General features: G+C 27.7%; 5 protein-coding genes across 11 annotated transcripts; 3 read left to right on the top strand and 2 right to left on the bottom strand.

The window, feature by feature from the left end:
- The first annotated feature begins 12066 nt into the window (after positions 1-12066).
- LOC129978751 (high mobility group protein B1-like) lies at positions 12067-15644 on the top strand. 3 transcript variants are annotated; one of them, XM_056090660.1, is made up of 5 exons: positions 12067-12219; positions 13567-13727; positions 14077-14234; positions 14350-14524; positions 14632-15644. In XM_056090660.1, exons 2-5 carry the CDS (start codon positions 13581-13583, stop codon positions 14794-14796), a joined length of 645 nt encoding a protein of 214 aa, XP_055946635.1. In that variant the 5' UTR covers positions 12067-12219; positions 13567-13580; the 3' UTR covers positions 14797-15644. The 3 variants fall into 3 exon arrangements, with proteins under 3 accessions (XP_055946635.1, XP_055946636.1, XP_055946637.1); XM_056090661.1 differs by lacking the exon at positions 12067-12219 and adding an exon at positions 12503-12521; XM_056090662.1 differs by lacking the exon at positions 12067-12219 and adding an exon at positions 12930-12948.
- Positions 15645-32515: 16871 nt separating this feature from the next.
- Positions 32516-61580, top strand: LOC129979504 (cleavage stimulation factor subunit 2-like). 2 transcript variants are annotated; one of them, XM_056090715.1, is made up of 13 exons: positions 32517-32750; positions 34703-34781; positions 35253-35422; positions 43415-43449; positions 44067-44174; positions 44263-44382; positions 45061-45144; positions 45751-45793; positions 49992-50180; positions 54428-54490; positions 58160-58521; positions 59641-59778; positions 61381-61580. In XM_056090715.1, the coding sequence occupies exons 1-13, from the start codon at positions 32693-32695 to the stop codon at positions 61501-61503; spliced, it is 1572 nt and encodes a 523-aa protein (XP_055946690.1). In that variant the 5' UTR covers positions 32517-32692; the 3' UTR covers positions 61504-61580. The 2 variants fall into 2 exon arrangements, with proteins under 2 accessions (XP_055946691.1, XP_055946690.1); XM_056090716.1 differs by lacking the exon at positions 54428-54490 and having other exon boundaries at positions 32516-32750.
- A 179-nt stretch (positions 61581-61759) lies between these two features.
- Positions 61760-67610, bottom strand: LOC129976499 (sulfotransferase ssu-1-like). The gene is made up of 2 exons (XM_056090109.1): positions 67575-67610; positions 61760-62931 (listed from the first exon to the last, which is right to left on the bottom strand). Exon 2 carries the CDS (start codon positions 62910-62912, stop codon positions 61959-61961), a length of 954 nt encoding a protein of 317 aa, XP_055946084.1. The 5' UTR covers positions 62913-62931; positions 67575-67610; the 3' UTR covers positions 61760-61958.
- A 4846-nt stretch (positions 67611-72456) lies between these two features.
- Positions 72457-76898, top strand: LOC129972967 (uncharacterized). Its single transcript, XM_056087299.1, has 2 exons — positions 72457-74849; positions 74903-76898. Exons 1-2 carry the CDS (start codon positions 72457-72459, stop codon positions 76896-76898), a joined length of 4389 nt encoding a protein of 1462 aa, XP_055943274.1.
- Positions 76899-81240: 4342 nt separating this feature from the next.
- On the bottom strand, positions 81241-104876 carry LOC129967192 (sulfotransferase ssu-1-like). Of its 4 annotated transcripts, none has more exons than XM_056081872.1 (2): positions 104694-104876; positions 81241-82490 (listed from the first exon to the last, which is right to left on the bottom strand). In XM_056081872.1, exon 2 carries the CDS (start codon positions 82473-82475, stop codon positions 81525-81527), a length of 951 nt encoding a protein of 316 aa, XP_055937847.1. In that variant the 5' UTR covers positions 82476-82490; positions 104694-104876; the 3' UTR covers positions 81241-81524. The 4 variants fall into 4 exon arrangements, with proteins under 4 accessions (XP_055937847.1, XP_055937846.1, XP_055937845.1 ...); XM_056081871.1 differs by lacking the exon at positions 104694-104876 and adding an exon at positions 103559-103709; XM_056081870.1 differs by lacking the exon at positions 104694-104876 and adding an exon at positions 93217-93311.
- Between the last annotated feature and the right edge of the window lie 3211 nt (positions 104877-108087).

Below are 108087 nucleotides of genomic sequence, written 5' to 3'. Positions count from 1 at the left end.
AACCGCGCTTAAATATTTAATGAACGGGCAATGAAAGCGGTATGAATTTTAGAGCCACGTTGTAATCTGTTGTTGAAAAGTAGACAAAAAAATATATATAATTATTTTTTTTAAAAATTGCTAAAATGGAAATGGTGCAAAATTTATTTGTGTGAATAATATTTTCAGAGGCAATCACGAAAAAAAACCAAAATTCGGCTTAATTTTTTTAGTAATTAAGATTTCAAACCAAATTCGCAATTAGGTGTTCATTCCCATCCTCCAAGGTATATAGGTGCCAAATTTGGTTGCTGTAGGTTAGAGCTTTAAAAATACACACATTCGCCTTTATTATTCGTAAAGCCGGACTTTTTAAATTGTAAAGCAACGCATTTTTTTTTTTAAATTGTAAGATGGTATAACATGAATTTTAATTCAAATAATTTCGATTGCATGGCTTTTATAATTAAATGAAAACTTAAATAACTTCCAAAATATCGTTGAAAAAAATCTGGAGTGCTCGGGGTTCTATTCATTTGTCTATTTAGTAATCTGGCTCTAAAATTGTAATTCATATTGTTGGAGTAATGTTTTCTGTTACATCTATTTATTGATTGGTATTGGCTGTGTTTAGTGAACTTCGATAAAATTTTTATTAGTAACTCTGAATTCTTATGCGTAGTATTTTACTTTATTTCGTAATCTCCGTTATTAAATTAATGTTTGTTGAACGAAAAACTGGCATTCCTTTAATAATATTCTTTTCGCCCATGAAGATTATTAGATTGTTTTGATTTCTAATTTTAAACACTCATATTCGGGGTTTTTTTTTTTTTTTTCCCTTATTACTGACTTTTTGAAAATAATGGATTCTTTTTAGCAACTATATAAAGCTTTACATCTCATGCATTTGTTCGATGCCTTGGTTTGATAGTCACGATAATTTTTTTTATCGCGTTTATCTATAGATGGCAGCACGAAAAACAGTTTGCAAATTTGTAAATATTCTCACGTACTCGTTGTTATATAATGTAAAGGCATAGGGAAAAGGCTTTAGATAGAATTGCAGATAAAAGTTTGAACGGATGTTCTTAAACGCTCCTATATCTAGTATTTACAGTAGGAGAAGCATTCAGAAGATCATAGTTCTAATATTTAAAAATTAGAATTATGTTTGTATATGCTCCGTGCTTAGCGTTACTAATTTGAATAATGGTTTAAACTCAAATATTCCAACATTCATGAAAGTTAATGCGCTGTGACAGTATATAATAAGAGTGGGCTAAATATGAGCGGAAAAATGACAACGAATGTTATATCGTCGCATGTAGACAATAAGATAGAGATGTAATAGTCATTATAACATTTTATTAAAAATTTATTTACCATTAATTATTAATTCACTTGGAGTCTGAAATATTTGCTTTAAATATTATGCTTTTGTTTTTAAGACAAACGCATAAGGGTAAGGGTAAATGACGTTCGTATTTTTGCTTTCTCATGCGCAAGGAAAAAATGATCATAAAAAAAAAAATATTTCTAGATTTTGAGAAATATCTAAGTTTCAAGCCTCTCCAATTTCGAAAATTACAGTTTTTGAATTATGTTTATCGGTCCAAACTATAAACCTAAAACGCTTTGAGCTAGATGTTTGAAATTTGGTATGTAAATTTGTAATTATCGCAAATTTTGAATGAAATTCGCTGCCATTTGTGGACAAAACTACTATAAAACTTAAAAGCTAGGTAAGTATAAAACTTGATACATATTTTTAGCATCTAAATTATAGATCTGTTTCAAGTTTTAGACATTTTTCAACGGCTTGACCATCTGTCAATTTGCATGTACGTAAACGTCATAGCTCAAAAACGCTACGACTTAGAGAAATGAAATTTATTATATGACGTTACTAAAATTGTCGTTCTATATCAAATTTTGGTTTCATTCGATCGGAAAAAAAAGTTGTCCATAATGCATGCTCGATTTTCTTTATCTTACTGCAAAGCGCTTGGGTGCCGTACTCTGAAAATAAAAATCGGAGCATCCGCGCTTTTACGCCCCTTCCCAAGATCCACTGTAATTGTACCAGAGGGAGGAGTAGTCATATCACTGACTCTCCGATCCACCCGAAGACACATGGATAATAAATACTAAATGACCGGATCGCCTCTACAGCAACACTGGCGAGAACTGTGGTTCAGTCCCAAGGACTAGCGTCTCAATCGCAACGTTTATTCCTATGGGATGGACGAATCCATCGCAAACCGTACTTTTCACAGGTAGGACCGTTTGAGTGCGAGGGGTACCAGGGATAAACGTTGTCATTTATATGTTGAGTTGTATACATCACAACACTTTTACCTGTGGTTTTAGAAGGAATGGTATTTTATTCCAAACGATGTGCAACATATTTTTCAGTAATCTTTCTACTTATTTAATGGATATTTAATACAAATTCCTTTTCATCGTTTATAAGTGTTCTTTTGTATATTATTTCACTACAGCTAATGCTGGAGAAAAATGACATAGTGTTAATCGTTCAGTACAAACGAAACATTTTAGACTATTTTCTTCAGGTAGCTTTTATTTGTTTTCCACGTGTTTTTTTTTTTTTTTTTTTTTTTTTTTAATATTATTATTTCTATTGCTGTTTGTAGATGGTTCTGAATTTCCTGATATTAATGAATCTTCAAATTATTTAAAAGTACTTTTTGCTTAACGAATGTTTCCATTGATACATCTTCAAAGCAGATGATTACGGCCATCACCGGCCACGGTACAACCCTTCCCTAAGGAAGTACGTCCTGTGATCGATGGGAGGAACCAGACCTCCACCTCTTCGTGAACTCTCCGGGGTGGCGAGATCTCATTCTCGTTTCGAGATGGTCCCCTGGGGGGGATTAGGGGGAAGGATATACCATCTTTACCGGAGAGGATGCGCGAAAGTTTTGGAAAGATTATTCCTGCTGGTGTTCTGTTTTTGTGTGTGCATACATTTGTACAATTTTATTATATTTAATTTAATATATAAAATAAAGCACACTAGTAGCTTAGCTTAATTCCCCATCTCCCCGTTATCACACAAACTGTTTAAAAAGTGTTGAGTGCATTTACTTACAAATAATGGCATCCTTTTCGTAATAATAATCTGATCTGATCTCATGTTAAAATTAAGTATCGTTACAAATCCAAGGGAGAGTATTCTTCCCTCAATTTTATCGTATGCAAACATAATATGTCATATTTACTCAATGTGGTTAAGAAAACCGTTTGGGTATATTAAGAATTTGAGCATCACAAATTGGATACAAATTAAAAATTTTGATGATAAGTCATATCAAATTTTATTTGTTTAAGGCATTGTAATGTTGTGTTACCGCATTTGTACATACGCAAATGTACAAACGTCCGATATTTTCTGAGATTTGGACAAAAATGTAGTTAAATCTGCAACCCTTGTGTTAAAAAGATATGCCTATCTCGAATGGGCTGTTATCCTGTTTATAATGTCTTGAATATGACGTCACGGATTAACTAACAAAAGTTGTAGTAGAGTTTAAAATCTTATTCACATTGGTAAGTATTTAAGAAAACAAAAAAAGAAAGAAATGCAATGTCAGATACAAAATAAAAATAATGCTGAAAGAATATGATAACCAAATTAAATGAGAATATTAAGAAACCGCAGATTTCAACACATTAACTTTTACTACAACTCAGCTTAAAAAATGTGAAGTTTGCAATCAAAAACTAATTTTTATTATTTTGTCTTTGTTTTACCCTCCGTCATGCAATTATCTTTCTCACTAAACTTTGCGTCCTTGCAATTTGTCTAAACATAATATTTTTGAACACTCAAATTAAAACTAATCATTAAAATCTGGTTGAAACAAATGAGTGTACTAGTAGGGGAAAAAAAATGCTTTGTCAAATACAAATTTTTTAAAAATTACTGAAGGAAAATAATGGAAATAACTTTGTAAAAAGCCTTCTTTGAGTGGGATTTCTTTAGTGTGAGCGATAGAGACAGTGATCACTTCCAATTTAGTTCCAAATTTTTTTCACATTTTGATACGGGACACAGCACAAAAGTAAAACCTAAAATATGAAAAAACACAAACACTCTTTTTCAGAACAATCCCCTCAGGTTCCAGTCCTCCTCTTCTCACCCCCATTATCCCCCCCCCCCCCACTCTTCGTTAGGAAAGCGGGGTTGGCCAAAATTGGCGTATCGTTACAAACTTACAACTGCCCCGTGAAGCAAGAATAAAATGAATTTCGATATGGAAGGGCTATCTAATCACATTCTTATGGACTGGAAATTTACCAATCTCTTATATCAAGCCCTTTACCGTACTTCATCAACCCCACGCTGTCAGTGCGTGCAAGGTCATATGCACAGAGACAAAAAGGCTCTTATTTTTCATATTATTTTTATGTTAATAAAACTTCATTTCAAGTTTTAACCATAAGTAATTTCCACCAAATATGACTATTGCATAAAAGAGTTCATTAGATATTTGTGCAGTGGCGCCGATTTGGCTGTGCACGAGTCTGTACTTAATAGAATGGTAAGAATAAGCACGAGTCTATACTTAAGAATGGTAAGTCTTAATAGAATGGTATAAATATTGCAGGGTTCAGTTCTAGATAAAATGCAAGCTTACAAATTAAAAATTGCAGTCCTCAGTTCATTGAGTTTTGCTACAATCCAACATTAAAAAAATGTAAATATTAAGTTTATAATTCCACAACTAATTAATATCCATTGTTTTATTCGCACACAAAGTTGACGCCAAAACTGTAAGATTTTATAAGCTGATTTCATACTAAATTTCACCCAGTTAGCTGTTTGCATTTTTAAGTTATCCTATTCATACAGACGGATGAATAAACCAACTTCTTGCTGACTGACTTCCTTCACAATTGATAGAAATCTACACTTTTTGATATTTAGGTTGCATACTGCATTCCATTCTATAAATCATTGCTTTTAAATATATATATATATTTGGAGGTCTGCAACATGAAGATTAATCAAAAACTCCGAGTTGAAATTTTTGAAGATTGCAGCACTTTCTTTAATTAAAATAAAATAAAAATGTATAACCAAAATAAAAAATGAATGCAAGAAAATCAATTTTTTATACACAACTAAATACTGCATTGATTATACACAACTAAATACTGCATTGATTATACACAACTAAATACTGCATTGATTATACACAACTAATTACTGCATTGATTATAAATTTTTATTTCAAACCACCATTGTTATTTAATGCGTAGCATCTTTTGTCACATCTATATAAATAGCTACTAGCAACAGTTTCATAAATTCTACTAAAACACTCTAATCAAATTTCGAAAGCTGATTAGATAAAAGTTAATAATAAACCTCAATCTCTCTGTCAAATCAGCCTGCCACAGCCGATATTGAAATTATCCGAAATTCCTTTAACTTCGATAACTTCTTTGAGAATTTCTATGTATGAAAGGCATTAATTGCAAAAGAAAAAAGACAAAGGAAATTTTGAAATTATTTCATGTCAGTGCTATTTTTCTGTTCTGTTCATTTAAAAATGTTGTGATAAATTAACATTCTGTCGCTGTTCTAGAGTAAAATCGTAAGTATGGCAACATATTATCACAAGGATTTTGGATTATTGTTTGTGATATGTGAATGGAATTTTTTTAAAAATCTAAAATACGGCTTCGAAAAATCGATCAAATTAAAACAATTGTGTAAAAACTGGAAATTTGAAAGCAGATAGCAAATCTGGAATTTGTTACTCATATGAAATAGTCATTGTAAATGCTTTATATCTTATACAATTTACAACTTCTTCCTCTATTAAACTACAATGGAGTTGGGCTAATTCTAAATTGACGCGCAACAGTAAAAATTCAAATTAAGATGTCAATTAAGATGTTTTTTCAAATTAAAAAAAGAATTGTCTTTAAAATGATAACTAGAAAATGGCAACTTTAAAATTAAGTATGTTATTTTTAACGTTTAATTGTTTGAGTACATAATACGTAAGTTAATAATTTTAATCAATCAGATTATAATAATTTTAATAAAATATGAGAAATAATTGAGTAATTACATTGCATAATAATAAAGTGCGCGAATGAAATAAAGGCTTTAAAAATTATTCACTCGCGATCACTATGACGACAAATAAAGTTATTATTATTAATCATTTATTTTACAAATTTTACTTTTGATTTCGAAATGCTGATGATATTTTAATATAATAGAAAAGTCATTACACCAGTGAAAAATTTGTATCATCTACAAGTTCGAATTAAAAGTGATTCGATTTCAAGCTCCAATTTCAAAGATTTCCATGTCGCTTTATAACGAACGCTTATGCAACGAATCAATAATTTAATGCTCAATTTTACTTAGTGAAAGATAAATGAAAAAAAAAAAAAGTTGCAATGCTGAAAAAGGAATAGATTAATTATGATTTATTTTATTATATTTTTGTTTATTAAATAGCCATTATACGTTAAAATTATAATTATAAAAGCATTTCAACATAAAAATTTTCCAATTACTTTTAAGTAAGGTGCCAGTCAATATACTTAAATTTTAACGAAGTCTATAAATCTCATTGTTTTTCTTTTAGATTTTCAAATCATCTTACCCTCACTTTTTAGAAAAAGAATTCTTCGTCGAAATAGAAAATAAAGCGACTGATCCTCCCAAATCGGAATTTTGCACTTTCGTATTTTTAATTAATTTATTATTGAAAATATTCTGAATTTGGAAAATTCAGAATATTTCTTATTAATTATATTAAGAACGTAATTAAAAAGAAAGATCAATTAGAAGCTGAAAGTTATTTCTTTCCACATGTCTTCGATTTACTTATAGAGAATTCTTCTACCTTCTCGTTTTCTTAAATGTTTGCATTTAAATAATTTCCTTCTTTCAAATATATAAATGAATGGTATTCATAATTTCTTTATTAGTGACATTAAAAGGAATAAAATCAAACTAGAAATTAAGTTAATATTATTTTAATCTTGCTTAAGGCAACACAAATTATATATTAAAGATGGAAATTAATTGATTCAATGAGCTAATTATTTGGTCAATTTCCAATTACATAGCATTTAATTAATTAGTTATTTATTATCACAGTTTTTAATACAAAATTTATACTGAAATCAATTCTTTTACTAAAGTAGCCAATAATCTGAAATCGTCTAAAAAAATTATTTATTTATTTACAGAGAGAAAAAATTGTTTCTACATGCCATACTGGGAGAGCTCACTAATGCTTTGGCAGGGTGATAAATATAATAAATAAGCTTTTGCGGATGTAATGTAAAATAATTTTCATCTTTTAAAATTCTTAAATTAAAAAAAAAGAAATTTACTTAATTTTTTTAAACTGAAAGAAAAGCCAAATTATTTTTTTTTATTCATTTGTAATCTTTAGTACAATTTTAGATTAATTTAAAACATCTTCAGATGCTCTGATATTTTTACTAGAAATACTAATATCAAATTCGTCTGACATTTATAGAGTCAAAAGTAATTTCTTCTTTTGCTAATTTTAATGCAATTTTCATAAAGTTTTTAGAACTTCTAAATTAAAAAAAAAAAAAGAAAGAAAGAAAGAAATTGAAGTAATTTTTGGAATTGAAAGAAAAGGCGATTTTTTATTTATTTATTTGTAATTTTTAGTACAATTTTAGATTTCTTTAAAACATCTACTGAAATTGTAATATTTTTACTAAAAATAAAAATATCAAATTTGTCTAATATTTATAGAGTCAACAATAATTCCTTTCTTTCATAATTTAATGCAATTTCCATCAAGTCTTTGAAATTAAAAAAAAAAAAGGAAAGAAAGAAATTGGATTTTTTAAACTGCAAAAAAGGTCTAAAGATTTTTTTTTCCCTTGTGCGTTGAATTAAAAGGTAGATTCTTTACGATCATCGCTATTTTGATTCTGATTCTTACATTGGCAATCAAATAAATAAATAAATATTGAGAAATTTATTGCATTGAACAGAAAACACAACAAACGAATGTTAACCATTCGTTGACACACACGTGAGGCGTTATGTTGACGGAATCGAACTTTATCACTTCTCAGAAATAGTATATTTTTGTTGTCATACTGTAGATAACAGCACTGAGTTTCAAATAATAATAAAGCAAGCTAGCCCGGCATGAAGCTCCATTTCTTAAATAAATTGTTAACGCTTCTTAAAAAGCAACAGAAGATCCCCCCCCCACACACACACACCATCCTATAAAGCGCAGTTTTATGCGAAAGTGAAAAGAAGGTAATAGTAGATTGATAACTGACGAAGGAAGTTGTACTGTTGGTCCGGTTTCTCCCGGAAAGGGAGTTCAAAGACGTGAAAGACCTTTGACCTCGTGCGCTGTGAAATGTCCACCTGTCCGTGACCTTCAAAGTGAAGCTTCTTATCTAAGTCTAATGGGGATTCGGCCATGACAGGTGGTATCCTGTCTTCTAGAATTCACAGAGGTGAAAACTGCAAAATCAAAATAATGGTGACAACTTGAAAGAAAGAATGATTAAAATGGAAGAAAATAAATTTGAGCAACGACTATCTCATTTCAATAACATCTGCATACAACATCAAGAACATATCTCAGCCTCAGTCAGTGTACATTAAGAGGCCTCTTTTTTAATAAGTAGTTCATTTAATTTAAAATTTCCATCCATTTTTAGCTTAATCAACAAGTTAATGATTTTTTTTTACCTTAGTAATTTTGTAAAAATATATGTTTTTATTTATTTTCTTAAACACGTGTATCAAAGAAAAATTATTAAAGTTATAAAATTCTTGAAAATTCAATAATAATTATTAGTTAGTGATTTCTTTATTTAAAAAAGAAATTATTATGATAGATTGTAAATAAATAATAAACTTCAAATAAATTATAATTAAGTAATTAATTTTACTTTCTTTTACAATGATTTCTGACTTCAATATAAATACATGTTGCAGTCCTAATATTTCATAGTTAAAAGAATTTATATTTTTTTACGCTTTATTTATTTCGCGACTAGAATAATAACGTTGTTTAATCGAAATGCCTGATAGCATCCCCACAAACCAAAGCTTTTAAGTAATTGCTTTATATGAAATTTTGTAAATTTAAATAATTTTTAAAAAGCTAAAACAAAATTTTATTTTGTGTAATTAAAGCTTTTCGATATTGATATAACTGGATAATAAATTTTTTTCAGAGGATAAATTATCTTTAAAGTTTTGAAGACTTATTCGCGATGAGCTTTATAATGCCAAATATTTGTGTATTCTTACAATTGAAACGTATTATTTCAATTTATTTTGAAGTAAAAATTTAAAATCGAATACAAATCAACATGTTTTATATAACAATTAATAATATCGTGGATATAAAAAAATTAGTTGTATTGGAATTTCTTATGCATGGATATTCACCATTTTTCAAATGATTCATTCAATATGGCATATATGGTACATTTAAATTTATTATAAGAGTTGAAAGGATAGAAACAACAAATCTTATTCAATAAATTAAAGATGGAGCCCTAAATAAAACTCACACAGAGAGTTCTTTTATCTAGGTTTTTAAAATTTATAAATTATTGCGAAGTTTTTTTTTATTTAAAACATTTAATTAAAATTTACTATATATGAATACCTCATTGCAAATACAAGTTTCATTGATTTATTACAGTCCTAATAGTGGTTTTATTCCCTATAAACCAATATATGTAAAAAAAAAAAAAAAAACTTTAGCATTTCTAGAGAAGGAAAATAGCAATTTTCTCCGAGTTAACCATTGAAACTTTTACATATCTAAACTCAATATAAACTTCTGTCAATAATTTTGAGCTCAACATCAAGTAGAAATTTACTCAAGAGTATGATGTATTTGCCGAAAATAATTAAAATGCAATTACACTATGGAAATAATACAATATCTTTCAAGCATTTATTATATTTGAAATAGTGTGTATCTTTCATACCCATATTAAGAATGCATTAGAAACAAATATTAATTTATTTGATAAAACAAATTACTGAATCCTATAAGAATAGATTCATTTGTTTAAAACTTTTCATAAAAGTGTAAAACGATTTTTTTTTTTTAAAGCCGTCTGTTTTTTATTTTTTTCTTTTTTTTACTAAATGTACGTAAAGGAGAAAGTAACTGTATCAGGCAAACAAAAATTCAAGAATTTGATAAATCTCCAAATTCCAGATCAATCCAAATCCGAAGAAATAATTTTTCGTATTATGTTTTTAGTCTCGTACTCAAAGATTCAATGAACTAGAAGTGTGAATGTGGTGCGGTCTTTACATCAAAATTAAATATCTATCAAATTTGGAGAAAAAAAATAAATTTGTGGAAGCTTCTCTGTCCGAGTGCATATGAATACAGTGTTTCAAAAATACAACAAGTTAGATAGTTGAAATTTGTTTTTATTATTAGCATTATAAATAAACAGAAAGTTCTAAATGAAATCATATATGAATTAAATTCCTGTCAATCGATCTATTCATGTTAAGTGGGCTCGAATCAAAAAGCGCAACAAAATGGATGGAGAGTTTTATTATTTCGATTTCAAATCAAAATTGAAAATCTGTGGATAATCCGATTTAAATCAGTCAAAGGTTCATTATTTGTTCTTTTATCTCCCTGTGTACATGAGAACGCAATAACTTGAAAATCGCCAAGACAGATGAAGGAAATACTATTTTCCTTGTATATGAGAACACAATAATTCCAAAATCAACAATTTAGATCAAAGAAATTCGGATATGATTTTGATACTGAAATTGCAGATACACAATAATTTTTTAGCCTAATCAGTCCTCTGAAAGAGATCCAAAATGCATACTCGTTTCTCTTTATTATATACGAGTCTTAATACAAAAAAAAGTGCCGCTTTATTTAAATGCGTCAAAAAGAGCGTTCTAGCTAGTTTCGATTTCCTTTTGAAAATATGCTGCTTCCTCCATCTGTGAAAGTTTTTTTTTTCCCCTTTCTTTCTCTCTCTCTCTCTTTTTTTTTTTTTTTTTTTCACGATGCATTTGATAACCTAGATATTTTTCACCGATTAATTCATTTTCTTTTGAAAATCTAATTTTTTTTTTGTTATAAAAAATAATTAGCAATTTTAAATAAATAATTTTGCAACATATAAAAGACAACATTTGAAATTCGAGATCGGAATATATTTGGAGCTTAGAACTATAAGAAAACTATTTCTTTTATGAATAATGCATAGGTAAAACTTAATTAATTTTTTTTAAATTTCGAGTTGACAAATTTAAATTACATCTCAATTTTAAAATTCTAAAAAAATTTGGTTTATAATTTTTTATTAAGTTTAAAATAAATAGTATAATGATCGAATGCATAATAAATAAAGCATCGTATTCGAAATATAAAATAGCAGTGATCTGTAAAACCTTTTTTAATTAACTTCTAAAGTATTTTATCGATAAATCTATTGAACCTACATCCCAGTAAATTGTTTTTTAAAAAATGTTCGACATTGTTAGCATTGTTCAGTTTCTTTACTCAAAAATTATTCTATAAATTAATTATATCAGAACTGTTAAACTCACAATAGGAAGGGAAAAAATCAAATTTTTAAAAAGAATTATTTTAATTTTATTTGTGAGTTATTAATTTAAGATACATTTTTTTTGTTATTCTTTATTAATATCCATATTTCAAATGTTCTCACCCATCTACTATTTTATGGCTAAATTGTTCTTCAAGAAAGAAAAAATAAAATGTTTCTTCTCTTTGAAAATAACTAAATCTAAAAAGAACTATATTAAAAAAAGAAAGTATAAAATACATTATTTTTGTTTATATTAAACAATTTTCTATGATATGCAGTTTCCACATAATAAATCTAAATTGTACTAAACATTATTCCCATTGCGACTAGAGAATCAGGACACTTCACTTATCATTCTTTTTTTCCCGCTCTCAACGTTCTTTTTTTACTTTTTTGCAATAGGTGGAAAAAGCTAAGCTACCATGTCAGTTATAACAACAATCCTATATGATTGGCTAACTTTTTGCGCTCTTTATGAAATCATCCAATGATAACTGTGGCCCCAACTGTGACTCGAAGCGCTCGGTATTAACGGCGGCGAAATTGCACGTTGAAGCAAGCTACGAGTGTATTGCTCTGTGTTTGCGTTTGGAGTTGTGAATTACGATTGTAAGTATATTTTTCGCTCATTTTAATGTTCATAAGAATTTCTGAAAAAATTCTAATAAGTATTTGCTTTCTTCTGGTATGATTTTTACTACTTCCTTTCTGTATTATTTGTAAAAATGAAATTTTTACCATTGAGCGCTGAAGGATAGCTACGCTTCTCCATAGCCACAAAGGAGGCTACGGACGCCATAGTGTTTCTATTGGGAAAAGTATATCTGAAGGTGAATTTTAACATTCTTTTTCGGATTGCTGGTGTTTTACAGTTTTTAAACAGTGAAAGAAAACAACAAACTGAAATCTTCGTAAGCATTTTTAATTTGTTTTATGCTTCGAATTATTGTTTTTCTTAGACAAAACATAGTTTTAAAAAGGCACTACGAAATGGCTCTCGGTGCACTGTAGTTATATGCCATCGTAGTAAAAGCTGTGTTGGGTATTCGCTAACGTTATACCTCAATAGCAATGTTAACTCTATGGATAGGATCGCTCATTGAGTTGTAATGGTAGACTTGCATAAGTTGAAGATACTATTTAAAATTAATTTGGTATCTTACTCGTCGTCATTGTTATTAGACAGGAAGCCATTTTCTGCACTCGAAGGCTAAATTCAACGGGGTTTTCAGTAATGAAAACATGGTCTCTCAAGTTTCTAAAGCGTTTCTTTAATAGAAATGCTAAGGATCTGTATATAAGTATTGATGAAGTTGCTAATTTTCTTATGTGTTAAAAGTGAATTTTATTCATTATTATTATTATTATTACTTTGTTTATTAGTTAATATAATACCATTTTTTTTATTTTTAAATTATTTTTGCATTCTATTTCTTCAATTATATGCATGCCATCAATTATTTTAAATAAGAAAATATTTTTTATTTAGAACTTCAAGTGTGATTGATATTTTAGGATTTTTGAAATGTAGAATACATTTTTAAATTGTTTGTATCAAAAGTTAAAAAGAATTTAATTATTTTAAAATATTTAATATGCATGACATGTAATTCTAATTTTCAATAATTTGAATTCTCTTAGTTATGAAAGCTTACAAAAAATTCATTTCAAGTTTTGGGGAATTTTTTCCTTGTAATCTGTTGCATTATTTTAACTTATTAAAAAAATTTCACCTTTTTAATTCAAAATAAATTTATTTTACATAATTAATTCTGGTTTATAACATTCATTTTCTATTTAATTTTAATTCTGAATAAATTTTTTTTTGTAGAATATTTAGAAATGGTTATCAATTTTTCTAAATTAAAATGTATATTCTATAAATGTTAGAATTTTTTTTTTTTTTTTTTTTTTTGAAAGTTTAACTAGATTTTCATCAGTTCCTTTTTATTTTAGGTTAAATTGTCATAATGGGTAAAGGTGATAATAAACCACGCGGACGTATGTCTGCTTATGCATTCTTTGTGCAAACTTGTCGTGCAGAACACAAGAAGAAGCACCCTGAAGAATCTGTGGTCTTTGCTGAATTTTCGAAGAGATGTGCTGATCGATGGAAGGTAAATTATTTTATGTCCCTTTGTATTTAGGTATTGTTATAGCAGTAGTCTGTTCGTTTGCATGAATATGAATTGAACTTGCTGATTAAAAGAAATTTTTTCATAAATATTGACGTATCTTGTTATTAAAAAAAACTATTGGTAACTTTTTTAGATGATTGTAATTTTTTTTATTTTGCTTATCATTTTAAAATTAATTTAAATAATGTAAATTGCATAATTTATGTTTTGAGTTAATAAATATTCCATTTCACAAATAATACAGTGCAAATTTTTTATTGCGTGTTATCTCTTTTAAAATACTCTTCTGAAGATGTAAATTTATATTCTTTCTTAATTGATATTTCAGACTATGTCTGAGAAGGAAAAGCAAAGATTTCACCAGATGGCTGAGAAGGATAAAGCTAGATATGAATCTGAAATGGCCAACTACAAACCTGTGAAAGGAGAAAAGGCTTCTAAGAAGAGGAAAAGGACTAAGGACCCCAATGCACCCAAGAGATCTTTGTAAGTAGTGTAATATTATAGCATACATCTTGATTTTAAAATCATTTGGCTTGCAAATATTAGAACAGGTTCTTAATTCTGCTAATGTTTTTTTTTTTTTTTTTCTTTCTTGAAGGTCTGCATTTTTCTGGTTCTCAAATGATGAGCGCCCCAAAGTGAAAGAATCCATGCCTGATGCTACAGTTGGTGATGTTGCTAAAGAGCTTGGTCGTCGTTGGAATAGTGTTTCAGCTGATACGAAAGCTAAATATGATGCCCTTGCTGCTAAAGACAAAGCTCGATATCTAAAGGTACTTACATATTTAATTCATTGCTTTTTAATTTTATATATAACATTAAGTTTTATCAAAAATGTTGGAATAAATTTATTATCTTGTTTACTTTTGTAACATTTTAGGAAGTGAAGGCTTACAAGGGTAAGAAAACGAAGGGTGCTCCTGCCAAGGGTAACAAAAAGAAGGATAGTGATGAATCTGGTGAAGAGGAGGAGGAGGAAGAAGAACAAGAGGAAGCAGAAGGTGAAGAAGAGGAAGAGGAGGAGGAAGATGATGATGACGAGTGATTAACACACATTACCTCATAACGTCATTTGTAGAGCAGGACTCTTGTTTCCTGTCTTAGTAACTTGTTAATAGCATTTCATTGTAGGGATATATGGAATAGGTGTGTTATATGTGCATCAAATGTCTTATTTCAGAAAGGTAAAGAATTTGTCATTCATCATTTTACATCATTCAATTGGATATTTTTGAACACATTTTTATATTTGCCTAATTAAATTTTAAACAACTTTGCCTTTCTGATCTGAGGCTGCATTCATCTCATTACTGCATTTTCATTTCACACTGATGTACTTATATATTAACTCCATGCTCTGTAATGATTATAAATTTCAGCATTACTTATGTGATCCATCCACTCAGCAGTATGCAACAGTGGTACATCTGTAAATAATTTTCACTTTTAAGAAATCTAAATTAAATTTTTTGCCTTAGTTGTTAATGCGACTAGTTTATACAATTCCCCATTCTTTAGGCCATAATGTTATATTTTCACATGGTAGAAAATGCTACCTCTAAATGCTGTTTTTATTTTATTCTGGACTATAATTTGTTAGAAATGTAATTAAACTTTCTCCTACATGTATATATCATGTGAAAATGTAATAATAATCAATTGGCCAATTCTGCACTCGACAGCAGTAAAATTTTGAAATGTGTGAAATCTGTTCCACTTCTCCATGTTTCATTTCATAGTGTAACATTATATTTACAAAAATGTTTAATTTGTTTGGACAATACGATATATACCTTGATTTCAATAACTGTAAATTTTAAAATTGTTTAGTTTGCAGAGAACATTTTAATGTGTTATAAGACTTTGTAACAATTAAAACCCATCACGTTGTCATCTTGTGTTATTTGTTTTATTTACATTTCACAATAAAGCTGCATTGTGCTTTGATTTAATTTAAAGGGTTTCCAGTTTACTTAATATACTAAGATTTATGGAATCACAAGTGATTTTATCTTTTTATTAAATTTGATTATTTCTATCGAACATATTTAATTTTTTAAAATCTAAGCAAACATCAGTACCAAGAAGCATTTTTTACAATGTTTTCCATAAATTTGTACTATTATCTTGCAATACTAAAAAGAAATCCATAATATTTAATTTTATTAATTATAAAGTTTAGGAGAATTAGTAGCACCAAGTAATATTTAAAGAAACAAAAAAAATTTCAAGTGATTTTATATTTATTTTAAAAATAATTAATTGGAAATATAAAGTTGTGCAAAAATATTTATTTAAGAGTCATAAAAAAAGTATCTATGGCAATTATTTACTGACACTGTATCTTTTTAGAGACCAGCAGGTATTTTCTTTAGTTATATACTTTACTTTTTTTTTTAACTGAATCTAATTATATTGTCTTAGCCAATCTTGGTGGTTGGGTCTCTTTAATTAAGAAACAGTTTGGTTACTTTTATGAAATTTTCAACTTGTTTAAAATAACTATATTTGATATTACTTTTTAAATTACTGAACTGATTAGTTATTTTTGAAAATTATAACTTGGGTCTGATAACTATTGTAAATCACTTAGATTTTTAAATGATAAAGTGAAACATTTGTTAGTAAAACGGATTGTGCAATTTAGATTTATTACAAACTTTACTATTTACAACAGACGATGGTTGGTTTGCCAGGAATATTGGTTATATTTAATTTCAGATATAGTTATAATTCTGCCAGATTGACATTTTATTATTAACTATGAATTTTAATTTTCTATATTCTGTTTATTATACTCATAAACTTTTCTAATGGAAACAGTTACATAACATTGTAGCTTTATTAAAAACATAAATGTCTAGTTCATCTGTTTTCTAAATATCATGTTGCAACTTTTATTTTATTTTTTTATACAACTTGTAAACTAAACAGATATTAAACAAAAACTGTTTGCTTTCAACAAAGCAAAAATCAAATAGTGATAAAACAATGAAAGCAGTTTGAATTTCAGGGCAACAATATATGTTGGATATAAAGCAAAAAAATATCGTTAAAATTCACAGAAAATATGTGCAACTTTTAACTCGATGTCATTAAAAAGACAATTTCTCAAATTTTAAAACAAATTGATTTTGTGTAATAATATTTTCAGTAATTGTGGAGAAAATGCCAGAATTTAACTTGGTGTTTTAATTAATTAAAATCTTAAAAAATAACTATATGCACATTTTTACCCTTCAAAGTATATATATATATATGTGGCAAATTTGGTAATTGTAGGCTGTCAACATGTACATTCATATTTATTATCATGAAGATTAAATTTGATTTATCCAAGTAGAAAATGAATTATTTATTGACACTTCTGAAATAATACATTTAAAATTTTTATATTGTAAAAACAAGTTTTAATTTCATTAAAGTTAGCACAAAACATTTTAAATTAAAAATAATGATAATTCAAACTTTTGTACTTGGAAGTGCATTTAAAATTTAATTGTGAAAATGGATTTGCAAAACAAAAATTCAAACACATCAATGTATTGAGTTTTAATATATTTTTTTGCTAAGATTGAGAGCAATTAATTTGAAATGAGATTAAAATGAATTCTAGGTAAAATCTGTATGGATTTAAATATAGAAATGATAATTGTATCAATAATTTAATTAATCAATGAAATTATCTTTAAAAAGTAATATAAATTGGAATATGTCCCTCAATAGTTATATTAACAGTGGAAAGAAAATGCCAGTTTAAGATAGTAATTAAAAATGAATATTAAATTAGACTAATGTTTTAATTTTTTTTAAAATTTAGATTAAAGTATTTTAAGTATATTTAAGCTCTTGACTATCTATAAACAAGGCAAAAGAATACTTGTGTTTGATTAGAGTATTACTTAACATTTCAGTGAACATGCTTGTATTTGATTGGGCCAAGTAGCATATATAACTGAGTTCTCATACAACAGAATTTAGATTGAAAAATTCAACTCTACCCATGCATTTTAAAAATTGAAAATCACAAATTGCTTTGTATAGTAAAACTGAAAATAATGTACATTTATTGTGACTCTTTTTATAAATTAAACATTTAAAGTGACTATATATAATTAAAATTTAATCTATCTGGACTTCTTTTATGGCATTCAAATGTATAAACAAAATAAAGTCACCTTTAATTGCACATGAAGCAATTTAATCCAATGCATAGAATTAATTTTAATACATGATTTTGATGGGAATGGCAGTAATTATTATTTCATTATATTTGTTTTTCAAACTCCAACTATGCTATGTGATAAGAAGCAGCATTTTGAATTAAGTCAGTGATTCTTGCACTTTTAAGCTGTAGTGCATACATCTAATGTCTGAAACAAGTAGAAATTTTATGCACCTAATTGTGAAATCCTGCCAGCATGCATTTGATGATTATTAGAGTAATGTTTCTTTTAGCATCCAAACTTTCTTTTACTGTTTATCATGTTCACTTTAGAAGCAGATGAGTTGTGCTTAAATGTAGATATACAGTATAGTTAATATTCTAGTTAAATATTCTTTTGTAAAATATTAACAAAATTCAGAGATGTGATTAAACAAAAAAACTATGGTTTATTTACTTTAAAAGCTCATTTTTTTAACACATCAAAGTAATTAAATAGCTTTTGTTTAAAATAAAATAGACAATGCTGTTTGGCAACTGTTTATTGATTCTTTTGGAGGGGAAAGGTAAAGAATAATCCCAAAAAGTTTTCCTATTACTTTTGAATGATTGATCATTTGATAAGCCTGTGAATTATACCTCTATTTGAAGTGCTTTCTATAATTCTGTGGTAAGTAAATTATTTTTAATTATTTATTTTTACTCCTTTTGATATATTAATTCTGTTTTTAAGATAATTATTAATCTCAGTAAATGAATGATTAGATTGATCAAAAATGTAAGTCAGCACAATTATATACAAATTGTAAAAAATTCAAATTTGGTTGTTTTTCTCTGCTTGCAAAGAAAAAAAAATAATGTCAAATAATTAATTTAAAAAAAAAATTCTTTTTAGATTAATATTTTTTGAAAAATTAAATTCATTGAAAAACAATTGCACAGCTTTTATATAATTTTTATTGAATTCAAAAAGGTTTAGATACCTACACAGTACTTCTGATTCTTTGAAAAAGACATTTTTTTTAGACATTCATATTTTAGTTTCTTAGATGGCCTATTTTTCTGCAAAGCTGTGCATAACAATCTCTGTGTAATGTTTACATTGATAAATTAAATATATGCTTTTGACTTCTAATATTTGCTTTTATTTTTTCTGCAATTTTAATATATAATATAATACAAAAGTCATATATTAACAAAATATCTTATGCTATTCTTTCTCCTTGAACGATAACAATAATGATATGATTTTAAATATATGCACATACTAAAGTCATTACTTCATTGTTGTCAACCAATGATATTGAAAATTTTAGTGCAGACATCTGAGAGACTTTATTATGTAATTTAAACATTCCTTTGTAAATTTTATAATGATTTTAAAGTTAATTAACCAGTTAAATCATTATTATTTGTTTATTTTCACTTAGCTTTTTGCTGTTGTCAAATATATGAATTTATTTTATTTTGAACAAGAATAAATTTAAGTTTGGAACTTCATTATATGATCAAAATATTATCTTTTTATTCAATAAATTGTAAATCAAACTTTACTTAATTAAAGAAAAGCTTAAAATATAGATATATAATCTACTGTGTCTGTTGAACTTTCAAATTGAATTCTTTTTAGATCTATATTCTCTGATTGAAATCAGATTAGCAGATTAATTAATTTCTATCAAATAGTAATCCTTATATCTCTAGCTTTACCTTTTATTAATCATCTTTAGCATTACAAATGTGCATTTTTTAAAAGAATCTATTTTGTAGAAATTATGACAGACATTCTAATCTATGTTTTTTAAGTGACTGCTTTCAACATGTGTTATTTTATTATTTATTAATATTCTAATTTTTGCTCCAGTTTCATAAAAATGTTGGAGCCTATATTTTCTTATTAGAAAAAGGATATCGATAAAAATCAGGACAGAGATTTGAATTATGTAAATTATGATGTTAAGCTGAGCAATGATGACTTTAAAAAAGATATAAGTGCTTGCTACTTAATAAAGAACAAAAGTGTTGTCAACAAAATCATTTTATGTGATTTTTTAAGTGTTTCGTTTATATATTTAGTCAATAATAAATGTTTGTTAAATAATTTTGAGTAATGTTGTAATTAATTAAAATTTTTTGGAAATATTTATTCTCTAATAATGTATGGACATTCATTTTTTTGTAATATATCTGTGAGAAGTACTATAGATAGCTAGGTAATCATTGTTGGTGGGTATGCTCATAGGTGAAGTAAAGTTATCCTGCTTTGAAGAAACATTTGAATGAAACAGGGCTATTATTATTTCTGCAGTGAATAGTGTTGTTAAAACATGAATATATATATATATATATATATATATATATGCATATTTTACTTCATTGCAAGCTGATGAGTCTAATTTGTCCTTTGAATTGAGCGTTAGAAATCGAGAATATATTTTATGAATATAATTTTGAGTTATCTTAAAAATATCATTTCACTGATTTCATATGATCATTACTATGAAGACTGCTAAATATGGTGACAAAAAAAAAAAAAAAAAAAAAAACTTTAAAATGATGATTATAAGGAAATAATACTAAGATTTTAAATATGTTTCTCAGGAAGTAGTGGTAATGAATGGTTTTTCAGATATTATCAGAATGATGGATTCGGAAAGGCAAAACTTTTTTACTTATATAAAACGTGTTTTTGAAATAATTGTAACGGTTTCCAATACATAAGTTGATTTACATTAAATTCTTTCCAAAAATCATTGGTATTTACTTTTTGTTTTTAATGAATTAATTTTTCTTTTGAATATTTATTTTTCTTTTATAAATTGAACCATCTGATACCTCTTAATACTGCACTTATTTCTACTAATAATAAATCTGTGTTCTGGCATACTATAGCCCACATAGTTTGACCATCAACCATCAAATTTCACAGCAATAAACTTTGGTGTTTAGAAATTCATAACTCGGATGATTTTTTTAAAGATTTTGATTGATTAACAATTAAGCAACAGTTTAACATTTTTCTGAAATTAATTTCCGAAAATATTGTTGCTCATAAAAATATTTTTCTATTATTTTAAAATTCAAGAAAACTTTCTTTTTAATTTTAGCAATTTTGCTGCTGTGCAATTATTATTATTTTTTTCCTGCAATCTGAGAAATTTTTAAAAATAATTTTTACATAATTTTCAACAATATTTTTTAATTCAAATTATTTTCATTATTTCATCAGATATTTAATCCTTTATTGCAGAAAGTCAGGGAAATAAAACTATTAATCATCTGCACAGCTTACATAGAGAATCAGAAGGTTAAATTATATTATTGCAAAAAGCAACAAGCAATTTCAGAAAAATTATTCAGATGCTTTAGATTTTTATGGCATTATTGTGTTAACTCAATTAAAAATGTTCCTGCCACTCAAAAAAAAAAAAAAAAAAAAAAAAGATAAGTGTAAGATTATTACAATAACAATACAATTTTAATAATTTGATGCTTAACAGTACTTGATTGAGGATTATTATTGATGTTTAAAATATGAAGATTCATCTCATTATTAATATTTTGTTGTTGTTGAGTAAATTTCAGTAAAAGACATGCTTTTAAATGAAATTTTTACTTACAATTAAGGTGTATTTCAGAATCAAGAAATGTTTAAAAAATTTTAAAATGCACCCATTTTTAAATACTGTTACTTTTTTTTTGTGATGAAATTGTATGTATAAAGATAAAAACTTAAAAAAGACAAAGAGAGAGAGACAAAAACTTAAGGAAATGTATGGCAAAATGTGCAGAAGAGCTTAAAAGTTTTATAATTGCATGAATTATATACCTATGAAAAGTTGACATTTAGAAATTTTTTAATAAAAAAGCCATTCAGATTAAATTACAAAGTATTCAACTAGAATTTTTAACAACCATTTCTCGGCGAACTTGACAGCTACATTTTAATATTTAATAGCTTTAATGAATGCTATATCTCCACTAATAATAAAGGAAAATTAATGCACACTTGTGGTTCTACATGACTCACTGTTAAATTTGAATCTACCAAATTTGGCACAGATTTATTTGAAAGTGAGAATCTGCATCTCATTAAAAATTGTAATTAATTAAAAAATAAGTCAGAATATGTTGTTTTCTTATAAAAACTTCCAAAAAAATATTGTTGAAAGGAAATAATTTTTAAATTGCTTTAAAATTTAAACAATTATCTTTTTAATTTTACCATGTCTGTGCAATTTTTTTATTGAATTTTGATAGCCTTTAAAAAATTAGCACCATTCTTCAATAATATATTTCATTGTTGCTATGAAATTCAAATTATTCTTATTGTTTCATCAAAACTTTAATTTAAAAAAAAAATTTCTTTCACTGTTAAAAGTAAAAGAAGAAAGGTTGTGGTTAATACCTGTGTAGTTTATATCTCTATTTAAAATTAATCAACATTGACGACCAGCTGTTTGCACAGGATTTTGATTATATATAATTTCAGTTAAATTGTTTAAATATAACTTAAATGATTTCACGCATGATTACGTAAAAACTGTCAAACATTTAATCGTTTTACACATGTTTTGCTTATTGTATGCATGAACCTTTCTAATGGAACTAATTCCATGACATCATAGTGGTTACATAAAAATGTGAATGTCTGGTTTATCTGTTCTAAATTTCACTGTAGATTAACTTCAATTTTTTATTCGTTTTGTAAACTATAAATATATGCAACAGAATCCTTTTTCCTTAGCCTTTAACAACCGAAAAAATCAGGCGATTAAGGCAAGAAAATACTCTTAAAAAAACTCATGCACAGTAGCATTAAAAGTAGTTAAAGACTTTTGCGAATTATATTAAATTGGTTTTGACAAAAACGACAATTTAGCAGGCATTGTTATTTTTAATATTAAAAAAAGAATTTTAAAAAAACTAATAATATGTTTAATTTTTATTATTTTTCATTAATTCAGCTATTTTCAATAATGTGGATTATTTGCAACAATAATTAGTTGGAACTGAGAATCTGACTCTTGGCAAAATTTTAATCATCAGTTTTTAAAAGAAAAAAGATAGAGAGAGAAAGGAAAGAAAGAAAGGGGAAAAAAACTGAAAATTACAAAAATATTAATCTTTGCATTTAAAAGAAAATCAAAACTGGAAATATTTTATCTTTAACATACTATAACGATATTAATTCTTATTGTGCATATATGCAATATATATGAAATTATCTTCAAAAAATTTCAAGACTATCTTGGATAGAAAAGAAAAACCTAAGGGAAAAGAAAATTTCCTCTGAATTCTACCAAAAGTAGAATTCTGAAGAAAATGTATTTAAGGTTTGTAAAAGCATTAAACAAAAACTAATAATACTCGTAGAGCTCTATTTTCTTTTTTGTTTTTTCCTCAACTTAAAATATGAAAAAAACTATTTAAAGTCAATATAATTGATTATTTTTTGTTTATTTAGATTATTATGTTTTTGCATAATATCGATAACATTTGTTATTACAGCAACAGATTACTTGGTCTGATCAAAGCTTAATAATTTCGTAAACATTTTGAGCATTATTCACTTTTATGTAGTAATACTAATACAAATTACAATCAAATATAATCACATTTATGCATAAAACCTTCTAATTTCTAATCAGTTTTAAATCAGTACAATTAGTTATTTTCCTTTTTTTATTTTATTTTTTGCATAACTTTATACATTACTAATTTTATTTTCAATATCTATTATAATATATTTTTATGCTATAAAGATATCTTCAATTTTATCCGCAATATCTACTTGTATTACACCACTTGTATTTTAAATCTCATATTAATATCTGCAGAGGACTGGCTTCCAGAATTATCGTTTTCACTAATTTGCCTTCTATTCCACAGAAATATTCTAGTAAATCGAGAATATTTCTGTGTTTTTATTTTCTAAACAGAAGAATGAATAAGAAGAAAAAAAATTATGTTAATTTCTTAGGAAAAAAACTGTAATCTTGATCTTGAAAAAAAGTTCTTATCCTGAAAATTTTTGGGTATTAATTATGTAGTAATGAAGTTTCAAACAGAATATTAACAAAATGCATTTGAGTAATGAAAGATGATAATTATTTCCCCTAATGAATTGATTTATAGTCAAAAATAACTTTATTTCATTTTAAAAATGGAAAGCTGCTTCAAAATGACAACAAAACTAACCACACATTCTCAATTTGAGATTATCAACAACCAGAAAAGAAATTAAAAACTTTAAAACCTGTATAAATAAGAAATTTGAAGTCAAGTTTCACAACTGCATGAGACTTTAAAAAAATGCAATAAATCCTTAAAAAATATATTTTTATTATTTTTAGGGTTCTGTGCAGCCTGAAATATTTGATGGAACAATGAAAACGGTTTGAATTTCACGGCAACAATGTAATCTATTATTGGAAATAAAGCAAAAAAATGTAAAAATCCAGGAAAATTTTGCATTATTATTAAATTGGTGCCATTAAAAAGAATTTTTTAAACTTTGAAACAGTGTAAAATCCATTTTTATACAATAATATTTACGGAAGTTATTACAGAAAAACGTCAAAATGTCGCTTAGTTTGTTATTTAATTAAATTTCCTCCAAAAAAATCGCACCGAGATGTTTATTTATACCCTCTATGATTTATATAATACCGAATTTGGTAGCTGTAGGTCAAATGGTCAGATCTGTAGAACGTCAACACACACACACATTCATCATTTTTATAAGAGAAATAAAGAAAAACGTGTGTGTGTGCATCTCTACAAGTCAAACTGTTTTGACCAAAAACTATTAAACTGATAGATATAGAAAGATGGGAAAGAGCACCTCGGAACGAAGGTTTGAAATTTTGATTAATGAAAGATTAAACAAGATTTTGGAGTTTTGTCATGATAACTTCCGTAAATATTATAACAAGATAAATTTTATGCCCCTTAAAAATTTTTTTTAAAAAATCTTTTCAATTAATTGCTGTGAATTTTTTTATTTGCATTTAATTAACTTTTACAGTTGATTTTAAACATATTTTACTATAATATTTTCATTGATCCTCGGAAGACATGTGCTTTCCCTTTGATTTCGAATTAATGAAAATATATTCGAATATTATTTTATTATTATCTTAATAGGAAATTCAAGAGACCGAGAAAAAAATTAGAATTATCAATTTATTCGGTTTCAAAGTAACTTTCAAATTAACCAAGTTCCACTTCATTGGGGTGTTTTTATTCGGGTGTTATTTATTTAATACAATGCATCTAAAGTCAATTTAACACGAATTTAATTCATAATTTTGTACATTCAGAAATTTTTAATCTTAAAGTTTCGAAATTTTTTACTAAAGATTTTGGTGAGTATTGGCTACGAGCTTCATAGATGAGCATTATGGGCTGTGAGTTATATATGATTGTCTTGTAAGATTTTATAAAACTTTTGCAATGGAAATGGCCCGTCTTCGTTGTGGGGAGGCTGCGTTGCTGTTGACAGGTGCTTGTTCGTCAACAGGTGGTTGGGGGAAATTGGGTACAAAGCGATGGATATATATGCTTGAGGTGGGGAAATCGAGAATAATATTAAAAAGAGTAGTATATACTGCTCTTTATTTACATTCTGACATTGTTTACATAAAAATCTATCCTCCACCTGGTTTATTAGTACATCTGGTGGTTATTGAATTTTTTATAGCATCTGTTCTTTCTACATAATTTAGGATGATATTTTTAAATCCCCATTTTAATACAGGACTTCTTAAAGTTTAGATAACCACTCAAACAGGATGGCGTAGAATTCTAACAGAATCGTGTTCACATCAACTTTTTTTTTTTTTTTTTTTTGCAAGGCAAGTTAGTCAAATAAGTATTTTTAATTAAATAATTGTCTTAAAGCTCGTTGATAAATATTTTAATGTTAATATAAATTAATGTTATCAATTAATGTTTTATTTTTTTATTTAGGTTCCAAACTTTACCGCATAAAAATGAAGTCACAAAAAAAAAAAAAATCCACTCTTGTCATTTAATTGTTATAAGCAATGTCTTTTCTTGCGCAATCGCAAGCAAATTTTAATTACTTATTTTAATATCCGAGTTTTTTATTTTATTACATTAAATAAATAGAGAACTGATGAAGCAAAATTCAAAATAAATCTGCAATGCAATCATTCTACATAATAATGTTATCAATGCTTCTAATATCAAACAAAAACTTTTTTCTTCATGGATTCTGATATTTCACTTTCTATATAAATTGTTATTTCAAAAAAAGGAAAAAGAAAAATTGCACAGGATGTATATACAAATTGGTTAGATTCAACTGTTTTATATTTCAAAAAATAATTTCCTACACACAAGAGATAATATATATATATATATATATATATATATATATATATTCCTACGCATTTTCACTTTCTTTCTAATTTCTTAACTTTTCACTATCCGTTCTTAAATTTATTTTATTCGGAAATTTCATTACTTGAATTAAAGCAATTTAAACTTTCTTAAAATATGTGTTTACTGTATTTAAGAAAATTTTTGTGCTATGAAAAACAGGACGTTAAAAAGAAATTATAAACATTTTTTGGAAATGAAATTGAACTTTAAAAATTTAAGACAACAGAAGATAAAATTTCAAAAAATTAAAGGATATTTTTGTGTGTGTATCTTTGTTCTATTTAATAGCCCGTTTGACCTATAACTATTTTTGGACGGTGACAATATTCACCTAGGAATGGTTTGAACTTTTAATCACCATATTAATTCATTAAAAATTAAGTGGGATCTTTGCGTTTTTCCAAGATAATTTCCGAAAGTAATATTGTACAACAATAGCATCAAAAACCTTTACACCGTTTCAACATGTAAGAAGTTATTAATAATAATAATAATTTTCTGATTTACTAAAGTGCAAAGAGTAAATATTTAATAGTAAAAAGATTCGTACTCTAGATTTTGATGAGTGTCCATGTTTTGGACTTCTCTGAGTCAAAAGACACATTTCTGGTATTATGTCTGTTTGTCTGCCTGCCTTTGAGCCCAATAATTTAAAAACCTGGCGGATGAAATTTGATAGATGTTCTTAATATCAGATTTAGATTATATTAAATTTTGAACGAAATTCATGCTCTGAAAATCTGTCGGAGAACGTATAAACACGCTAACTTTAAAACGCAAAAGAACTAAGTGAATAAAATTTGGTGCACAGATTTAGCATCTAAAATGTAAGTATCAAATTTTGAACCACATCTGTCAAATGGTTGACCATATGTCAGTCTGTATGCAAGTAAACGCGATAGCTAAAGAAATCGTACGATTTAGATAAATGAAATTTGATATGTGACTAAATTTGTATTTGTGTGTCAAATTTCGGCTTCATTCAATAATTGTTTTATGTTAGTTCAAAGGAGATGAATTGTGTGATGATTAATTATTTGAGGTGGTTACTATTCATTGCGCTTTGATGGAAATTAAGAGATAATTCAATAATTGTTTTTATTTAATTTAAAAAAAAGTCGAACATTTAAACTCGGTTTCCTTTACTAGGCTAAGAAGTAATGCTTATGTGCAGAATTCTGAAAATAAAAATTTGAGCATTCATGGCATTCTCAGCTTTATCTAAGGTCAACAATTTTACATGGAAAGATTACACATTTATTTGAGAATATACGAGAAAGTTTCGAGGAGACAACTCCATTGGCTTATTGACACCAATTCAATAGTGCAAATTTTTCTTAAATTAAGGGGTTTTTTTTTATTAGACTTTTTTTTTGTACTAAATTTGAACAGTTTGTTCATCAGATATTTAAACATACAGAATCTTTCTTCTAAAAGTTAAGGAAGAAATTTTCTGTTTAATATCAGAATATTTCAAATGACGAGTAAAAAAGTAAAGTACCACTAAAGTTAGAGGATAGGTGAACCAGCAGTCACACTTTGAATAATGATTGATGGGTAATAATATCAATGGACTGGTTCTATTGATATCATACCCGCAGGTTCATATTGTTAATGATCAAAACTATTAAATTAAAGCAGCTTTAATGTCTAGAACAACTTAATACTTAAAAATAGTTTGGTGAAAAAAAAAAAAAAAAAACATGAGCATGAAATTATGTCTAAAAGATCTCATTAAAATTTAACACAACCAGTATCCCCGGCGAACTGCTAATTGTCAAATGCGACAAATGTTAGAAATATTTTTTAAAAAATTAATGAATATCATCAATTTTCTTGACAACTCAAAGGTTGACCAAAGACTCACTCAAAGAGCATTGGGACAGTTATTAATCTCTTCTTTCATTGGTAACATTTTAATGATAGCATACACATAAGAAATCGTTGCAACTTGGATGTGTATCAGCACTGCAATTAAAACAATAAAAATTTTGAACAATGATATTTATTCAAAGGTAATTTGAAAAACTTATTAATTTTTTTAATGTTCGAAAATAAAGCTGATATCACTGAAAAACTAATTTTTTGAATTTTAAAAATATTTTTAAAAAATGGTCTTTTTGGTAATATATTTCAAAGTTATTGTAAAATGAAATCTTAAAATTCCGATTAATTTTTAGTTAAATTTTAAAAAAGTTTATTAGTGCGCGTTTCTTATCCATGTGGTAATTAAATTTTATTGCAATTAGTTCAATAACAGGCACTTCTAAATATCGACAGGTCGACGTAACAATATCAATAGCATTAATTTGATCAGCAATAGGCTGCTAACATTAATAAGATTAATTTTTTCATGTCAATCGATTAATAAACTACATCATATCACAAAAAACATAAAAGTATAATTATAATAATATAATTAAAACGAACCAAAGTATTATTTTAAATCATACTTGTAAAATATTGATAGAGCATTCTGATTGATTAGCAATACATCAAAATAGCAATACTGTCATGCAGGTAACGGAGAATAGTGTCCAGTTGCTGAGATTGAAGGGTCTGTCAAAATTTTATTTTGCAATATCTTTTGAAATGGGAAGATACGAAAAGGGCAGCCATTTATAATATGTCTGGGATTCATATGAATTAAAGTTTATCAAAATCGGTTTAGCGGTTGTGGCTGGAAAAAACTATAGTAGTTTTTTTTTTTTTTTTTTTTTTTCGTACAGAGAATACACAATGAATTGTTGTTATTTCAATTTCTCTTGAAAATGATGGGCGGTGGAAGGCTGACGAATTTTGATAACATATCTAGATGTTATAAAATTAGAAACAACACAAAAATTGATGAAATCAAGCCAATGGTTGGGGATGGGCAACTTGTTTATTCGTTTTATTTTCCTTTTTATTTTAAATATATAGATGGAAGAAATATGCGAACTGACAAGCGACAGAAATTGCAGAAACAATACGTTACTATTATTACATTTGCCTGAGCTTTACAGATAACACTGCAATTTTAAGAAGTTAAAAATTATTTAAATAAATTTTTAAAAAGACACCGACTACGAATTTTTTAAAAACATAACTGAGATGCTTGCAAATGTGACTTTTGTTTTTATGTGTATTTCTGCAGGATCAGCCTTGGAGGTGCGAAACACAGTTGGAAATAAGTTAGCTTTTACATATATATATGGATTTCAGAGTTAAGAAAAGGACGGGATAAAGGGGAAAACGGGGATATATATCACTGACTCTCCAACCCAGCTCGAAGAAACACGGATAAAAAAACTGAATTAGTGGACCACTGCTACAGCAACAGTGGCGTTAACTCTGGTTGAGTTATAAGGGTTATCACCGTGATACAGCCCTTTTCTAAGGAAGTACTTCCCTTCATCGATGGAAAGAGCCGCACCCCCACCTTTTCGTGTACCCTTCTGGGTAGCGAGAACCAACCACCATGCCGGAAACTTCTTATTCTCAATTACGCCTTCCCTCCCCCGGGGGGGGGAGAAGATGGGAATATTCTTTCTTCAACTTTTTTGTATAGTAAAATAATATGAATGCCTCAATATTCTAAAACAATTCGAGCACCCTGTGGAAGAAAGAAGCATAAACAGCTGGACTCCACACATGAGAATTACGAAGTGATTTTAATTTCCTTCTTTCAGTTATATTCACACTACTATATCACTATTGATACGAGAAAAAAATATTTCTAGAATTAATTGAAACGAGTAATTAAAATTGCTAGAATGAATAATAGTGATACTAGTAAAAAAAAAAAAAAATTGCTAGAATATTAGAATGAATCTATATTATAAAGTAAAAGAAAAAGTGATTTGTCTATCTTAAAAACTCCCTCCAAAATTGTTAATGTACCCATGTGTGAATGTGTTAACAACATGACATTTTTATATGGTATTCCAAGATTCATTTCTAATTCAACAGTGATATCTTCAACTTACCTAATTAATTATTTCTTTCTTATATACAAGAAAGATAAAGATAAATCAAAAACTCTTTAAGCTAGAGGATTGAAATTTGGTATACGGTTTTTACACCAAATTTGCAGATATCTTTCAAATTTTGAGTAAAATCTGTTCAGAGGAAGTCCGACTATTCGAATATAAGTTAATACAATAATTACAAAACGAAGAGAGCTAGATAGATAAAATTATGTACACAAATTTAATATCTATAGTTTAGACACCTATTAAACGTTGAACCAAATCCGACAAGATGCTGACTGTCGGTCTGTACGTTCAGAAATATGTAAATGCGATTACTCAAAACAGCAATGCCTTAAATATTTCAAGTCTAGTATGGAATTTTGTAACTACAAGTATATATATGTAGTGGTAACATTATAAGCCAGATAACAACTTCCGGAGAAGAGAGTACTCTTTTGTCTAGTGGTTATGTTACTCGGCTATGAACCCTAACGTTGCGAGTTCGTACCTCAACCCGCACATTGGTGACCCTGGTTCTGAATAAACGCATCCTTCATTCAGCTGTCGTGGCTCCATCTACCGGCAGCAACCACTCACACACGCTCGCCGTCACCCGCCATAACACTTGGCGCGATAACAACGTTCGTCGCTCGCCATAACGCTTGGCGCGATAATCACGTTCGTCGCTCGCCATAACTGGCGCAATAAACTCTACCGACTCACTGGTGGGGGACTATTGTAGTGGTAACATTATAAGCCAGATAACAACTTCCGGAGAAGAGAGTACTCTTTTGTCTAGTGGTTTTGTTACTCGGCTATGAACCCTAACGTTGCGAGTTCGTACCGCAACCCGCACATATATATATGCATGTGTGTGTGTGTGTGCGCCAATTTTAGAATTAAAAAAATGTCATTTATTCAAAATCTTTAAATTAGTAATGAATGTTCTGGGTTTTATAACTTTTTAAGGGGATTGAATGTCAAAATTGTACGACGTAAAAGTATTTATGTTTTGCTTTTTTTTTAAAATCTACATATAGAAAAGATAATTGCAAGTGAAGTCGCAGATACTGCTGCTATTTGCTTATACATTTTAAAATATTAAACTTTGGAAAAGAAAGGGGAGAAAAAAGATGGGGATGTAAGAGAATGTATAGAAAAAGAGTTGAAGGGAAAAAAAAAAAAAAAAAAATGTGAGCATAATGGAGTGAATGTTAGAGCACTAACGTAGCAGTGAAAAGTGTTAATAAATACCACGGGCGACAATAATACAGACAAAACATTGGTGCGTTTATATTACTTATTAAAATTAAATGTGATAAACAATTCATGCCCGAAATCATTTACAATAAGAAGGCAGAATTAAAAAATTATTTAATTAACATTTTTAATAACACCAGTTTAATATTCATGCGAATTTTTCCTGAATTTTGAATTTATTTTTAAAAATATTTTCTTTCTCTAATTTCCAACAATAGATTACACTGTTGCCCTGAAATTCAAATAGTTTTCATTGCTTCATCAAATGTTTAATTGTGGGATTTTCTTCCATTGTTGATTATTAAAATAAGAAAGATTCCGTTTAATATCTGTGTAGTTAACAAGGCAAATAAAAAATAATGAAGTTCCAGTATCTCAAAATTTAGAATATAGATAAACCGGATAATAATAATCCTAATTTTTGGATATTGCTATGATGTTATGGGGCTATCTCCATTAAAAAGGTCTATGTTCACAGTAAGCAGAGCTTAAATAAGGCAATTAAAATAATAAGGTTTTAATGTCAGACTTTTTAAAGAAATCATAAATATGAAATCATATTTAGATAGATATATCTGAGATGACAGTTTAACATGGAGGCTCTGAATGTGGGGTGTTGTCTCTGGCGTCTTTTTAATGATCTAACTATGAATCGAAATTATTAAACCGCCTTCAACTTTTCCTTCTCCTTGTAACTTTAAAATGAGATGAGTTAAATAAATTTAACCAGAAATTAGATGAAATCAGCAATTTAAGAGCAAATATTAAAATTAAACTTAAAATCTGAAATACATAAATCACATATCGACACAGATACTAATTTACCTATCTCATTTATATGATATTCTGCATTATGATCTGATAGCAATAAAGCAGTATTTAATTTTTTTGCAGCTCCATTTCCTTTTTATCCACTTTTAGTAAAACTTGAATTAAAGTATCATTGGCAAAACCATATTTGTCAAGCAGCAGAAGTCGAATTTTACTTCAACTTAAAAGCGAACTAAAATTAATTCAAACAACCATCACAAACATCAATATCAATAAATAAGAAAGTACTTTGATTTCAAAGAAACTCATCGGTGCATTGCAGGTATCCTCTTAGCACAAAATAAAATTTTCTGTTCCTAAAATATTAGTAAAATACAAGAATGTCTGCTATGCAAGGTGCTTTGTCGGCTGCTGAGCGGTCGATGCGTTCAGTTTTCGGTGAGTACAAATACATTTCGAGCTTGCTTCAATATGTATCATAAAATAATTGGTAAATGAAGCTTTAGTTTATTTTTGATTTAAAAGAACATTTCAGTTTAAAATTTATTGATTAATTTATGTGCAGAACAATTTTTGTCAGATTGTCATTTTTATACATAAAATTCTAAAAACATCCAGAATTTTTCTTGATGTTTTCAAAACTACGCGTTGCTTATTTAATTGTATCATCATGTTAATAAATTATTAGTTTCAATTAAAAGTAGATGCAGTAAGGAAATCTTAATACAGTTTTTTTTACATGTATTTGCTTAAAAGTATGTTTATACAAAGAAAATATACATAAAAAAACATGACAGGATATTTTAAGAATCTGTCTCTTTAAGAGAATCATGTTATATTAGAATTTTAAATAAATCAGTAATTTTTAAGAGTTTGTCGGTGAAAATTGTAATGTATTATAATTCTTTTCAAAAGGCATTTTATTTTAGTTTGTAGATTCACTTTTTTTTTAATTATTGAAAATCATCTAAATTTTTACTATCCCAAACATTTATTGCTAACATTTTAAAATAAATTTGTTATAATGTGTAATATTACACACTAAAAATTGTATAAATTATGTGTTCTAAATATAAATAAATTTGCTGTGATGTATTTGTTAGCAACATATTTATTTTTATGTTATTTTAGTTTGTTGATTCACTTTTCTCTGATTATTTAAAGTCATCTAAATTTTTATAATTTGAAACATTTGTTGCTAATAAATTAAAATAAATTTGTTATAATGTATAAAAATATACATTAAAGATTGTATAAATTGTTTGTTTTAAATATAAATAAAATCGTTGTAATGCAAAATTTGAATGTATTAATGATTTATTACTTCAATTTGTAGCAAATTTCAATAAATTTGTATACAAGTCTTAATTTTTAAAGAATACCATAAGGGCATTATGATTTTTACTTGTAAATTAATATATTAAATGACTTTTATGAGTTTTTCTTATCCTTCTACATGTTTTTATATATAAATAATGGTGGTTTTTACAATGTTGTTATTTAGTTGCTTCTCAAAATTTATAAATATACTATTGCTTTTGGCAATTAGCATACTATACCTTTTTAAATAATGTTATCTTTTATACTAAATTATCTTAAATTTAGTATATTAGAGAGTTTTTAAATATAGTTTTACAGAATATAGACTATCTTAAATTTTTATATTTCTTTTTAACTTAAAAAATAAGATAAAACTCAAAGTATGATAGCATTGAAAAATGTGATAGATGTAAAAAGATAAAAAGTAAAACAAAGTGTGCGTAAAATAATGAGTTACAGAAAATGCATTAAGTTGTAAAAATAAAACTGCTGGCTTTATTTTCTATTTTTTAAACCAAAGCTATAGAAATGATGATTAAAAATGGATTAATTTAATATTTAAGATCTGTTATAATGAGAGAAAAGTATTTTTTCACTTATTATAACAAATCTTTTAATTAGATTGACAGGTCATTAGAATTTTTGAAAGCACTGTTTTTTGAATTATTACATGTAAAGCAGTTATTGTAAAAGTATTGTACACTTTTTTTAATTTCTAAATTTAATAATTTTTAATTACCATCTGTGGTCTATTTTCAAATTAAAATTTTTTTTAGGAATCTAGTAAATTAATTATGTTGCTTAGATATAATAATTGTTGACAAGTATAAGGCATAAAACATAACAAGATTCTGTCATAAATAATATTTTCAAATAATAAAAAAGATAAAAAATTGATTTTAAATTATAAATTAGAAAAGTGTTTTAATAAAAATATTTGTAGTTGAACTTATATTTTTATAAATGCTTTATTTAGCACTTTATATTAGCACTTTATATTTAGCAAATTTACCTTATTTGTGAAATTAGCTAGTTATAAACTAAATTTTAAAATTTCATGTTTACCACAGTTGGAAATATACCTTATGAAGCTACTGAAGAACAGTTGAAGGACATCTTTGCTGAAGTTGGACCTGTCGTTAGTTTTCGGTAAAATTTGATTTAGAAAATATTCTTGAAATTTTGTTTCATTACAATTGTAATTTTTCTGAATAAATAGATGATTTTGATTTAAATTTTTTCCTTTCTTTTTTTACCTTGTTTTCTAAATTGTTTTGAGATTTTGTTATATCTTCTTCATCAAATATTTAAATTTTTCTTTACATGCAGATTTAAAAAGCAGATTAAAATAGAAAGTTAAGTGCTTAAAAGTGATTAAGTAGTCCATTACATAAAGAACTGTTGAAAAAGTTGAAAATTTTTATCTTATAAATTATTTTAGATTATATAATGCTAATTTTTACGCTGAACCTAATGAAATATAATTTAATTGTGTAAAAATTCCAAGTGCTCCCTGCAAAGTTTTTCCTTTGATACTTATTCTCAAAAGTTTTTTATATTGTACTAAAATATTTTAAATTTATTGTTACATTGGCACTTTTTCCCTCTCTTCCATTTTAGTTTGGTATATGATCGTGAAACTGGAAAGCCAAAGGGATATGGGTTTTGTGAGTACAAAGATCAAGAAATGGCTTTGAGTGCTATGCGTAATTTAAACAGTTATGAATTGAATGGAAGAGCACTTAGAGTAGATAATGCAGCCAGTGAAAAAAGCAAGGAAGAATTAAAAAGTAATTTTTTATTGCATTGTTTTTAATTAATGAGATGCATTGTTTGATACATTTTTTCCTAGCATTTTTTTGCATAAAATGATTAAATTTTTTTATGTATACTTTGATATATTTCTAATACAGTTCTTATTGTGTTTTTAAATCAGGATTCATGCTGCTATTAAAAGAAGCCTATTTTTTATGGTTCTTATATAACGGCCTTAAAAAACTTTTATCTCAGTGTTTATTTTTTCTGATTAGAGAGAGGAAATATTTCATCATGCTAGATGTCCCAATTACTTGATTTATTTTCTTTGACAATAAACCCAGAGGTCTGTGGAGAAGGTTTTTATCTCACTTTAGGGAAATATTGATAATATGAAGAAAATATAACCTTTTCATTCTTAATCCTTCTTTTACATCATTTCATTTGTTTATAAAGGAGAAAAAATCTTTTCTCTTTAGGTATAATTTTATGTATTTGTGAAAAACCACATGAGTTAGTTTTGAACAGCACACATATTATTTTTTCACACTCTTACATGTTTGTAGAGTATTTGTTGTATATATTTCAACGTCATTTAATGAATTATTTAAGTATTTTTTTTGCAAATAATTTTTTGTACAAATGTTTTAGAACTTTCTAATAATAATGCAAAATGTGTATACAGTAATTTTCAAAAGTGAATGTACTGAATAGTTCAAAAGTTTTCAAAACTAAAAGTAAACATTCAAAGTGTTCTAAGGTTACTTGCAGGTTATTTGTTATTCTTAGCAAAAAATAACAAAATAAGTTAATGTCAATAAAATTCCTTTGATACCTTCTAGTATAGGAAGTATTCAAAGAAAAATAATTGTAATCATCAAAAATTTGAGCTCAAGATTTTGGCCCTATCTCAATGATTCAAACTTCTGAAAAACACATTTTTGAAATCATGTCTATCAGTAAATAAAATTAAAAAGTATTTTGATATAAAGATAAAATTGTATATATTGCTTTTTTCCCCACCAAATTTGCAGGGTTTTATCAATTTTTAAATAAAATCCATTCGCAAAAAGTCTGTCTGTCCAAGTACAAATGCATATGTTAACTGTAAATTGCAAAGAGTTACATTGGTAACATTTGTGCACTGTTTTTGCATCTAAAGAATAGATCTGTATTAAATTTTAAATCAAATTCATCATTTGTATATTCACATGCATATAAAAATGCAATAACTCATAAATGATACAACTCTAATAAATGAAATTGTGTAAGTTATCTCATTATGAAAATTCTAGTTCTGTGGTAAATTTTAGTTTTAATTTGCTGACCAAAAAGGTTTTAAAATGCAGACTTGTTTTTCTTTACTATACTGTGAAACACAGAATACTTATGTGTGGGTCTTTGAAAATAACTTTTTGCTTATAATTTGAGTGCTTAACTTTTATGTTGGAAACACTGTCCAAAGTCCCTAATTTTTATGTAGGAAGACGATAACATAACTTACAATAGGAAATATGCAAAAATTTGCTAGTTTCACATTGTTGCAAAGCATATTAAGTCCTTTTTTCAAATCTATCAGAGTGATGATCCTGTTTTTACTTTTTTTTGTATCTGAAATGCATAAGTTAGTAAAATAATGATTATGTTTTTTTAAAGCTTTGAATTAAAATTTATCAGTTGAAATTATTTGTTTGGTAAATTGCTGATTCCATATATATAAAGCTTACATATCAAACCATAGTTTGATATATGCATTATATATCATATCTTCTCTGATCAGAACCCTACTGCTTATTTCTAAAATATTACTAATGAACACATGCATCTCATAGGAAAAATGGTCTAAATGAAGTAAAAAATTATGTCTTATGTAGTTTGAATCAAGGAATGTTTTGATAAATTACAAAATTTTAAATTTTAATACAGACACTCGATTCTATGAGTCATTTATACTAATAAAAAAGATGAATGTGCGTTGGCACTTTGAAGACCAGATTGTTTGACTTACAGTTACCAAATTTGGTACATATGGCCAAATGTGCACTTTGAAGCAATTTTTTTTGTTTTAATTAGAATTTTAATTAACAATTAATATGAATTTTAGCATTTTCCAGTGATAATTTGTGAAACTATCATTATAAAAAATTAAATTTTACGTTGTTTTAAAATTTGAAAAAAAATATATATATATATATATATTTTTCATGATACCAATTTAATGGTCATGAAAAATTTTGCAGTTTTTAAAAAATTATTTTTGTCTTAATTTCCAACAACAGATTAATTTGTTGCTCTAAAGATCAAACAATTTTCACTGTTTCATCAATTATCTGATCATGTTTTTTTTTTTTTTTTTTTTTTTACATTTAAAAACTAAAGAATAACATTTTTATTTAATATCTGAGTAGTCTTACTACTTGTATAAAATACTGAAATTACAATATTGCAAAATTTAGAAAATAGAACTAGATATTTACATTTTTAATATGTTGCAAGACTGATATATTTAATACGTTATAGCCTTGATGTTATAGGATTGATCTCCATTAGAAATGGTCATGTAGACAAACACAGCATGTGTAAGACAATTAAAATAAGACAAGTTTAATGCCAGACAATTTGATGGAATCATGAACTTAAAGTTATAAAAAAACAATTTATCTGAAATCAAATATTCAAGGCTAACTAGTTGGTCGTCTGAAGTGATTAGATATGATGAAGTAGTCTTGAGGCACTAATTTTTTAAATATAAAAAAAAGCCCCTATTTTTTGTGACAAAAACTGATTGAATTGTGAAAATCTGAATATCATTATTTTATAAAAATGCCTGACTTTAGAATTTTTGATTGATTATTTAAAAGACGTTATGGCAAGAGTGTCTGGAATTTCCCAAAGTGATTGATTTAAAATAATGAAGTTCTTGATTATCTTAAAATAATGATATTCAAAGTTTCATAAATCGGTCAGATTTGATCACAAAAAATTTAGCCATTTTTTTTTTTTTTTAATCTAAATGTTGGAGTGTCAAGAATATTTTACTGAATATTTTTCACAGAATCAAAGGACTACATAAAGTTTAGACAATAATTTTTTCAGCAGTATATTAGTTGACTGAAACAAAATTAAGTATTATTTGCATCATTTAGAACATTTTCTCAACTAAAAATATATGCTAATCTTGAAAGGGTTTAGAAATTAGCCAAATTAATTTTCAGAGAACTGGAGGCTGCTTTTAAACAGAGAGTGAAAAAAATGTAACAAATTGAGATTAAATAAAAGATTGGCAGCTTTTAATAGGGTGCGTAGCGCCATGAAAAATGCTTAAATTTTAAAATCATTTTTAAGCACCTTAAAAGTGCTTAATTTTTAAAAAAAGGTCCTTAAAAAGTACTTAATTTTCTGGAGAAGTGCAAAGAAAACCTTTTGTTTCTTCATACTTTGTACTTTTACGAAAGCATAATCGTAAAAGCTTGTTTATCATATTTATCAACAAGGCACGTAGCGTCATATAAAGTGCTTAAATTTGAAAAAAATCATCTCTAAGCACCTTAAAAGTGTTTAATTTTTTGAGTCCTTAAGTCCTTAAAAAGTGCTAATTTTTTTTGTGAAGAGGAAGAAAGCAGTTCGTTTTGTTTTGTTCCCCCTCAAGTTGAATATGATGATTCGAAATCATGATCGTAAAGACTTGTTTACCGGATGTATCAAAAAAGAAAACTAACAAAAGGGAACATTTCGCAGAAGTATTCCAGTATATTCCTAACACATATTAAGATAACCCTTAATGATTCTTTTTTTTCCTTCACTTCTTTTTTTCTCCCTTCTTTCCGTTTCCTTTTTTTTTTTCCCTCCCTTTTTCTTCAACAATGTGCATGCATCGCCATTTAATAAAATACTGGAATAGTTATCTGGAAGGCGCAGTATGAAATGCAAAATCTACCGTACTTAATTGCGAATCGAAAACCATATCAATTTTTAATATTTTTAGATGTTGAAGAATTTATTTAAGTTATGTCTGGTAAGTATATATTTAAATTTTTATGTATTGTTAAAGAAGAATATGCGATATGAGCCAATCAATGGAAAATATGAAAATAGTTGGATGAATTTAATGCGCCAAAACGGTATATCGAACATCGGTAAAGCTGCTTTAAAAACATTAACATATTCGATCATCATTCTCATTAATATGTCGCTTTTGAACAATCGCGTGAACGACCTACTACAGGTATACAACTGTACTATATTGAATTGTAATTAATTGCTGTATGTAATTACGTTAGTCAGTCACATAAAATCTAGTATGAGGAAATGTTAATTTGAAGCGTTAAATTTTCAATGATCGTGATTTTTCGCGGTATTTTTGGAATGCATCCACCCATTTGAACATTTTTATTTGTGGTTCTAATTTTGCCAAATTTGTTTTGATTAAAAAAAAAAAAACTGCTGGATCTAATATTTAAATATTTTTAAAAAAAAGCCCTCCCCCCTCCAGGATTTAGGTTTCATTATTTTATAATGATTTTTTCTTTTCTTTTTATAACTCTTATAGAAATTTTTTCCTCAATGAAATCTCTCTCTATATATAAATTCTTGTCCTGAGCAATGCCCAGCGTAAAGCCATTGATGTTAGGAGCATGAAATTTGGGAAATTATTTTTTGGGCATTAGAGGCACCCTAAATACTTGTTTCTCAACTTTTTAATTCGAAGTTAATTAAAAAATAGAATTTCAATGTGCTTTTATCATAATATTATAGCATATTATGGCATAAAATTATTTTAACACCGTTTTAAAGGTTAAAAAAGAATAGCTTTTGAATAATAAAAAATTTTTTGGTTGATTGTAATTTTTATTAAAATAATTTCTGAGAAATTAGTTTTAGATACAGTTTATTTACAAAGATTTTTATTATAATGAAATTCAAAATGATACTACTTCTTCGAATCGTTGAATAACATTATTCTGCAGCTGTTAAATTTGTAGTAAAAGAAGAAAAGGGGGAAAAAAAAGAAAAGAAAAATGCTTTTGTCGCTACTATTTAAACTGTAAAAAATTTAAAGTAGGTTCATTGAATAAAATTCTTCATTTGATAAGTTTTGTTAAATTTTGAAGCAATGCAATATATTGTCTCCAGCTGGCTTCAAGAAAGACTTTGCTTTAATTGGCATTTTTACTTTCTTGTATACAAAATTTAGAGAAAATATTGCTATCGTCAAAAAATTTGAACGCTAGATTTTAATGAATCTCCACATTTTATATCTCCTTAAATTCAGAAACACATTTTCAGAAAATGTCTGTCTGTGACAAAGATAACACAAAAACACTTTGAGCTAGATGGATGAAATTTGGTATACAGTCTTGACACCGAACTTAAGATTTCGATCAAATTTTCAACAACATCCGTTTAGAGGAAATCTGTTTGTCTGTCCAACTGTTCGAATATATGTTAGCATGATAACTACAAAATAAAGAGAGCCATATAGTTAAAATTTGGTACACAAATTTAGTATCTATTGTATAACATCTGTCAAGTTTTAAGCCAAATTCAACATCGGGCTCACCGCATTTCGGTCTGTACTTTCAGAAATATGTAAACACGACAACTCAAAAATAAAAAATATATAGTTACTTAAATATACCAAACATGTTATTTAATTTTGTGACTGGAAGTGTAGTTTTGAGTCACATTTTTGTTTTGATCAATTGAGGATTCATTTAAAAGCCAAATTCACTTTTCGGATACTTTCAACCGCATGTTAGAGATTAATCTCCAAATGCTTGCCAACGATCACCCAATAGAATCATCCAAAATATTTAATTCACGCCTAGTATTAATATTCCGTAACGTACACCAATGCTACACAAGGCATTTCCTGGCGATATACGAGAAAGTTTTGGAGAGACGCTCTGGCTGTTTTATTTTTGTTTTGCTTCCAACTATAGAGCTGTTTTTTTATTATTATTTTGACTCCATGAATTTGTTTCCGTTATTTATGAAAACTAGGACTTATCAAAGCATTTTCATTTCTTCGTAAAATATATCTAACATTTCTTCTGTAATTTTTTGTAAGTAAAAATTTTTGCTTATAGGTTAAAAAGCAGGTTTTCATTAAATGTTAGGAACGTTAAACGCTTAAAAAAGACTTTTACTATAGTTTAGAAATAAGAGGCGATAAGACAATTTCTTTTTAGTCTGATCATTTATGAACGCTGCTATTATTTTCGATTAAAAAATTATTTTGAAAACTTATTTAGAATATGGCATTGTTATATCATCAATTTCATGGCAGTTTGGCCAGTTTTATGATGATAGCCATAGGAAAGCTATAGTTTTTAGCTTTATAAGATTGAAATAAAATTACTTATTAGAATGAGTACTACTTTACTTAATACTCCTTCCATCCCAGCCATGTTGGATCTTAATTTTTCTTCCGTATATAAAAATCAAATACAAAATTTGTAATCATACTGAGCTTCTACATCACTATTGACATTTTCAGAATTGTTGTATCTATCTGATATTTTGTTTTAATTTTAAGAAACGTTGAAAAAGCTCACATATTTTTATTGTTAATCTTATAAAATTAACTTAATTTTTTGTTATTAATAGGTTTTTTTTTTATTTTCTTGGTCATTTCTATGCTTTTATCGAATTCAAAAAGGCATAATTTTACAATAGATGTTGTGCAAATGCAGAAATAAATATTAAAATTTTTAAAAACAAGCATTTAAAATTATTTTTTAAGAATTTTTTTTTGAAATACAAATTATGCATTATTATAAAACAGAAAAAAATAGTATGCTTATAAAATATGCAGTTTATGAACACATAATACAAAGGTGCTTAATTTTTTGGCAAAGGTGCTTAAAAGTACTTAATTTTTGCAGCAGTTTGTCACTATGCACCCTGTTTAAGATAAAGCTGTTCAATACAAAGAAAAAAAAATCAAAATCAGCATGCATAGACATTTTCATTTTCTTAGTACTTATGAATTGCATGCTTCAAAATATTTTCCAAAATGCAGTAAAATATTTTTTAATTGTGTAGTGGAATTTCGATTAGAATTCCACTGCATTATCTAGAATTTCATATTTAAATTTGCTTTAATGAACTGTAAGAATGTTACATCTTCCTATACTCTGTATCTATCACCAAGAAAATTCATTATTTGAATTAATTGCAAACATGAAATGCAGATGTTTTGAAATTTTAATGCCTTATTTACTACAGCTAATTATGAAATTTTTGCTTCAGCTCATGTCATGGTTTATTCTTATTGCTGAAGAAGATATTAAGAGATCAAGTTGCATAAATTATTTAACTAAAAATTTAGCAATTATTGATCCCAACAAACCAATGGGTCACTCAAAGCTGCTAGTATTTAATAAAATTAGCATGATTTTTATATGCTGGATTTGCTTACTAATGTTCTTGACTATTTTAGCCCTTCAAAGAATTGAAATGTTAATGAAGTAACTATAAAATGTTTGTAGTAACTGTACTACTAATAACTGCATGTAATAAAAATACCATGAACTAATTTTAATGTAAATACTACTAATTGTAATGTAATAAAATAATTTTAGATATGCAATAGAAAGGATTTTTAATAAATTTTTTCAAACAGAACTTGCATAAAAAACATTTTGAATTACTTAATTTCAATATTGGTGAAAAATATTTAGTAGTAACTTGTGGAATTTTATGTTTACATTGTGTTTCATTGGATACTTTGTTAATATTCAATTTAATTCATTTCATTGAACACATTGTAACTATAATCATTAATATTGGTCCTTTTTTTAAAGGTGCTTATAAAGTGTTTTTTAAAGATAAAATTTACTTATCCACCCTGTAAATTAAAAATTAATTAATTGGAATTAAAATTTTTATATAATTTTATTGCCTTATTATTATCAATTAATTTTGTTTCTTTTCTTTTTCCACCTGCCAATAAAATATTAATTTTCATTAGTTACTTAGTTTAAATAATTTTTTGCAAGCAAAATAATCTCTTACTTCTTCAGATTTACAAGCATCACTTGGTGGGCCCCCTGTGGAGGTAAGGAGCTTTTATTTTAATTTATTTAGTAATCATTTTTATTAATCCTGTTTCCTTAATTTGTTTTTTAAAAGTAAATAGCTTCATTTATTTATTTTTGTTACTCGCCCTCTCCTCTTTAACTTTTGAAATAGGCTAGTTTTGTTCATATTAATTATTATTTTTTAAACAAAATATTTATTTTCTAGAAAAGCTCTATTTCTATTTTTAGTTATTATACTCTGTTGCTCTTTCCTTTAAGATAACCAAAATATCTTTTTAGGATTTACTGTAATTCCTATTTCAACACATTATATGGCATATTTTTAAATCTTTTGTGCATCCCAGATCTTCAATTTTTATGCTATACATGGCCTTAGTTAAAACTAGTACTAAATTAATATTTATATCCCCTTTTCTCTTGAAAGAAGTATATCAATAAATATAATTATGAAAGATTTGGAATACTTACCAGTCTATCGTTTGTATTAAAATATATACTTTTCAAGCATTCCTGTGTATGCATAGTAGGCTTTTGCTAATACATTTCATATTTCCTTTTATTTTAAGCTTAGCAGTTTTTTTTTTTTTTTGCATTATGCATGTTTGTATCATTTATCGTACCTTAAATGTTTTAGAGTCCATATGGACCTGAAGTTGCACCAGAAAAAGCTCCAGATACTATTGCCAAAGTTATGTGTAGTGTACCACCAGAACAGTTATATGAACTTATGATACAGATGAAGGTTTGATACAAAATTTTTTCTTTTACCTAATTAAATTTCTAATAAATTTTGGTCTTGATTAATTCTAAACAAATGTTTTATTATTTAGACTTGTGTTGAAAATAATCCCAACGAGGCAAGAAATTTGTTGATTCAAAATCCGCAACTTGCATATGCTCTTCTCCAAGCTCAAGTTATAATGAAAGTTATTGATGCAGAAACTGCTAAAGTAATTATATTGCTTTAAAATGCATTTGTTTGAAATTTAAAATATTTGTTGCATTTTATTAAAAAAATTTTTTTTCCTGAAACAGATTTTCTCCGTCACTCTTAATATGAGATGCTAATTTTATATGATATTAATGTTTATTCTTTTCGTTTTACATTTTATAATTCAATATATGACAAATTTTTTAGGGATTTTTTAAAAAACATATTTAGTTGTTAAAAATTTGTAATAACTGTCATTAAATCTTATTTCTTGCATTTTATGCAATCTATGTATTTTATAGATTTTATTATAATATATAGTTTATTATGTATTTTTATGCATTTTTCTGAATTTTTTTTTATTGTAAAACTGAAATTATATGTATGCAAGCAAAACTATATGGTTGAAAGTATATATATATATATAAAACTTGTTATTTTAGCTACCTATTTAATCCTCATTTTTTTTTTTTTTTTTTTGGTCAAAAAAGTTTGAAAAGAAAATACTTTTTTCTAAATAAAATCTGATTTAACTTTTCTTTTAAAAATGTTATATGAAATTATAGCTTTCAATTTTATTGAAATAACTAATAATACCCAGCATTTATTTTTTAACAAAATGCAAAGAAACTGTTTTCCCTACCCAAGCTATTAATTTTGCATAAAATGTTTCTTAGAATCTTTTCATATTGTTTAGAATATGCTTCATGCCCCTGGCTTTCAATCAGCCCCTTCTGGAGCCCTTTTACCTACACCTGAAAAAAAAGCTATGCCACCCCTTGTAAGTATAATAAAAATTTTCAATATTTGCTTAGATTTAAAGAAAAAGAAAAGTATTTCCAACATTAATTAAAAAAAATATTTTTTTATAACTTTTATTGCTATTTTGTTTCAGTAATATTGCCCAAAAATAAGAATTGGAACAAAATTCATTGACAAAATAATAATTATAATAATAAATAAGTAAAGTGGCATGTTATTTTATTAGTAGATGTGAAACAACAGTACAATATAAAAATAAATGTCCAATTAATATAAAATGAAATAAATGTAAAATAAAATATAATAAAGAAATAAATATAATAAAGAAATAGGTTAATTTTTCTTTTTCCATGTTATTTAATAGAAAACAAGCAGTTTGAATTAGCTAATTGGTTTATTTTTGAATTTTAATAATTGATGTGACCTAAAATAAATATTTATAATCACTGTTTTTATAATTTTGTTTTTATTATATGGTTAATGTTATCATATTAAACAGTAACTAATATATTATCCGGCATTAATTCAATTGGAATGCTGATATAATTTTAAAAACATTATATCTTTGTAATGTAAATTTTAAATTGATTTGAAAATGCATAAAACAATTTTTCTTTCACTTCAGATTCCACCAGGTGGTATGGATAATCCAACATCTTATCCATCTGGTATGTTAAAATTTTTATAATTTTTTTCCTTAGCATGGTTTTTTGATAGTTAAATGTTTTTTTGGTTGAAAGTAAAAGAATTCCTTATTAAATAACAATTTAAAATACAATTTTGATAAGTGATAATTTAAGATCCTTAAGTGACAAATAAGATATTTTCTATAATTTTTAAGAGAAATCCGAGTAAAATTTTTGTTGCAAAAATGCTATGTTTACATTAAATAAAATGTTGATATTAAATAGGTTTATTAAGTTTTGTGTAATAAATGCTTTTTATTATTAATAAAGAAGTTAAAATTAGCTAAAGAAAGTTTATATCTAGATAACATATTATCTGTTGTTTTTTTAGTATGCGTAGTAATAATTTTTCCTTGCAAAATTAGGACTCCAATTTTAGAAAATATATGAATTCATAATTTATTTTGAAATGTGTTGTAATATATAAAATGAAACTACTTAGCTGTGTTTTTGACACCATGTTTCAAATGCAAACTATTTCTGAAAGTTGTTGAAAATGTCTTAACATATTTGGCAAATTTTAATGATTTTTTCAATCATTATTCATGGATTAATTGCTTTTATATTTTATATATTACAAAAATTTCTATGTTGTAATCAAATCAGCAGCTAGAAACACATAAATAAAATCAAAGACAGTTACTTAATTTGGTATTTTCATCCAAGAAATGTATACGATCTACTATTTGAAAGTTTACTCAAATTTCCTTTTGTCATCTTAATTGGAAGGAAAAAAAGGAAAACCTGGAATTGAAGTTGAATGAAGAATGAAACACATTTTGCATTATTTTCACAAGCAAGCATTTTTAATTTCTTATTTATAAAATATACAAAGAATATTGCAATCGTGAAAAAAATTCAAACTTGAGATTTTGATGAATCTTCTTGTTTCAGATCTCACTGAGTCTGAAAAACACATTTTTAGAATTATATATATTTGTCTGTGAGCATGATAATGGGAAAATATTTTGAACTTAACAGATGAAATTGAGTTTGGGATCTGAACATCTATTTGTAAATTTATCAAATGTTGAATGAAATCTGTACTCTCAAAATGTCTGTCTCCAAAAAAAAAAAAAAAAAAAAAAAAAAGTGAACACAATATTTACAAAATGCCATGAGAAGAATGGACAAAATTTGATGCACAGGTTTAGCTTCAAAGATTTAAATCTGTTTGAAATTTGGAACCAAATTCAGAGGAGTTGACCTGTACAGTTGCATCCATGGAAATGTAACATTTCAAAACTCAATGACTTAGATAAATGAAATTTGATTCATAGCTTTAATCTTTAAAATAATAAATGAAATTTGATTCATAGCTTTAATCTTTAAAATAATATTCTTATTAAATTTTGAATGAAGTCGATTAAAAAATTGGCTATCTACTGGTCTGTATTTATATTTTTGCATGTCAATGTATTGACTCAAAAATGCAATTAGATAAATGAAATTTAATATATTATCATTACTAAAAATTATGATTTTATGTCAAATTTTAGTTTTATTCTGTTGAAAGAAAGTATCTATTTACTTTTTCTTATTATGTTGCGAAGCACGGACTGCTTATGTGTAGGATTCAGAATGATAGAAGAAATGTTAGGAAAGTTCAGTGAATACAGAGCTCAGGAACCACAGTCAAAGAATTTATAAAATATTATTATCGAAAGTTAGTTATAATTTATTATTAACTAAAAGAAATTTAAGAGCCATTAGTTCAACTAAAGACATAAGCCAGCCAGCTAAAGAATGAATGAACACAACAGACAACTAAAAAAAACTGAAAGTATGAATACATACTTAAAGCAAAATCAATATATGCTTTAAATGCATGTTTGTACATGGCATCAAGGCCATTCAAAAGCTTAGTGTATAAATCCGACATGCATGGATTGCACACAAAGACAAGAAACAATTTGCATGTATATAAGAATTTTAATTTTCAATTAGTACCTTTAATTTTAAAGTAATTCGTTACCTAAAAGTTAGTACCTTTAATTTTATGTAATTCACTATTGTTGAACTTCTGAATGCAAATAAAAAAAGCTGCAGGCAAAAAAGCTTAAGCTTAGGTCTAAAGGAGTAAGCAGGTAAAATTTTGTAAAGATTGCACTCATTCTGTAAGAATTTCATCAGTTGGGACGCTGCACCACTTGAGCTCTAAAAGATTCAATTAAGTGGTTATTAGAGTGAAATGTGAAAATGATTAAAATCTTAAGAATATGAATGAAAGCATTAAACATTAACATACCTTTGTAGCAGATTTATCATGAAATCTAGTGTGCATCACTAGAAGGCATGTTCATATTTGCAACCTGAGGGCAATTCTTAAAGCATTTATAGTGCTTTATAAAGAGAGAAACAGCTTGCTTGGATGTGCTTGATTCAGGTTGCTAGTTATTAGTTAAAAGGAAATTTAAAAATGTAGCTGTTGCATTACTCATATCTTCTCTTTTGGATACTAGATGGTGATGCTTGATTAGTCCATCCCATATGCCATCCCATGATGCATTGTGAGGTAATTAGGGTGAGATGTGATGCCGTACTGTTAAGCTGTGTACATGTCTTGTTTTGTCTTTGTGTTTGTTTAATGTGTGAATGTGATTATTAAAAGAAAAGTTCCTAAAAACATTCGTCCTGTTGCTTCCTGCACATTTCATAATAATCTACATTCCACCACAAAAGTAAATTCTTAACTTATTATTTTCTATTTGTAATTGAGTTAATGATTTCAGAAGCAAGTAAAGTTAAGTAATCTGTGTAATGAATCATTACAACTCAATGGGTTAATAGGAATTATGTGAGAATGTTTTGGGGAGACCACTTTTGCTGACTAAAATTTGCACTCTCTCGTAAAAAAAATAATTTCCTACTGGATATAAAATGTGCAGGTTTCTTTTACTGCTGTTGTTATTATGCCAATTCATTTGAGTTTGATTATTTTGGAATACAAATATTTAGTATTAAATTTAGTTATTTAGTATTTTGCAACTACTGCTCACTTTCCCATGTAAGTCATGTATGTAACTAATTTGAACTCAATCAAGGAAAATATTAAATAAGAATTTACTACCCTACATATCTAATGCTTTCTATTTTCTTCTCTTTATACTGAGTTTGGAATTGATAGTAGATAGTCCTCCTCTTTCGAAAAATGAATACACATTTAAATCTTTATTATACAAACAGTTTCATGGAAAATATAATGAACAGAAATATGGTATCTTGTTTGTTTATAATTCAACATATAATCATAATTGAATAATTTTTCATTTTTTAAATGTGCAGTTTTATTCTTTAAAATGATACTTTTTCATATATAATGGCTCAATCATTTGTCAAAATTACAATTACTCAGCTACTAAAAAAATTTGCTTGGCAATGGAATAGCTAGTGAAGTTATTAATAGGAGAATTGATTAATTGGATTTTTATTCTTTGAAAATGATAGTAACCTGAAATTATAACATGAATGTCTGATGCCACTCATTCAGGCATGTATGAGCATGAAGAATGGCATGCTCATCTTTATATTATTATCACAACTTTCTAGATGAAATTCTGGTGAATAGACAATTACTATAAAGAAGTATTATCATATTTCCGGTATATTTTTTCGATCTTATTCCAAAGGATTTATTTTTGGAGAAATGCATGAAATAATTTTTATAACAAGGCCAATTACAACTAATGAGTTAAGAACATCCTTAGGAAAGAAAATTGGCCAAATGCTAACTAACATAATTTAGTAATATTTACAGTTCTATTGTTAGTATATTCAGCAGCAGTCATCAATAATCTGAACTGTTCTGATAACAGACAAATTTCTAATTTGTAATAATTGATCTGAAAGAATGAATGTATGATTCTTAATGTATATTTGTGTATATAATTCTTTTTCAAAATGTACATTCATTTTTATGGAAGCTGTTTTGTAATATCTAACTAGTTACTGCTGGTAGTTGGAAATATTCAATAGTTAATGATTGTAAAATTATAATTGATTTATAATTGAAAGAAAAACTTAATTTTAATAAAAATATGATCTTGAATATCTTGTGAAATAGATACGAAAAATTAAGATAAAATGTAAAAAGTAATGAGAAATGAATATTAAAAATTTTAATGTGAAAAGTATTGATAAATGAATGTTGCTATGAATATGCTACTCTTTTGTATTCCAGCAATGCCTCCAAATCAACTTAATTCATTACCACAAAATCCTGCCATGCAAAATCCAAGACCAACTCAGCCTGTTATGCCATTAACTAGACCAGCTCTCCTTGGTGAAAGGCCACCTCTTCTTCCTGAGAGACCCTCACTTGCACCTGGACATCCAAATCCAGTTCTTCAAAATCCATTTCCAGACCGAGGTAAACAAAACCTTTTCTCATAATTTATTCTTCTAAAAAAAGATATTTTTGACATCTTTATAATTTTTCTTTAAAATTTAAATAGAAAATTATATTAAATTTATTACATTTTCATGCATGTAATTTTTTTCAGTATGCAAAGTTATTAGCTGCTATTTTTGTATCCTACAGATTTAAAAATTATTGATAGTTGGTTTTTAACATATACAACTTAACAATGAAAGAATTGATTCATTACATACTTTTGGAATATGAAGATATTCATAAAATTAAAATATTTTAGAAATATTTTTGATACACGATTTAATAATGTTGCATGAAAATTGAAACATTTTGTAATATATTAAAATGCAGTGATGGTAGGATTATGCATTTAACTTTTAATGTATAAAAATGAGATATTTTTAAGAAGAGGAGAGTTTAATTCATTATAGATATTGCTTATAAATATTAGTTTTATACTAATAACAGATAAAAATTTGATATTTTTATTAAAATAAATTAAATAAAGAGTAATGGAGTAAAAATAATCAAAATAGAAAGCTTTTCACTATTATGATTATGGAATAGTCCTGTTTGTAATATCTTTTTTGCTTATTTGTTTAAAACTTATTTATATCTTTAGAACGTAACTATAATTCGTCAACGGATTCTGATACGACCACATTTCAACGATTCCATCTCATTAAGGGGTGAGACGCGGAACGATGAGTGCATTTCCGGTATTCTCTTTGACCTTGGATTTCCCCTATTAGATACTAGTAAATGTAAACATTTCCTCCTTTCGTCTTCCCTTTCACCCCTATTTTGACGAATTAAACCTATCCTAACGCATGTGCAAAAACACGGAAGGTTTTATAATCCGTTGCTGAACTATAGAAGATATGCCTATTTAGATGCATTGTTATCTTGTATTCACAAAAATTTTGTAAAAAAATTTTATTCTCATTTCACTTTTTTCTCAAAATTTTAAATTCAAGTACAATTGGGAAAAAAATATATTTGGCATTCATTTTTAACTTTATTTTTTAATTTAATAATATATGGCAGTATGAATCAAGCAAGTGTGAAGTAATTTCCAACTATGCTACTCTATGCAAAAATCTGTCTTTTGAAAGAATATTTCTAATTTTATTTCTGGTACAAAATAAATTGTTGCAAAAATATTTCAATTTTATTTTGTGGCTATGTCTCTTAAAATTATTTATCATGTATATTTTAATAACTTTTTAAAGAGGAAACATGCATATAATTAGTGAATAAAATTAGGTGCTCCATCAGCTGAAACACTGCACTGATCCTGCTACATATGGCAGAACATTATGAAGGAAAGGGAACATCTGTCTTTGCTTTTTGTGTTTCTCTTTTTTTGGGGGGAGGGGGAGGAATTTATTTCAAGGAACATTGTAGAAGAGTGTTAGAATTTTTGGAAAAGGCTGGTTCTTACTCTGGATATCTGAAGTTTTATGGGGTTTTTTAATCAGTAGGTTTGATCATCTTTACTTAGAGCTACATGATGTTTTTTGCTACCAATTTGAATTTTGCATAATTTATTTTGTAATTGTGTAATTATTTTTGAATTATATATGTATATATTATAGTTAGTTTTTTATGGTAAATATACTTATCATTAATTAATTACTGTAAATTAAATATGTTAGGAATGGCATTAGGATAGTTAATCTGAGTATGCATCCTTTTAATGCACCTTGATTAATGCTAAGTCTGCTTTAGCGTTAACCAAGTAAGTTATGAAAAGGCACTAAAATAGTGTCTTTTCATACTTATACTCATTTTTGTGCTTCACTGCAAAGCTTGTTTAGTCAACACTTTTTAGAGTTCTAGTGATGCGGTATTCCAGCTGATGAAATACCCAAAGAATCGAAACTGTAATTGTAATCTTCAGGGAATTTTATCTGCACAATCCTTTAGATTTAAACAGACTACCTAAAACTTTTATTTCAGTTTAAGTTTTAAAGAGTAATGTGTTATGCAGAGTTAAAAAATAAAATAATAGAAAAAATGGTATTATACTTTGGATATAAATATATAATAGCAATATATTGTGAAAATATATACAAGTTTTGTTTCTTTACCACGAGATCTTACCTATCCATATTGTTCTCATGAATACTCAAATCAAAACCAATTATTGAAATCGGCTTGAAGCAAATCTTAATTCACGAATAGAAAGCAATCGGATATTAAGCAGACTCTGAACTTCATAAAATAATGAATTCTACTAAACCCGTAGAAATAAATCATTATGTTTAAAATGAACATGAGAATATGCAAAATTATACAAAAAGTATGATTAAATAAACAATAAAATAAATAAAATTATACAAAAAGTGTTTGAATTATTAAAAAATAATGTAGTCATTACATAAAAGAAAATTCATTGATCTCTAGAATGATGAAATTCCATTCTGAACATGCTGGGATCCACATTTCCACAGCAATGCAATACCACAAACAAAATAAAAATATTGATGCAAGCAAATTAACAATAACTACAAGTTAATCATTAAATTGGATTCAAACAAATGGTGATCTACTAATAGAAAAAAATGCATTGCCAAATGCAAAAAGCAAATTGAAAAATGCCAAATAGAAAAAAGAAATAATTTGATGGCCCAGTTATCCATATATGTGTTCAAAAATACTGTGGAATATCCATAAACACTTCCAGATAAAATACATGCTTATATAATAAAAACTTATTATTATTCATGCTTGCATAAAACAGAAATACGCTAGATGTAAAAAAAAAAAAAAAAAAGTGACAGGCATCACTGATAAACTCTGTAAAGAGATAAGTATTCTTTTCTAAGGAAAGAAAGAAAAAACTGATATTTTTGCAAATAAAAAATATGTGACAGACAAATTATTATTTGCATATTGATGCATTGACTTTTCATTTGTATTAAAATATATTTCAGTCTCTGTGCAGCAGTTGTGTTATTTCTTCAGATTCTTTTGTCTGCTACTGCTTTATATTTATTAAATAATCTTTCCTAGGTAGAATTTTAATTTACCTTCAACTTTTGCTTATTCTTTATTGCTTACATTCTAATTGGGCATCTAATCTATGTTTACATATTGTTGTTCAGTTATTGTGGTGGTTCTTTGTCTTGTTAAGCCTTAATGACATCTGTATGGCCTTGCTTTCCATTATTAAATAGTTTCTTAAGAACCTAAAATATCTTAGCTAGTGTAATAATAAACTATCAGAAATGTGTGAACGTCATATACCTAATGCTTGACTAAAACTTTTGCTGCGATCAGTGTTTAGATTTTACAAAGTTCAGATCTATGTACACCAAAATGACTTGTAAAAAATTATTAATTAAAAAAAATTATAAAAATTTATGAGCTAAATGTCTAACTTACAATTTCAAATAAAAAAATTACATTGTGAACATGAAAATGACTGGTAAAAAATTGTTAATTGAAAAAATTACACAAATGTATTAGCTGAATGTCTTAATTTACAATTTTTCTCCAATTTCATATTAAAAGATTATAATTTGGAATTCAATGCTTTTATTGGGAAGAGAGTTTAATTATATTTACGCTAATTTTGATTATGTAAAGTTTGTTGGAAAGAATATCAGATTATGTGTAGATTGACCAATTTAGTTAAAGAATCTGGTGAAATTATTAAAGACCTGTAACCATTCTAACAAAATTTTTAAATGTGATTTTATTTGAATGCTTGCATGCATATAAAGTCATAATATTACATAATAATATGTTATGCATATTACAGCTTTGAAAATACCATTTAAAGTCAATAAAACTTGTCTAAGCTCTAAGCATATGATTATAGCATGAAATAATCTTATTTTTTTTTACTACAATCAAATGTGTTATATTTTCTCTTAATTTTTGCTTGTGGTGCTTTTGTGTTCCTTTCTTTTGTTGGTTTTGATACTTTTTAAAATAATCTTATCATCTGGAATATATGTTGATTTAAGTATCATTTGTTTGATTGATAAAGGTTAATGCTTCTGGAGGTTAAGTTGTTATAAAAGATTTGTTTTCTAAATAGTTTCTTTAAAAATAATGCATCTTTTTTTTACATCGAATGTAAAGGCTGTTTATAGATTCATTTTATTGTCAAATTTTGAAATGGACATCTTTATAAAGTTCTTCGTCATTGGCTTCTTTTATAAAATCTTTAGGGAGAGGACTTATTTTTCTTTGTATTGTTCTTACATAGTTTTATTTTGTTTCATCTGCAGCTCGTTTACCTCAGCCTAGAATGCCAACTGGCCCCCAGCAAAATAGGTGGAGTGCTTCTTCTGGTAATTGGTTCGTTTTTCAATGTAACTGATATATTCTTTGAATACATTTCCTAATCATACATCCTTTGTTCTGCAAAGGAGAATATTTTCTTGGTCTAGATTCTCTGTTTTTAGGTAATTTTAGGAAATATTGTGCACATTGATTGGTTTCTAACCAGTAATGGGTTTTGAAGTATGTATTGTTTTTTTGGTCTATAATTTACTGCAAATCTGACTTATTCTTCTGTAGATATTTACTTGTATCTGTAGGATTTATTTGTGCTGTGAATTCTCAAAAAATAAATGAATTTTGAAAGTTTTGTTTTAGTATTAAACAAAGACACACGTTTTGTTATCCCTTCATATATCCTTATGTAAAATTATTGATGATTAATCTTTTTTTGTAAATTTTAAATACTTTCAAATAAAGTTTTTAAATAGTTGTTATGAAAATATAAGAAGCACAGAATAATATTTAAAAATTAATTTTAAGTTATGCATAGTTATTTAAAAAGTAGTGCATGATTCATACATACATCAATATATCTAAATAACATTTTGTTTTGATTTCTAATTTCAATTAAAATTTTTAACTATTTTTATGCTAAATTGAAGCACACTGTTGTGCATTTTTCATAAATTATTCTACATTTTTCATAAACATACTTTTATATCATAAATTCTTAAGATTTTAAGTTTTAAAACAACTTACATTACTGATACTACATATGGAGGCAATAAAGATGACTTAAATTTTTCTAACCATTATTTTTCTTCTATAATTTTTACTATCTTTTAAGGCAATTCTTGTTTTTTATTTGAAGATATAATATTAAAAGAATATTTTGGTTAAATTTATTCCATATAAAAATCAGCTAATTCTTTAATTTAATTGCTGTAGATGAGCTTTGTAATTTTTGGCCTCTGTATGAAAGAAATGATAAAATAACCTCATGTATAATTTTGGATTCCTTTTATTTTATTTGTCAATTATAATATCCAACTTTCCGTAAGCTGTATAGGCTGTGGAATGATTTCTTTTATCATTGTATCTGTCTGCCCAGGGTTACAGTATCTATACTAAGCTGAAATATTGAATGTATAAATATGATTCTGTCCTTTATTAAGTTAAAAAAATAAACTTGTTTTTTATAAATGGTAAAAATTAGATGCATTAAATTATTTTCTCTCAAAAACTACATTTGACCATTTTTTTGGACAACAAATGAATTCCATGAAGAATTAAGTGGTTCTTTCGATGAAATCTAGTTATCTAGCCAATTTTTGATATCTACATGAGAATTGAATCTCTTCAGAAAGGGCACTCTGTCTTGAACAAAACACATAGTAAAGGAGCAACATTTGGTGAATACAGCATCCTAACAAAGTGGTCCTAAAATTCCTTTTACTGTTTTGGCAATATGTTAGCTAGTATTGCCATGTTGGAAAACAACTTTCTCATATTTTTCACCATCTGCTGGATGTTTTAGCTTCAATTCTTTGTTCAAATTGAAGTTCTTCGTTTATAGCATTCACTATTGACAGTTTCAACAAGTAAGGCTTTCAATGCTGTACAGTAATTTTGCATCTTAGTTAGTCTTAGTAGTTGGGATGCTCTTTGTTATGTGCATTGAAATAATCATTTTTAAATAATCCGAAACCGTTCTTTGCTAGTCATATTTTATGGAGCATGTTCACCATAAAATGCTCAACAGCAAACTATGTATTTTTGCTTCATTTTTCTTTGCAATGAAATTATGTAACATTACTTCTGCAAACCCTGTGTGTTTGGCACAAATTTGATATATTTTCTAAGAAGAATACTGTTTAATTAACCACAGGTCATGCACTAATTTTTTAATATTATCAAATTTTTCAAATTCAACCTTTGTGTTTTATTTACTGACAATCGGTACTACTAATGCAATCTACTAAAAGTGCCATAGTTATATTTATGTGTTCATTAAATATAATTTTGTTTACTTACAGATTTAAATTTGTAATCAATTTGTTATCTCTTCAGGAAACATTACTTATAAATGATAATAATTGCTCCAGATATTCCCTTTTTAATTTCCTTCCTTAACTCTGCTTGAGTTTTATTTTATGGATGTCTATTTCTTTGTTTCTACATTAAATGAGGAAATCTTCTACATGATTTTTATAATTGTAATCATTATTACAGTTTTAAATTTGTGTAATTAATGAGAACAATACCTTCTACTAATTGAATGGCAATAAAAGCCTAATGCTTGAATTCTTTGTAATTAGTGCTTGAAAGTAGTTATAACTGGATTATATACTCTCAACTCATGACACTATGGAATATTTTTTGGAACTCTTTCATGTTGCAAAAATGTTTGGTAAATTGAAAAATTTTACTTCATTATGTCATAGAAGATTATAGCTATTAATAAAGTTGTTGGTAGTATTTTATTAAATTTTTTACTGTTCTGCATTTCAATTTTATATTTAAAATATTTGAAATGGTATTATTTCATTATGGATATTTCAGATTTGAAAAGTAGATGTTTAAGAATAATTAAGCATACAATAAATATGTCATTAAAGAATTTATATCAATTGATTTTAACAAACAAATAACAGGAGAAAGATAATAAACATATGAAACTTTTTTGTATTATTATTATTAATTAAGAAAATTGATAATTAATTTGCAATTTTATTTCAGAATCAGTATTAATTTTTTTTCAATATTCCATTGTTTTACCATGGTAACTTTTGTTACCTCAAGGATTGGTTGTGATATATCAATATATATTTCAAAATGTAATTTATGCTACGTTTTCTAAGATATAGAATCAATGTTTTATAAAATGATATACAGTTTGTTAAATTTACTGGTAACAGTTAAATAAATTTTGCCATTTAAATAGTAAAACTTAAGAAACTAAAATCGCATGTTTCAATAATTTCAGATGTCATGGTATTCATATGCAATTTGAAATTTACAGTTTATTATTTATAAATGAATCAAAACTTTTGTGAAATTTTTTATTTAAGCTTTTTAGGTATGTTTATTGTAATTTTTTTAGAAATTCCTTATTAGTATTTTAAATGTGAAAAAAATAATAAGCAAAAACAACATATAAAACTAAATATATGTCAAAAGACTTCTCTTGAATTTTTTTATTATTCATTTTTTAAAAATTTCATAATGTATAATTTTTCAAGTTTGAAATTTATTTTTCTTACTCTGAATTCAATTAATATTCAGTACATTATGATATAAGACTTGCTGTTACTGAATTGCAACAAATATGTTTAAAAAATTTATACCTGCACTCAGTTGACTGTCATGTGTTGGAACTTTCATTAGTCATTGAAACAGTAATGCTATGTTTATCATACCTAATTTAAATGTATTTACACTGTATTTTAAAATGTACCTACTTTCAATTATTTTTATATTTTCTAAAAATCTGCATTAAAATTTCTTTCTAGTAATAATTTTGAAGTATGAAATTGAAAGAAATTATAATTTTAATTTGTTAGAGTTAATATTTTTTAAAGGGAATATTTTATTGTTTCGATTGAATTATTAAATAATTTTTTTAGTCACATATATAAATAGAACATGTTTCATTTTGATAAGAATTTAATTAATATACATACTAATATATTTTAATTTTCTTAATCAATCTCAAAGTTTTTATAATTTTATGTTAGATTCTCGAACTTTGGGTGATCATGATTTGCGTCAAATGCCAATGTCTGATAGAGATATGAGACCTCCACCTTTACTAGTTGGAGATAAAGATATGAGGCAGCCTGTAGGTGATCAGGATCTGAGGACGCTCAATCCACCAGGCCCAGATAATCGAGCTTTTGATCCTAGATTTCGAAATATGCCTGGACCAGATGTGCCACCTATGACAGGTCCTCCTGTTCGACCTGGTCAACCTGGTGATATGCCAAGTTTTGATAGGCCTCGTGCTGGGCCATCATATGATCCAAGAGGTGTACCACCTGCATCTGTTGCACGTGTTGAACCTGTATCACAATCAACTGGTAATCGTGTCCCACCACAGGTAATTAATGAAACATGAATGTTGATTGCAATAATACTGTGTTTAATAACTGCAATAATATAATCATATTTATTAATAGTTTAAATACTTTAAAATTTGTAGATTTTTACTGGAAATCATACCTAATTCTTGCTTAAGATCTAGAAAAAAGTTCCAAGAAATAATTTTATGTGGATAAAATATAAATAGTAAAGACTTTCAGTTTTGAATTTTTAAAATATGTAAAACATTACGTGTATGTTTTGCAATATTTTTTGAAATAATCAAAAAATTATAATTTTCTTCTAATATTTTAATTTTAATAATAGATCACATTATATCATTATTGATGCAAACTTCACATTCATTATAATAGTAAAAAAGTCAGCCTATTTAGTAAAAACCATTTAAGAGGGATCTATGCATATACTTAATTAATGTAGTACACAGAGAAATTGTGCTACTTAATTAAATGACCTTAATTCTTCTCCATGACCCCATAATCCTTCTTTAAAATCTAAAAACTTTTAAATTTCTAATAAGGCATAAGATACATTGCATTCTTTCAGTCTTGATTAAATAAATTTTAATTGCATATATGAAAAATAGGTGCAAGAATGTATGATATATTTTTAGATGAAGTCCCCTATTGTTCTTTGCATTCTTTCATTGCTGTCAATCAAACCATCCTCTTTTCACTATTTTATGTCTCCCGTAAAAATGTACCAATATTGATTGTTATTAAACAGATTCATTATTGCAAGACCTTTCTAATGTGCTGGTATCTTTATTGTAAAGTATTTAACACTATAAACACTATCCTCTACCATGCTCTAAAATTCTTACCTCTTTTCAGTTATTTCCATTTTCATCTCTATGCAAAATGGCTATAATCAAGCATTAATTCTGGTGTAAAATTTTATTGTAATTTATAAAAAGGATGCTGTATTATTATTTAAGGATGCTGAAAGATGAATTATAATTAAAAATTTCCAGCGAGGCAATGAATAGGCTTTGAAATTGCCATTAGGTTGATATATTGAAATAATTTGTAGGTGCTCTGGCAATTTATAAATATCTTATTCATTATGAAAAATTTAATTAAAAAATGCTATTACTTTATATTTTTTTGGCTCGCAGAATCCAAGAGTTGCTGCTGTGGGTGGTAACTCTCCAGCTGTTGGAGCAGCTTCTCCAAGTGCAGGTGCATCTCCATGTCCACCAAATAATTCATTAGCAGCTGCAGCAGCAGCTATAGCACCTCATGATCAAGAAAAGGTAAGCACTTTTATATTTGTAGATAGTTTTGTACTTTGTAGATAAATAAAAATTTAAAAATATATATAAACGCTATAATCTATAATATGTATTGATAATCATTTTCATTTTCCATTTGTTAATATATAAAACTTATTTACATATTTTTAGAAATGATATAATATCATACAAACAGTTTCCTGTCATTAAATACTGTCTTAGTTTTGATTTTACATCTGTGAAAGTTTAGTTTTGGCTTAAAATAAAATTCAGAAAAGTTTTATTATCATTTGAGATGTATTGTAGAATGTTAAAATTTTGCAGTAAATAAAAGAAAAAAAGAAAAAGAAACTACTACTTTTTATTATTTATCATACACTAGACAGGATATTTTACAGTACTTTAAATTGTTTTTTCAGGCTACAGTACTTTTAAAAATAAAGCTGAAGTTCACTGTTAACTCTTTCTCTCTTCATTTCTATAAGTATTTAAAATATAAGCATATTTTTATTATTTGAACTTGGAATATATTATATAAAAAATTTTCATCAATAATTTTAATAAAGATGATTGAGTATTATGATTACATAAAGGTATAAAAGGTATCATAGAGGATTAAATTAACAGAATGCACATTCTATACCAATTACATCACTTTCCCTTGAGTGTTAATCGGACTATAAGTTCTGAAAATTTCCCTACTAGATTGTAGATCTCTGTCTGTTTATGTGATGCCTAGCATTGCTTCTATAAAAATTGTTTTTTAGGTTGTATGTATTTCAATAACAAATTCTGTGATAATGAACAATTACTCTCTTATCTACTTTTATTCAGATAAGATTTATTTTTATTTCTCTAATAATAAGACTCTACTTCTTTTTATAATAAGATCCTGTTATCCTAACATAAGTATGGTTACAACTCTTAAGTAACTCTTTGTTTCTAAATATAAGTAGCACATAATTCGGAAAACAGTTTTTGTTGGTAGAGTTGTTTGATATAAAGTAGATGAATTCTGTTGCTACTGGAAAGTAGTAAAAAAAATTAAAGTTAATGTTTAAAAGTGCTGAATGTTTACCATTAATTTTCAAAACTTTTTTGAGTGCAGTCAGTAATTAAAATTAAATTTTACTTTAAATATGGATTTTGTATTCTATAAAACAAGAGGCTCATGCATCTTAAATTATTTAATGCATGGGATTTATATGTATAATCTTATTTTGTTGAAAACAGTCTTTTTGCTAATTTGAATATTTTAAAGATATTAAAAATGGAAGTCATTAGATAATTATAAGCAAAAATAATTATATATTATTTTAAAGGTAAGGGCAGTGTACTGAAACATATCTTTAAATTATTAATAATGTTAGCATATAATTTTAATAGTAATAGAAATAAATTCCTTCTGAGTATAAAATAATATTTAATACACAACATATTTATTTTTGCATTTTTCTAAAAATCAAGTATAATTAATAATGTTATAAATTTTTTTCTGAAATATTAAAAGTAAAAACATACTTAAATTGGTAATTAGATAATAATATTTTTTTATTATAATAAAAGAATTTATATCATTTTTAAAAGTATTGAGTATTCATTAAATTTTTTTCTTATTCCCAGGCTGCATTAATTATGCAAGTTCTTCAGTTGTCCGATCAGCAGATTGCTATGTTGCCACCAGAACAGAGACAGAGTATAATGATCTTGAAGGAACAAATAGCTCGTAGTCAAAATTTGCCATAATATTTTATACCATTGAATCATTTATTAATTATTATCTTTATGTAAAGTTTCTGTGAATAAAATTTTTTAAGAATTTTTTTTTATCTTCTTTTGTTCTACGTTGTTCACAGAGAATTGAATATCCACAGTATTTATAAAATTAAATGAATGAATTTTACTGTGTTACTTCTGATTATTTGCTCTAATTTCTGTCGAAATGATAATATTAGAGATATATATGAATGATAAAAATAAAGAAAATGTCTGAGTACAAATATTAATCTTCATTTATTTTGTAGAAATCGAATTTTAAAATAGGTAGCTGCCTTTTTATAATGATGCCATAATTTGATTTGAGCATTGTAAGTGATCTAGTGAATACATCCAGAAATCCAATTAGAAAACATCTGATAATTATTTGATGGGAGAGAATTCAAGCAGTTCGAAAAGCGGCAAATAAGAAAAGTAGCAAATGCTCATTTCGTATTTTCCCACAACTTCATTACATCTGAACCTTGGGTTTTCTCCTTTATTCTTTTATTCAATCTTTCTTCTTGCTCTGGTGAAAGTTCTGTTTTTCCTTCTCCAATCTCTCCACTTCTTAGGAAGCTTCCAATCGATCCTTGTCCTTCTTTAATAGCAATTGCATTGTACTTACACCATGCTCGAAATCCTCGCGGAGCTTTCTGATTTTCAGCATACTCTTCACAGCGGTTGAGCATTTCTGTAAACAGATTATTTGTCGTTTTCTTCATGTATTCAAAGCTGCTTTTGTGGACTATCTCATCCAACAATTCGTCGTTCTCTTCTACTGCAGATGAATATTCTTCTCCAAGAAATTTGGCCAGCTTCCTGATTGTTTCCTTTGGATTTTTCTTCATCTCCTCGTATGTGACGAAGAAAACATTGGGATCGTTTCTGTGTTCGTACCATGACAATAAGTTGTCAAAGTAATCATTGAAATCCGTTTGACCTTCAATGAAAAGGTCGAAGAAATCATCAAAAGTACCATCGCTGAAATGATAAGCTGGGAATAGTTTAGTGTGATGGTAGAAAGAAATGCAGCAATCTGTTGGATTTCGTGCTACATAAACGTATTTGGCATCTGGAGAATATGGTGTTAAATTGAATGGGAAATGAATTTTGATGCATCCTTTTCCATGCATGTTTGGAATTTCTTCGGGTCCTAACATTTCTAAAAACGGACATAAGGCGAAGTATTCTTCTATGGTATTTGGTATTTTTCCTTTGTTAAGAACCAGCATCACTGTCTGGATCATCCAAGTTGTTCCACATTTTGGATAAGTTGCAACGAAGATATCTTTTTCAGTTGGCTTGTAATTGATTGCTTGCCTTACAATATCAGGAACGAAGCATTCGCAATATTTATAACCATCTACATCAATGTATCTTGGTGTTTTTTTAACCATGATGAAAATGATGTCAAATCTGGAATAATAAGAAAAAATTTTTGTTAATAAATTGCGAATAAAACTCAGTACTGTAGAATCAAGTAATGGTGATAGTACACTGAATGTATCTTAAGAATTAAATCTTTATTATGAGTATATTTGGTAGACCATTCAATATATTTTTAGGAAAATAAAATTAATTTGGAAAACCCAAAGAATTAGGAAACAAGTACATAATTATTATTCTTATTTGAAGTAGGGATTACTATTGATGCTAACAACATTCATTTCGGAAGCAGTTGAAACTTTTAAAAAATAGAATGATTAATACCTTTATAAAATTGAATATGGATGTGCGTGTGCATCTGGCTATCAATTTACAGGTCAAAACTGTTGCATTCAAAATTATGAAATTTGGCATTTAAAATTTATCTAATTAGAAATTACTCAAAATTTTAATATTTTACCTCGATTACTTTTTAAAATGCAATAGCATATATGTATTGCACCATTTTAAAATTCAAATATATTTATAATATATATATATATTATAATTCTAATTGCATGCAGTTTTGATTTAAATTAACATTTTTATTTTATTTAAAACATTATTTCCCATTATGGTAGTGAAATTAATATTTGAATTTTTAAATTCTAATGTTGGTTTTCTTTCTCTTGCTTTTGGGTATTAATCATTTTGCAAAGTGCTTCTACAACTGAAGCATGTAGAGTAAAATTTTTATTTAACATGATTTGGTTCGTAACTTTTGGTTGTGATTAAATCTCTTATACATAAATTGATACAGAGGATTCCCCCAATAAAGTATTTTCAGTATCAAATTTTGACAGGCAATTAAGCCTATTTAGTTGCCTTACATCTAGTGTTTATCATGTACATAAACCTTCCTAAAAGAGTCAAGCTTCGTGACATCATACTGCCATTAAAATTTAAATACTGCGATATTTCAAACAACACGTCGTTTAATGTGCTAAAAAAAATTTCGTTCACTAATTCCTCAAATAAACTGCACAAATAAAAAGCAGAGTTTTTCTACCTTAACTTTCAACAATGGAAGAAAATCGAGCAATTAAATTCTTGATAAAACAATAAAAATGATTAGAATTTCATTATGGCAATGAAATGTATTGTTAAAAATTATGCAAATAATATTTTTTTAAAACAAATTGTCGAAATTTAGAAAAAAAATCTCCATAGCTATTTTCGTATAATTAAAATGCAAATTTTACATTTTCATATACGAAGTATGCAAAAACAAAGTATTAAAATCATTAAAAAAAAACAACAGGAATTTAAGATTTTGATGAGATTTTATGTTTTAGACTCGTTTTTGAAACGTCTGCTTGTCTTAACATAATTGAAAAACAGTTTGAGCTAAACGGATGAAATTTGATACATGAACTTTAAGGTAAGTTTGCAGTTGTCTATCACATTTTAATCTAAATCCATTGTAAAGTCTGTCCATCCTGCTGCCCAGGTGATGGCTGCTAAATGGAAAGAGATAAATAATATTTGGTATAAAGTTTAACTTCTGAAATATAAATCACTATTAAATTAGGAACCAAATCCATAGAGGAATTAAGGCTGTTCTGTTTGTTATAATACAAATTGTAATTAAGTAATTGTATACAATTACTTAAAGTGTTTACAGACAATTGAAAGCGTGGAAAGACAGACTTGTACACACTTACAAAGCCGTCTGTACATGAGTACTTTTGCATGCATGTTATGTAATAATATCAAAACTTAACAACTTAGGTAAATGGAATTTGGTTAATAGTTTTAGCATCTAAAGTATAGATTCTTATTAGATTTTGAATCGCATCTATCGATTTATACTTTCGCATGCATGTAAACAGAATAATTCAAAAATGCAATGATATAAATAATTTAAATTTGGATGTGATCTTGTGACTGTAGTTATGGTTCTATGTCAAATTTTGATTTCAGTCAGTCTGAAACAAGCCGTCTAAAGTACATATTCGATTTTCTTGTGTATTAATTGCATGTCATCAATAGCAAAATAAATAAATAAATAATGCCAAAAGATCGCATTCTAGATTTAGTAAAAAAAAGCTATATTCACGCCAAGAATCGATATTTCTTAACTATTATTCCTTAGTGCCATGCAATTTAAGCACAAGTATTGGTTTTATTACAAAACACATTTCATTTGTGAGATTCTATAAATAAAAAAACTGAACACTTGTGGCATTCATTGCACTGTAGAAGAAAGTTATGAATAGTTATGATTCCTAACTGATATATCCACTTCCAATATTTCTGACGAAACAAACAAATGTTTAAGGCGGTTAGTATAATACCGCCTTGACCTATGAATTTACTTAATTTATTAATCAGATGGTGTGTCCTATTTGAGATATTTATAGTTAATTTATTTCCTATAATAATATAAACGCCGTTTGAGATATTGAATCGCTTCTAAATGGTTTTTGCATTTTAAATTGCTAAATATTTTTTACTTAATTGCAAATTTAAAACTAAAAATTCAGTTATTCAATTCACGCGTTAGACAAGTCATTGTATGCGAAAAAGCTAGTAACATAATAATGAAATACAACTCCGTACCATATATTTGATTTGATTTAGCTGTTTTGGCAAGCAGCTTTCTCGCTGGAAATATTAGTTGTTTTTAATTTGAATTAAATCTGTTATATATAAGTTGGCCTTCGAGATTTTAAGGATAAAAGATATTAAAACCATGTTAACAATTACATTATTGTATACATTGTCATATTTCCGATTACATTAGTATCGAAATAATCTATACTAATGGAGTTGAACCTCATTGAAACGTAGAGCAAGCAAAAAATAACCGACCGGTAATCTATCTTTTAATTGTACGTTGTCTTTCACGGTAGACTAACTTCACTTTTATATTCTTCATGTAAACTGCTGAAACAATAAACATAATCATTCTTTCTTAGCTTTCTTCAATGGAATAAAATCACGCGATTAAATATTTGAGGAAACAATGAAAGCGATTTGAACTTCATTATAAAAAAGAAATATATTATTGAAAATTATGCGAAATTCTTTTTAAAAATTACATAACAACACTGGAATTAATTAAAAATGCGATTCTTAAAATTGGAAATGATGGAACAATTATTTTTGTCCAATTGAATTTTTGAAAGTTGAAATAATTAATAGACAATTATAGATTTTCGGGAAAACTCCAAAATCTCGCTTAATTCTTAATTAATTAAAAAAATTTTTTTAAAAAAATCAGTCTGGAGTGCACATTTTGTCCGCCCAAAGAAATTTCTTTTGAATGTGGTAACTCTAGATCAAACAATCTAGACAACAAACACATTGTCCTTTATAGCATAGATAAGTATTCAAAATTCTTGTTTTACATCTGTCAAATTTTATAGCTTTATCTTTTAAACTTTACTTTAAACAATTTAATGTATTATTATTTATAAATTACTTAAAATTTAATAACAAACTTGGTAATTGTTTTAATGTCAGCACGAAATTATATAGGGCACCATGGTTGTTAGTTATATTTAACGACTTAACGAAATTAATAATACGAATATTTTTCCAAAACATCTGTAAAAAATTTTTTTAAAAATCTGTGACATTATAAAATAATTTTTTCAGATTTTTATTCATTATACATTTCGAATGGAAAAATTTATTTAGATTGCTTCATTAGTCGCTTGATGTTTGAAACGTAGCTTATATGTACTTTAATAAAACCCTAATTAATAGAATTTTTTGTTATAGTTATTTTACCTATTATAGTTACTTTCAATAGAGTCAATGATGTTTTAGGCGACATTAAAACTTTTGATTTATGATTTCACCAAAGGATGGCCATTATAGGATGACAAACGAAAAAGGAACTTAAATCGATCAAAGGTACAAATAAAGAATATTGAAATTTTATTGCCCTTTGCAGGCTTTAGCAAGTATTTTAGGGCCAAGATCAAAGTCAAACGTGAAATAAAAACGGGAAATCGTGAATAATTTTCCGATATACGTTTTCTTGAGATATTTTAATCTAAGCAAGCAAAATTAAAATATTCTGAACAATTTCTTTCTTTCATTAAAAACATTTAAATATTTTTTGATTAAACATTTAATTTAATTTTATAATAATTTCTTCAAGGTTTAACCATTTAATATTTTTCGAAATTGCTGTGATATATATCTGTCATTTATCATGTAGGAAACAAAGTCTCAGTTATGAAAATTAATTTTTATATTTATTATCAATAAAGTAAAGTGCCCAGATTTTATGAATTTTTATAATTTTTTTTTTTAATTTCTGAAAAATATATCTGAAATAGTTAAAAGATTGATTATTAAAAATAACAAAAGAAAATTGAGAAACTGAAGAAACATTAAGCTTTATTATTATTATTTTACTTTGATAAATTTATACATAATGGCTAAAATACAGTGATATTTTATAGTATATTAAATGCCAGAAAAAGAATTGTTCAATAACAATTTTTTTTTAAATAATAAAGTTTGTTCAAATCCATTAATATAAAAAAAGAAGCTTTTTTTTAAGTCTGAACAAACAATAGATAATCGGGATTGTTCAGAAATTATCCGGAACTTCTGACCATTTTAAGTTAGAAAAATTTTCTCACATTCTAAATTAAGAATGATAGAATCCTTACCTTAGTCTCGTTCCTTTTGATTCCTCCTTTAGGTAAAAACTGCAGTCTTTGGACGGTTGTATTTATTGACCACGGAAAGAATCTTTTACGTTGAAATGTTCATGAATGCATGTCGGATTAGTGTAGTAAATGCCGGTGATCTTCAGGGTCGAATGCTAAATCCATTACAACGGAATTAGATTTCGGTGAAATGGCAACTACATAACTAATCCAAACTGTGATTTCTGAGTATTAGTGCTGGTACTTGCTTTTCGTATTTTATGACAAAAAACATCCGATTTTTAATATAGCAAACATGTAATACGTGATTTATTTTTTATTTTCTCGAATATGAAATATAAAAAGATAAAGAAGTATTGACTCCGGGATTTCTATGAATCCACGCCTTTCAGTCCTTCACGAGATTAAAAAAGAAAAAGAAATACTTTCTTGTATACAAAAAGTATTACAACTGCAAAAGAAATTCGAAATTGAAATTTTGATTGATCTCCACATTTCAGACTTCCCTGAGCCCGAAAAATACATTTTTGTTGTTATGCTTGTCTCTTTTTCTGTCTGTGAGCATGACTGCTTTGAGCTAGATGGATGAGATTTTGCGTATGGACTTAACTTCAAATTGTTAGACTTCTATCAACTTGGCCGTCCCTAGTATCTGTTAACTCGATCATTACAAAACGAAAGCAGTTAGAATAATAAAATTTATCATCTAAAGGGCAAATCTATATCAAATTTTATTTACCAAATCCATCAAGGAGGTCGACCTTTGTCAATGTATGCTTTTACAAGTATTTCAAAGTGACAATTCAAATAAGTAACAACATAGGTAAATGAAAGCTAGTTCATAATTTTAACATCTAAAGTGTAAATTTTTATCAAATTTTTTATCAAACCTGTCAAAGAGTTGACTGTCTGTTGGTTTGCATGCATGTGAACACAATACTCTGAAACACAATGACTTCAATAATTAAATTTGGTGCATGATTTTGCGATTATATTTATAATTTTACGCAAAATTTGGTTATAATCAGTCATGGGAAAGGCATCCAGAATTTATATTCAATTTTCTGCAACTTATACATAAACCGCATGGCAACGATTTATCACCAAAAGAAAAAAATCGAGGCTGAATTCACACCAAAGATCGATGTTTAGTAATTATTGTTCGCCAATGCCACTCAATTAATATATAAGTAACGTTTTTTATTTTACTATGCTACGAAACACGTGATTCTCAGATGTAGACTCTGAAAATAAAAATCTGAGTACTCATTTCATTCAATTCTTTCCGAGGATCCACAATTTTATGTGGAAGTTAAGGGGGGGGGGGTAAAATCTTCATTAAAGAGCATGCAAGAAAGTTTGGGGAAGACCGCACCTTCTGGTTGCAATTAGATCTATTTGGTAGTCTGTGAACACTTTAAGATCGCAATAAGCTAGATTGATGAAGTGATGCATGCTAGATTGATGAAGTATGCAAAAGTTGTGGATTTCTATCAAATTTCGAAGATTTGTGTGCATATGAAGACGATAAATCATATTTAGTAGGTGAATTTTAGAAAATTATTTCTGCTTAATTATTGGTTAAATTTGTCATAAGGTAGATTGTTTGTATGTACGCGAACAAAAAACTTTCATAAGACAATAAACTCGATAAGTGAAATTTGGCATACGATCTGGACACCCAAACTGCAAATCTATTCAAATTTTGTACCCAGTCGGTCAAAGAGAATAGGTCCAATTTGTTTATTTAGTTCTTTTCGCTATACAAAGTGTTTATAAATGAATATCTCAACTTTGCAGGGATATCAAAAGAACGCACAACAAAATACAACCTTATTGTTCATCGAAAATAACAAATAACAATTAAAAGTCTAAATTCAATGCGGTTATAAGTGTTCGTTGCAAGGTTCTGCAAAAATGCGAACAGTATCAATTTATTTGTCCGGCATCATAAGTGTTTGAATTGTTATAATTCTAAACAAATAAACTAAAATTAAGTTATGCGAAGTTAATAATTCCAATGGTCCGTTCGAATTGTTGATCTGGAATCCAATATCATCTCAGGGACATTATGGCTCATTTGAGTTAAAACAATACACACCTAAAATTATGTCATTTCATTTGATATTAAAAAATAGCTAAGTAAGAATAGCAATTAAAAAGCTGAATGAAAAAAAAGAAATAAAAAAGAAAATGTTTACGTTTAGAAGAAAAATATCTTTGTTCTACATTCTGATATCTACGTTGATGTGGCATTTTTCTTTTCTTCTTTTATTGTTAACATTTCGCGCAAAGAAAAGTTACTGCAGGTAAACAACTTATCTATGTCTCGTAGAAATATTTTTCTGAAAATTTCGGGAGAATAAGGTTTGATATTGTATTTGAAACATAATCAAAGAAAGAGAAAACAGCCTTGATTTTCTGAAATTTTTATGTTTTAATAGCACATGCTGGTATTCAAAATTAAAAGAATTTTCTCTTTGGTCGATTTTCTGCATTTAGACGTTTTTTAATTTTACTGTCGTTTGAATATATTTTAATGAAATACACATATATAATCAGAGGAGGAATGTCTAGAAAAGGGGTTACAATAGAGAAAAAAGGGATAATAATGAAATTTAATAAAAGGATATGATCCAATCTCGCAACAATGCATTTTTCATTATGTTTCATTCATAATGTTCTGGAAACGAAGTAATATTTCCCATTCTTCCAGCTGTTTTAAAAGTTTTGAAAGAAGAAAAGCGAGTTTCAATTCCCTTTCACAGAATGTCCTAGATACCCTCTATTTAGTTTAAATCTAGATATCTGGCTGGTCAATCCTCAGGTTTTTTTTAAAAAAATTGTTAACTAAGTGATCCCTGATGTGGCTGAGTGTTTATCGTCCATAAAAATGAAATCTAGGCTTGTATCATTGTTAAATATATTAACATAGGATTCTAAAACCTCATATCTATACCTGATAGTGGTTAGAGAGCCCCTTCTAAAGATATGCAAGTTTGCATTCCCTTGTGACATAATGAAATATAACACATAAAATCAAATCTTTATTAAATGGTTTCTCCCCAGAATGTTGAGAAACTAATAGCGGGGATCGATTCAATCTAACCACTGACTGTCAATATACGTTTACTTGAAGAGAGGGGAATTCTCTCCAGTTTTATTATTAATGTAGATTGAAATATATAGAGAAATAAGGTAGTGTGGACTTTAATTGTGTGATAGAAATAAGTGTGAGGTTTTTGATCGGAAAGTAGTTTTATTCATGGTAGGTGTAAGACATGCCAATTTTGGCAACCCTTCTCACCCCTGAGAGTAACCCCGCTTGCCTAACGGAAGTGGGGGAGGAGAAAGAGAGAGAGAAGGAGAACTGGCTGAGAGGCAGCAGAGGAAGGTCGCTCTGCTGGATCGTGATGTTGTTTCTTGTAATATTTTCATAATTTTATGTCGTAATCTGTGCTGTGTCCCTTATGAACCTGTGAATAAAAATTTTGGGACTAAAAAGGTGTGATCACTGTCTCTACCGCTCATACAAAAGAAACCCCTCGCCAAAGAAAGGGTATTTACATTGGTGGCAGCTACATGGGATGTGAGCAGAGACAAATCACAGAATAGGTGACCGGTACAGTGACCCTCAATACCCATAGTAATCAATGGAATTCCTGGTCGTCGTAACCAGTGGAATTCTTGGTCTGCAATGGAGTTCTTTCTCATCTTGGTCATCGGCACCAGTGCGGAGTTGTTGAGTTTTCAAGTTTTGGTGCTCAGGAATTCAGTTCTCAAGAGTTCAGAACCTGGCTCCAGAAAAAGATCAGGCCTACTGAATGGTTCTATTTGGGTTCATCCGTGTGGGAAGTAATTTTATTACCTCTAATGACAACAAACCGTGAGTACTGTAAACCTTTGTGCAATTATATCTCAAGTGCTGAAGAAGACCCTATTGCTTCGATTTTTTAATGCTAAAAAATAATTAAACGTTGTATTGAAATATAAATTTTCATAGTATACTGACAGTTTGGAAATATTTTGTGTATTTGTAATATGCATGTTTTTTTAATGCTAAAAAAATAATTAAACGTTGTATTGAAATATAAATTTTCATAGTATACTGATGGTTTGGAAATATTTTGTGTATTTGTAATATGCATGTATTTTAATGAAAACTAAAGCAAAGCCAGACAAATTTGGATTCTTCCTGTCTTGAGCTGATGGCCAGTGCGACATTTTGTTGTGGGGGTCAGTAGACCACCCCGCCCAAACAACATCTGGTTTCTGTCTGCCCTGAGCTGGCGCGGATGCATTTTTTTTTTTTATTTCATTTCGTGTAGGGGAGAAACGGATGCACTCTGTTTCCCTTGATATGTTTATTGCTTTGCAGATGTTTGTACGAGGTGATTTTGAAAACATCAGAATAGTGCTATTTTGTTTCCGGTGATACGTTTAATCTTTGTACTTGTTCTGTATGAGATTAAGAGTGTAATATTTTATTTTAAGGATCTATCATTTCCGGTTAGAAGTAATAATTGTTCTCTTTTAAATACTTAAGTTGGTATTAAAGATAAATTGTGTGATGCAAACCTTTTTATTTTGTTAAAAATAAAGTAAATGAAATTTTGTTAAGCCTGTTTATACATAGTTTAAGGGTATTTTTTTTAGTTTTGATATATATATTTATGTATGTAAATTATGTATATTGTTATTTCTATTTGCAAACATATAATTTCTTCAAGTATTTAAAATCTAAACTCTTAATAACAGTATCTATAGAACATATCTTCCAGAAATTTCCCTGTAATTTTTTTTTAGTTCATTTTTTTTAGTTAGTATCTAATTTCGATTTGAATTATTGTAAGGCAATTTGACATTAGGTTTAGCTTGAAAAATGTCTTTCTTAAATAAAAGTAAAAAGGCAGACCTAATCTGTCTAGCAGAAGATTTAGGTGAGTCGCCAGACGAAACCATGTCTAAAGTAATTCTGAAAGAATTAATTTTAGCTAGTAAACATTATAACGAGGAAGAGGCAAAAGAATATTTAGAAGTTATCGTAGCTGGAAGGTTAGAACAGGAACAAAAACTTGAAAATGAAAATAAACTAAAACAAGAGAGGGAAAAGGAAAAGTTCGCACTCGAAAAACTTCGTCTAGAAGTGGAATTATCCAGGATCAATCAAAATTTGGTTCAAAATAGTGATCAAGTCGTGCGTGCAAAATCATTAGATGAAATAGTTAGGATGGTTAGGCTCTTAACAGTTAAAGTTCCTAGTAAGTCAGACGGATGGGACTATTTCTTTTCAAGCTTAGAAAAGGCATTTGTAAATGAAAATGTTAGTGATGAATTTAAACCAAAAGTGTTGCTTTATTTATTAGGAGACAAAGTGTCTAATTTGTTAGTTAATATAGAAGAAAGCGAATTAAAAAATTATGAATCTTTGAAGAAAATAGTATTACAGGAATACGAACCTTCACCGAAATTGTGTTTAGAAAATTTTCGCAAAGCTAAACGTAACAACGATGAAACATTTTCTCAATTTGCATCTCGGTTAACATCCATGTGGGTGTATTATTGCAAATCAAGGGGTGCTAGTGATTTTGAGACTGTAAATCAACTCATTGTAGCAGATAAAATGTTCCAAACATTGGATTCCGAAACGGCAACCCATATAGGTGTGCTACAGGGGGAAAGTTGGTTTAAGCCAAAGGAAATGGGTAAACGTTGTGATGTATTCTATGCATCCAAGGGTAAATCCTATGACGGGTCAGTGAGAGCCAAAAGAAATGATTATGATGAAAGAGGTTTTCAGGGTAATTGGGGAAAACAACAGTTCAATGAGAAGAAGACCGATAATAGTAATTTTTGCCCTAAGAAAAATTTTGAAAAATCAAAAATCACAGAAGTTAGAAAGCTAACTTGTTACACTTGTGGCTCCGATAAACATTTTAGACGAGATTGTCCGAAAATTAAGGGAGCAGACTATAAAAAGATTAAGGTAAACAAGGTTTCCGCTGAGGGTGCAGAAGCAGAATCAAAAGGGGAAACAGTAGCTGCTAGGGTGGATTTACTCGGTAAGGTAATTCCTAGGCATGCTATTGAAGACAAACTTTGTAAATTGACAAAGGTATCTGTCAGTGTAGCTGGGAAACTAGCCGAAGCATTAGTGGATTCTGGCACGGAAATTACAGTTGTCAAAAGGGACTTAGTTCCTGAAGTTTCAGTCGAAGGTGCTTCTACAATATATTTGAAGGGTATTTTTGGTCCGGCGGTTAAATGTCCTTTAGTGTACGTTCCGTTAAGTCTTGCTACTGGTGGCCAAGTTAATGTGGTGCATCAGCAAGTTTTATGTGCTTTAGTAGATGTTTTGGTGGAGGATGTGTTGCTTCCACCGGATATTCTAAACATGTTGGGAGGGGCCCGGAGTGAAGTAAATTCACTGGCTCAGAACTCTCAGGAATTGAGGGGTGATCTGCAGGAGAAAGCACAGGATAGCATTATCTTTGAGAAAACTCAAAGTGAAATTACTTCATGTGGGAATGAAGTGAGAACGGTTAATAATAAGGATGAGAAAGTAACCACTGAGACGGTTAAGGGAAGCATGGTCGCTGATACTTTTCGCTCTGAGCAGGAACAGTGTGTCGAATTAGCAACGGCTTGGAAGCATGCTAAAGAAGGCAAAAGTAACTACTATGAGGTAGACGGTTATCTGTTTCACAGAGACAAAATACTCGGGGAGAGTATTGGGCAACTGGTAATTCCAAAGTGTAGACGCGGTGAGGTACTCAGACTTGCTCATACCTCAGTGTTTAGTTGTCATATGGGTTCTAAAAAGACTCTAGAACGAATCAAGTACTCTTTCTTCTGGGAAGGTATGCGGACGGATGTCAAAAAATTTTGCGACTCATGTAAAGAGTGTCAACTCACTCAGACTGTTAAAACTAGTGACAGAACGCCAATTACGCCTGTCGTGAGGCCTGAATTATCATTTCAGGTAGTGAATGTAGACCTGATAGGTCCAATTGATCCTCCTAGTGCGAAAGGACATAAATACATATTATGTCTGGTTGATCAACATACTAGGTGGGGCGAAGCCATACCGTTGACTAGTCTGAATGCTAAGGCAACATGTGAAGCTTTGTTAAGTATATTTTCAAGGACAGGTATTCCTAATGTTATCGCGTCTGATAACGGGACCAATTTCACGGCAGAACTGACTAAAGAGTTTGAAAAACGAATAGGGAGCAGTCCAAGATTCTCTACCCCTGGATATCCACAATCAAATGGGTTGGTGGAGAGGTTTAATAGAACTTTAAAAACATGTTGCATAATGTAGTCAGGGAAGAAGGTAGGGGATGGCATTTACAAATTCCTTATGTGCTGTGGGCGTACAGAGAAATACCTCATTCAACTACAGGTGTGTCGCCATTTCAGTTACTCTATGGTAGACCACCACAAGGTCCTTTGTCTATCCTAAAATCTACTTGGACAGGAAAATTTAATAATGTACAATTAAATAGTACTTCCGTTTCCAAATACCTGGAAAATTTAAAATCAAAACTAGAGAAGGCTGCAGAGCAGGCTAAGCTTGTTTCAGCAGTACAACAGGAAAATGCGGCGTATTATCACAATTTAAGATCGTCTAACCGAGTGTACAAAGTTGGAGATCAGGTGATAGTATTAATACCTGATTCGACTAATAAATTATTTGCCAGATGGCAAGGTCCTGCAACTATCGTTGAGAAACGTAATCCCCATTCTTTTTCAGTTAAAATGTCGGATGGTTCTACCAAGCACATTCATCAAAATAAGTTAAAACATTACATAGCTAGTGCTAACTCTATAAATGTCATTTTTGAGGAAGAAAAAGAATTCGGGCATGTTGAAACTTTACCAACCGCTACCAAAGAATCTAAATTTTTCGAAATTCTTGATAATCTTGAAATTAAACATGTAGACAATTCTCAGTTAGAAACTCTTAAAAATTTAATCGTTAAATTTAAACGCATCTTTACTAAACCCGTGCAACCAGCTGCGGTTGGCACTCATAAAATTGAACTATTGCCCAATACGGTACAGAAAAAGCTTCATTGTTATAGTGTTCCTATTGCATACAGAAAGGAAGTTGAACGTCAAGTTCAAGAACTTTTAGAATTAGACTTGATAGAACCTTCGGTATCCGAAATTGCTCATCCGATTGTTTGCGTTGCTAAAAAGGATTCTTCATTGAGAATGTGCATTGATTTTAGAGCATTAAATGCAGTCACCAAAGTTCCAGTCTTTCCCATGAAAGATTTGCAAGAACTGATATTCACTGCAGGGTCAGGCCATTGGTTAAGTAGCTTAGATCTTTTAAAGGGATATTGGCAAATAAAAATGGACGAGGAAAGTAAACGGTTGACGGCGTTTGCTACGCATAATGCTGTGTACCAGTGGAAGACCATGCCTTTCGGTCTGGCGGGAGCATCTGGTACTTTTCAACGTGAAATGAACCGTGCCTTGAAATCTCATTCAGAGTATGCGCAGGCGTACATGGATGATGTAGTCATTTATTCTAGATCTTTTAAAGAGCATCTGTTTCATTTAAAACTTATACTGACAGAATTAGATGAATTAGGATTTTCTGTACGGCTGGATAAATGTACTTTCGCCACCAAACAAATAAAATATTTAGGCCATATTATAGGTGGAGGTAGACATGGTCCAGATAAAGACAAAATTCTAGCAATACAGAAATTAATTAGACCTACGACTAAAAAAGAGGTCAGGTCCGTATTAGGATTAATGGGATTTTACCGCACATATATACCAAAATTTGCGGAAATATCCACTCCACTCACGGAATTAACCAAGAAGAATAAGCCAAACAAGGGAAGTTGGGGAGAAGAAGAACAAAACTCGTTTGAGAAACTGAAAGAATTACTCTGTGAGGTTACTAGTCTTGCTACCCCTGATGCCAACTTGCCATTCCAGATACACTGTGATGCATCTGATCATGGTGTAGGATGCTGTTTAACTCAGCAAGATGCTGACGGGTCTTACAAACCAATAGGTTTTGCCAGCCAAAAATTCAACGCTGTACAAAAGAACTGGGCAAGCATTGAGAAAGAGGCTTGGGCAGTGCTATATGGTCTGAATAAATTCGATAAGTGGATTTATGGTGCTAAGGTGGAGGTCATATCTGATCACAATCCTCTTAAATATCTGAACCAAACCACTCCTAAAAGTCCAAAGCTAACCCGTTGGGCTCTAACTCTACAAAGGTGGAATCATTCCATCACACATAGACCTGGTGTACAGCATCGAGGTGCGGACGCTCTATCACGACTGAAATAATTCATCACTTGTACAAAAAAAAAAAAAAGTTATGTCTGTATTTTTGATATTTGCATATGTACGAAACCAGTATACATGTTATATTAGTTTTTATCATTTTGAATTTATTTGTTTTTGATTTTGTAAGTAGGTTATAGTGTTTTTGTATATTTATATATTATTCATGAATGTAATAAAATCAGCCACTGTGGGCTAATTTTATGCTTAGGTGGGGCGTGTAAGACATGCCAATTTTGGCAACCCTTCTCACCCCTGAGAGTAACCCCGCTTGCCTAACGGAAGTGGGGGAGGAGAAAGAGAGAGAGAAGGAGAACTGGCTGAGAGGCAGCAGAGGAAGATCGCTCTGCTAGATCGTGATGTTGTTTCTTGTAATATTTTCATAATTTTATGTCGTAATCTGTGCTGTGTCCCTTATGAACCTGTGAATAAAAATTTTGGGACTAAAAAGGTGTGATCACTGTCTCTACCGCTCATACAAAAGAAACCCCTCGCCAAAGAAAGGGTATTTACAGTAGGATTCCAAGTTGAAAGCTATTTATATTTCCAGCAAAAGAGAACGAGCACCTACATATTGCCAGAAAATATCATAACAGGGATTTAAACTTTTAGATGACATTTTATTTCCAAATGAATTTTTTTTTGCACAAAGAAACTTTAAAAATGTGTAATTAGAAAAATGAATTTAGAAAACGTATGAAATTAAACGTCAAAGTTACTTCATTATGGTCTAGTTGTCGGCCGCGGTAATGAGAGGCAGAAATTTTGTATTCATCGAATCTATAATGAAGAAAATTGGATATCAAACTATCTTGAAAGAAAATATTACCACTAATATTGAAAAATTGATATAAATTTCTATTTACCGCTGGGAAAATTTCTCTTCCTTGCAAAAAAAAAAGTGCATGTTTCACATATATTAAAGTAAATTGGTCAGGCGATAGTGAGTCATAGTGAGTTTTTCTTTTTCGACTGTTTGTCATGAATTTAGAAAGTATTAAAAATTTATTACAAATCTGAAGTAAATATCCTCAATATCTATCGATCTATCTGTATCTATCTATCTATATCTATATATATATAAAATTGAAAATCCGTCGGCTTGTTTACATGCTTCCTCCTTATACAATTCCACATCACGAGATGTAGAATTGTATAAGACGAAACATGTAAACGGATTCGAACGAAATTCAGTACACATGTTTTTCGTAGCCTTTAGGAGGATTTAATAGGCTATTAATAGTTTCTACGAATTTTTAATAGAGCTGAAATAGGAGTTAAAAGATTTTATGTATTTCCTCCGTAATTCCTGAACAAATAATTGCACAAAACTGTTTTTACACCAACTTAAAATGTAAAAAAGTAGCTTTTTGGTGACATAAATTTCATTGCATACATAATTATTTCGCTACTTTAATAAATTAAATAATTTAATAAAATAATAAATTAACTTAATAAATTTTTCACAATGTTAAATGCATTTTATAACACTATTTTTAAAATAAAATATCAAGTTTATTTTTTTGTTTAATTGCATCTATCACCCTCGGCATTTGCTAATATTGAAGTTATTTTCTTCCTTACTTTTTACTTTTTTTTATTACGGAATTTCTTGAATTTGATAAATTTATTACACAGTTTCTGTAGATATGCGAATGCAGTAATTCGTCTTTAAATGCAATCTTTTAAAATTGTTGTAATTTTTAATTCTTTAGTCTAATTTCTTACACATTTTAATACTTTTAAGATTTTAATACGCTTAGTTATGTATATATATCCAGATTCCTAAATATATATAAATGGAGATAATAAAATCTATACCAAGGCAAAAATATTTCCAAAATAAATAAACAAGACCAAAAATATTTTCAAAAATGAAGATGGCATTCCCAACGCTCACATTATATCTTACTCCGTTACAATCACCTAAAACATAGTAAATGATCTAAATTTTGTAATTGCTGGAATTTTGTTTTAGTACCTTTTTAAAACGTCTTATTATTATAATCCTTCGTATACCGAAATCATTTTATTATTTCCATATTTATAATCAAAGCTTTAGCGATCTGCTCAGCCATTAACAATCTCTCAATCCTATAAAAAATTTAATTTTGTTGAAAAACATTTTCACTGTCCTTCATTCTTTAAAATGTTTATTTTTGAAATCACTTGGGGTTATTTATAAAATAGCCATGAAAATCCCAATTAGAGCAAAGCTAAACCAAAAGATCATATTGATTTGAATTTCAAGACATTCAATTTTTCTTGGAATGAAAAGGCGAATTTCCTCACCAAAACCGTCACGGAATCGAACTTATACTTTGAAAGAAATACCGTTGAAGATACAATCACATTTTACTTGAAAATCTCACTTCATATTATGTACCAAACTTATTAAAATATCAATACAAAGAAACTTTTGAGTTTCTTCTTCTTTCGAAAATCTTCAATCTTCTTTGATCACTGACATTTTTTATACTAACTTTGATTTTTTGATATTAAGGGATGAAACCCATTTTTGCTAAAGAGAGATCCCACTCAGTACATTAAGGAGAAAAAATATTAAATATCTAAGACCAAAAATCTTTAAGTTGTTTTTTTCCATCCTGACATTTTTAATCCTTTAAGTTAAAATTTAATCTCTTAAAAACGTCAGTGTGAACCTAGAAATTCCATGCTTCGGCACAAACAATTATATACAGCCAAATTCTAGAATGGGAAAACTAAAAATGTTCTTTATTCTTATAATTTAGAGCAGTAATCAATTAGGAGGTTGAGGTTAAAATTTTTCATGCTTTGAATATAAAAATTGTACAACTTAAAAGCATATAATATACTGAATAATACTAAATACTGAAATTCTAAATTGACCACATTTTAAAAATGAAATGACATCTTAGTTCAAAGCCCTACTTGGTAAATTACACAGTTTCAAGAAATCCTTCATTTGGGTTTTTGTTATAAATAAGCATATGTACATGTGCAATGAAGGTCATTCACTTTTATATAATGCATTGCAACATTGCATCGAAAACTGAAATTCGTTGAATATATCCGTAGAATCAGAATGAGGATTTCTGATCAAAAACTCTAACGAGAGAAGTAAAGCTACATGTATGAAAGAGGAAACGAGATAATAAAATAATCGCTAAATTACCTTATGCTTGATCAACGAAGCGTCATTTTTGTTTGCAGTTTTCTTTGAAAGAAAGTGAATAAAAATCCTCTTTTATATATTTTTTTATTGTGTTCCAAAGTAATTTGTATGTTACTAACTTAGAATAATGTCGCTTTAAAATTCTGACATGGGAAATTTTTCTTAGTATTTGTTTACATTCCTTTGATTAAAATGATTTCTAATATGTTAAAAAAATTTACTTTATTGATGCTATAAAATGAAATGATTTTAAAGTAAATGTTTAAAGTTCAGGGACGTACTTCGTTTTAATTATGAAATACAATGCAGAAATTTGAAATCTTTTCAGTTTACCATTAATTTAATACACTGAACCAAATCTTGAAAAGGTTCTATTTTTAATGCTGAACAGAATATGAGTCGTCATAATCTATTTTTTGTATTTACTGCTGAATTGAAAATTCGTAATTGATTAAAAAAATGAACATCCGAATAAATTTGATTTTGATAAGAATTTTCTGAGTGCATTTGCTATTTAATTGATAATTTTTGAGTTGTTCTTTTGTTTGACATCAATATGGTGATATAGGAAAAAAATCGTCCCGAGAATTGTTGCACTACTGATTTTTTAATAAACATTCTATGTTCTTGATTAGATTTGAGTAAAGTTTTTACAATCTTATAAAGAAACAAATATTAAAAATTCCTGTATTATATTGAATTTATTTGTATTTGATATAAATATTTGAATCTAGTGCAAATTCAAATATTTATATCTTTTGTTCCTTTCATATCTATATCAGTTGAAAAGTTTCGATAAGACGTTAATCAAGTGGATAAACAACAACAGCATCAAAGATAGCCTTTGTTTTGATAAACTTTGATGTAATATCTAACGCGTCAGTAAAAATCTGGGAATAAATAATTTTATATTGCCATGCTTATAATACTAAAATGAAAATGCCATGTGATCCTTTATTTGTCTTTCTTATAAATATATATGTTTGTGCGTGTGTAATAAATTTGCTGTTTGAACGAACCATGACTAGACCTTATTAAAAAACAACAATACTAAATTAAGTCATTTTAATTATCAATAAAAATTAAATGAATTACAAAAACACAACAAAATAGTAATTATTAAATGTAATTATTATTAAATAAAATATAGTTATCCTAATATAAAGTTTCGGATATTATAGATATATTTTAAAAATAAGTGATTGTGAAGTTAAATATAAAAAAAAGTGCACAATGTGCTGCTTCCAAAGAATAAAAAGTCGTGATAAATAACATAAAACAACAACAACCAAAAATCTCAAAAATTCATTTTATAAAAGCTAAATTTTGTTACGCTTTGAATTTAATAAAAATATGTAAATATTAATTTCCATATTCCTCAATAAATTCTCCTGATTAATAAAAACTTATTTAATTTAATTAAAAGTTTAATAATAAAAGCGTTTTTTGAAAGTTTTAAATATTTATCAGTTTTATATATCTGTTTTCCACAGATTCATTACATCAGAATGCTTTGTTTTCTCATGAATACGTTCTTTCAGCCTTTGTAGTTGATTTTCGGAAAGTTGTATCTTTCCTTCCCCCACAACGCCTTTTCGTATAAAATTTCCCTTATGCACATGGCCCTGTTCGGCAGCTTGTTTCATTAGTTTTGCGTATTTCTTCATCACAGGATTTCGACGTTGAAATTCTTCCGACGGCACCTTGGTGAACTGTTGTCTCCAGAATTCATTTACGGTTTTTTTCATGAACTCCAAGCTACTGTACTCTAAGACCTTTTTCAGAATCTCTTCATCGTTGTCAACAAGTGTTTTGTAATGGTCGTCTCCAAGAAACCGAGCAATCTGAAGACAGGCTTCACGAGGATCCTTCTTCATGTTTTCGTAAGTTAGAAACAGAATATTAGGTTCATTTCGATGCTCGTACCACGACAGAAGATGATCAAAATAGTCATTCCAGTCAACCTCGCCTTTGATGAAGAGTTCAAAATAATCATCAAATGACCCATCTGTGAAATGGTATATCGGGAAGAAACGCGTATGGTGAAAGAAGGACACCACACAATCTGCTGGATGTCGGGCAACGTAGATGTATTTTGCTTCTGAGGAAAAATTTAGGCGGTCGAATGGAAAGTGTGTCTTGATGCATCTCGGTTTCTCCAGAGTTTCCAGTTCTTCCATTGTTGTCATTTCCAGGAATGGTAAAGTACCAAAATAATCCTCTGCAGTCAGGTATGGCTTACCTTTTCTTAAGATAAGACCCACGATTTGCTGTGACCAGGTCGTTCCACATTTTGGATAGGTTGTGACGATGACATCTTCGGGTCCAGGTTTAAAAGCCATTGCTTCTCGCATTACTTCTGGGACGAAACTAGGTGGAGTTAGCATCCCATCGATTTCTCCGTATACAGGTTTTTTACCCATTGTGAAATTATCTTTCTGAAAATACAAGAAAAAAGACATTTAAAACTTATTTATAACAAAAGGAGTGATAGATATTCTGATGCTAAATATGATTTTTTTTTCATTTGAAGTGGTTTAGATTTGAAAAATGACAATACTACTGTCTGTAAGATTTATTTTTACTGAATAAATGTCCTTTTTAGTGAATTATTTTAAAGGACATATAACATCGTATTATTATCTCGCACTGAAAACAGTCTAAAGTTTTTTTAATAAATGATTCCATTGCAACTCTAAAAAGTTTTCAGGTTATTTACAGATGTATATTAATTATTCAACTATATTTACTATAAATATACAACGCAAGAAGCTTTCAAATGTTTCAGATATTACTTAAATAAATATCAAAATAATTTACTTACACGCCACACGCACAGAACCGCTCATGTGATTATTAAATATGGTAATTAGTGACAGTTCTATTTGAACCCCCAACAAAGTAATTCAAAAATTATTTGGCGTTAATAATTGATATTTTGTCAGTCTGTTCATGTTTCGAATAAGTGTGACTCATGTTCTCGCTCAGAAACTCTGATATCTATCCTGAGAGACAGGATGCAATTAATCATTAGCCTTCATTGTCTTATGTGGAGGAAATAAGATCGTGAGTGCACTACACATTGTTAAGTATAAACTGTTTAAGTTTCAAGAGAGGAGAAATATTAAAGTAAAAGGTCGCTTTTCTAGAAATTTAATTCTCATACTGATTCACGCAATCACAATTGAAAACTCTTTTATATTTATACGCTGCAATTTTGTGTAAAGTGCATTATGCCATATTACAATGAAAAAAAAATTGTTCAAATTGTTCTAAAGGGCAAATGATTGGATTTAGAGATACCAAAATTACGATATAGATATTTTTAGGGTGAAAAGTGCTAATCAAAATAGGGTTTCCAAAATTTTTATTAGATTTTTAATTAAAAATCTATGGAAATTTTAACGTGTTTGCTTACCAACTTCCGATAATGTTATAACAAAAATCCATTTTTTACACTATTTTAAAATTCAAAATGTAGACCTAATAGGTTTATCAATTTTATTTTTGTATAAATTTCCATTTTTAAATTTAAATTAAAAAATAAAATGAAGTTTTCATTTAATTTTAATAAATTTTAAAAACATTTTAAAGCATATTTTAAACTAATACTTTTCAATGTTTTTAGTTACTAAATTTATATACCATTATTTTACTGTCATATAATTAAGAGCATTTTAAATTTAAATTTAATTTAATTTTTAAAAATAATTAAATTAATAGTTAAATGAAATATCTTTAAAACATAAAAATAAAATAAAGATAGGCAGGTAAATAAAATATAATCCTGCTACGAAGTTCAGGACTAAAAGATAAAATCTCTTTTAAATAAAAAAAAATTTTTTTTTTTTAATGATTCTAAAAAGAACACACAGAAATTCGAACCAGGGATAGTTATTTATATATTACTAACAATGTTAAATTAAGCGAATTGTTTTTTTATGTGTGCGCAAATTCCATTCTTGGTAATTTGAGTTTTTAAGCCGATCGAATTATTTATGATTGAAATAAAGAAATTTGTGTAATATGATAATGCAAACACATTTTAAATAATATTAATAATGAATATAATAATAATAATATAATGAATAATAATAATAAGAAGAAGAATATAATAAAAATAAATAATATAATAATAAGAATATAATAAAAATAAATAATATAATAATAAGAATATAATAAAAATAAATAATATAATAAGAAGAATATAATAAAAATAAATAATATAATAATAAGAATATAATAAAAATAAATAATATAATAATGAATAATAATAATATTCAGCAACCATTTCATAGTAAGATGAGTTAAAATAAATTAAAAATTTTAAAAATATTGATTGGAAATTAAAGATTCAAGATGTTGAAATCATTTTGAAGCAATAGATTTTGTTTAAATCTCGGAGAATGTTTCATTCACTGTATATTGTGTTATCACAAAATTAAAATATTAGTGATTTAAACATATTGTAGTACATATTTAAGGCTAAAGAATTCAGATAATTACATCCTTGTTCTAGAATTTAATTTATTGATTCAAACCAAATGTTCAGTCGAAATTCAAACTTTTTTCAATGTTTCATTAAATATTTAATCGTATGATTTTCTTCCATTGTTGAAGAAAGATTCTGTTTATTATCTGCAGAAAAAAAGCACAAAGTGAAACTGCATTATCACAAAAGAAAACGTGTAATTTGAAACTGATTGCACAGATATTAAAGCTTTTAATGGTATTTTTATATCATCATTACTGAAATACTTCAATCTATTTTGAAATGTGATGTTTTGCACTTTTAGTTTGTAGGAGAAAACAGAGGACAACGTATTGAACATTTCTTAAGCAAGTCTTCATCAACTTCCTTTTCTTAATAATTTCATCAGTTTCTGCTTTTTTTTTTCTTCATCTTTTTTTTCTGTTTTTGGGCTAGGAACAATCAAAAACCGATTTTGCGTATCCTACTAGGGACAGATTTCATTTTTGCGTATCCTACTAGGGACAGATTGACCCAGACCCAATTTTTTTTCCTATCTGCTATGGTACCTACCATCTTATTGTGATCGATGAACTGCGAGGGAAAAGCTCCATTTGGTGACAAGTAGAGTGTCATCTATTAGTCACTTTTTGAGATATTTCTTTTTCTCAAAACAAGTTCACATTGCTTCACATAAACTCAAATGAAATATCAGGTCACTCTGACTAATTCTTACAACCTTTTGAAAGTTCAGCTTTAATTACAATCACCAATTGCATAGTTACAACATTGCTTAATAAAAGTTACCAATATTATAATAAAATGTTAATTAATACTAATGATAATCAATTAAATACAAATTTAAATTTAACAAAGTGCCCTCTATCAGGTAACAAATTCGAAACGAGAAAGAAATACAAAAAAATAAAAAAATTCTTTCAGGAAATTGCATATCATTTTTCCATTATCGAAATCAATCCATGTTTTTATCATACATGCCAAGTGCATTGCACCTGTTTAATTTGGAAGCTATTGTAAAACCGGCAAACATCTTTCTTGTAGAAGATAACGTGCGATTATGTGTTTTTGGACACAAAATTTCTGATAACAAGCGAATTGACTTCATATTTCGATATTCTCGTTATGTTTTTTTTTTTTTTTGACTCACCAGAAAAAAAAATTGTTGCTTAAAAATATTTTTCTCCTATCTCATCTATTACTGTTTATGATAATGAATGCACATTTTTTTAGGAAGATTGCTAAAAGAAGACTACCTATTGAGATGGCTCAACTGGCCAAATTAGCGTTTTATTACGACGAACAACTTTTGCATTTAATGTTTTTCGATAATAATCTTAACTAATCTTAGAAGTTAGGGGCTAAAAAGGGATTTTCAAGCCCTAATTTTGACTGCTCCTAGCATCAACAATTTATGCGCCAGATAGTAACTTAGATGTAAAGGAAATTACCTTTGCCTTCCAGCTTGCCGAATTTTTTTTTTCCCTCCTCCTCCTTCTTTTTTTTTTTTTTTTTTTTTTTTTTTTTTTTACAGAAATCTTTATTTAGTTTTGCGTTTATTATACTTATAGTTAAAATATAATTTTTTCAGGAAAGTATTATGGTAATATTATCTTGATATCCAGTATATTTATATAAACATATACTAATGTTTCTAAAGTACCAATTAATGTTTCTTTTTAATGTGATACGAAGAGTTAGAAAATTCGTCCCGGTTCCGGTGTCAAATATCCCATACTGTCATATTTCGAAATTAAGATGTCCGCCCCTAAACAGTTCTCGTATAACAAAGAAAGAAATTAAGTCAATTAAAACAGGAAAATTAGAACATACAACCAAGACAGCTTTTGTTTTGAAACGACATTACACTCACAAAAAATATTTAAAAAATATAGAAAAAAGAAAATTGCAAATTAAAGTTTGGAGGAAATTGCACACCGTGTTTTATGTCCGGAACTTTAATTCGTTTTTTTATAATTGAATGAAATTTTCCATTTAAATACATATTAATATCAGTAAAAATTCTAATTTTTGAAAAAAAAATTATTAGTAGTACATAATGAATGCAAGCAAACTTCTGTATTTTATCTTAAAGTTTCGAATATGGTCAATGGGAAATCTTCCAAAACAAAAATCAACCTTACTTATTTGTAATACTGAATTAGTAAACGAACCCTAATAAATCAATTTCTATTCTTCAAATTTATATGAAGCAATTTTTAATTAAAACTCGGAGAATAATTAATATATTTTCACCTAAACTATAATTACAGAGTAAATTAATAACAAAAGAATAAAATTAAAATTTTCTTCTTTCTGTGCTCACTTTCATTTTATTGTACGTTTAAGCAAATTATAAGTGATTTTTTTTATAAAGATTAGAAATCATTTGATTTAATCGTTATTAGGTTAGAATCGTTCGATTTAGTAAAAATCAAACGATTTTTAGGAAAGGTGAAATTAGTGATTAAAATCATCAAGCATAAAATAAATTTTAAAATAAGTAAATTTTAACAATTGGCAAGGAAATAGTTGTGGACATAAATTTTTAGTTTAAAAGGAAATTTTAGCTAATTAAATAGCTAAAGCTGACATTCGCATTTATATATAAACTTTCCCCTAATATCATTTGTGTAATTTTTTTAAAATTTAGTGCTATCTCAGGTATCGGCCTCATCATGTGACATAAATTCAAAATTACGAGGTCCGTTCCAAAATGGCCCTAGTGCTGCTTTAAAACGGAACTTTAATATAATTAAATTAAAACTAAACTAAACCAAAACAGAACAATTTCGAACTTTTAAAATGTTTTATAAGCGATTTAACTAATTATGAATAATAATCGCATGAAGAGTGTGATATAGTTATAATTATATTAAATATCATGAAACTTTTGCCCTCTATATTACTAGATCATCTGCATTAACTATCAGTATTTGATAAACAATCAGTAACTGACTGGGGCTGCACAACTGCAGAATTCCTTGCAATTATTTCAAAAAATTATTTATTTCTTCTTGGCAATTAGTTTTAGATATTTCGGCATTAAAGTTTCAGTCATCTTATCTGCTTTAAATCTATCACATGTATATTTTAAATCAGTTTTTGTGAATCATATGTTCTCCTTTTAGAGTGGTGTGGAAATCAGGAGATAGAAGAGATAGCCTAGATCTTAGTAAAAATATCAACCTACATTCAGACGTGCCCTCATATATGCTATTTTATACATAGAGTAGGTGCCCTCTTTATTAACTAACTAAAAAGGGTAAAATAATCAATTATCAATAATGAAGAAAGAATTCTCAGAAATTAAAAAAGTAATGAAAATTACAAAGCTCATCAACAACAACAAAAAAAAAAAAAAATTACTATTTTCAGTTATACAAGAAAATAACAAATTTTATGGATATTTTATCTTTTCCTACCTTGACTCTAAAAATATAACTCATTCGAGCTCGTTGAAACTTGGAGGAAGAATGAAGTCACTCTGTGAGCTTATATATAGAATGAACAAATCTTTTTCTTAAATGATTGCGTTACTAGTAGATGATAGCAAACAAAACTATTATTATAATATTCTTGCACAAGGTTACTGAATTTGGAATGTTTTTGTTGATGGCAAGCAGGACTTCCCTGTTTCAGAGTATTTAGAATTAGAGACAAAAATGGACCTGTGCCAAATATTTCTTGCATCTTATGTCATTATTATTCACACGAATGCTTTGTAAGCAATTTAGTTTTATGAAAGAAATTCGTTTTTGGATAATTTTCTTTTTCTAAAGCAATGAATTTATTCAAATGAATTCAAATTTATTCAATTGAATTCAAATGAATGAATTCAAATTGGGTTTATTTGCATTGATTTACGCATTTTTGCAGATGTCACTGCATTCGATATCTTTTGAAGGGCAATCAAGGGCAATTTGAGGTCTGTTATCAAGATCACGTTATGAAGTAACGAGTAGCGCCGTGAGAAGAAATGATTATTTACTATTAGGGTTTATACAAAACCCGACTTTTAGAAAAACCGGTTTTCAAATTCCATATTTCCAAAAAAACCGGTTTTAGCCGGTTTTTGAATTTTTGTCAAAAAAAGCGAATATGGAAAAATATTTTCTCTAAGTTATATAAAATAACAAAAAATGAAATCAATATCAAATTCAATGAAATTAAAGACTACATATACATATTATTTACACAAAATAACGAAAACTTAAACAAAAATTTTGAATAATATTTGTATTGTTTTCACTCATTTTAATTTCTCCTAAGAAAACAGGATTTTAAAAAACATAAAATGTCGACTGACGATGACTAAATTTTAAACCTAAGTCTAATTTTGGACACAATATTGCCTGAAATTGAAAATACTCGTTCATTAACTACTGAGCTCGGTTTTATAGTTTTCATGGCATCAAATAACAAATTTAAGATTTTTGTTCTTTTATTCGTTGCCTCAAATAATGAAAATTCAGCTTTCAGTGTCTTTGGATTTGCAAGTTTTTCTTTAAGGTATTCAAGAAACTTATGAATTGATTTTTCCATGGCTTCTTTTAAAAAAGCATTACTCCGACGAATAGTTTCTAAGATTTGCTCTTCATCAGAATAAGTTTCCACATAAGAATTTGGAAATAATCTAGGCAATATCTTTCCAGATAACTTAATAATTTCGGTTTTTAAAACTAAAGAGAGTACACTAGATTTCTCCGCTGAACTAGAAGTGTGCCAATACAGCAAAAGAGTTGCTAATTCTGCTTTCTTGAATTCGTTCTTCTAAAGCATATAATAATTTGAAACTTATTTCAATGTTCAGTTTTTTTTAGTTTATTTAACAGAAATTCAAATATACCTACACTTGATAATAAATTCGCATCTCATCGCTTTAAGCTCCCAGCTGCTAGACAAATCAGTTCCAACCAATATATATATATATATATATATTTTGAAAAATTGGAATATCCAGGCGTTCCGAAAACCGGTTTTCTTACTTTAAAAACCGGTTTTCGAATGTGACAAATTTACTTAAAAAAACCGGTTTTTTTAAACCGGGTTTGAAAAATCGTCAAACCCTATTTACTATGATATGCATCAAAACAAACTTGAATATACCAGAAAGCAAATCTGAACTCTTTATAAAACACAAATTTATTTATTAAAAAAGACGAATGGATCTGTGCAAATTAAATATATTAATATAAACATATTCCCTTTATAAATGGTACAGAACAGAACAAAGTCTCATACTCCCGTTTCCAAAACTAATCTGGTCACTGACGGTTTGATGGGCATGTTACGGGAATTTCATTAAATATTAAAATATTTACAGTAGAAAAACAAAAATAACTATGTACGGAACACTATAAACAAACAACACTACGCACAAATTAAATATATTAATATAAACATATTCCCTTTATAAATGGTACAGAACAGAACAAAGTCTCATACTCCCGTTTCCAAAACTATTCTGGTCACTGACGGTTTGATGGGCATGTTACGGGAATTTCATTAAATATTAAAATATTTACAGTAGAAAAACAAAAATAACTATGTACGGAACACCATAAACAAACAACACTACGCACAAATATATCAACATACAATTTTTCTCATCCGACTGAAACCATAATTTGACACAAAACTGCATTTACAAAATATCATACCAAACTTAATACATTTAACTCATTGCTTTTTTGAGTTACCGCGTTTGTATGTTTCTGAAAGTGCAGACCTACAGACAATCAATCTCTCATTGGATACGGCTCAACATTTGACAGATGTCTACGCTATAGATGTTAAATGTGCGTGACGAATTTAATCCATCTACTCTCTTTATTTTGTAGTTATCATGTTAAGTTCTATTACAACAACCGGACAGATAAACTTCCTCTGAATGAATTTTGCAAAAAAAATGATAGAAATATACAAATTTGACGTAAAGACCTTATACTAAGTTTCATCTGTAACTTACTGAAAACGTTTTGGAGTTAGCTTTATCACAAACAAACAAACAGACATTTTCCAAAAATGTGTTTTTCGAACTCAGGGAACGTAGAGATTCGTCACAATCTCGAGTTCGAAATTTTCGATCTCTATACCAAGTATACGAGAAAGTAAAAATAGCTTAGTTCTCTTTTAATCGTAATCATCTTTAAGCCTCGATTATGGTATGGTTCGGTCACCGAACTCGTGAAATATTCGCCGAGCATCAGAATGTTTGCCAAACATCCATCACCTTGAAAGGAGAAACTAAGAATTGATGGTATTTTACAAAGGATATTATTTATTTTTCGAATAGTTTCGAAATCATTTAATTAATGCTTCAAATGTAAAGACTAATTTTTTTAATTGCTTGATATGATAGCTTTTTTACTGGATTGTAAGTCTGCATCTGAATTCAATGAGCGCTATGAAAGCATTTTAGTAAAATTTCCATTCCTTTTCTGATACTTTCCGGAGTCTGTGGTGAAAGCTTATAAGCCAGTTAACAGCTACGCTACACGGGCAATTGCTTTTGTATTGTGGTCATGTTACTCAGCTGCGAAACCACAAGGTCCCAGGTTCTATCCTCGCTCATACCAATCCGCCACATTGGTGACCTCGGACGATGAACCTTCAACCTTCGTACAGCTATTGTGGTGCCATCTACCCGCAACCAAAGTCGTCAGACTCACTTGACGCAGCAACACAAAGCCGTCAGACTCATTTGACGCAGCAGCAACCACTCACCCACACACGCTTGCCATAACGCTTGACGCTACTCAAATGGGTACAAGCATTTTAGACTCAACACCAAATAAAACATCACCACTCGACAGCCATATCATTCGTCTCACTGGAGGGAGAGTCCGTGGTGGAAGCTTATAAGCCAGTTAACAGCTACGCTACACGGGCAATTGCTTTCGTATTGTGGTCATGTTACTCGGCTGCGAACCATAAGGTCCCAGGTTCTATCCTCGCTCATACCAATCCGCCACAAGTCAATCAATCGTGATATGTTTGCTTAGAATGTTCACCTTTCAACAAATCAAATACACGACAATTCATAAATGAAATGTCAAAAGACTTCGCAGGAAAATGTATATATTACAATACCTGTATCTATTTTCATTTTTTTAAGGAATGCAGTGGTATTTATTGAAGTATGACTTATAGTTTTGTTTTGATGAAGTTTCACTCTTTGAAAATCGTTAGGACAAAGAAGTGGAACTTCTTTGATAAATATTGGAAATAAAACTTTCACTTGATAGTACTCTGAGTAGATTTTAACATTTTCCTCCTGTTCTTATTTTTGATTTCCCATTGTGGGAGAATTCTGGGACAATCATGAATCCTCTACTGAAACTTTCTTTGCATTGACGGAATCAGGTTTGTAGAGTTTCTCTTTCCGTTTTCGATAGTAAATAAATAAATTTTCGTTGCAGTCATTTAGGTAAACAAATGCTTCATCAGGACTCACAGTTAATTTCCATTTATTACCTGTTAAATGATTTTCATATAGGATTCTACAAATTGTTCTGTGTTGAGCCACATGTATCGGCAAAAGCTGTGGAGCTAGGTTATGTTTTTTTAGTTTTATTTAACTAAGTTTAAATCTCTCTCTCTATTATATATATATATATATATATATATATATATATATATATATATATATATATATATATATATATATATATATATATATATATATATAGAAGGACAAAAACATGTACTAAAATCCGCAGCTTATTTAAAAACGGCATTTTGAAAGAAGAATGAATTTAAAAATAGCAGATGATATTTCTCATTTAAAGAGTAATGCGCTGTTGCCAGAATATTCCAATGCATTTACTTTTTAAAATTCTTTGTCTGTATTCGTTCTCATAATGTATAAATTTCCTCTATAAGTTAAGAAATTATAACTTTTGGTTTCAAATTAAAAGAATCATCGCACGAAAAAAAATAATTCTAGATTAATAAACGTATAGTAGTATGTATCTATCAAATATTGCGTCTAGCAGACGACAAAATTCCATCTATTTAGAAAGCAATTTCAAATAAGCAAATTATATTTATGTTCGATCATTTCAACAAGTCCAGAATTATACATGGACTCATTTATTCTATAAGGAACCATATGCAATTTTCAACTACGAATTTCATATTCCCTATTGGAAATTTTAATTAGAAGTGTGTCATTTATATGTAAACTTTTACATTTAATGTATTACCCTAAAATTAATGTAAATTTACTGTATTAATTTAATGTATTTAATATATTAGTGTAAATTTAATGTATTAATAAAGATGCTATAATGGATTTAAAAAATGTAGCATTCGAATTTTTCTGTATTATTTTGAGAAATCAGCTCTGTATCGAACTTATACTCTGAAGTTGGCTCCTTTTTATATTTTTAACTGAATTTATCACAAGATTTTGTAAAAAAAATATTCTTATTTGCATTGTTAAAAATGCAAATCAAGTATTTATCTTCAGTAATTGAATTATTATTCAATGAAAGATTTTTAATTATAGTAGAAGATCATACAATATTTATCATATAAAAATATTTTTGTTAAAAAATTGCACTACATACAAGTAAATATTTAATGAAAAAAAATCTATATTATTGATAATAAGAAAGAACTAAAGAAGCAGCAAGAAAAAAAGGAAAATGTGGATATTTTTTCCTTACTTTTTATGTTTGATTCCTTAATAATGCAGGTCTTTTCTAATCTTCAAGAGGTTATGAAGTGGAATCATGATGTGAACATATCTATAGAATCATTTCAGCTGATAGTCTTTATAAAATACAACCCTTTATTCATTTTACGATTTCTTAATCGTTGTTTTATCTTATCTCAATTTTTTGCTCCAAATTCTTCAGTTACGAAACAACTAAAAACAGGGTTATGCGTCAATCAAGCAACCTTATTTTTTGGCAATAGATGTAAAAGAGATGTATTTCATTAATAAACTCATATCAAATTGGAGAAGTTGATATAAATTATTTTTTAAAATGAAAATATTGAGTGACATTTCTAGATACAGTAAGCATATAAAAGAAATTTGAAATGAAAATAATTTTATTCGGATTGAAATACAATTTCTTCATAAACATATAATTTCTTCATAATTCCTTCAATTTCTTCATAATTTCTTCATAATAATAATAAAAACATAAATAATAATAAAAATCTCAATACACGATAATTTTTAAAGTGTTACATCCGTTCGGAAAACGATAAAAAATGGAAATCAATTAAAGAAATTAAATTCACCTTTAATAAAGAATATAAATTTTCTTACCTTTAATTTATTAAATTTAAAAGAATATTTATGCAATGAGGCTTGGTGATCAAATATATATATATATATATATCATTAGACAAACATAAGACATTTTTTTCTTTCTAATAAACTTCGAAATTTTCGGAATAATATAGTTACAAATAATTTTCATGATGGTAGCATAGAAAAAGGATTAATAACATTTCTTGGTGAATTATGTAATTATTAAAGATTTGTCATCATTATCATACATAATCATCATTGCATGGATAATAATTCTCATTTTTTTGCAGAAAAATAATATACAATAATTTATGTAGATAAAATTGAAGATATTGCTTAAAGTTTATTCTGAGATTTTGAGGATGCTGGCTAATTTTAAAAAAAAAGGAACAATTCAATTTTTTTTTAAAAAGAAGCAATTAACCGACTTATTTGCGATTTTAAATAAGATCGAATTAGATTCTTCATGTATAAATATTTTTCAAAATATCGAGGCGATATATTTAAGTAACGAATTGTAAATAATAGCAAGGTGAATTTCCAAAAACATTTTGACAAAATATGATGCGAAATGAGATTTTTTTTCATATACATGGCAACTTGAACAGAGTTTGAAATTTATTGATCGCCACATTATTCACCACCTTGTCCTTATTAATGACACGTTTAGAAGATATTTTTCGAAACCTAAATTGATAAAATTTTTCCGATTGTATATGAAGATGTAGGGAAAAAAAATCGATTTTTCGGGTATCATATTCTAAAAAGGCTTAAAAGTTATGCTTTTCCAAACGAAGGGAAAATATGTATATGTATACTTTAAATCTTCAATTCGCGCGCGCAAAAAAAAAAAAAAAAAAAAAAAAAAATCACCAGAATATATGCTAAATTTATACAAGCTACGGCTTTTGGTCTCAATTAGTATCTCAATGCTTTACTTTAGTTGGCCTGATGACAGAAAAATTATGCCTAAAAATCATAAGCAAAAATTTTGAGTTTTCTCAAAATTTTTCAAACTTAAGAAATTAAATGAAAAAATTGTGGTCTTTACGTTTTATAAATGTAAGTATTATAGTGTTCACATGTCATTTTGCTGGATAATTTGTTAAAGTAAGTGGCATTTTATTTTAATAAAGGCATATCTTTTTGCAACTCTTTATTAGCATTAACCTCTTCGACAATTTTTAATGAAATGAACATAGAATTAACCACGAGGAGGTAGATGCATTTTGAATTCGATATACACTTTATCCAATCAATTAGGGTTTGTTAAATATATTGATTAAAGGAATTCTAACACAATGGATCTTCAAAGCAAAATTGATTTAATGTAATTGTCTCGATTTCCATTTTTGCATACAATATCGCTACACATGTTCGATGCATCTTTCAGTAACTAGAGTGCGGAGGAAATTAAAAAATAAATAAGAAATTATAATGCAAGCAGAAATTTATCTTTCAGAACTGACAAACTGTCTTTTTTGTCAAGCTTTCCTTCATTGGAGAAAGTAACAGTTTTCATTTTGTCTGCCTATCAAGTCCATGTATCCTTGGTATCAAACTTTTTTAAGAGAGAGTATTAAAATCTTACGAAGACTTTGAATTTTGAGTTCTTTTCTTTAATTCCAGACTTTAAACAATCAAATGAACGAGACGCCTATAAATGTGTTTTGTCTCATTTCTTTATAATAGCCAACTGCATGTTCTCAGAATAACAGATAAGCACATTTCATGTAGTCGTAGGATCGATGATTATAAAGGGTGTCCTAAAATTAACTTAAGATTTGAATTTGCCACCATTTGTGCAGTAAAGTGTTGGTAACTTTATTAAAAAATCATTTGACAGCTGATAGTTTAGGTTTAGTAAAAAGGGAGCGTTACACGATAGAACAATGTGTTTTCATTGTTAAACAATATTTCAAAAATAATGAGCCTGGCAACCATAGTTCGAAAAATTTGAGAATTGGTCTCCTAGATCGTGGGATTTAATACCAGATTTCGTTTTATAGGGTTATTTGAAGTCAAAGGACTATGCCAACAAGCCCACAAGCACGCGTGTATTCAAGAGAGAAATTCAACTCTGCATCAACGAAATTCAACCACTTTTATACAAAATAGTCATGGAAAATTTCGACAAAAGAGTGCATATGTGCCAGCAAAGTCGTAGAGGCCATTTACCTTATGTGTTATTCCATACATACCCAATCCTGTGTACTGTACAATTTAATAAAATTATAACAATTTTAAGAAAAAAAAAACCTGTTTATTATTTAATTCAAATCTTGCATTAGCATGTTGTTCTATCGTATCGTTCCATTTTTACTAATCCTAAACTACCAGTTGTCAAATGGTTTTTTTAATAGGATGCCAACACTTTAATGTACTAATGGTGGCAAATTCAAATCTTGCATTCATTTTGGGACACCCTTTATTAATGTCTCGTTGCTTTAATATCTTATATTGTTTAAAATCTTATTGCACGTATTGATATCTCCTAATGTCGAAGCAGATACAAATATATATCGCTACAGTGTAGTTTACAAGCATAATAAATTTGTTCATAGAATTTATTCCAAAATCTCTGATATTATTTAAATCTCTCTGAATTTATTTTAATACTAGCCGCCTTTGGCAATCAGCTAGTTGACCGGGAAGATGGTTAGCTTTTATTTTCAATTAAATCTCTTATTCGTAACTTTATAATTTCCCCTTAACAAATATTTTTAAACATCAAATTATGATGTATATCAAATCCTGTAAATTTAATAGCCCGACATCTATTCTGCACATTATGTATCCAAATAGAATCAAATCTTATGCCATCATAGCATTATTAAAAACGCAGATCTCAGAATAATCTAACTTTTCTCGAGTCATAATTTCACATTTTTTTTTTTATTTCTCATCAACTCTTTCGCTGAGATTATTGGTTCGATTCGATTTCAGATAATTTTTTATTTCATGATTCTGCCAAACTGTCTGACATTAAAACTATGTTATTTTATTTTAGTTCTGTTTATCGTGTACATGAACGTTTCTTACAGAAACGGCAACGTAACATCATATTACTACTAAAAAAGATATGCATCAGGTTCATAAATCTTTTAAATTTTATGGTATTGTACTTACAATTCTTTTATCCGTCTCGCAGATTATTCAGACACTAAACAAAACGTTTCTGCTTTCAACAATAGAAGAAAGTCATGCGATTAGAACATTACAGTCTCAAAGAAGAATCTAAGCGTTTTGTGGCCATGACCAGTAAGTACACTTATGAGATCCGTCTTTTAGTCCAATTTATTAGCAAATTTATAATTAATTTTGGATAAATGTTTTATTCTAATAGCCTTGTAAAATTACATATGTGCTTATTCATTTATTACAATTTACTTTTAATAGTCAGCTGGTTCAATTAATCGTTGTTAACGTTTTCAATTAAATATTTTATGTAACTTGAGCTTAGCTTCCCAGAAAAGTTCTTTTAAACGTCAAATTTTAATAGTGATATATCTAATAATATTTTAGAAGCTTTACACTGTTGAACTTTGCATCTTTCTAATTTTCTGTCGTCTCCTCTTATTTGAACTTTATTCTGAAACAGAATGATTATACTTCAACTAATGCAAAAAAGTTATTGCTGCAACCAAATATGTTTTTTTCATAAATATAAGCATAGAAGACAGAATCGTTCAGCATTGAAGTCTTAAATGTACTGCAGAACTATTTTTTTATAATTTATACAATATCTCAGAGGATCATTCAATGAAGTTTTCTTTAATACTCCATAAATTTAAATTTATTTTATTAAGAAATTATTCATTAAATATCGTTCATAGTTTCAAAGCTCTGTATAAAAATTTAAAATTCGTAGTTCATCAGAAAATTTATTTACTTAAACTACATAATATATATAATTCTTTCTTTCACTTAGATCATTTTTTTTTCTATTAGATTTATGTGGCAATTATTAACGCTTTTGAAAATTAGTTGTTGGTCCTGATTATAATGGATATTTATGCATAATTATAAACCACGTTTCTTTAAATAAAGCATAATTATTAAATGAATACTATCTATATTTTAGAAGGTCATAGAAAACGCTTTCTTGTATTTATTTTTTCTGAAAACTTAATTTTTCAAATTTATTTGAATTTCATTCGGACAAATACTAAAAATTACACTTTTCTAAGTTTAGTTTGAGAGATTTAACCAAAACTTTTAATTTGAGTTTCTGTCAGTATAATGGCAACACATTTATAAAAACTGATTTTTTTCCCGCGCAACCATAACGAGCTCGTGTAAGTTAAATTTAATTTTTATTTTATGTAAAATATTTTGATAGAAAATAGTATTGATAGTCAAATAATAATCATATAATTTTTTTTTTAAATTGATAAAGATTTACGGTAAAATAATAACTATCATGGAAAAGATTTTTTTTTTTAAATTTTAAGATAATGTAAAATTTATTTTTCTGCTGTAATATGTTTGAAATTTAAAATCAAAAATTTCGTTTAATTTTTAATTAATTAAAGCTTTAAAAAATGCTTTGAGCTGCGCATTCTCAGCTTTCAAAGTATATATGAGCGAAGTAACATAGCTTTGGGTCAAAATGCATAGCCTGTAGAGTGCCGGTATACAGACACATACATACATACACTAGACACATACATACATACATTATTAGACACATGCTACATTAGACACATACATACATACATTTATTTTTGTTATAAGTAGAGATAGAGATGACTCACGACTAAGTAGATTCACATTTTGCAACGGTATTTTTTAATCATACACTATTATATTTTACATATCATACTAAGTAAGTGAAATGAAACAGACATAATCATACGTGCCAAATACTGATGCTATTTTTATATTTTATAATTCATAGAATTATTATTTTATGTTTTCTACATTTTTTTATATCAGGGACTGACTTAGCTTTCTCAAAAATTAAAATCTATTTGCGTAGATCAGTAGAATAATCTATTGCATATGGAATCACTTATTTTGAATACCTCATCAATTTTAAAAACAGCATTGCAAAAATAATGAAAAAATTTGATACATCTTGATTTCCACGGCGACCGCTATTAAAACGACGCCAAAATGGTTGCTCTTAGTTTGGCTACTTTTGGATATTTTTTTACATGATTTGACGTTTTACCGCCGTTGACATGGAAATCAAGTTGCACCAAATTTTGGAATCATTCTTATTATTTTTTAATTATCTGAAATTTTATTTAGATGAAAATTTCCCTTGTGGGTGCAGTCAAAAACATAAGTATCTAAGCCATCTATTTATCTGCAGATACATAGTGATTTTTAAACTCTCAAATAATAAAAAAATGAACCATGCTCTATTAAAAAGTCTGTTAAAAATTTATTTTGATATAAAAATTTGACATTCACAAGTTCAAAGAGTACATTAATTCGCCTCGTTGATTATAAATTCTAATTTAATTGAAACCTTTCTCAATTTTCTATGATATTTTTTAAAAAAATTCAGCTTGATGCAAGTGCAGGGAACGGGATTGTCCATTTCTTTTTCTGAATTTGTCGTTATTTTGGCTTGCCGGTCTATGATTTCATAACTCAGGTTATAGATAAAATTTATTTATTTAACAATTAGGTTAAAAACAATCATTTAAATCGATCTGCCCGAGTCTTTCCCTTTAACAAAGTGATCCTTGGCCGTTCTCTAGTCTGCCTAATAGGAAACCCGATATTGTGTATTTTATTGGTTTGTATATCCTTTAATTTTTTTTACTGACGCAATATTATTTAAATAGTAATAAAGTAATTAATAAATTACAAGTATAATGATTTCCCTACATTTCATCATATAACATATTACAAATCTTTCTACAATATTATACCCATTTTCGGACATTGCATTTCCTTAGGAACTTTGGGCATGATATATTCCATATGTTAATTATCTTTTAATAACTAATTTCACTAAACATAAAATGAGATGAAATCTTTCAGTATTCAGGTAAAACTCATTGAAACTATTTTTTTTTAGTTGAGCAATTACAGAATCATTATTCAATAAATTGTAAACATTTAAAATGCTTAATTCAGTAATTTTAATAAAATATATTCATTGAAAATGCTCCAATCGGTTTGTAGATGATTTGGTGGTAATTACACTTCTAAGTGGATCGTTAGAAAAGATTGAATCCTTTGAATTTATTTTTTCGATAATATAACACCTCTGAATCGGTAAATTTGATTCCAATTCAGTCGAACTCGTTTATTGTTTATACTGAAACGGCTCTCCCTTCCTCCAACCTTATGAATTGGTTTTCTTTACCTTTATAGTATTTTCAATCAACCAATAAAGTGCATGTTCATCAACTTTCTGCAAAATCATCGTTAAAATTAAGTGATGTTGTGACACAATTTTTTCGATAACATTTTCTATCAGTGTTCCACCTTGCAATAAAATATTTTATGCAAATTTGTTAAGAATTGAATAAAAATTTGATTTAAAATTTCCTGTTGTGAAATTTAAAATTTTGTTGGAAAATGAAGCGTCATTCCGACAAATTTCTAATGACACTCAAAATTTATCGAAATGATATTGCAAAATTTAAAAAATATTGCAAATCATTTCTGTATATTGTAAATAAAATATTAGAAATATTTTCTTACAATCTGCGTTATTTTGCCACACAAGCAAATTTGGCTAGTTCCATATCAATTTTACGGATTAAAAAAAATTGATGTTTCAGCATTTTGATAATTTGTGAAATTTTATTTATAGTACTTTTTCTACTAAATGCTGATGCAACATGACTAATGATTTGCAATATTTTTGAATCACTGTTTATTGGAAATTAAAAAAAAAGACAGTAATGCAATTTATTCGCAGCTAAATCTGCTGTTATTAGAAACCGAGAATTAAAGAAATTAGCAAAAATTTAGAAATAAATTTAAAAAAAAAGTCTAACGCTATAGAGGATAACACTCTAAGTGCCAGTATTATATTAGATAAAAATCAGTATTATAAAGCCAGTATTATGAAATAAGATAAAAAGCAAAAATATAAATACGGTAATACCTCAGTTTTAATGCTTAGGCCATGGGCAGTTTCAATAATAATCGATTTTTTTCCATAAAAAATTTGCCCCGCTTCTTTCCCCCCCTGTTATCTTGGATTTAGTTGGTATATCCTTGTTACCCCGCAGTTAATTTTCGTTCCCATGCTCACTGTCATCCACAGTTTTATCACATTAAATATTTTTCCACCAAAACAACACGAATTTAATGCATGATTTAGGATGTCATTTCAAATTTCTATAAATTGTATACAGACACAATGCTTCAAATGTACTTGGTGTTAATATTAGGTATAGAGTTTTGGTTTAATTTAGTTTAGTTGTATTAAGTTCCTGTTTTAAAGCAACAGTAGGGATGGACTTCGTAATTTTGAACCGTGCTCAGACGACGAAGACTACACCTTAGCTGGCACTCCCTCTCCAAACTTCCACACCATACCAGCGAGAGGACGTTTATCCCCAACAGATTTAACGTGCACCAAACCCCCTTAACGACTGTTCTTCGGTAGAATCGGGTCTCGAACCTGAAATCCTCCGGTTCCGAAGCATAAAGTTCTAAAAAAAAAGAATTTCAACTTTCTCAATTATATTAGTTTTATCGATAAAACTTAAGGAACTATGAACTCCGCTTGGCAGAAATTATGTAAAGGACGTATAGATGTGAGCGAGAGATTTTGAAAGTTTAAATTTTCCTCACTGCTTCCAAAATTAAAAAAAAAATAGACACATTTTGAATATAGCAATGATAAAATGTCACTTTTAGCACAGTGATTTTCCATATAAAAAAAGAAAAGTCCCGGTAATTTTTGAATTATTCTTCAGTCACTATCAAAAATATAAACTAGAGGCATCCTTTAATCAAAATATAATAAATGCACTGATGTACTGATTACATGTACTCAGTACATGTGCTGATTTTTAACCAGTTAACTATTTCGACCTCTTCAGAAAATGCGTTATCTAAATTGTATCGCAAAAATTTAGCAATGACTAGTATGTGTATGTGTATGTGTAGAGTATGTGTAGTATGAAATCATGTTGTAATGAAATGACTTTTTTTTTTATTTCAATAATCACATTTATTTATTTGCTTAAACTAACATACATTTTTTGCGTATGAACGAAAAGAAACACAAAAAGTTAATTTATTGTTTTACTTAGGTGTTAGAGAATGGTATGGAGCAAAGCATGATACAACGCATAATGGAACTTATTGAAAAGTCTAAAACAATTTATGGTTGCCTAATTGCTTCTGAGATGACTAATACAACACAGCGGTTCGTTTAAGTTGTATGTACACACTTAAAACTTCGAAAATCGTTCAAAATACCGATTTTTTTTATTGCTTAATAATGTTTTCTGATCCTTTAGTTTTCAAACGATACCAAGATGTTGTCAATATTCGAAATATTTCTCGAGTTACAATTATTTTTCTTGAGGTGCTTTCATTAAAAACTCCAGTTACAGTTTTTTTTAAACTCATTTTATAAAGATTGATGTTTTCCCACTATGTTGCTTCCTTCAAACAATCATAACTGAGCAAGAAATTAACCAAATACAATTATTTATATATTAAAATAATCTCTATGAAATAGCGGATGTTTTGTGCCTCAATCAAAGTTATATTTATAGAAATAAATTATTTATAGCTATTTAAAAGTTAAAATAACGGGACGTTAATATAACTAAACATAACTAAACAAAACAAACTAAACAAAAATTAAAATTACAGAAAAAATCTCGCTTTTTCTATTCATCGTTGATGAAAAAATTGTTAAAAAATTATATATTTTTATAACTTTATTGAGGCAGACAACATGAAGACTAATATTTGGCATAATTTCCAAGTAGAATTGTGTGTCTGTACAAATTAGAATTTAAGATATCATGCTTCAAAAAATATGCTAATTAGCTCATTAAATATTATTTAATTAATTAATAATTAGTGTAATAGGGTTTTTTCTCACTGAAATGAGTTTTAACATATATTAATGACATACTGTAAAAAAACTGGATTATTAAAGTTAAAATTTAAAAAAAAAAATCTTCTAGTGTGTACGTATACCTTAAGAAAAACAGTTCATATTATATGCGTGTTTTTTTTTTTTATAATAATTATTAAAATCTTTTATTTATTCCTTTGATTTCCATTTTGCCTCAAAATATTTTAAACATCTCGAAATTTACGAATATGTTTGAGTTTTTCTAAAATGATAATACAAACTGCAAATTGTCACTACTTATTACTCCTGACGAATAAACTCGTCATAACGCAAAATGAAGTTTTCCATGACGAGTATAGTCGTCAAAAACAGTTAAATGGTTATATATTGCTTTTATTATCATCAAAGTGCTCAAGTGAGCTAAACTTCATGCTAAGCTTGTGAAAGTCTAACGGCAGAGAATGAAATTACGAGATCCGTTCTAGCGCAGCTTTCTTATAAATTATTTTGTAAATCGAGTACAGATATTTTAATTAATTTATCTACATTCAAGAAAGTAATTACCAATAAAAGTGGTTTTTTTTTCGTATTTAAAAAAATATTGAAAATTACAAAACAAGCCTATAAAAAAAACTAAAAATATTGCATACTTTTAGTTATACATAAAAACAACAAATTCCTGTGGAAGCATTATTTCTTTTTCTTATCTTAAATCTAAAAATACCTCTTTCAGGAGCTCTTTAAACCTTGAAGATGAAGTTTCTGTGAGGTTTCGTGTGAAGTAAGTGTCTTTCTCTGTATGTGACGGAGTTTCCAATATTATTTAACCTTCAAAAATATGGTTGCACTGTATCAGTAATAGGCCATTGAATATGGAAACCTTTTGTGACAGCAAACGTGATTCATTTTGTTGTTAGTTCAGAACACTTACGAGACAAAAATGGACCAGTGCCAAAAAGTTTTTTTCTTCTTTTTTTCTTGATTATTTACGCATTGTTAAGAGCATTACTTTCATACCTACTTAGCGAAATATGATGAAAGGCTATAGATAACACAATTTAGCAATAGAGAAGATTTATTTGAAGTAACTTGTAATATAAAGAAACGAAAAACTAATCCACAACTTGTGGGATTCAACATATACCCATTGTCTTTCAATGAACTACAATGTAAAAAACTAGGAACAAATGAGGAAAATCAAAAAATTTTTTAATTCAAATTTATTTGTTCAAAGAGGCGAGTGGATTTGCGTAAAAGTTTCATATCTCCAAATAATATAGAGATGTATTTTCCAGAGTATGCGTACATTCACACTAATAATGCTATGCAGGCTAAATAAATTTTAAACCTTTATAAAAGAAAAATTAATTTATTGAAAGAGATCTATGATGTTTAGAAGAATGTATAAAAAATGACGAACTGGCGATAATTTTTTATAGTATGTTAAGAGAAAAGGATGCATACTAAACACATATGCATTCGATCAAATTGAAAATTATTAACAAAAGAACAGACATCTTTTCATTTAAATAAGTTTTAATATTTTTGGGTTAATACAATTATAAATAGTTTTAGTGATAGTAACTTTCTTTAATAAAGTATACACTTATTAAAGACAAAAATGCGATATTAATAAGATGGTACTGCCAATAATTGCCAATTTGTCCTTTTTAATTAAAGCATTAATTTGAAACACAACGAAACAATACATATCAACGAACGTATCTCCACAGTCATCGAGAAACATGATTCTTAAAATATTTTCAATTTTGAATATTTTTTTGATGATCTAACTTTTTTTAACAATAAAAATAATTTAAAATACACAATACTTGCGTGATTTCAACAAACTAAATTACATAATCTTCCGTTGAATAATTCGAGCTTTCGATCTGCTTTGCAATGGTTCAACACGATTTCATTCCGGAATCATTTCAATTGATATAATGGTAAACAATACTATCTTCATTTTCTTTTTTTAAAATGGACAGTTTTAAATAAGTTATAAGTAACTTTAAACCTGATACACTGAATTCTTGCAAATAAAGTGGAACTCAACGAGCACGCTTTCTAAAAATACAGACTTTGAAAACTGTCTGCTGATCGCTGAAAAATAAACTTGGAGCTTAATCTCATGTTCTGGAAAATTATGCTCTGTTTAGATTAGTAATCATTTAGTGGCGACATTTTAGTAGTTAATCATTGGTTATCTTTTGGTAGAAAATCAGTAGAAAGAATTTCAGTAAACCAGATCTGACAAAATAAGTTATATCAATCATTGTTATCAAAAACTTTACTTTTTTTCCTTCATGAGTATCAACAGCTTTCTTTGCGAAAATAAAGAAATAAAATTGTATGAAAATTCTCTTTTTCCCATTTCATGTAGATTTTCTACATGAAATAAGAAATACAATCATATCATTTTCTTATTTCATAGTTAACAAGCAGTTTTAAAAACTTTATATATAACAAGTAAAACGTAGGGTTTCAGTATCAGATAACTGCCACCGTATAAAATAAATCTATGACAGAAAAATTATTCCAAAAGATAACTTAATTAACTGTTGATAAAAATCGCAATTATTTTTACCCTAATTTAAAAAAAAAAATTCATTTGCTGTTTATGTAAAAAAGGGATATGCTGTAGTTCACTTACATAAAAGACGCACGCGCGCGCACACACTCACAAATCGAAATGAAATGTCAGAAATAGGCAATTGAAAATTACACAAATAAGTAATTAAACAAATTTTTTTGCTGGGATAAAAAATATAGTTATAGCCACAGAAATATAGAATCCTTCTCTTTTTTCCCTTTTCCACACAAACATGCAATAAATGTAATTTGAGAAATTTTATACAAAACAGTCGCCTTTGGTGACCAGCTGGCACGCCAGCAATATTAGTTATGTTTAATGCAATTTAAATCGCTTACATATAACTTGATATCAATGATTCCGCTAAACTGTCTGATATTAAAGTCGTGTTTTTTTAATTGTCTTACTTAAATTTTGTTCTTTATTTACATGAATCTTATTAAAGAACAATACTATAGTGTTTTATAAATGTAAATATCCGGTTCATCTATCTCCTGAATTTTGTGGAGCTGCAATTTTACTTTTTTTTATTTGTCTTGTAAATTGTACATATTTGTCTTAAACGGAATTCTCCTTTAGCTTTCAACAATGGAATTAAGTACCGCTATTAAATATTGGATTAAAAAAAGAAAAGGGTTTGAATTTCTTGATAGTAATGTAATCTATTGTTAGAAATTAGTCGAAAAATATTTTTTAAATAATTGCCAAAATTTAGGAAAAATTTGTATGATTATTAAATTGATACATTAAAAAGATATTTTTTAAATTTTGGAATTGTGTAAAATTTATTTTTGGGCATTAATATTTTCGGGACATGCCAAAATTTTACTTAATTTTAATTAATTGAAATTTTAAAATAATCTATCTGAGATGCATATTTCCACCTTCCAAAGTATATGTATGCAAAATTTAGAAGTTATCAGCCAAACGGTCTAGTTTGTAAAACGCCAACACACACACACATACACACCATGACCTTCGTAAAACACACACACACACACATCCATTTTTATTAGTAGTAGAGATTAGTGGCAGACAATTTTCCATGACGCTTCTCCTCCCATGAGAAACTAGCACATAGCTTGATATCTGTTTTACTAAATGTGGTATGTTATAAAGAAATAAAAAAATTAACAACTGCGCACCTATTAATCATAGATCTATTTAAAATCACCACTGAGGCATTTAATTAAATGCATGAATTTAATTAAGGGCTATCTAATTAAAAGTAAAAATACACAGATTATCAATTTGAAACTAAAACAATGATAGAATGAAGCATTCAGCTAAAAATAATTGCAATTTAGCAGCAATTATCACATCAGTTATGCTGCTTTTTTTTTGCCTTCAATAGAAAGGAATTGTAATTAAAGAATAGGAATAATAAAATAGGAATTGTAAAGGAAAAAAAGGAACTGTAAATACCATTCAGAGTTTAAAAATATTAATGAGAAACGCTTGTATGACATGTAATAAGACATGTAATTTAAGTAGGTGATATTTTATATGATAAACTGATTTCATGTGACATTACCAACATGATAAATTCCCATTTTTATCTAAATACGACATTAAATTTTGCAATCTATAACACAATATGCATACTTTTGTCATCAAAGATTTTATGCTTTGCTATAATAGTTTTATTATATTATACATATTTTGCATAGATTTTTTTGAGTAAAAAATTATTAATTATTATTCAACCTTTGATTTTTATAAGAGAAAAAAATGATAAAAAGACGATTGTAATGTAAATACTTTCCAAATTTTGAGAGAAAAATTCTGAGTTATTTAAATTAAGGAATGAGAATCGAATCGAAGCCTATGTTATACTAAGCATGAAATCTTGAAAGAGTTTTCTAGGAACACTGGTATGCAAATTGATTAATAACAAAAAAAATTAATTAATTATTTAAATAATGAATTAAAGATACCATACACTCAAAAATAAACTTTCCTGCATTTTATTTCAAACTTACTATAACAAGGCTTATGAACAACGAATGATTTGAATTTAAGAAAACCATATCATTAAATTAGGCAATGTTATAAAAGAATAAAAAGTTTGAAAAAATCTTGAGGCTCTACTGTCAGAGATAGAGTTATATTTATGAAAGAAAACCTAAAATAAAATAATAAAAAACATAGATAATATAAATAATAGAAAACAAAGATATTTTTTATTTCATTCTTTTGCAACAAAAGAATCGTTCTTACCGTTACGAACAGAAGATCTCGATGCGCAGTAGATTCAAAATATCAGTTGTCTCTGCCACTTTGCGTTTTCCCTAAGTATAAATTAACACCATTGTCGAGGATAACTTGAGTTGAGTGAGACGTTTCGTATTCATACTAGAGATAATTCAGCTATTATTAAAAGAGAAAAAACAAGAAATATGTGCTATCGGATTTTTTTTTCCATGAAATGACACTCCTAATGATTTACTTAAGTAATCATTAGGAGAATTACATTAAGTAATCATTATAAGAATGCATATGCAATATTCATTGCATATGCATTCATGTAACAATTATACGATACTTGTCATATTATCGAATCTACCATTTCAGGAATCCATTAAAATAACGATTTAACCGAACAGAGTCTGGATTTACAATGATTTATATTTAAGTGGAAAACATACAATATATTA

The sequence above is a fragment of the Argiope bruennichi genome, chromosome 1 (genome assembly GCF_947563725.1).
Source record: "Argiope bruennichi chromosome 1, qqArgBrue1.1, whole genome shotgun sequence".
NCBI lineage: Eukaryota > Metazoa > Arthropoda > Arachnida > Araneae > Araneidae > Argiope > Argiope bruennichi.
Note: the sequence above shows the minus strand (reverse complement) of the source record. Positions and strands in the feature narration are given on the sequence as shown.

Bases quoted from the DNA above. Each gene is read 5' to 3' on its own strand.
- LOC129978751 (XM_056090660.1), top strand. From the start codon at position 13,581: ATGGGTAAAGGTGATAATAAACCACGCGGACGTATGTCTGCTTATGCA. The intron at 13,728-14,076 runs GTAAATTATTTT...TTGATATTTCAG, and splicing joins GATGTGCTGATCGATGGAAG to ACTATGTCTGAGAAGGAAAA. The intron at 14,525-14,631 runs GTACTTACATAT...GTAACATTTTAG, and splicing joins ACAAAGCTCGATATCTAAAG to GAAGTGAAGGCTTACAAGGG.
- LOC129979504 (XM_056090715.1), top strand. From the start codon at position 32,693: ATGTCTGCTATGCAAGGTGCTTTGTCGGCTGCTGAGCGGTCGATGCGT. The intron at 50,181-54,427 runs GTAAACAAAACC...TTTCATCTGCAG, and splicing joins AAATCCATTTCCAGACCGAG to CTCGTTTACCTCAGCCTAGA. The intron at 59,779-61,380 runs GTAAGCACTTTT...TCTTATTCCCAG, and splicing joins CACCTCATGATCAAGAAAAG to GCTGCATTAATTATGCAAGT.
- LOC129976499 (XM_056090109.1), bottom strand. From the start codon at position 62,912: ATGGTTAAAAAAACACCAAGATACATTGATGTAGATGGTTATAAATAT.
- LOC129972967 (XM_056087299.1), top strand. From the start codon at position 72,457: ATGTCTTTCTTAAATAAAAGTAAAAAGGCAGACCTAATCTGTCTAGCA. The intron at 74,850-74,902 runs GTTGGTGGAGAG...TAATGTAGTCAG, and splicing joins GGATATCCACAATCAAATGG to GGAAGAAGGTAGGGGATGGC.
- LOC129967192 (XM_056081869.1), bottom strand. From the start codon at position 87,990: ATGAGTTATATTTTTAGAGTCAAG. The intron at 82,491-87,966 runs GTAGGAAAAGAT...TTGTATTTTCAG, and splicing joins GTTATATTTTTAGAGTCAAG to AAAGATAATTTCACAATGGG.